Below are 112,979 nucleotides of genomic sequence, written 5' to 3' on the forward strand. Positions count from 1 at the left end.
GTGAAAAATAAAACTGTAGATCTAACTAAAAAATGTTGGAGAATTCCTCCAGGGGTCTGGGATGTAGGGGAGGCCTTCTTAGAATCCCCAAAGCTCATAATATGAAAAACAAATGTATTTCACTGCATCAAAATTGTTTCTATTTAACCAGGAACACTATAGACTAAGTTCACAGACACAGAGCAAATTGAGAGAAGATATTTTGAAAGTATAAAAATCATGAAGGATTAAGATCCCCACTACATAAGAGTTTCTTGCTAATAAACAAGAAAAGAGATGGGAACCCAAATGGAAAAATGGGCAAAGGATATGAGTAGGCAATTTAAAAAGGAAAAGCCTGAATGGCTAGCAATTATATAAAGAGATAAGTGAATTCACCAGTCGACATTGAAAAGCAAATTTAAATCTCAACAAAGAACTTTCTTGCATCAACCAGAATGTCAAAATTAGGAAGACAGAAAAAACTAAGTGCTGTCCAGGACGTGAGGTGGAGGGAACATTCCCCAACAGTGGGGAGGGTTAGATTGTCACAGTCCTGGAAAGCGATCTAGGAATGAAATGTGTATCTGTATGTCTTACCCATCAGCAATACCACACCCAGGCGTGCCTTCTAGATACATAGCTCGCAGGTTGTAAAGAGAACATGCTCTAGATCTTTGGTCTCGATCCTTGATGTGAGCAAGAAGTTGTGGTGACTTTGCCGCAAAGGGAGTGGCTAAATACACTGTGGGATGAGTACCAGGGAGGAAATAGGACGCAGTAGTTAGAAGCAACTTGAGTCCAAGGATGGGTTTTGAAAATAAAGTGAGAAGCAACTAACAAGGTGATTATAAAACCTTAAAATGAAGTGATAAGTGAAAAAAGAGTGTTGGACTGGTGCTTCATCAACGTACATTTTTTGTTTCCTGTAAGTGAAAACGTTTATAATCCCCAAACAACGTTACCTATTTTAAAGTGATAGGCGTAGATTTACGTAAACAGTTAGATTCATTTCAGGCTGGAGGACACGGTGCAGTCATTAAAAGATTTAAAAGTGTATAAATATAATACGAACACGTGAGATTGGTGGGTAGGGGCAGTAGAGAGGCGCAGGCAGAAGGTTCAGCAGAGCCGGATGGCCGATGGAGACCGCTCCCTTCCAGAACTGAGGAGATGTGTTGGCATCCAGATTCCAGGAGGAGCTGTTCTTTGATAGGAGGGAAGATACAGGGAAGGCTTTCACGTGCAGAGTATTTGGTGGCAGAAATCTGATGATCATAGGTGATATTTAAAGTTTTTGTCTTTCTAACAAGATGCATGGCCTCTGTGGAGAGTGAGAGGTCTGGAGAGATTTTACTTTTATTTGCATCACAAAGAAGACTTCAAATAGTTTTTGTGTTGAAAGGGAGAGCAAGCTGATGAGGGAGAAAGAATTATTGGGACCAGTTGAGTATCTACCTGAGGCTGGCAGCTAGGAGTCAGTAGAGGCTCAAGTCTGCGTGGCTGGTGATATGCTCCAGGAGAACCCAGCTGGGAAGCGCTGGCTTGGGGAAGGAGGCTCGGGACTGACCCAGGAAGACGTGCCAGGCTGTTGTGACAGCGGAAAGGGGGCCAGAGGATTTGCCGCTATTGTCCTGCAAGTGGTTAAAGTGGACTGTGGACTTTGACTGGATTGGGAGGGAAGGGAGTGAAGAACTGACAGTGTAAAATGAAAAAGGAGAAGTTAGGAAAGTCAAGAATTAGAGGTGTCCGGTGAGCTCAATAGCAGGCGTTGTGGGGCGAAGCCTGGGGCCAGGCTGGCTTGTTGCTGGGAGGGGATGAGAATATCCCGGTGGGTTGACGCTTCATCAGCCCAAGACGTTTGGTTTCCAAAACTTCATTGTTTTCATTTTCTTCTCCGATTTATTTCCTGCCTTTTTCTTTCCATTCAATTTATTTAAAAAAATTTCATTCCTCTCCAATCATATCCTGCCAATTTGTCAAAACCTAGGGTTTCTCCAAGTATATACTGTCTTTTATTCACTTCTTCCTGTGTTGTCCAGCCTCCCAGATACTTTAGTTGTTATTTGACAAATTCTTTCCTCCTCATTTTACACCCTTTTATTTCTCTATTTTCCTCTTTCTGCTTCAGTTCATTTAACTTAAAACTTTAGTATGTGTTTCCCTCTGTTTGATTTGGATTGTTGATAGTAGACTTTTTAGGTTATTTTTTCTTCGACTAAGTGGAGTTTAATTTCCATAAATTCATTAAAATTCTTAACTTGTCCCCCACTGAAAATGTCCCCCACTATTAATAATAGTCCCATGTACACTGTAGTAATCTATTACATAAAATAAGTACAACTATGACAGTATTACTACATAGGAAGTGGTGTAGATTTTGCTGAAATACAAGAAGCATGTACCTTTTGTTAGCCAGTTATGGCTACAGCGTAAAGCATATTTCCCCCGTTGCTCTTCTATCTGGGGGGTCTTATCAATGACAATTATAAGTACAAGAACTTCTGTATCAGTTATTTTGATGCCATAATCCCTGGTAAAGGGATCACTTATGAAGTGTTCAGTTCTGATGTTGGAAAGAAAGCAGGACCTCATTTAGCTACCAGTTGTGTGATTTCCTGACTGCAACATCCCTTCCCAGTGAGGAACTTTAGGTGGAAACTTTATTTCTTTGCATAATTTCTGAAAATCTGTATCCAGTTCAGATTGTTATATAGTTTAGATATGTATTGAGTGTATCTGCATAATATTTCCATCTGCACAGACACAAACATATTATATAGTTGATCTTTCTTCCTAGCCTCTCAGGTGCTTTTAGCACCTGGCAAATGCATGTTGTTTCCTCCATTTATGTTTTTCCCATTTCTTACTCTGTCATTTGCCATAACTTTGTCATTTGCCATGCATAACACTTATTTGAAAAAGAATATGCGATTTAAACCATAATTTTTTTGTACTGGTTTTTCTTCTTGTTAATCTGTGGAGCTTTTGGGCTACAAATTCATTAACAAATGTTATTTTTTTAAATTAAAGTTTATTGGGGTGACAGTGGTTAGTCAAGTTACATAGGTTTCAGGTGTACAATTCTGTAATACATCATCTACATATCACATTGTGTGTTTACCACCCAGTCAGTTCTCCTTCCATCACCGTATATTTGATCCCATTTAATCTCATCTACCACCCTCCAACCCCTTACCCTCTGGAAACTACTAAACTATTGTCTGTGTCTTATGAGTTTTTGTTTCTTTGTCTTGTTCCTTTGTTGTTTTCAGTTTTATATCCCACATCCATCGCAGCTTTGGATGGTCAAGACATGCAAACAACCCAAGTGGCCTTCCATAGATGATTGGATAAAGAAGATGTGGTATATATACACAATGGAATACTATTCTGCCATAAGAAAAGATGAGATAGTGCCATTTGTGCCAACATGATGGATCTTTAGATTATTATGCTGAGCGAAATAAGATGGACAGAAAAAGTTGAGAACCATATGATTTCACTGATATGTGGGATATAAAGCAAATGCTTCTTAATTGGCATGGAAAATAACTTTAAAAGATTAGGGACAATGACAAATGGAAAATAAATTACCACTATAGGAATCAATCACAGAATTTTATTTAGTCTAGTGGATTCAATAATTCAAAAATAGAAATCAACTTATTAGTTAAATCAGCAAATACTAATTTAGAGAGAAATTTGTTGGAAACAATTTTAACATATTATGTTACTATATTAGCAAATCACATTTAAGCTTCTAGACTCTTCCTAGATAATAACTATAATATGCAACTTATTTGTAAATATATCACTACAAACTGTTTATTTCCTTTGATAAGATAAATATGATTCTAGAGGTAGTTTAAAATCCTTTCAGTATGACTTCGCCCTCCACGTCTGCCTCACAGCTCCCAAACCAACCTTCCTCAGCGATGAGAACAGTGGGAGCATCTTTTGTTATTTGCTCTTTGCTCCTCTGTTCCTGAAACGGCTCCAAAGCCATAAAGGTGAATGAAATAGGTGTGTTATTACTCATAACAAGTGCCTTTTCATCACAACTGGGTTTATGTTAATGAGGTGACTTTTGGAAAGCACTTAAGGATGGGGGCTGGTTGCCAAGGGAACCAACCTTGAAGTGGTTGGAACCTTCAACCCCCCTCCACCCATTTTTGGTCCTTGATATAATCAGTTATACCTATGTAATGAAGCCTCCAAAAACCCCAAAGGAGAGGGTTTGGAGAGTTTCCAGGTTGGGGAATCTGAACATTTTCATGTGCTGCTGTACTAGGCCCCAGATTCCATTAGGAGAGAAACTCCTTTGTTTGGGAATTCCTCCGATCTACCTCTTCACCTGGCTGTTGATTTGTATCCTTTGTAATAAATCGGGAACCTAGTGAGCAAATGCATTTCCTGAGTTTTGTGGGCCACTAGCAAATTAATCTAATCCAAACAAGGGTCGTGAGGACCTCTGACTTAGAGCTAGTTGGTCAGAGCAGCCTCTGAAGTAGCGGGCCCTCTTGTGGGACTGAGCCCCTCATCTGTGGGCTCTGATGCTATGTCTGGGTAGATAGAGTCAGGATTGAGTTGAATTGTAGGACACCCAGCTGGTGGCTGAGAATTGCTTGGTGGAGGGGGAACTCCCCCTCCCAATATGGGAACCAGAGTGCCTTATTGAACTACAATAACTGATGAGGCAAAAAGGGTTAATAAAAGTGAGCCCGAAGGCGGACTGCCCAGGCCTGCATCTCCTCCCCAGGAACCCCCCAGGCTCATCCCCTACAAATAAATGTAAGGTGTCTAAACATTTGTAAAAAGAGGAGATAGGACCCAACTGGTTCTGGTTGGTTCTTCACACATGCACACAAACTGCTAAAACCTGTCCATTACTTGAATTCTAGCCTCATTATAATACAATTAAAATAAAATGAACACTAAGCCTTGGCCTCCCGCCCCCCTCTCCTGGCTTTTCTACATGCATTATGCATAACACCATGCACAAAAAGAGACCGGTTATATAACCAACATATGTCAATCAAGTGACATCACAGTTATTCACTTGACTTGGATATGTGTATGATTGCCACTTTGAATTCAGGATTAAATTGTTTGATATTAACAGGAAATTTAGATGATTAGGAGAATTTCTCTTAATTCATATCATCCAGTAATCAATGTGCTTAATTCAGAAAGTGAACAGACTTATGGATGAGTGTTCCAGGGCCTGTCAAATACAAAGACAAGACGAGAAACATGATTTGTCTAGGACATGGATGACATCGGAGCTATTACAGTAGGTTTCCTGAATTAAAGTAAAAGTTACTATTTTTGCACTTCCCAGAGGATGCTTCAGGATACAGAAGCTGAGACTAGAGTGAAAGCTCATTTTAACACTTGACCCATTTTGTAGATTTTAGTGCTTTTTGTTGGAGGTCATCTGCTGAAACCTCTGTAGAAGTGGATAAATTCCTTTGGGTGCTTTTATGTTCCCATCTTGTACAGTCAGAAGTTTTAGGAAGGTGGTAAATTATTTAAGCATTTCAACTTAAAAAAAACAAACAAAAAACTGCTGTCTCTCAAATTGTACTCTTCCTTTATATACATTCCAGCCTATAGTGAACAACTTTCTATTTTTATTTTGCATGTATGTGTTTCTTTCAGTTCACCAGGATATATAAACTCTCTTGCAAACTGTCACAATCTAAAAAGTTCTGTTAATGGATAGGGAACCCAGAATGGGAAATAAGAATATTATGATTTGCAAAGTGATTATACTGATCTTCATGCACTCGTGTCTCCTAAAATATTCAGATTGAAATACAAGAAAATAACTGAACTTACTAGTAGGTTCCCTGGAGATTCCTAAAATACAACAACAAATAGATGAATGTGGTTGGTTAGTAGGAGACTAATGGTCTCTGTCTTTTGCTTTTCCAGCTGAGCTTTAATATCTCATTCCTTAGTGGCCCACTTAGTGGCCCACAGCTTCCACTCCTGCTGGCCCAAGTGGGGAAAGAAATATTGCCTTACATTTTGGCTGCATTTATTATTTTTATGTTAGTCATTGTTAAAATTTCCTGCTAATTATATAAAAAAAATAATCTTAGTATGAGGGGAAAGGCAGAAAGAGAAATGAAACAAGGATATTCACAAAACTGGATATCTTAGTAGCCAGGATTAGCAAAAGCAACCCATATAAGTAAGAGTTCATTCCAACTTTTCTCAGCTCTTTCTAAATTAAGACAGAAATACATGCCTGGGAGGAGACTAAAGATTTTGATAATAACATTGGCCCTTAGCAAACATCGAGTGTGGAATCATAATAGTTAATTTTACTGATGACTTACTCCTTGCTCGGTATTGTTCTAAATCAGCAGACAATTTAACCTTCACAACAATCCTATTATTCTCCCCATTTCACTGATAGAAACTGGGTCCAGGCAGGTGAAGTAAGTCAAGTTGCCTGAAGTCACACAGCTATTAATTTGAGCAAAAGCAGCCTCGCCTCTGAGAGCCCTCCTTCCAGCGTGCTGGGCTGCTTCCCCGAGCTCCATGCAGCTGCCTTGGTGCTGTAATACCGCTGCTCTAAGTCTTCTCTTTTAAAGAACTTTATTTCCTAGGTGCTTAAAAGTCACACTTTCTCCTTATTTTTTATAGTTTTTAATTGTTTTATTTTTCAATTACAGCTGACATACAATATTATATTAGTTTCAGGTGTAGCACATAGTGTCATTTTTCTTTTTAAAATGCTTTTTCTGCCCTTCTGTGAGACCAGAGAGTTAACTTGGGCCCAGTCAAGGTATTAGTTAGGACTCAATCCAGGACCTAATTAATGCCAGATCTGGGACTAGAATTGTGTTTCTTTGACTCTACGCTTACCCCACAATTGTATCTCTTCTCAAGCTTTCTAGAAATAGGAAAATGCAATGGCAAACCTCTTCCATTTAACAAATGTTTATTAAGTGTCTGCCAACTTCCAGGTCCCATCCTTGGTACTGGAGAGAGAGCGGAGGATGCTGCCCACTCTTGAGGGACCTGACAGTGTCATACGTTGAAATTAGCAGTTACCTTAACAAATAATTACAGAAGTGTGGTAAGTACTTGTCACGAGTGCCTGTGAAGGACAGTCGCCACACTTCAGTCTATTCCTGAAAGTCAAGGGAGACATTAACCCCTCGGCAGGCCCTACGTTCCTGTGTGGTCCTCGTGATGTGAGCGGGGAACAAAGTCCCAGCACAGGTTCAGGTAGAGAGAGTAACACAGCTTTATTTGGGAGCCAACGTCCCTCCAGAGGCCAGTGCTCTGGTCAGCACAGAAGGTTACACAGAATAGAATAGAATTTAATAACGACCCAAGTCCCAGAGTCAGTCAGGATGGAGAAAGTCCCTGGTCCGGGAGAGGCGACTGGGACCCCGACAGGTCTGAGGCGAGCTGGTCTTGCAAGGACGAACTTAGGAAAGGCCCAGAGTATCACGGCTTACATCTCACAGAGGACTCTGTCACCCAGAGCCTCCGGAGGGGCTTAGCCGGGCGCCCAGTCTGACTGCTCACACATTGCTCTGGAGTTCTTCTATCCTCTTGTCCTTGGACTTGTTTACCTCTGAGGTGACAAGCAGAAGTTGTTTGGTAAATGTGTTTACCACTCAGTTGTGTTATGCTCAGTTTTGTTAGAGCAGTTCCCAGCCCCTTAGAGCAGTCACCGGCGATATCAGCCCTTAGGGCCCTTCCCACCCCTCCGTCCGCTGATACCTTGTTAGAAGTTTCCTGCGGGCACAGGGGCTTCCCGTCAGAGCAGTATCTGGCGGTCACAGCTGTTAGGGACCGACCTCCCGGGCACCCCGGCCAGCTTTAACCAATCCCTTAGCGCCGCAATAGCAGTGGCGCGAAGCCTCCCAAACCCGGAAACCCGAGGCTATAAAACAAAACGACCCCAGCGAGTGCTCAGTCTTTGGGAACCATCCCGCTGAGCCTGCCGGCGAAGTAAAGCTGTGTTCTCCCTGATCTCTGCATGCCACTTGAGTTTCTCGGTCCTCCCCGTTTTCTGCAACAGTTTCACACAAAAAATATGTTTTTTACTTCACTCTTATCAGTCTCACACATATGCTGCCATAGTCCTGTCCCTACTAGTAAAAAACTTGTTTTGCAAACCTCAATCCACCATATACAATACATTTTATATGCCCTATACAGTACTCTAATAAAGCAGTGAGCAGTGATCAGTGAGCAAAGCCCTAGAGTGCTGAAGGGGCCCATGTTCACTTGTGGAAAGATCTCTTGTTAGAAAGAACCTCATTCTGTGGAAAGATGCCTTTTCCCGGCATAGTGAGTGGAAAGAATGTGAATGTGTGGTTTAAAGACATGAATGTGAAAGATGAAATTGAAGCAAGGGGAAGAAAATGTGGAAGCTCTTTATGGTCTTGAAACTTTCTTAAAATTTTCAAAGCAGAAGCAGTATTATGAAAAAATGATTTATTTGACCTCAGGATTTTTGTTCAAGAAAGTACATGCAAGACAAAGTTCAGGGACACATGATTGAACAGGGAAAGATATATTCAATGCGTTAAAATCACAGGGAACCAATAACCAGGATACACAAAGCATGTCTGAAACCCAGTAAGAGAAGGGTCAGAAATGTAGTAAGAAAACAGGCTAAGGATGTGATGGGGTTACTCACAAAAGGCAGAGCCTGAATGGCTAACAAGTGTTCGAACAGAAGTGCTTAACCTCACCAGTAATCAGGGAAATGTAAATTAAAACAATGAGGGAGACATGTTTTGTTAGGGAGACCCTTCATAGATGGTGTCGATGCCTGACCACTGTGCTGTACACCTGAAGCTGATGCTGAATAATATTGAATGTCAACTATAATTTAATATATATATATATATATATATATATATATATATATATATATATATACATATATAACCACAGATATGGAGTACAACATAGGGAAGAGTCAATGGAATTGTAATAGATATATATGATGTCAGAGGGGCAATAGATTGGGGGAAGGGAGTTATCAATTTGTGAGGGGTGAAATGTCTTACTACTACATTGTTTCCTACACCTGAAACTAAAAAAAAACCCAAAAAACAAAAACCAACAATTAGGAAAATAACAATTAGGAAAGAGGAAGTACCCATCAGAATAGCAAAAATTAGGGATCATGTGTTTCTGCACCTGCTGTTTTCCCTTCTGACCACCAGAGCTCTGCACTCCAATCTGTCTTACTTCTGAAGCATTCCCAAAGATCACTAATAACTTTTAAGGAAATGCAAAACCCAAGCAAAAAATCATCAGTCACCTGAGATTACTTATAGTAGCTCCCTATCTGACAAAAGACCTGTGAAGGCTGTGGGGTGAAGGGTACTTTCCCTTATAATTGGGCAATGTGTAAATTGGTGCATTCTGCAAAGCAACAGGAATGAAAATAAGAGTGTCTATGGGTAGAAATTCCAGAGAAATCTCTCTGGGTGGTTGACCTCTGTGTTGTTTGGGACCAGGGATTTGATGCCGCCTCAGAGGCTGTTATCTAAGGGAAAGGATAAGGACAAGAAATCTTTGGCGGTGAAATCTGTCTATTCTTTTACTACCATACACACAGGTTCAGGAGTGCTCATGATGAATTTTAACATTAATATTTTGTACAGTGGTACCTTGGTTTTCGAACGTCTCCGTTGACAAACATTTCGGTTTACAAATGCTGTCAATTTTATGGATCTATGGTATCATTAGATAATGAAATTCATGCTAAATTTGCAGTTTTAGGGGTTGATTTTAAAGGTCTGGAATGGATTAATCCATTTTGCATTACTTTCTATGGGGAAACCGCACCTCGGTTTTCGAACGTTTCAGAACTTGAACAGACTTCTGGAATGGATTACATTCGAAAACTGAGGCACCACTGTATTTATTTTTTGATTTCTTCTTTTCTTACTAGTACTCACGTATCTAACCTTTTACATTTGTGTACATCATCCGCGTTTCTCTTTATTTCATGTGGAACTCGTATATGTTACTGACTTATGAGTTTTCCTCTTTAATCTCAATAAGGTTTATATTTTCCTCAAAAGCATGAATAATACATTCTGTGACATATAGAGAGGGATTGGATAATATGAACTTGGCTGGAAATGAAAATGCCAGAGAGGGACCAACATTCTAGTCACTGGAAAATGTGAAAGAAAGCAGAAATTGGAAGCTGAAAGCAGCTTACTTTTGTACGCTGGACTTTTTTGTATAATAGGTATAAAGACAAAGAAACAAACTAATCCCCCTCCCTTCCTTTGGAGAATGTTACCGCTGATAGCTCTATGGGCAAGGAGCTTGGAGCTCTCTGCTGTGGGCACTAAACCCTCTGATTAGCTGACATGAAAGAGCCATCCTCCTCTCTCCTTTTCTCTGAAATTCCAATGGCGTAAGGACTTTAGGACTTGCCAGAGCTCAGTTGGTTTCAACCTGCTACTAACTTTGCCTCTGATATTTTACTCTTCTTCCCTCCATATGGTTCTTTCTGTCTTTGTGTCCTTCTTTGATTCTTTCTTTCTTTCTTTCTTTCTTTCTTTCTTTCTTTCTTTTTCTTCTTCTTTCTTTCTTCTTTCTTTCTTTTCTTTCTTTCTTTCTCTCTCTCTCTCTCTCTCTCTCTCTCTCTCTCTCTCTCTCTCTCTCGCTTTCTCCTTTCCTCCGTCCCTCCATCCTTTCCTTTTCTTTTAATTTTTCAATATTATTTTATATTAATTTCAGGTGCACAGCATACTGGTTAAACACTTATATAATTTAAGAAGTGATCCCCCCGACTAGTGCCCACCTGGCACTATACATACTTATTACCACATCATTGACTATATTCCCTATGCTTTCCTTTACATCCCCATGACTATTTTATAACTACCAATTTGTATTTCTTAATCCCTTCCCCTTTTCATCCATCTCCAACCCCCTCCCATCTGGTAACCATCAAAACGTTCTCTGTATCCATGAATTTGTTTCTGTTTTGTTTATTTTGTTCTTTAGACTGCACTTGTAAGTGAAATCATATGATATTTGTCTTACGCTGTCTGACATACTCAACTCAGCACAATACTCTTTAGGCCCATCCATGTTGTTGCATACGGCAAGATTTCATTTCTTTTTTATAGCTAAGTAATATTCCATTGTATATATGTAGCACCTCTTCTTTATCCGTTCATCATTCAGGGTCACCCAGGTTGCCTTCATATCTTGGCTATTGTAAATAATGCTGCAGTGAACATATGGATGCACACGTCCCCTCAAAGTAGCATTTTGGGTTTCTTTGGATAAATACACAGAAGTTCATTATTAGGTCCTTCTTTGTCTCTTTTTATAGACTTTGTTTTAAAGTCTATTTTGTCTGGGATAAGTATTGCTACCCCAGCTTTTTTGTTTGGTTGTTTCCATTTGCATGAAGTACATTTTTCTATCCCTTTACTTTCAGTCTATGTGAGTCTTTTGATCTGAATTGAGTCTGTTATAGGCAGTATATGTAAGAATCTTATTTTCTTATCCATTCAGTCTCCCTATCTTTTGATTGGAACATTTAATCCATTTACATTGAAAGGAATTGTTGATAGGTATGTAGTTATTGCCATTTTATTATTCATTTAATTAATTAATTAATTTGTTTGTTTGTTTGTTTATTTTAAAGAAGTCCCTCTAAGATTCTTTATAATACTGGTTTGTGGTGATAAACTCCTTGAGCTTTTTCTTGTCTGGGAAGCTCTTTATCTGTCCTTTGATTCTAAATGATAGTTTTGCTGGGTAGGGTAATCTTGGCTGTAGGTCCTTGCTTTTCATCACTTTGAATATTTTGTGCCAATCCCTTCTGGCCTGCAAAGTTTCTGTTGAGAAATCAGCTGACAGTCTTATGGGGGCTCCCTTGTAGGTACCTAACTGCTTTTCTTTTGCTGCTTTTAAGATTCTCTCTTTGTCTTTAACCTTTGGCATTTTAATTATGATGTGTCTTGGTGTGGGCCTCTTTGGGTTCATCTTGTTTGGGACTCTCTGCCCTTTCTGGGCTTGTATATCTATTTCCTTCACCAGGTTAGAGAAGTTTTCTGTCATTATTTCTTCAAATAGGTTTTCAATTTCTTGCTCTCTCTCTTCTCCTCTGGTACCCCCAAACTGCAAATATTGATATGCTGGATGTTGCCCCAGAGGTCCCTCAAACTTTCCTCATTTTTTTGGATTCTTTTTTCTTTTTGCTGTTCTGATTGGGTGTTTTCTGCTACTTTGTGTCTAAATTGCTGATTTGATCCTCTGCTTTATCTAATCTACTGTTGATCACTCTAATGTATTCTTCATTTCAGTTATTGTATTCTTTAATTTTGACTGGTTCTCTTTTATGTTTTCTATGTCCGTTTTTATGTTTTCTATCTGTTAGTTGAAGTTCTCCCTGAGATCATTGAGCATTCTTATAATCAGTATTTGGAATTCTGCATCTGGTAGATTGCTGGTCTCTACTTTGTTTAGTTCTTTTTCTGGAGCTTTGTTCTGTTCTTTTATTTGGAACATGTTTCTTTGTCTCCCCATTTTGACTGCCTCCGTGTGTTTGTTTCTATGTAGAGCTGCTATGTCTCCCAGTCTTAGTAGAGTGGCCTTATGTAGTAGGTGTGCTGTGGGGCTCAGTGGTGCAGCCTTCCTTGTCACCTGAGTCTGGTACTCTAGCTCTGTGCCTGTGTGTGCCCTCTTCTTGTTGTTGAGCCTTGGTTGCTGTTTGCACATCAGTGGGAGAGATTGGTGCTCAGGCTGATTGGTTGTGAGGACTGGCTGTGATTGCAGTGAAGGAGCTGTTGTGCTGGGGCTGACCCTATGGAGCGGGATTTACTTTAGCAGGACTTTGGTACCTGCAAAGACTGCCCTTTTGCTGTGTCATTTGTGGAGGCAACCAGGTGGTGCTCTGGCTTAGTGTAAAGGTGGTTATCAGGTTTGCAGTCCCTGGAGCCTACTGGGATGGTCCTGCCACAGGCCAAGTTTAGCCATAGCCTGTGCCCTGTGCTCTGGCATGAGCCATAAAGTGATCCACAGACGTCTTCCACTCTCACTGGACGTGACTGGGAGAGGCTAAGCTGTGAACTGAGCTGGCTGACCCTAGTGCTGAGCTTGAGGCTACTTAGCAAAAAGTATGGGACACCCTGAGGCCAGATTCTACCTGTTTAGGGTTTGTTAACCTTTGAGATTTTAAGAAAGTTCAAAGCATGAGCCAAGACAGGCCTTTTGTGTAAAAAAGCCACTGGAAGCAGCTTGGGTGGGTCTGCAAGTTGGGTGGGGTGGGGTCTCAGGGAATCACCAGGGCATGGCAAAAAGTGTTAGCCAGATTGATGGAGACTCAGATATGGTGGCTGCCTGTGTCTGCAGGCTGGGAGTGGGGAGGGATCCATCAAGGAACAAAGACTTCTGCCTGCACTGTCTATGAGAAAACTGCCCCTCCAGCCCTAGCCCCAAATGCCAGACAATTAATTTCTTCCCCATTTGTCCCTGGTAACTTTCAAACTGCTGCGCCAGTGCTGGAGCTCTGAGCCAGTGAGTCTGTCAGTGAGTAAGTCAATGCATGCGACCTTTAAGAGGAACACCTGAGACTCCAGCCATCCTCTGTCTCACTCAGCCACAGTCTCTGTTGTTTTCCACAGCCAGAAGCTATGGGGACTTCTCTTCCTGGCACTGGAACCCTGGGCTGGGGAGCCTGGTGTGGTTCTGCAACTCCTCCCTCCTCAGGGGGACTTCTGCAACTGAGATATCCCTCCTGATTTTTAACCACCACACATGGGTGTGGGACCAGCACATTTAGTGTCTCCATGCCTCCTACCAGTCTCGATGTGCTTTTTTCTGTATATCCTTAGTTATAGGACTTTTGTTCAGCTAGACTTCAGGTGATTCTCATTGATAGTTGTTCTGTAGTTTAGTTGTAATTTTGATGTATTTTTGAGAGGATGCAAGCACAATGTTTACTTGCTGTGCCACTTTGACCAGATATCTACCCTCCAACATGATTCTTTACATAGAAAACCCTAGAGATGCCACAAAAATACATTTAGAAATAATAAACAAATACAGCAAAGTCATAGGATATAAAATCAATGTACAAAAATTCATTGCATTCCTGTATACTAACAATAAAATTTCAGAAAAAGAAATGGGGAAAAAAAGCAATTCCTTTTGCAATTGCAACAGAAAGAATATAATACCCAGTAATAAATTTAACAAAGGAAGGACCTATATACTGAAACCTACAAGACATTATTGAAAGAAATTGAAGAAGACAACAAAATGGAAAGAATTCTGTGTTCTTGGATTGGAAGAATCAACATAGTTATAATGGCCGTATTACCCAAAGCAATATACAGGTTTAATGTAATCCTCATAAATATGCCAATGGCATTTAAAAAATAAATAGAATTTTAAAAATCATCAAATTTGTATGGAGCCACAAAAGATCCATATTAGCTAAAATAAATCCTGAGGGAAAAAAACAAGGCTGGAGGTATCACACTCCCTAACTTCAATTTATACTACAAAGCAACAATAATCAAAACAGCATGATATTAGCAGAAAAACAGAACAGACACAGACCAATGGAACAGAATTGAGAACCCAGAAATAAACCCACATACATATGGGCAGATAATTTTCGACAAAGGAGCCAAAAATATACAATGGAGTAAAGAATGCCTCTTCAATAAATGGTGCTAGGAAAATCAGAAAACCACATGCAAAAGAATGAAACTGGATTGCTATTTGTCATCATACACAAAAATTAACTCAAAATGGAAAAAAGTCCTAAGTATAAGACTTGAAACAATAAACGCATAGAAGAAAACGTAGGTACTAACCGTATGGACCTTGGTCTTAGGGAGGATTTTATGAATTTGATCCCAGGCACAAGGGAAGTAAAAGCAAAAATAAATGAATGGGACTCTATCAAACTAAAAGCTTCTGCACGGCAAAAGAAACCATCGACAAAATAAAGAGGCAACCAACTGAATGGAAGAAGATATTTGCAAGCAACGCCTCTGTTAAGGGGCTAATATCTGAAATATATAAAGAACTTATACAACTCAACAACAACAAAAACAATCCAATTAAAAAATGGGCAGAGGACCTGAACAGGCACTTCTCCAAGAAGATATACAAATGGTCAACAAATACATGAAAATATGCTCAATCTCACTAGCTATTAGGGAAATGCAAATCAAAACCACAAAGAGATACCACCTCACACCTGTTAGAATGGCTATTATCAACAAGATAAGTGTTGAAGCAGTTTTAGAGAAAAAGGAACGCTTACACATTGTTCATGGGAATGTAAATTGGTACAGCCACTCTGGAAAATGGTACTGAGGTTCCTCCAAATATTAAGAATGGAATTAGCATATGACCCAACAATCCCTCTTCTGGGTATCTACCCCCAAATTTTGAAAACATTTATTTGTAAAGATATATATACCTGTATATTCATTGCAGCATTATTCACCGTGGCAAAGACATGGAAACAACCAAAGTATCCTTCAATAGGTGATTGGATAAAGAAAATATGGTACATACATACAATGGAATATCACTCGGCCATAAGAAAAAATGAAATACTGCCGTTTGCACTACCATTGATGAATATTGAGAATATCATGCTAAGTGAAATAAGTCCAATGGAAAAAGTTGAGAACAATATGATTTCATTCGTATGTGGGATATAAAACTGAAAGCAACAAATGAACAAGATAAAGAACAAACAAAATATCATAGACACAGACAATAGTATGGTGGTTACTAGAGAGAAAATGGAGTGTGAGGAGGTAGAGAAGGGTAAAGGGGGTCAAATATATGGTGACAGAAGGAGATTTGACTTTGGATGGTGAACACACAATGCAATATACAGGTGCTATATTATAGAATTGTACACTTGAAACCTATAATATAATTTTATTAACCAATGTCACCCCAATAAATTTAATAAGAAAAAGATACAAGGAGAAATAATGAGCAAAGACATATGTAAACATGATAAATCTAAATAATTATAATTAAATATATTTAAGTACAATTAAATATAATTACCATGACTAATTTTCAGGTGCATGAAAACAGCAGAATGAAAATATCAGACAATAGCAAGGACAGTGTAGTGGCACAAGAACTATGCTATATGGAAAGCACTAAGTGAGTTATTATAACCCAAATCAAATACATCAGTAATCTTCATAAATTTAAATGATTTAAACTTTTAAAGATATATACTCTCAGATCGGGCAAAAGAATCCACTTATTTTCTATTTGCATGAGATATTGGAATCTGAACAGTAAAATAATAGAAATAGACATAGTAGAGGAAAATATTAAGCAAAATAAAACTATTAATTAAAATAGAATTTAAATCTGAAAGCATTACTAGGAATAAAGTATTTCATTGACTATTAATAAAAGAAATTATTCTCCTGGAGAAATCTGTTGTTTATATACACCTGAAAACACATGCTCAAAATGTGTACATGTAAATGTGTAGAGCAAAATTTTATCTCTTTACAGAAGTATGTTAGAAACCCCTCCAAATGGTAAAAAAAAAAAAAACTGTTAGTATTAATATGAAAGTCTGGTAAGGTATACGAATCAAGATAAATATACAAAATTAATGGCTTTTCTCTATATTTGTTAAAACTAATTAGAAAGGAAATTTAAGAAATTGCATTCACCTTGACAACAAAACTAATCAATACCTAGGAATAAATATAACCAGAACTAATGAGAGGATAACTGAAATATTGTGAAAGCATCAAAGTCAATACCTAAACCAATGAAGATCCATATATTTCTGGGTGGGGTGACTTTAATAATAATAATAATATCAAGTGTCTCTAATCATTATAGAAATTTAACCATTTTTAGTCATAATGTTACATTGTTTTTGGAAGGGGTCACGTCAATTATTTTATAGTTCACATGGCAGATTATATGTCCAAAAGGTCCAAGATAACAATGAAAAGAGAAGAGTGGAATAGGACATGCCTAGCAGATATTCAAACTTTCTAGAAAGCCTGTTTAATCAAAGCAGTATATAGAATTCTTTTTTTTATTATCACCTCCAAGGAGACTTTTAAAGATATTTTTATCCTTATTTTCCCTCCCAATAAAATTTTAATATCACAAATGCAGTATGATCTGTATGTATATTTTATGAATATACTGCATATCTGCCTATGTACTTTATGAATATCTATGATTTATACATAAAGAGAATATAATTTTTTTTTCAGATTTTATTAGGGAAGGAAAACAGGACTTTATTGGGGAACAGTGTGTATTTCCAGGACTTTTTTCCAAGTCAAGTTGTTGTCCTTTCAATCTTAGTTGTGGAGGGTGCCATTCAGCTTCAAGTTGTCCTTTCAGTCTTAGTTGTGGAGGGCGCAGCTCAGCTCCAGGTCCAGTTGCCATTGCTAGTTGCAGGGGTCACAGCCCACCCCAACTCCTTTTTGGGAGTTGAGGAATTGAACCGGCAACCTTGTGGTTGAGAGCCTGTGCTCCAACCAACTGAGCCATCCGGGAGCTCAGCGGCAGCTCAGCTCAAGGTGCCATGTTCAATCTTAGTTGCAGGGGGCGCTGCCCACCATCCCTTGCGGGACTCGAGGAATTGAACTGGCAACCTTGTGGTTGAGAGCCCACTGGCCCATGTGGGAATCGAACCTGCAGCCTTTAGGAGCATGGAGCTCTAACCACCTGAGCCACCGGGCCGGCCCGAGAATATAATGTTTTGACCCTCAAGACCCAATTTTGCCTCCTGGTGTGCAACATGGCTCCTGTTGAGAATGCATGATTTAGTGGAAAAAAGGATGGCTTATTTTACAAAAGCTGCTGCTGACAGATTTGATCTCTATCTGAAAGATAATAAAACTAAGCCCCTAATTTACACCATAAACAAATGAATTAAGTGAGTGTGAAAGAGAAATAAAATTTTTAGAAAAAAAAAGACTCAACGCACACACCACAGTAGTGGTGGAGACCCTTTCGAAAGCCCAGAAGCTATCAAGGATAAGATAGACACGTGACTAAATGTAACAAACTTATTCATAGTAAAAGATCTTTATTTCATTTTAATTAACAGGTATTTGTTGAGCATCTCCTCTGTGTGAGACACGTTCTAAGCACTGGAGATTCAGCAGTGAACAAAACAAAGTCCCTGACTTCTTAGAGTGTATATTCTAATGGGGCAGAAAGTCAATAAACAATAAAATATTTTAGCTGAAATCTTACAGAATTGTGGAAATGAGTTGTGCGAATATTTAAGGGCGAGTGTTCCAGGCAGATTCTTAAGTAGGAACATGCTGGGAAGGTGTGAAGAACAATAGGCCACCTCAGTGACTGTGGCATTGGGAGGGACCCAGGAGGGGAGAGGAGGCTGGCGGGGGAGCAGAAGCTGGACCCTGGAAGGCCTGGAAGTCCACAAGACTTTGGGTTTTTACATTTAGGGGACTGGGAAGCCTTTGGAGGGTCTAGAGTAGAGAAGTAACACGAATTAATTTATATTATAAAAGTATGGTTCTGACCGCAGTGGGGAAAATAGGCTGGTAGTGGGGAGTGGAGTCAAGAAGTTCAGTTTGGAGGCTGTCAGAGCAGTACAGGTGAGATATGCTGAAGGCTCGGATTACCCAGTGAGGGAGGTGAGAAGTAGTCAGGTTCAAGATATAATTGTAGGGACAGGTTGAATGAATTGGGTTCAGAGAAAGGACAAGTAGACTGGGAGAACATTTTTTCAACACAAATGGCGGATAAAACATTAATATACAAAAAGCACCTACAAACTGATTAAGAAAAGGACAAACTACCAGTTTGAAAAAAGAGTAGTAATTCACAGAAGTCCAAAAGCCTAATAAAGCTGCTGAATAAAGGCTCAGTCTCACCAGTATTCAGAAAAATGCAATTAAAGCGAGAGTTAGGTACCACTTTTCTCATTAAATAGGTAACAATTAAAAATAGCTACCTTTTGCAGTGTCAGTGAGATAATGTGTGGAAAGATGAACTCTCACACGTTCCTGGTCAGAATGTGAATTTTTACAAATTTTAGGGTAAGTTAATACCTATTAACATTAAAAATACATATTTCCATTGACCTGGCAACTCCACTTTTGGAAATCTAGAGAAATAAAATTCTTATCATGTACAAACATGTTTATTCCAGGACCATTTGGCAATTATAGCACCATATGGCCAATGACAAAAAGTCGGAACAAGCCAAATGTCCATCTTTAAGGAAATGAATAAGCATTCATTCATTCCCAATACGGGATGCTATACTGTGACAATAATGCTTTGGAGTGATGTCTGTTGACCTGGAGTGATGTATATGATATATTGTCAGGTGAAGAAATCAAGTTGCGGAACAATGTAGATAGTTTGACCCTATTTGCATGTATGTTTATATTGCATGGATTTAAGATAGGAGAGATTCATGGGAAGTTGGCGCTGATAACATTGTGAGCTTTTAATTTTTGAAGAGAAATTTAACACAGATTTAAATACTTTCGAGATCTAGGTTACATGTGTATAATCCATTACAATGTGGCGTTTCTTAGGTTTGACTTCCCAGTCTTGGCAGACGCTTTCGCTTCTGGACAATGATGGATAAAAGCATCTTTAGTTCTTAAACACTAGAAAATTGGGCTTTTATTTCTTCAAAACCCAATTGGAAACTCCCAGCTACAGAGTAGGAACACTGGTGGTATTTCCTATTGTGAAATGTTTTAAAGGGGGAGAGTATTGGAATTTCATCAACTATAAAACTGAATATTCTGATCCGTTTTTCAGTTTATCCTTTTATCCCTTTGGATCCTGTTTTTAAGTTCTATACTTTTTTCCTTTTATCAGCTCCCTGCATTCACTTCCTAGATATGCCAGTTAAAACCGAGGCTGAGAGATATTTGGAAGAAATGGAAAATCACATTTTTAATGCAATGCTAACCCAGGGAATCTATAATAGGAGCCACACGTGCTGATTTTACAGTGTTTATTTCCCAATATCTTTGCATTTCTTATTCAACTTCGTTATCTTTAAATTCACTTTCTTGCTTTTATGTCCTTAGGCTTTTCTCCTAAACATAAAGTAACAAATGGGAGGCTTCCACTCATTCTTTTTTTCTTTCCATTTTTATTAAGGCATAATTGACAAAAATTGTATATATTTAAGGTAAGACTTGATTCCCCCAGTGTTATTGATATAATCAACATACAGCACAGTGTAGGTTTAAGGTGTACAATATAATGATGTATGTATGTATTGTGAAATGATCACAAGTTTAGTTAATGTCTGTCACCTCACATAGTTACAAATTTTCTTGTTTTCCTTGTGATGAGATCTTTTAAGATCTGTTTTCTTAGCAACTGACTTGAAGTGTTGATGTATGTGTCTGTTTATTCTTGTGAGCAGGGCATTTGGCATCTGTATTAGCTTATGTGTAAAATAAAATTTACCACCCACCGTTGATTTTCTGTTAAGTCCCATATTGCTACCTTTATATCTAACCTATCTTGAAAGTACATATACTTATTCATTTTCCTAATATTTGTATCATTTTGTTAAACACGGTGTCATTTTGATAGCCCACTCCTTTTCCTTCCTCTTTCTGGGGTCCTTTAAGCGTTCCATACCTGTATCTTTAAGGGTTAACAATTGTTTTTAGCTGGCCAGTGTTTGGTGGCCTACAGAGACCAGTTCACGCAGTTGTCACTGTTGTACTTTCCTATGATGTGACTTAACTTACCTTCAATGACCTAGTGGGATTGAAAATGTTTTTACTGCAAGTTTGAAGTTATGGTGAAGATCCAGGGTAGTTTCTATAGATGGACCAGAGAGAGATATAGAAAAATGACATGAGGATCATGAAAACCTGAATGTTTTTAACTATATTAAAGGGCTTCTGGTCATATTTCCCCGATAATAGCATAATATTTACAACAGGTAAGTCAACTAAGGCTGGTAAAATCTCTAGATGTATATGCTCCAGAGGCATAGAAGTAATTTACAACATAAAATTTCATGTTCCATGTTTTCCCTATCTCCTCCCCGCCTTTTAACTTGCAATTCAGTCTTACTAAATCTATGTTGTTCATTGAAGGCCTCAGGGTTTTGCGACTTCTCAACTGTGTCTTCTACACTTGTGGCAGGGCTGTGAGCACATGGTAGGGATCCACACCGTGGTTTGGGTTGTGCTAGAAGCTGTGGAGCTGCTCTCTTCAGCTTGTGGTTAGTTAGATAGCATGAACCATTTACAAAACGTTTTATACTTTGGGCATGTACAAAAGTAGGGATTCTCTCTCTCTGCCAAACCTTCTAAAGAATTCTAGCATATTAGATTAGTTTGAAAAGGTTCCTTGGAAGATACCTAGTTAGTCCAAAAGAATTTCATGCTTTGAATTATAAATTCATATTTGGAAGGAACCATAAAGATAATCTGCTCCAACCATCCACTGGTTTCTAAGACTCTCCTCTGGAACATTCCCACCAAATGATCATGCAGCCTTACACTCTTGCTTCAAGGCTTCCAGGCGTCCACTTCCCCGTATGTTGAGATAAAGATCTATTACCTTGAACCTTTCATTCACTGGTGTTATTTCCTTGGGCCTATACAAAATATTCTAATCCATGATGAACCTTCTATATTTGAAAATAATTCTTATTGTCTCCTTGTTATGCTTTTCCCCCCAGGTGAAACTGGAACTTCTTACTCACTTGCAAGGATTTGGGTCCCCTTATCATCATAATGTATCTCTTCTTGGGTTTATCCACATCTCATGACAGAACTGAATGTAATATTCAGACTATGGGTTAACCAGCACAGAATGAGTAGTATAAACATAAAATCCCTAAAATCTATACTTTTAAAGCAGACTAAAATTGACTTTATTGGAAGGCATATCCTGCAACTCCTTACCGCTTCTATTTTCTGCCTGCTTAAATTCCTCTCCTGGCTGCCTCTCTTTGGAAAGTGCTACTATTCATATAATGGGCTCTTCTCGAAGTCTCGGCTATCCTCTAAACATCTTTTCTTTTTGAATCTCTAATTTTCCTTAGTTATCAGAACATTCATTATACAGGTTTTCCTTGTATCTTTCCCATATCTTAATTTTCTTGTTCAAGCTATTACATGCCACAGGCTCAGTTCTTTTACCTCTGTTTCTGCTAGCTCTGTATTTTTCCCTTTGGGGAGCTCATTTACTCTTCTGGCTTCAATTGTTACCTCTATTGGACTGACTCCAAGACCTCTGAAATGATGTGTTATTATTTGTTCCTTTAAACTCAACAATTTAGTTATCCCTGTCTGATAAACTAGCTCCTAGTTTGTTACTGATTTTCTGTTACCCAGGTTCAGAAGTTATGGAGTCGTTATTTTTTTTTTTCCTTTTCCTTCCTTATATGTCGTCGGTCATCATGAAGTAATGATTCTTCTTTGAAATAAAATCTCAGATCTAATCCTTTTATTTATTACTTCCATCACTTACTATTCCAAGCACCCTTAACTAGATTTACTACCTATGATATTTCTCCTCTTCAATCTATTTTGCACAATCACAAAATTAACATTTTTTTTGTAATGCTACTTTATTCCATTGACTCTCCTTCACAAATACCGCAGAAAGCTTCCTGTTACCTGCTTAGTATAATATCAATTCCACATTTGTGTTTCCAATCCCTTCAGAATCTTCTAACCCTCCTTTTCAAAATCATACCCCAGAATCCTTCTCATGAACCTTCAGCAACAATAAAATTGCCTGCTTCCCGGAGAGCATGGCACCGGCTGTCTCTAATCCCTTTGCCTTTCTTCTGCTCTTTCTACTGCATCAGCATATCTGCAACTGACCTATCTTTTGAGACAAGTCACATTCCCTTCCCCATGAAGCCATCCCCTTTATCTTCTTATCCCAAGAGGTTGCTAACTCCTATTATACTGTCCCTGTAAAGTACATTTTGACAGTTAGATGTTATTTTTTAAAAAAATTGTCATATCACTATATATGTTACAAGCTACTTTATTGAAGGGACTGACATATTTTTCTGACTTATGTTATTGCTGGAGCAGTGCCTTGTGAACATTAGGCCACTATGTAAAGTTATTTGTTGGTTAGTTGGTTGGGCTATCACAGAGACATTTGTCAAAAGAAATTATTATACGTTTATTTAATCAAAATGTTTTATTTTAGAAAGTATCCAGTCTTTCTTGACTAAGCAATATAAGTATCAACTTATAAAACAGTTGGAAGCTGAGGTTTGGGGCTGAGAGGTCTAAAATGATGAAACTTCTAAAGAGCAGAAACTCTGCAGATGTATACATGAAAGGGATTCTATGACTGTGATCCATTAAGCGATGGCTGAACATAACTTGGATCTGGCGCATGGGAATCGTAATAATCAGTTGTCTCGTGGGCTTTCCTTTTATTTACCCTCACTCTTCCACCGCTTGCTGTATTTCCTTCTTTTACTTGCCTCTGCCCCTTTTTGAAGATTCTTTTTTACCCTTGGCTTCTGGTTCTTTCTTTCCTTTAACTTTGTCCTCTCCTTCATCACCTTTCTTGTTTTTGGTGTCATTTTGTTCTGTATCTTTGTTCTTCTCAGCATCTCCCTTTTCTTTGTCCTGCTTTCCTTCATCTTCAAAACTCTCCTTTTTCACTTGGGCTTCCTGGCCTTGCGGTATCCCGGCCTCACTCTTCCTCACTTGGGCTTCCTGGCCCTGAGGTATCCCGGCCTCACTCTTCCTCACTTGGGCTTCCTGGCCCTGAGGTATCCCGGCCTCACTCTTCCTCACTTGGGCTTCCTGGCCCTGAGGTATCCCGGCCTCACTCTTCCTCACTTGGGCTTCCTGGCCCTGAGGTATCCCGGCCTCACTCTTCCTCACTTGGGCTTCCTGGCCCTGAGGTATCCCGGCCTCACTCTTCCTCACTTGGGCTTCCTGTGTCTTCAGTATTCCAGTGTTACTCTCCTTTTCTTTGACCTCCGTTCTTATCTTGCCTTTCTCCAATGCAATACCTTTTGCTTTGCTTTTGGACTCCGTTTTGTGCATCGATGTCAAGGACTCATCAGAATCTGTGAATAAGATTTCCTTCTTCAGTGCTTCCTTGTCTTCTCCACTACCCTTAGACTTTGTAGTGCCTCCACTTTTCAGAACCGGGGCTTTGGGAACTGATTTCTTTGCAAGTTCTCCATCTGTATAACCTGGAAATATAACTGAGCACACAACAAAAGCGCATGATTCAGATATCAAGTACTTTCTGTTTATTGCTGCTTTTCCCCGTTACTGGTTTCTTTTTCTTTTCTTTTTATCTTAAAACTGACAAATTGGACATAACTTGAGTTTTTCCTGAAAATATAAAATGGTGGAATGCTACACATAAAATTATAGTAAGTATTGATTCATAACATTCCAGACTCTTTTTAATAAGTTAGAAGATTATTGAAAGAAAAGGTAAAATGTACTATAAATGAACTGGCATTTGTTCAATATATTAAGGCTAATAAATAATACTTAATAGCTAAAGAAGGATGTATTCTGAAAAGAAATAGAATTTTTTTTAGAAAAAATTATGGAAAGAAGCAGTAATTCTTAAAATAGAAAATGGAAACTCAAAATATGTTTTTCATATCGAAAAAAAGCACATCTTATTATGCAAAAGTAATAATAGTACTAGCTGATAATTGTTAAGTGCTTACCACACACTAGACACTCACTGTTCTGAGCACTTTATATGTATTAATTCATTTAACCCTCACAACAACCATATAGGGTAAGTACTCTTATCACTCCCATTTTACAGATGAAGAAACTGAGGCACAGAAAGTTAAAATTAATGTGAATATGGTCATGAAGTTAGTAGGCCGTGGAGTTGGAGTTGAACCTGAGTCATACTTCAGAGTTCAGTTTTAACCACTCCCTACACTGTTTCTTGCAATATTTGCTAACTCTGTTCGCAAAAAATTCAGGTCCCTTTTATCCTGCATAGGTAAGTCAGCTCTGCTGTGCTTCATTTCTATGTTATCTGATGAACTTGAATTTGTTAGCTTCTATTTTTTTAATTTTTATTTTATTATTATTATCTTTTAGTGATTTGATTCCCTGAATTAAGAAAAAAAAGAATATCTGTGATACCAAGGAGAATTGTGTGGATTCTTGGTATGGAGCAGCGGTATGTCTTACTTTGAAAAAAAATCTAACATTTAAATTAATGTAATAGAAAGAATACTGAATTTAAAAACTGAATCAGAACATCTGGGTTTACTATTCCTGCTAGCAGGGTTTATTTGGGTAAATCAGTTAACCCCCAAAGTCTCAGTCCTCATCTTTAGTCTGCTATGCCCCCTTTGCAGAATTATTTAATGATTCTAGACAAACAGTTTAAAGAGCATGACCTTTAGAGACAAACTGGTTCAAATCTTGGCTCTATACTTAACTAGCTGGGTGACTTTGGGCAACCTTCACTTTTTTATCTGTAAAATGGTAGTAGCTACTTCACAGAAGTGTTATGAAGATTAAATAATACTGCCTAAGGAAAGCACTCAGTACAGCACGTGGAATATAGTACGTTGTCGGTAAGTATTGGCTGTTATTATGACCAAGGAGATAGCACAGGCTACAACTCTCTCTCAACTATCAAGACAGGACATTCTTAGCTCTAAACAAATAATTTAGAAGAATGGTTAATTGCATTACAGGAAGATTTCTTGCATAAAAATTATTTGACTTCTTTAAATATTGAAAGCTTTTTGTTACATTTAGAGTTTAATGTTAAAAAACCGATGTACACATAACTGAATTTTATCAGTTGCAAAAGGCGAGAGACACCTGTATTAGGTAAGAAGGTAACTATGAATCAAAATGGATGTTGTAGTTCAGTGTTTTCTGATGTTGTCTCTTTGGTATTTTAAACTTTTGATACCAAAATAAAAATAACATTAGATACCTTGCATTAACGCTTTCTGAACCCTTTTGTGTCTTTTCCTCCCTCGTGCTTGTTCAATAAGATGGGTACTGACATTTTATTCTAGACAAACCCATTTCCAATTTTTAAATGAAAATCAGTGGTAATATATCCCAAGTACTTCTGTATTGAGAGAAACAGTCCAGAATGTATTGATATCTGCCAGTACTACTGTAGGACACAAATTTTGTTTGGGGTATGGTGTGGTGTGGAGAAGAGTGTTTTTCCACCGAAGCTTCAAATTTTAATTCTATGAAATGTACTCCTAACCAAGATGACTTTCTTAATATATGAATAATTTTTAGTTTTACCAACTTTTGTGGGTAATTTGTTTCATGTTTACTACATGATCCATTTTTAACCTAAATTTACCTCCTAAATTGTATAGATTTTGTTAATCAAAACTAATTATTGTAAGATTTAAGGAAACAATCAGTATTTATTCTAGCTATAGTTTTCCTCATTTTATAGAAATTTAAAGAATTTTATTCTTTTCCCTTTTGAAAAATACCTCTAGTCACTTTTAAATAGTATCTTCATACCTATGATTGTTTTAATATTTTTGCTGTATATTTTACATCTCGAATTTAATCAACATAATTAGATTTTCTAGGATTTATTTTTCAGGAAAGTAGTTATCCCACAAATTAAGATTCACTTTATTTCAACTTTTCATTGCAGAAGTAAGGTACAAATTCTAAGTTCTTCTCTCCCTTCTCCCAGATTTCTAGATGGTGCATACATATTTTCTTTACCTGGACCTCACAAGCTCCCTAATGGAAATATTTGTAAACCCTGGCTGAATGTCCATTTATTGCAGGCAGTAGCCTATACAACCAAATTTTAATACAATAGAAAGATTTAATCAAGATCTTGGTGATCATTGTAATGTATTCGGGCTGATTAAAATTTTTAAATTGGATTCATTTTTGTTAAAGCTGAAAGATATCAAGAAATAGCTATTACGTTAATAATTCTAATTTTATGATACTTAAAATAATGTAGAAAATAGACCATGGGCTTTATTAGAAAACTAATCTTAGGTTCTTAATCCAGTGGCTGTCAGGGAGAGCACAGACATGTCTAGACTCTACAAGATCTATTAAGCAATAGGGAGATGAATCATTACAGTTCTTAGGCCATGAATCAACATTTAAAAAGGTCATACACTTATTAGCTACACGTGAAGGTGAGAACATAAGGGACTCAACTTGACAGATAATGAAGTCTGATGGGCTGATTTGTCTTAAATCTCTTGAACAATGGATTAAACCTTAACCTCCTTTTACTAAAACTATCAGCTGGGAAGAATCTGTTTAAAACATTGTCAATAAGAATATATCTTTTAAAAGAGAAAAGTTAAAAGACTAAACTGATTTTTTTCCAGCAACTAAAAAAACCCCATATTCATTAAAAACGAATTCATCTTCGGGAAGGGACTTGACCTCACGGCCCTCCTTCCTTTGTAAGGAGAACACAGCCTGTCACCTTCCCATCTGGGTGGGAAAGGGCATTTGAGGTACAGACACATCATGGCAGCTCTGAATGCGCGTTGTCTCTTGTACTGTGAATCAAAAGAAAATAATTGTCCTATTCAACTTTACCTCCTCCCCCAATCACAAAGCCACCTTTGTTCTAGTGTAAACTGAGAAAGAAGAGTAAGGCTTAAACATGACTAAATATAAGGATATATTTTGCGTTTGTCAGTGTTTGGAATGTTTGAGATGCTTGAAATGCATCTCACTACATTTAAGTCTTACTTCTTATGGTTATATATTTACAGAGTTTTAAAAATTATTCTTGTATTTTGTTTTATGTCATTTCCTTGAAGAGCTGAGCCATGCCTTAAGTAATCCTGACACAGAGAAATCTGAATTTAGAAAACAGTTAAAAGCCAAGCATTACTTTAAGTGGGATGTCTTCTGTTTTTAACTTTTTCGTGTGCTTTTAATTTATAGCTTCTCTAGTAGGTGCATTTATGCATTTACAAACATTTGATTTATAGAAAAGGTTTCAGGACCAATCATAAAAAGGCCTCTATGGTTCAGTATAGGATGCAGTGTGTTGGCCTGGGAGGCGTGCTTACTTCAGGAAGCAAACACTGCTGTTTACCAGCTCTTTAATCCTGGGCCAATGTCTGAGCCAGGTTCCTGATTTATAAGGTGGGGGATGATAACAGGTACCAGGCAGGGTCATGGTAAGAATAACATACCGTTTTTGAAAATGCCTAGCACCGTGCACAGTATATAGTAGGTGCTCAATACTGACGATCCCTTAAAGGTAAAGTTATTTAGAAGGCAACAGAAAGTAGTTAAGATTTTGTTCTTAACTAGTTTTTTTTCTATTAATATGATTCAGTGGGGCTTCACTTACAACTGAAAAAAGAGTTCTAAATTAACAGCAAAGAACTAATGGAATTCAGAAACCAATTTTTCTTTCATTATATTTTGCTGGGAGTCAGTGCCGAGACTATTTCAAAGCTCAGAAGATGGCCAGCGGTTATGACACCCTTTTGTAGGAACTTCATCTCCTCTACAGTGATCTGTCCAAAAATAGTTACTTAAAATATTGCTTGATTCTGGTGAATGGGGACATTTAAAATGACTTTAGAAGCACAAGTATCTATTTTGAGAGTAGAAACAGCCAGGTCAGAAAATAACTATAAACAGTATAAAATATCACAATTGAGAATAGATAAGGAGCTTACCCACAGGAGATAATGCTAAAAATAAAACACAAAAGAAAGATCAGTGAGAATTTTCTAACTTAAGGAAAACCAGACCCCCATGATACCAATGGTAGGTGAATGCAGAAACAGGACCTCCAGGGAGTGTACAACCCTCTGTCTCAGGAGTGTGACTGGCCAAAGGTCTACACCCTATTCCACAGAGAAGGTTATCTTTAGGGGGCCATTTAGTTACTGTGGGGGATTGAATTGTTGGGTGACAATTAACGAACTTGCCACCATGCTTACATTGGCAGCACTGTACAAACAGCTTGGTAAGATTTCATAACCTTGGTATATTAGTGTCTCACAGCTGTGTTCGTGTCGACACGTGGCGGTGTCTTGCTAAGTGGCGTTCATTACTGTTGTTGCGTGTTTTTGTGTGCAGTCGTGAGAATGTCTGAGCTTGAATTAGAGCAATGAACAAACATTAAATTTCTTGTTAAACTTGGCAAGAGTGGAAGTGAAATCAGGGACATGTTAGTCCAGGTTTATGGGGATAATGCCATGAAGAAAATGGCAGTGCATAAATGGGTTAAACATTTTTATCAGGGGAAACAACGTGTCACTGATGAAGAGAGGTCAGCGCAGCCAGTAAGGAGCAGAACTGATGAAAACATTGTAAAAATTCGTCGAATTGTGCGTCAAAATTGTCAGCTGACTGTGAGAAGCATAGCAGACCAAGTAAACATCAATGGGAAATAGTTAGGAAAATCTTAGCGGAAAATCTTGGCATGAGAAAGGTGTGTGCAAAAATGGTCCTGAAGGAGTTCACTAATGAACAAAAGCAAAGGAGAGTCAAAGTTTGCCAAGACCTTTTGGAGAGGCAAGATGATGTTTTGGGCCATGTTATCACTGGTGATGAAAGATGGGTGTACCAATACAACCCTGAAACAAAATGTCAAAGTGCACAATGGAAGTCAGCCAATTCTCCAGGACCAAAAAAGTTCCGTCAGTCCAAATCAAGAGTCAAAATGATGCTACTAATCTTTTTTGATATCAGAGGGATTCTTCATTATGAATTTGTATGAACTAGACAAACAGTTAACAAAGTTTACTATTTGGAAGTGCTGAAAAGGCTGCGTGCAAAGGTTAGATGAAAATGACCTGAACTTTTCTCCCACAATTCATGGCTTTTGCATCACGATAATGCACCAGCTCACATGGCACTGTCTGTAAGGGAGTTTTTAGCCAGTAAATAAATAACTATTGGAACACCCTCCCTACTCACCTGATCTGGCCCCCAATGACTTCTTTCTTTACCCGAAGATAAAGGAAATATTGAAAGGAAGACATTTTGATGACATTCAGGGCGTTAAGTGTAATACGATGACAGCTCTGATTGTCATTCCAAAAAAAGAGTTCCAAAATTGCTTTGAAGGGTGGACTAGGCGCTGGCATCAGTGCATGGCTTTCCTAGGGGAGTACTTCGAAGGTGACTGTAGTGATATTCAGCAATAAAGTATGTAGCATTTTTTCTAGGATGAGTTCACGAACTTAATTGGCAAACTTTGTATCTATTTTACCAAAATTCAAACTATTGCATTGCCTACTTTCACTTTTTTTTTTAATGTCAGTTTTTTACCCACTCTCCTTCAGATCCGTTTGAAAAATGTGTATTGTCGGTCAATTATCAAAATCATTACCTTGTCCTGATACTTACTCTTTACATCGATTTTAGGGGGTTTTCTTTTTTAGTAAAAATTATCCATCACAATATTATAATGAGGAAAACAGGTGTCTTGGGACTATATGCTACCAATAATCTTTGGTAGTAAATGACTAGAATTAAATACAAGACTATTATATTTTGTTACAAAAGGAAAATAGATAATTGAGAATCAAAGTACAAGAAAATCACTTAAGAAATATTGACTACTCTAAAGCAGAAGAACATGGAATACAAAAAAATTTAGGAACAAAAACTGAAAGGTGCTAGACACAGAAATAGGTAAGTTAAGGAAATAATCCAAACTTACTGATTTTTCCGGAACTGTCAACTGCAAGAGACAAAGACAAACACATCAGTAGGTACTGGGCTTTCCTTTCTTCTCCAACCCTAAGCCTCTGCACTGGATGAAATCTGTGTTATAAACAACTAAGTTCCATTTATTTAAATGTGGGAAACTTCTACTTTTCATCCCCCTTCTCTTGGCCTGTTGTAGTTTAAAAAGAATTTGTGATTAGCTATTTTATTTAAAAAGTTTTTATTGAAATATATTTGACATGTAACATTGTACAAATTTAAGGTGTATAACTGGTTAATTTGATACATTTATATATTGTAATAAGATTTCCAGTGTAGAGATAATTAGCATCTCTATCATATTATATAATGATCCTTTCTTTTTAGTGGTTGGAGTAATAAGTTGTAGTTTCTTAGCAAGTTAGATGATTATCATTCAATATTGTTGTCTATATTCATTATACTATGCATTCGATCTCTAGGGCTTATTTACTACTCATTGCAAGTTTGTACCTGTAAACAACATTTGTCCTATCCCACCTCCCAAACCCGTGAAACCACCAATATACTTTCTGTTTTCATAAGTCCGGCTTTTTTAGATTCCAAATATAAATGATACCACACAGTACTTGTATTCCTCTGTCTGATTTGTTCATTTAGCATAATATGCTCAAGGTCCATCTATGTTGTTGCAAATTGCAGGATGTTCCCCTTTCTCATAGCTGAATAATATTCCATCATATATATATCTCTATATCTCTATCTCTGTCTCCATCTCTATATCTACCTTATTGATTCATTGATCGATTGATATGGACGTTTAGTTTAGGTAGTTTCCATATCTTGGCTATTGTGAATAATGCTGTAATATACAAGGGAGTACAGATACCTCTCTGATATCCTGTTTTCATTTCCTTTGGGTATATACCCAGAATGAAATTGCTGCATCATTTGGTAGATCTATTTTTAATTTTTGAAGAACCTCAATATTGTTTTCTATAGTAGCTGAACCAATTTACATTCCCACGAAGTGTACAAGTGTTCTCTTTTCTGCACCTCTTCTCCAACACTTGTCATCCCTGTTCTTGATAGTCCATCTAACTGGTGTGATGTGATATTTTAATATCTCACTGTGGTTTTGATTTGCATTTCCCTGATGATTAGTGATGTTGAGCATCTTTTCATGTATCTATTGGCCACGTGGATGTCTTCTTTGGAAAAATGTCTCTTCAGTTCTTCTCTTCCCATTTTTAAATCAGATTGTTTGTTTTTTGTTATTGAGTTGTATGAGTTATGTTATTCAAATACTTTGGATATTAACCCATTATCTGATATTGGTTTGTAAAAAATTTCCCCCATTCCAAAGGTTGCCTTTTCTGTGCTGAAGCTCTCAAGTTTGACATAATCCCACTTATTTAATTTTGCTTTTATTGTTTGTGCTTTTGATGTCATATCCAGAAAATCAATGCCAAGACTAATGTTGAAGAGCTTCTCCTCTACATTTTTCTCCTAGGAGTTTTTTCGTTTCAGGTCTTATGTTTAAGTCTTTGATCCATTTTGAGTTAATTTTTGTGAGTGGTATAAGATAGGAGTTCAATTTTATTGTTTTGCATGTATTTATCCAGTTATCCCAGAACCTTTTGTTGAAGAGACTATCCTTTTCCCATTGGGTGTTCTTGGCTCCCTTCTGGAATATTAGTTGACCATATATGTGGAGGTTTAATTCTGGGCTCTCTATTCTGTTCCATTGGTCTTTGTGTCTATTTTTTATGCTAGTACCATATTGTTTTGATTACTACAGCTTTGTAGTATAGATTGAAATCAGGAAGCATGATACTTTTGGCTTTGTTCTTGTTCCTCTGGATTGCTTTGTATATTCAGGTTCTTTAGTGGTTCCACACAAATTTTAGGACTGTTTTTTTTCTTCTATTTCTTTGAAATGCCATTGGTATTTTAATGGGGATTGCATAGAATCTATAGATGGCTTTGGGTAGTATGGACATTTTAACAATATTAATTCTTCCAATTCATGAACGTGGAGTGTCTTTCCATTTGTATCATCTTTGATTTCTTTCAGCAAAGTCTTGTAGTTTTCATTGTACATATCTTTCACTTCTTTAGTTAACTTTATTCCTACGTATTTTATTGTTTTTTGTTGCTATTGTGAATGGGATAGTTTTATTTTTTTCAGATGTTTCATTATTAGTGTATAGGAATGGAACTGATTTCTCTATGTTGATTTTATATCCTGCAACTTTACTGAAATTGTTGATTAGTTCTAATAGTTTTTTGGTTGAATCTTTGGGATTTTCTATATATAAAATCATATTATCTGCACAAGTGACAATTTTACTGCTTGCTTTCTGATTTGGATGCCTGTTACTTCTTTGTCTTGCATAATTGCTCTAGCTAGTACTTTCAGCACTACTGAATAAGAGGTGAGAATAGGCATCATTTTCTTGTTCCTGATCTCAATTGAAAATCTTCCAATTTTTCTCGAGTATAATCTTAGCTGTGTTTATGTTGTATATGACCTTTATTATATTTAGCTGTATTCCTCATATACCCAAACTGTCCAGGTTTTTCTTATCACGAAATGATGTTGTGTTTTGTCACGTGCATTTTATGCATCTATTGAGATGATCATACAGTTTTTTTATCTTTTATTCTATAAAGTGATGTATTACATTGATTTACACATGTTAACCAGTCTTTCATCCCAGGGATAAATTCTGCTTGGTCATGGTGTATAATCATTTTAATGTGTTCTTGCATTCAGTTTGCTAATATTTTATTTAGAATTTTTGTATCTATTTATTAGGGATATCAGTTTCGTTTTCTTGGAATGTCCTTGTCTGGTTTTGTCATTAAGGTAATGCTGGCCTCATAGAATGAGTTTCGAAGTGTTCACTTTTCAAATGTTTGGAAGAGTTTGTGAGGGATTGGCATTAATTCTTCTTTAAATGTTCGGTAAAATTTACAGTGAAGCCATCTGGTCCAGAGGTTTTCTGTGTTGGGAGGTTTTAGGTTACTGAGTCTATTTCTTTACTCATCATTGGTCCGTACAGATTTTCTATTTATTCCTAATTCAGTCTCGGTAGGTTTTATGTTTCCAGGAATGTTTTAATTTCTTCTAGGTTATCTAATTTGTTGGCATACCGTTGTCCTATGTATTTCTGTAGTATGAGTTGTAATGTCTCCTCTTTCATTTCTAGTTTTATTTATTTGAGTCTTCTCTCTCTTTTTTCTTAGTTTAGCTAAATGTTTGTCAACTTTTTTTGTCTTTTAAAAAAACCACCTGTTAGTTTTGTTAATCCTGTCTATTGTGTTTCTTGTCTCTATTTCATTTGACTCCAATCCTTTATTCTGCTAACTTTGGATTTGTTTTTCTTTTTCTAGTTTCTTGTGCTATAGTTAAGCTGTTTACTTGCGATCTTTCTAATTTCTTCACATATGCATTTTCACCATAAATTTTCCTCTCAGAATTGCTTTTGCTGTATTCCATAAGTTTTGATATGTTGTATTTTGGCTTCCATTTGTTTCAAGATAATTGTTTAGTTTTATTTTTTGACCCATTGGTTGTTCAGCAGTGTGTTATTTAGTGTCCACATATTTGTAGATTTTTCAGCTTTCCTCTTATTGTTGACATTTAGTTTCATACCATTAAGGTCAAAAAAGATATCTGGTAAGATTTCAATCTTCTGAAATTTGCTAAGATTTATTTTATGTCCTATAATATGATTTGTCTTGGAGAATGTTCCATGTGCACTTGAGAAGAATGTGTGTTCTACTGCTGTCGCGTGGAATGTTCTATACACGTGTGTTATGTCCATTTGGTGGGAAGTTGGTTTAACGCCCATGTTACCTTGCTGTTTTCTGTCTGGATAATCCACCCATTGTTGATAGTGGGGTACTGGAGCCCCCTAATATTACTGCCTTGTCTATTTCTCCCTCCAGATCTGTTAGTATTTGCTATATATATATATATATATATATACATATGCTCCAATGTTGGGTGTGATTGTTATATAAATGATTATTATATTTTGTATTGATCCCTTCATCATTATATAATGACCTTCTTTTTCTCTTGTTACGGTTTTTAGCTTAAAGTTTATTTTATCTGGTATTAGTATGACTATTTCCACTTTCTTTTAGTTTCCACTTGCCTGGGGTCTCTTCTTCTATCCCTTCACTTTGAGCCTCTGTGCCTTTAAAGCTGAAATGAGTCTCCTGTGGGCATCCTACAGTTGAGTCTTGTGCCACTCTGTGCCTTTGGATTTATGAATTCAATCCACTTATGTTTAAAGTGATTATTGATGTGTAAGGACTTACTACTGCCATCTTACTGTTTTCCTTCAGATTTTTTTTTTTTTTTTGGTCTCACTATTATTTCTTTTTCCATCTGTTTCTGCCTACCTTTGTTAGTTAGTGGTTTACTGTGGTGATATGCTCAGTGTCTCCTTTTTCTTTTTTGCAAATCTTCTCTAGATTTTTGCCTTGTGGTTATCATGAGGCTTACATAAAACATATCTCGTGCATAAAAGTCTATTTAAGGCTGATAGCAACTATTTTCATTCACCTATCAAGCTCCACCCTTTACTCCTTCTCTTTTATATTTTTTATATCACAATGTATCTCTTTTTATGCTGTGAATGTGTTAACAAATTATAGTAGCAATAGTTATTTTAAATGCTCTTTTACTTTAACTTTTACATTATAGTTAAGTGGGTAACACATCATTCCAATATAGAGTCACTGTTTTCTAATTCTGACGTAATTTTTCACTTTTACCACAGTGTTGTGCATGTTCATGTTTTTATGTTGCTGATTAGGATCTTTTCATTTCAGCTTGCAGCACTCCTTTCAGCATTTCTTATAAGGCAGGTCTAGTGGTGGTGAACTCCCTCAGTTTTTCTGGGAAAGCCTTTATTTTGCCTTCATATTTGAAGGATAACTGCTGGACAAAGTATTCGTGGCTGGCAACTCTTTGAATATATCATTTCCCTTTCCCTGGCTTGTAAAGTTTCTGCTGAGAAATCTGCTGATAGTCTGCCTAATGGGAGTTAATTTGTAGTTTAATTAATTAATTCCCTCATTCTGCTATCTTTAAGATGATTTCTTTATCATTTGTTTTTAACAGTTTCATTATAATGTGTCTTGGAATGGTCTTTTTGCACTGAGGTAATAGGGTGTCCTATTAGCTTCATGGACTCGTATGTCCAATTCCTTCCCAAGGTTTGGGAAGTTCTGGGCTATTATTTCTTTAAATGAACTCTCTGCCTCCTTCTTCCTCTCTTTTCCTTCTGGCACACCAATTATTCTTTCTGATCAAATCTGATAATTTCATGGGGTTTCTTCACTTTTTTAAAATCTAAGTTCACTATCCTTTTGTTACTGAATTATTTTTATATTTCTATCCTCCAAGTCATTTATTCTTTCTTCCATCTGTCTCCCCTTTACCTATGTACTCTATTGTATCCTTCATCTCAATTCTTCAGCTCTAGAATTCATATAGTTCTTTTTTATGTTTTCAGTCTCTTAGGTGAAGTGCTCCCTCTGTCAATTTTATTACTGAATTCATTGAATCGTCTTTCTGAATTTTCTTGTAGCTCATTGAATTTCTTCATAACAAATACTTGAATTTTCTGTCAGTTAAAACACAATATTCTGTGCCTTAGAGTTTGGTTGCTGGAGAATTATCATTCTGTTTGTGATACTTATTTCCTTGATTTTTCGCAGTATTTGATGATATATGCTTCTGCTTTTTCATTTGACATAGCAGACACATCCTTAGTTAAAAATTTATATTTACTTTGTTACAATTCAGGCTGGCAATTAGAAATCTTTTTTTTTTTTTTAATTCCAGAAGGTGGCACTGTAACTGGTTTGTGATTTCTCCTCCAGGACCTGGCTTTGAAAGCTGCAATTGGGAGCACACAGAAAGAGCTGTCAGAGTAGGAGGAGATATGGCTTAGCACCTCCGGCTTTGGGGGTGCCCGCAGCTGGTAGGGGGATCCTTGATTGGGATACTCCCAGAGGTCCGTGGGCAGACCTGCTGATATCCGAAGCAGACAACAGAAAATGCATTCCTTCAGTGCTCTTTGATATTCTTGTCTGCCTCTTTCCCTTTCTTCTCATTCCTCCAAGTCGTGGAGGTCCCTCCTCTGATACTCAGGTGCTGCTGTACAGAAATGGGTCCCGCCAGGTGCAACCTACACAACGGGGAGCCAGTTGATCACTCACCACTTTCACTTTCCACCTTCTCTGGGGAAGACATTGCTACCGCACTGCCCAAATCCATGGCCTTGAAGTGTGGCCATGGGGAGGTGGGGCGAGTTCCTCCCTCTGCTCTGCCTCAAAACTCATCTCTTTCCAACTCCAATGGCATGATGGATTCCCCTGACAGGCAGGGTGGACCTCGACAAATTCTCTATTGGCTGTGGGCATCTGCCCAGTTTTGCACTCTCCGGGTTTCATTTTTCCTGATTACAGGGAGTGGGGGTGGGGCAGGTTCATTGACTTCCTTGGATCTGCTGCCCCCACCAAAGTCCCATCTGCCCACTTTCAGAGGGCAGGAGGGTAGAAGCTCCCGGATATCCTGTTAATGTGTAGAGGCACTTAAGTTATGATGTCTAATCAAAGGGGGGAAAAAAAAGAAACAACTCACTCTCTTAATTCTGATGTCACTGTGATTAGTTATTTTAAATTATCTTTTCATTATTCATCAGAAATTTTGTCCAGAGTTTCAACATTACAATTTATAAAATAGGGGATATACGCGTATAATGGTCTTGCTTAGGAAATGTGTGCTAACACTAGTCACTGACATTGTTTTATAAAATGAGGTACATTTGTGGCTGGGCACTAAAATATGGGTATATCTCTTATGTTGATGTCACTTGGTACATCTATCATTAAAAAGCACAAAATGATAAGAAAGAATTGTGAGAAACATAATACCCAGGATTATGTTTACCGGGCATAAAAATGGGGTATTTAAACTCTAGAGCAGGGGTTGACGAAGTATAGCCCACAGAACAAATCCAGCCTGCCTCCTGTTTCTGAATGTCCTGTGAGGTAAGGATGAATAACACATTCTTAAATGGTTGAAAAGAAGTAAGAATATTTTGTAATATGTGGAAATTATATGAAATTCAAATTTTAATGTCTACAAATAATGTCTTATTGGGATACATCCATTCTCTTTCTTTTACATACTGTCTACGACTGCTTTTGTGTTACAACAGCAGAGTTGAGTAGTTGTGACAGAGACATTATGGCTTGCAAAGCTTAAAATATTTATTATCTGGCCCCCTGCAGAAAAGTTTGCATACATCGACCCTAGAGAGACACTAAAGTACTAGAAATAGATTAGGAACTTACTAGTGAGTACTTCCCTACTCTTATTTCCCTAATTCTTTCTTCTAAGGTATCACCAAGACCCCTAGCAGAATGCAGTGGTTTAATAGTGGGGCAGCAGGTCCCTCAGTTGTTATGAGAACCTGCTGCTTCTCACCACCTGTAAACTCTCACTGTGGTCAACGCTACTGTCATCTGTAATTGCTCTATTTTAACCCTTGCCTTCCAATCAATCCCAATGCAGCAGCCACAGGAATCCTTTTAAAGTTTCTGGTGAGATCAGGTCATTCCTCTGTTTAAGATCCACCACCGACTCCCCAGGTCTTGCTTGAGCCAAAGTCAGTCATTACAGCACCTTTCAAAGGAAGATCCCAGAAGATCTGTCCCTCCATCTCTCTTTGGTAGTTTTTCTTCACCTTATTTTTCATTCTGCTGCAGCCTCTTGCTTTCCCTCAAACAGCCTGAAAACGTTCCTGCTCCTGAGTGATTTACTCATTGTCCTCTTTACCCAAAATACTCTCCCCTCAGATATCTGCATGACTGATTATTTCACCACTTTCATGTTCTATCTAGTAGTTTCATCAATCGCTGAGAATAGGATGTTGAATTTCCCAGCTATAATTGTGAATTTTTCTATTTCTCTTTTCAGTTCTATTAGTTTTCCTTCCCACAAATTTTGAAGCTCTATTGTTTGGTACATACACACATTTGGGATTTCTGAGTCTTGTTGGTGTATTGATTTTTTTTTTTTAATCATTATGTAATGTTTCTCTCTTTATTCCTGGTAAATTTTTGCTCTGAGGTCTACTTTATGTAATATTAATATAGCCATTCCTTTTTTTTTAAAATTAATGCTTTCGTGGTTTTTATTTTCTATCCTTTTATTGAGAAATTTGAGGTGAATTTCTTATAGATAGTATATAATTAGATCATGTTTTTCTAAGCTACTCTGCTAAGTTTTTTAAAGGCATTCCTTTTGCAGGTTCACAGAAATATTAAGAAGAAGGTAGAGAGGTTTCCCATGTACCCCCTGCCGGCACACATGTATGGCCTCTCTAGTTATCAATTCCCCCCACCCCTCTCTGCTCTGTGGTACATCTGTTACGATTGATGAACCCATAGTGACACATCACTCACCAAAGTCCATAGTTTTACATTATCGTTCACTCTTGGTGTTGTACATTCTCTGGGTTTGGACAAATGAATAATGACATGCATCCATTATTATAGTATCATACAGAGTATTTTCACTGGTTTAAAAATCATTTGTGCTCGCCTATTCCTTCCTCCTTACCCCCCTACTGCACCCCTGCAACCACTGGTCTTTTTACTGCCGCCACAGTTTTGCCTTTTGAGAATGTCACATAGTTGGAATCATGCAGGCTTTTCAGGTTGGCTTCTTTCACTTAGTAATACGTATTTAAGTTTCTTCCCTGTCTTTTTATGACTTGATAGCTCATTTCTTTTAGCATGGAATAACACTCCATTGTCTGGGTGTGCCTCGGTTTATTTATCCATTTACCTACTGAAGGCAACTGGGTAGCTTCTAAGTTTTGGTAGTTATGAGTAAAGCTACTATAATCAACTATCTAGCAACACCTGCTTTTGGTGTTGTCCATGTTCTGGATTTTGGCCATTTTAATAGGTGTGAGTAGTATCTAATTTTTGTTTTAATTTACATTTCCTTAATGGCATATGATGTAGAACATTGTTTCATATGCTGCTTTGCCATCAATATTATCTTCTTTGGTGAGGTGTCTGTTAAGGTCTTGGGCCCATTTTTCAGCTGTTTGTTGGTTTTCTTATTGTTGACTTTTAAGAGTTATCTATATATTTTGGTTATAGTCCTGTAGCAGATGTGTCTTTTACAAATATTTTCTCAGTCTGTGACTTATCTTCTAATTCTCTTAATAGTGTCTTTTGCAGAAAAGAAGTTTTTAATTTTAATGAAGTCTAGCTTGCAATTATTTCTTTGATGAATCATGCCCTTGGTGTTATATCTAAAAAGTCATTGACATACCCAAGGTCCTCTAGATTTTCTCTTATGTTATATTCTAGGAGTGTTATAGTCTTGGGTTTCATAGGTCTGTGATCCATTCTGAGTTATTTTTTTGTGAAAGCTGTAAGGTCTGGGTCTAGATTAATTGTTTTGCATGTGGATGTCCAGCTGTAGCAGCACCATTTGTTGAAATGACTGTCTTTGCTCCATTGTTGAAAAGACTATTTTGCTCCATTCTATTACCTTTGTCCCTTTGTCTGAGATTAATTGACTATATTTATGTGGGACTTTCTGGGCTAAATATTCTGTTCCAGTGATCTATTTGTCTATTCTTTCAGCAATACTACACTGTCTAGATTATTGTAGCTTTATAGGTAAGTCTTGAAGTTGGGTTATGGCAGTCTTCCAACTTTGTTCTCCTTCAACATTGTATTGGCTCTTCTGGGTCTTTTGACTCTCCCATTAAGCTTTAGAATCAGTATAAGTCTCTACAAAATACCTTGTTGGGATTTTGTTGGGAGTGCGTTGAATCTCTGTGTTGGGAAAAAATGACATCATAACAATTTTGAGTCTTCCTATTCATGAACATGGAATATCTTTCCATTTATTTAGTTCTTTGATTTCATTAATCAGAATTTTGTAATACTATTTGTTTTTTAATTGGTGCATTTAGACCAACAGTTTTATAAAAAAATGAAAACACAAATACATTTTTGTAGTTTACCCAAGTATTATGAAAGGCAGGTTCCAATTCAATTCATTGAAGGAAGGGAAGTCAGAAAAGGCTTCCAAAATACTACTCCTTGTTCTCTGAGCAGCGCTGGTGGTCCAGGTTTAGCTATGATAAAGTTTCTTTGTTTACATTGTGCAGTCTGTCCCTCCTTATACTTGCGTTTGTACTCTTATCTTCTCATTTTATTTTTTCTACTTTTTTTGAATTTTGTTTTGTGATCCTATAACTTTAGGTTGAAATACGAATTTTTAGTGTGTTGTTTCCATGGTCTTTCCTGTGAACTGACCCAAACATTTTTTGCCAGCATTGTTTCCCTTCTGTAACTTCTCTAAACAAATGAGCAACTTTTTTTCCCCTCTGTCCTTGACACGTGGCTTCCTGTTTCTGTGGGCCTTTGATTTACCAAAACCAAAACAAAAAATAAACCAACAGCAACAAAAAAAAAAACCCAAATCCTCAAACTATTGTAATTTAAAGGAATACCAGAAAACATGGAGGAAAAGAGATGGAAAATAATCTGACTCTCTGGGTTTAAAGTTGTCAGATATAGAGCAAATAAAGAAACCCAGATGTGAAGAGGACCAGAAGAAACTGAGAAAAACAATTGGAACTTACCAGCTGCTACTGGACCAATTGCTAAAATAAAATAAAATAAAACAAATTATTATTTTTCTAAATTATGTAGTCATTTCTCATTGAAAAATCCACTTGGAACATCAGAAATGGGACTTTTGGAAACATGCAATCCTGCACAAATATGCTATCCTTTACTAATTCAATATTAACCCTGATTTAATAACCTAAAAATCTAGACCATTTTGGAAGGCCTGTGTGAGGGGTTATATGAGTAAAACTCACTTTTTCTAATGATTTATTAAAAAACCTTCTTAACTAGGGTAAGGGTCAGAATCTTGCAGGAGACTGGTAACTAGTTAAAGGTTACTAACTTAAGTTTCCTCTTCATCTTCTTTTCTGTCCTTCAATATTCTCTTTTCCTTTCAAACCTCTACCACTATGTCAGCAATCTTTTTGGAGCACAGAAAGTTTATTTTTAATTATCAGTTTAAAAACGTATGTCATAATTTTTCATTTTTTCTTTCTGATAATCTCTGGGATTTAACTAGGATTCTAAATTTGGCTTTAAAAATAGCATGGGTAAAACATGCAACACATGCAAGACAAGTGTTCTTACTTGCATATCTTTCAGGGGTATAGAATAGGGCAGAGCAAGGATCAGTTATAATGACAAATGAGCAATCCCAAGAGTTTCAATTTCCTGATCTTCCTTTATAGTCCTAAATCTTTCATAGTAGATATTTTTATTATTTATTTATTTATTTTAAAGATTTTTATTAACTATAGCTAACATACAGTATTATATTAGTTTCAGGTGTACATCATAGCTATTCGACATTTATATACCTAAAGAAGTGATCCCCATGATAAGTCCAGAAACTATCTGACACCATATAATGCTATCACAATTATTGACTATATTCCTTATGCTGTAGATTACATCCCCAAGACTTATGTTTTATGCGTGGAAATTTGAACCTCTTATTCCCCTTCACATCCCCCCCTTTTAAAATTTTCAATTACAGTTTGTTGTGAAAAGACAGCAGCCATGAATAGAGTTTAAGTGTGGGGGCCAAGGGACCGGCAGCCTCAAGGTCTGGGCTGGGTGCCTAATCGGGCCTGTGCATTAGCTTTTATTAGTTAGGTGGGGAAGTAAAGGAGATAAAGCTTGTCAATCTCAAGATCTGTGAATCCCATACATCCTAATAGGAAACTGATTCAAACCAATCACCCTTGCCTGCAGGCAGCTGAACCGTAAGTCTCAGGATGTTTGTACTTCCCTAAGGGACAAAACCTGTATGAACTAATCAGAAACAGTTTTGGAGACAAAGAGGAAAAACTGAGGGTTGCTAGATGGGCAGGAGGGGTGGAGAGTGGGGGGGAGGGTAAGGGGATTGGAGGGCAGTCGGTGACCACAGGATGGCCACGGGTTTGAAAATTAATCTGGGGAACGTAATTTGGTGGTTACCAGAGGGTAAGGGGGTTGGGGGGTGGGGGATGAGGGTGAGGGGGATCAGGTGTATGGTGGTGGAGGGGGAGCTGACTCTGGGTGGTGAACACACGGTGTGATTTATGGATGATGTGATACAGAATTGCACACCTGAAATATATTTAATTTTGCTGACAATTGTCACCCCAATAAATTAAAAAAAAACACACCTGTATACATATGAATAGATGGAGAGCACATCATTGAATCTCTTCCCTTGCAGGTTGTGGGAAGGAATGCAGCCACAGAGGCAGAGGCTCTCCTTAGCCTGGGGAAGGTGGGGGGTTGTGCCCAACTCTGTGAACCCCATAGGTTCTCCTGTTGGTCCCCACTCGACTGCGCCTGGCTTGAGTTGTCCCTACCCCCCCACGCCCGCCCCATGGGGAATTTTACTTGTATTTGGCTGACCAGCCATCTTTTGGGGGCCAAACAGGGAGGCATAAGGTGCAAACACAAAGGTGAAGCAAAGTCCCTGAAAGGATCCGTCTCACAGACTCTCCTTTCTTTGGGGGCAGGTACAAGGAGACAGACGGGTAGGCTGCTGCGTGGCCACAACAGTTGGCATTCAATATTACTTTATATGAATTTCAGGTGTACAACATAGTGGTTAGACATTTATATAATTTAAGAAGTGATCCCTGACTAGTCTAGTACCCACCTGGCACTATACATAATTATTATCATGGTAGATATTTTTAGAGTGGACAAAATGGAGTTGAGTTTAGTTCATCTTCCTTTTTTTCCCAATTTTTATGAGAATTTAAAACTCTTCAAGAGCTATCAATGTTTAAATTTTGCTTTTATTTTTCCTTCCTATTTTAATCTCTAATCTTGTAATTCTTCACTTTCCATTATATTATTTTTCTAGCTCAATCTCTTATTAATAGTTACTTATTCCCACCTTAATTTAAAATATCTTAGCTAAAGTTTTTATTACTTTACAAAATTTGTTTTTAATGACAAGTCCATATTATATCTGTCCACTTTATCCTTCGCATCAATAGTTTTTTCACTTAAAATTAATCATTTTAGGAAATACAGAAAAATCTAAAAGCAAAAGAGATAGGGAAATATGCCACTTAGGTTTTGCATTAACAGAAGTGATCACAGCCAATCACAGCATGGGACCCCCAACCCTATGGGAGGCCAAAGGGCATTAGAATTGCCAACCAAAGAGCATGTTGATGGGTTTCAAAAAGAACTCTAGTCAACCTCACACAAAATTCAAGCTTCCAAAAATTCAGTTACTTTATAGTGGGAGAGGAAAAGAATTTCTGAGACCATTCCTAAGAATGAAGCTGCAATGAAATATGATAAATCAACCCCTCTGTTGGTTTTGTCCAATAGCCTCAGCTTCAAGGGCAAAGCAGGAGATGTCAGTATACCCACAACTTCACATAAACTGCCGGTAAGAGGAGTGGTGGGGGATGGCATGCAGTAATTATGATTGTTTGGATATTAGGAGTTAATATCTAGATATTAGTTTCATTAGTATCAAATATTAATTTCACACAATCATTATAGGTAAGCATTATTTATGAATTATAAGCTAATAGTGACTATAAAGACTATTATTACAGTAAGTTAAAGATTTATTCTTTGCTCACAGGTCATTTAGAAGAGAATTAAAATATAGTCATTAGATAAAAATGTTTGGCCTTTTATGTGGGGTGAAGGGAATATGGAAAGCGGCTAAAAGGTAGGCAGCTGGTGAACTTACACAGAAAATCTCATTCAAGTCGAGGTCATACCCCACCTAGTTTCTAGAATAAAATTTGTCTTAATGCTAGTGCTGCTAAAAAATGTAAGAATGGACGTTTAATCATCTGACAAAAATACTCGGCTCTTTCACAACACTTACAGTGATTGACTAGTTAATGTTAACTTAGAAGAAGCTTTTTATGACTGTCAAATGAAGAATTAAACTGCTAGAGGTACTTCAGAATCCCGTATCAAAAACATAAAAATGGATCCTCTCGGGGGTTGCTTTGAAAGAGTAACAAATACGGTCTCTGACTAATAAAGTTGGTGAGGTTCTCAACCTATGGTAATGAGACAGGTTGGTTAGCAGGTCGTTAGGTAGACAGGGAGGTCCCTGGTGGAATAAACAAAGACAGCCATATCCTAAAACTCCAGGTTTGAAATCACTCCTTTGTTCCAGGACAAAATATAACAACGCCTTGAGGTTAATCATAAAATTCCTTTCGGCCTGACAAACGGAGCAGATCTGATAGGTAAGAGTGGGTTATTTTGCTAATTCCTTCAGGATGGGCAAGCAGGACAAACCTGGTAGACGGATTTCATTAAAAGGGCCAGCTCCCCTTCCCCAAACAGGCAAGGGAAGGTATCAAAGTAAAAGCTTTTGCATTAGTCACTGGGCAGCCCATTTGGGCCCCCTCCCGCTCGGGAGCTCTGACCCTTTGCTTTCAATAAACTATACTCTTATTAAAACTCTTTGCCTCTCCCTGGTCCGTGTTTTCATTCTTCGGCTTCATGAGACACGATCCCGACCCACACCCAAAAACTGTCGGCAGATCCATCATTTACATCAGTAACTAAAACATGAAAAATTTAAGTCTATTTTAGGAGAGGTAGGTAAGGAAGGGGAAAGTATGTATATATGTTTCTTAGGAAATCAGGAAAAAATAATTCCATATTCATTGGTAATTTTTGGAAAAGTTGTTCTTAGAAATCCTCCACTGGAAAGTATGCTGAAGTAGACTCTTGAAGCCTAGTAAGAGGAAGGAATCAGATGTTGCCACATTCGAATTTAGCTTTCATAATTTTCCTGTCTTCTCTCTTTTGGCTGAGAGACATGATTTCTCCGCTCTCCCTCTCTTTGTCTTCAGATTTCCCTGGTGGCTTGATTTCCCTGGTGGAAACACTTGTTTCCCCTTCTCAATTTAGTTTTCTTTGCCAGTAGGCATTTATGCTTTCCACTAATTTATAAAAAACTTCATCTTTTCAGTAATGTTAGAATAAGGAGAATGAGAGCATCAGATTTTCAAGAAATGATTAGAGGTATTACCAAATAGAGATAATAGAAGTTAAATTTTTAGAGAGATTAAATAATACACTCAAAGCCACATATCTGGCATTTTAACTGGGATTTGAACCTAGAACCGTCTGATTTCTTTCGTAATCACTGCAATATATTACCTTTGCATCTTTTTTTTTAACCAGTTCACATCATGCAAGTGGTTTTATTCCATATTTAGAATTATTCCTTAGGGTGTATCTCTGGAAATGGAATTACAAGTTTAAAAGATACTATATTCTATGTATCTTGCAAATATTGCAAATTTGCTTTCTAAAAGGGTTATATTAATTTAAATGGGGTCAGTGATGTCTGAATATATAATTGTTACCAAAGCATCGCCAGCATTGCTTATTATATTTAAGTTTAAGTTTTTATCTTCATTAGGTGAAAAATACTACCTCAGGCCCTTAATTGTTTAACATTTATTACAATTTTTTTTTTTTTTTACCAGTCATTGGGTAGATTATAGTTCTAAATCTTTAGTAACTTAAGGATAGTAGAGAATAGGAAGGCAAAGGGGGTTGGAAAATGTGAACGTGAAATCCTTTACTTCAGGGAAAATTTGCTAAAGGACACCGGAATTAAGAAACAGATGAATAATAACTTACCAATAGGTACTGTAGTAACTGGCAGAAAAACAAGAAACAAAAATATATTAGCCGAGTTTTTGGATCAAGAATAAGTTCCCTTCCTTGGTCTTCCAAGGCATTAACAAGGAGATCTTTGGAAGACACCAAACCTCCCCCAGAAAAACATGCATAATGGAATCAGAGGGATTAGCATTTCTTTTGTGGTAAAGGAACATTCCCAGTCTGATGTGACTGGCTTCAGCATATTTTAACATAGTGAGACAGGTTAGTTTCTATGGTTGCTACATAGACGGGAGGGGGGGGGGTCGGGGGTCCCTGGAGGAATAAACAAAAAAAACAGACAAATCCAGGCCCTGGAATGTCTCCTTCACTCCAGGACAAAGACATGAGAATATGCCTTGAGGTTAATAGATAATCTCAAATCCCTTCTGGCCGGACAAAGGAGCAGATCTGATAGATAGGAGTGGGTTATTTTGTTAATCCCTTCAGGGTGGGCAAACAGGACAAACCTGATAGACGAATTCCATTAGAAGGCTCCAGCCCCCTTCCCCAAGCAGGCAGGGGAAGGTATAAAAGTAAGAGCTTTTGCCTCAGTCACCGGCACCCCCATTCAGGACCCCCTCTCGCTAGGGAGCTGCAACCTCTTCTCCTGCCTCTAACAAACTATACTCTTTTAAAAACTTTTTGCCTCTCCCTGGTTTGTGTGTCCATTCTTTGGCTTCACGAGACACGATCCCGGCCCACACCCAGAAACTGCCAGCAGATCCAACATCATTGACTTCATTTGGGGAATCACAGGAAAATATTACTACTTCAATAGTAGTAGAAAGGCAGAGAGAGCTAGTACAGGTATGCTTAGGTCATGTTTTTCTTCCTTATCTAGTATGGAGGATTTAAATTCTGCACAGTATTTTAAAACAATTATAAATTTGAATGCTAATTGCCACTATTCTCTTTCATCTTCCTGATTTTTCCTTTTCTTCATTGGTATCTTCACATTTGTGATATCCCACCCTGTATATCTTTCCGTTTTTCAGAATGGAAAGTTTTATTTGTTATTAAAAGCGATTTGAATTTTTTTAAAAAGAAAACAAAGTGTTTCTTTTAAATTTAGTCTCTTTGTCAAATGTTTATTTCCATTAAATAATTAACAACCCATCAGGTTGCTGAGTAAGAAAGGAAAGGGAATATTTGTAAATGAAAGCATTTAATGGAATTGGTCAGAATTAGAAAAAAATTTCTCATTTTGGGATCCCAATTTGTACCAGATTTATGAAAAGAAAAGGAACTTACTGATAGGAACTGCTGCATGTGCTAAAATCCAAACACAAATTATTAGTATGGATTGACACTGATGACAGGGTTGACATTGATACTAGAATTCTTACTGATACTGTTTTTAGACAGGAATTTCTGGAATGAAAAGGAAGAGTGAGCTGCAGAGCCTTGTACAATACGAGTTACTTTAGTCTCTTTTTTTTCCAGTAACGTAGTCATTTTGAAAGGGTGGGAAAGAGGTGAGTTTTTTTTCCATTTATCACCCAGTTTTTCTTGGGTGAAATACCTCAGCATTGGAAAAAGCCTCATTTCCTTTAAATTTTGCTTCCGTTTTCACTCTACTCCCTTCTTATTCATGAGTTTTCCCACTTTCCTGTCATTTCTACCTTATATTTAGTTGAAAATGTAGTCTTTTGTTGAAAAGTCAATAGAGCCCCAATCCTAAGAGATTTTCATTCCACTCTTAATTATTTCTGTTTATCAGTTTCGTTTTCCAGATATTACTCAGTAATGCAAGAGAGGAGTTGGTTGATGTGTATGCAAATGTCAGAGAACAGGAGTCGTTCCAGCACAGTCAGAAATGAGGAGAGACTTCACTTGTCCTGACTCCCTCCTCAGGCAATCGTATATAATCTCTATTATGTCCTTACCACAAATATTTTTAAATATGTAGTCTTGTTTGTTTTTAGTAGGGTATTTTAACTTACTAGGGACAAAAATATCAATCATTTATTTTTCCAACAATCTTTGTGGTCAGTGCTTTGTATAAATTCATAAATATTCTATCAGGATTTTGAGGAGAGGGTGTGAGAAATACGTCAGTCTTTTCCTTGAAATGGAAACAGCCATGTTTAGGAAAACGCCCATAGTGAGTGCATAACAGAATTATCAAATAGAAGGGGAATTTCTTACAGTGGCAGGTGTTGTTAACATGGATACAGAGAAGATGGCTTTCTCTGATACCAATCAGTGAGTGAAGACAGAAATACATTCTCAAGCACTACCAAACATATTTGTCAGATGCCACAGCTCCATTTCCAGAAGTGGGACAAATGAACTACTTTTTCTTCCTATTCTCTACTTCTGTGGGTGAGAAACGTGTTGGGAATGTTTAAATTCACATATAAACTCAGGAGGGCAGTATCTTCTGTTTTGGTCTCTGCTGAATTCCCAGCTCCCGGCACACGGCAGGCCCTCAGTAAATTTATTTTTAAAAATAAGATATCCATTAATTTACTGTTGCCAATTCAATATTATTTCTGTCATCTCCTACATTTTTATTTCCTACCAAAACCATTTATAAACTCTAATAATAAAAAAATATTAACAGCTACCATATTTTTCCATCGGTGACAATTTACAAAAATGTTCAAAAGCATTATTTCTAATTCCAGGTCACCTTAAGCCATCTCATTATTTGACTTTCCATCCCTGTGTATTTTACTTTCTAAAATAATCACCAGTAACTTTAGAGGAAGTTACTCAATATAAAAACAAGAGAGAGTAAAAAAGTCAAATGTCAAGCTGTTACATGTTCAGAAAAGCATATTAAAACAGGGACCAACCCCAGAATTCAGGAATAGATACAGAACTTACTTGGCTCCTCTTGTTTTACTGTGAAAAATAAATCAAATAAATAAATGAATGAGAGGTTTCTGGATGAAGAACAATTGCTTCTCAAACTCTTGATACTGGAAGTTTTAAAAACAGGACTTTGAGAGACCAACAAACTATTTAGAATCAGTTAAATATAGTAGGAGAATAAACATCTTCAGATTATTCTACTCAAGTCCCTCTTAATTTGATGCCTTTTTAGAAAGAAAGGAATCATTGGGAGAAGCTATTTCTTCCTTCTGATTTCTCTTGACTAATTCAAACTTTCGAAAATCATTGGCTGGTAAGATTTTTATGTCACTTACACTTCTTGCCTCCTTATTATTATTATTCCTCTTGTTCCCACCACTTCTTTGGAATGACTGTGTTGATTTATCCTGATCATTACTGTGATTCTTGTTTGCTAATTACTGTTCTTTAGGTTAATTTTAGAAGTTTCTCTTTTCCCCATACGCATAAATATCTGAGGGTTGGGAAGCCATATTTCTCACCATTTGATTGGGATGGAGGCACTCTTGACTTTAGACTCAGGTAAATAGACCTGAATCTGAATCCCAGCCTCTGCTGCTCATAATTGTGGGATCATGGGTAAGTTACCTAGTCTCGTTACTTCCTTCTCTTTAAAATAACAATACTCATCTGCTATAATGCATATGTGTATACAAAGCCCTGGCACATTGTAAGTGCTAAATAAACATTATTATTATAGTGCCACCTTTAGCACCGATTTCTTTCAATGAGAGCCTCCAAATGGACATTGATAGTTGATAATGGAGCTAGCTACTGAATAGGGATAGGGAAACGAAGCTAGAAGGAAAGGAATGCTGAAAAGTTAATAGGCCATATAGTCAGAAATATGTCTTAAGTCTTAGTACATTCACAGTAAAAATAGGGCACTAGATACCATCAGAAAACAATGATAACAATAGAATTAACAGAAACATGGGACTTACTTTTATATTTCCCAGGTCTTGCTTCAATAAAAAAGACAAACAAATAAATTAGTGTTGTTGGATCATGAAACAGAAACACATTTTAACGATGTCATTCCAGGATGAGCATCGCACACTGAATAGCAGTGGACAGAAGGAGGATTAAGCTGGGGGCCACTGTGCCTCGGGTGGTTATGGCAGGAGGGTCCTCAGCTTGCGACAGAGCTCACCCTCAGCTTTCCCATCTGGGTCTCTGCAACTGTGAAGTCAGGGAGTGTGTGCCACCCCTACGTATTTCAGTGGAGCTGCTTTCTTGGTCCTCCTTTGCCCTTTTTCTCTCCCAATCCCCACCAACATTCGAGATCTCTGCAATCCTCATCATTGTTCTCCACTTGCTTTGCCCAGGTTGTGACTCCCTTCTCTGAGATCAGCTTTAGTGTTCTCTTCATTAATCCAGCACTTAGCATGGTTTCTTGAGACCAGGAACTTAACAAATTTTTGCTGAATCAATGAAGAAATTCTCCATACTGTAGCCAGCATCAGAATACCCTTCCTCTCCCTCTGGTCTCCTCATGCAACCCTGTCAGGAAGATTTTGTGCTAGTGTGAAACAGGTATCGGGCATCTGAAGACAACAGTGATCCCTGTAGCACGATGCATGAGGGTGCACAAGAGATTGCTGGGTGTGTGTGTGTGTGTGTGTGTGTGTGTGTTATCATATGGTATTTTGTGTCTAAGCCCTGGCAGAATTTTAGCTGTAAGATTTTTTGATGAGGTTGGAATAATATCTTCAAAATTATTAATATAAATAATTTTCTACTTGCAAGAGGAGAAATAATCAGTACACTTTTGGAGTAACTTGTTCTTTAGTTCTAGGAAGTTTTTGGAAATGGCCAGGTGTGGAAAAACAAAGCAGAGATCATGTGAAAAGTAAGATTTGAAAAGGAAATATTTGGTAGGCTATGACTCTGAGTAACCAAACTGCTCCATGTAAGAATGAGAAAACCTGCACAGAAGAAAACTTCTGTTTTTCTAAGGATAAATTTGGATTGCACTAATGTTGAAAACTTCATTGAGTGTGTAAGCGTGTGTGTATGTATGTGTTCTGTTCACAGACCGCTAAGCAGCAGTTTTATTGTGATATGTTAGGAGCCTGAACTCAAGCTGTGCTATTTTGGGGCTCACGTAGCAAGTATCAGTAGGGAGAAGGACTCCTCACTCCTCATGGACCCGCCCCAGGAGCGCTGTGAGCATCAGTGGCTTTTTCAGCCTCGGAAGGCAGCACCCTTGACCAAGAAGAATGCTAGCCATGGAAGGAAGTGGGCTCCTTCAAATAGCCTCATGGACAATGGTTAAAATAAAGGAAACCAGAAAAGGCTTGTTCTGACAGGTGGGTGGGGAGGTGTAGCCTCTCCCTTAGAGAGTCCCAAAGGGTGGGAAGGTGTAGCCTCTCCCTTAGAGAGTCCCAGACCTGGAAGAGACAAAATGCATGGCAGGTGGGCTGGGTCTTTTGCAGGTGGACACACTGGTGATTCACAGCCAAATTTGCCACAATGGCCTGCTTCCTTAGGGTTTCACAGTATATTTGTTTTATTTGCTTTGTTTTCATTTTGAGATATTAAAAAATACTCAAATAATAATGTCTCAGGAATAGGCAGTCATACTGCCTATAATGTAACATTTGTCATATATGTTCCCAATTTCTTCTAAGAAAAAAAAAATATTACGGAGATGGCTAAAATCCCTTTGAATCACCAATCCTAGGTTCATTTCCTTCCCTTTGCTCTTTGCAGGCAACCACCATTATGAGTTCAGTGTGTCCCCAAGAACTTTTAAAAGTACTTTCATAAATATGTGGATTCCTAAGCAATATTGTGGGCTTAAATGGTTTTTGTTGTTGTTTTAATTTGCATATGTTAAATTTAACTTGCATCATCTTTTAATACTATTTTATGTCTACAAATACCATTTTGCCTCTGGCTTGTTTCATTCAGCCCTGTGATTTGAGATGTTTCCTTGGCTATATATACAGGCACACATATAGTTGTTCATTTTAAACTGCTGTAGTTTTCTGTTTTATGCGTATACATTATATGAATTTATTTCTGATTTTTTATTGTTAAAAATGCCACAATAAACATCTTGGTACATGTTCTCTTGTGTACATATGTAAGACTTTTCTTTAGTGTTTATAACCAGAAGTAAAATTCATGGGTATGCTTACACTTAGTTTAGATACTGACAAATTGCTTTTCAGAGAATGAGAGTTCCCACTTTACCACATATTCCAAAAAATAATTGATCTTGTCAGGCTTTAAAATTTTGGCCAATATATTTTGAGAAAAGTGGTATCTCAATTTTACATTGTATTTTTGATCACTAAAGAGATTTAGCAACTTATGTTTATTAAATATTCAGTTTCCCTATTTTGTGAACCATTTATTCTTATCCCATTTAATTTGTTTTCTTTTCCTTACTGATTGTGGGATTTTATATATATTCTTAATGCTGATAACATTGATAGTTATACATACGGCAAATATTTTCTCAGTTACTGCCTCTTGTCTTTTAATCTTATGTGTAGTGTTTGGCCAATAAGAAGTTTTGAGTTTTTGTTAGTCAACATTTATGTTTGGTGTTTTCTGGGTATTTTGAAGGAAAGTCTCCCCTCCCTATCTGAGAACACAAATCTATTCTCCTGTATTTTCTTCTAATATCGATATAGTTCATGTTTAGGTATTAATTGGACCAGAATTTTTTTAAAAAAGGAAATGTGTGAAGTAGCACATCTATTTTTTGTTGTTATTCCATAAAGATACTCATTTGACCCAAGATCATTTATTGACTTCTCCATCTGTTATGAGATAACTTTGTCATATAACAAGGATCTGTCTCTGGGCAATTGATTTTGCTCCACTGATTTTTTTTCCACCTTCAATGTGTACAATGTGATAATTTGATACATATATCAAATCACGTGATTTTTTTCCATCTTCACTGTGTACAATGTGATAATTTGATACATGTATATATTGTGAAATGATTACCACAATAAGGTTAGTTAACACCTCCAGCCCCTCGTAATTACCATTTTTTATTACCATAACGTTTAAGAATTACTCTCAACAATTTTGAAGTATATAATACAGTAATGGTAATTTTAGTCACCATGCTGTGCATTAGATATCTAGAACTTATTTATCTTATAGGTGGAAGTTTGTACCCTTCGACCGAATCTTCCCATTTTCCCCTCCCCAAGTTTTTGGCCACCACCATTCCACTCTCTATTTCTGAGTTTGGCTTTTTTAGATTCCATATGTAAGTGCGAACATACAGTATTTGTCTTGCTCTGTTTGACTTATCTCAGCATAATGTCCTCAACATCCATCCATGTTACTGCAAAAGGCAGGATTTCCTTCTTTTTCATGGCTGAATAATATTCTGTTATATATATACCAAATTCTTTATCCACTGTTCTGTTGAAGGTCACTTAGGTTGTTTCCATGTCTTGACTACTGTAAATAATGCCAAAAATGTGGAAGGGCAGATAACCTTCAATATAGTGATTTTATTTCTTTTGGATATATACCCTGAAGTGGAACTGCTGGGTCATAAGGTAGTTTTATTTTTAATGTTTTGAGGAACTTCCATATTGTTTTCCATAGTGGCTGTACTAATTTTCATTCCTGCCAACAGTGCACAAGGCTTCCCTTTTCTCTATAGCCTTGCCATCTCTTGTTATCTCTTGTCCTTTTGATAATAGCCTTCTGACAAGTGTGAAGTGATATCTCACGGTGGTTTTGATTTGTATTTCCCTGATGATTAGTGATGTTGAGCACATTTTCATGTACCTGGTGGCCTTTTGGATGTCTTCTTTGGAAAAATGTCTATTCAGTTCTGCTGCCCATTTTAAAATCAGATTGTTTTGTTATTTTGGCTGAGTTGTATGATATATATATGTAATACATTAACCCCTTTGCAAATATGTTTTTCTCCCATTCTATAGGTTCCCTTTTCATTTTACTTGTTGTTTCTTTTGCAGTGCAGAACTTTTTAGTTTGATGTATTCCCACTTGTTTCTTTTGTTCAATGTCAAGGAGCTTTCCTCCCATGTTTTCTTCTAGGTGTTCTATAGGTTTAATTCTTACCTTTAAGTCTTTAATCCATTTTGAGTTAATTTTTGTAAGTGGTGTAAGATAGGGGTCTAATTTCATTCCTTTGTATGTGATTATCTAGTTTGCTCAACATCATTTTTGGAAGAGACTACTATCCTTTCCTTGTTGAGTATTCTTGGCTACCTTGTCAAATATTAAATGACTATTTGCATGGGTTTATTTCTGGGCTTTTGATTCTGTTCCATTAGTCTATGTTTGTTTTATGCCAGTACCATACTGTTTTGAGTACTATAGATTTGCAATATAGTTTGAAATCAGGAAGTGTGATGTCTCTAGCTAGCTTTGCTCTTCTTTCTCAAGATTGCTTTGGCTATTTGGGGTCTTTTTTGGTTTCATACACATTTTAGGATTGTTTTTTCTATTTCTATGAAAGTGCCATTGGAATTCTGATAAAGATTGCATTAAATCTGTAGATTGCTTTGGATAGTATGAGCTATTTCTTCTCTTCTTCTTTATTGCCTTTAACTCAGTGTTTAGTTCATTTATTTTTGTTCATTAATGATTTCTATTAAAATAATTTATGATGACAAATATCTATCTAAATAATACTTTGACTTTATCCTAAGTGTTCTGATACATAATGGTTTTGTTCTCATTTATTTCTATGTGTTCTATAATTTCTCTCAAAATTTCCTTGGTAATTTGTGGATTATTTTGAAGTATATTGTTAGCATCCAAATATGTATATGTTAATTTTTTTGTTATTGATTTCTAATTTTCTTTCCTTATGCTCAGAAAGTGTGCTTTATACTATGTCAGAAATTTATTTTGAAATTAGTTGAGATTCTCTAGTTGAGTGAATTGGTGGTCATATGAGTAAATTTTCTAACTGTGCTTGTTGGATGGAAGGTACTATGTACATCTATTTGATAAAGCTTTTAAAATTGTGTCAGATAAAGCTTCTCTAGCCTTGTCTATTTTATTTTCTGAGAGAGGTATTATAAAAATCTCATTTAATTATAAATGCATTGATTTCTTCTTTGCTATTTTGTCATTTTGCTTTATATATTTCAAAGGCTATGCTAATAAGCACCTATGATCTCATGACTGTTACATAATCTGTTAAAATTTTTTTCTATTTATATGGAATATCAGTCTTTGTCTTTTTTTTTTTTAAAGATTCTTATTGGAGAAAGGGAACAGGACTTTATTGGGGAACAGTGTGTACTTCCAGGCCTTTTTTCCAAGTCAAGTTGTTGTCCTTTCAATCTTAGTTGTGGAGGGCGCAGCTCAGCTCCAGGTCCAGTTGCCGTTGCTAGTTGCAGGGGGCACAAGCCCACCATCCCTTGTGGGAGTTGAACCGGCAACCTTGTGGTTGAGAGGACGCACTCCAACCAACTGAGCCATCCGGGAGCTCAGCAGCAGCTCAGCTCAAGGTGCCATGTTCAATCTTAGTTGCAGGGGGCGGAGCCCACCATCCCTTGTGGGAGTTGAGGAATTGAACTGGCAACCTTGTGGTTGAGAGCCCACTGGCCCATGTGGGAATTGAACCGGCAGCCTTCGGAGTTAGGAGCATGGAGCTCTAACCGCCTGAGCCACCGGGCCGACCCCTATTCTTTGTCCTTTTTATTTTGTCTTCTGTTTTATCTAATATTTGCAGTATGTCAGCTTTTTAAAATTTTATTTATCTGGCATAATTTAAAATTCCTTCATTTTCATTTTTTTACATGTCTTTTCATTTTAGGTATATATTTTGTTAATAGAATTCAACTAATTTTTCTTATCTTATAGGAAAATAGGAAATTAAGAAAAAAATTCTCTTTTTTAATTACATCTGAGAGTTTCTGGTTTTTAATGTTACTTTAACCCAGTATTGTATTTATTGTATTGTGTTCAGGGGCGTATTTAAACTTTTCTCTGCTACCTCACTTTAAAACATTTTTTTTTTCTTTTCTTGCTTTCTATTGGATTAACATATCTTTATTCCTTTTGTTATCCCTATGCATTCAGATGGTATGTGGTACATTTCTATTATATTAACAGTAATCTTTCATTTTTTAGCCTACATATTCAAATTTATATATTTTTAAACAAAATGTAAAATTAAGTACTTCTGTCCTCCGGTTAAATTGTCTTCATCCATAATCAACAACCTTGTTTCTAAGTTGTTTTTTTCTAATGCTTTCGGTCTATTGATTTTAAGACACACTGATAAATTTCTCCTTCCCCTCTTCCTCTTGCTTCTTCTCCTTTTCCCTCTCTTCTTCTTCTTTTTTCATTTTCTTTTTTTTTAAATTTCCACTCCATTATTCATTGAAATTTTCCTTTTTCTGCTTCAATTCAATTCTGATATACTTTACCTGGAGAGAGCGTCAGATCCCACAGGGTAAGTGCTCCATCCTACAAGACTGCGCCCTTCACTTCAATGCCAATTGCAAGTCCAGGTTATCACCTGTGCTTCTGACCAACCTGCTAGGGATCAAAGGCTCCAAAGAATCCCTCTTTGGGCTTGATTAATTTTCTATGGTGGCTCACAGAGCGCAAAGAAACATTTTACTTACTAGATTACAGGCTTTTTATAAAAGGATGTAACTCATAAAGTTAGTTGGAAGAGATGCATAAGGCAAAGTATGGAGAAAGGGCACAGAGTACCCTCAAATCTCCAGGTGTTCACTGACCTAGAAGCTCTCCTCCCCTCTCTTCTTCTTAATACTCATGTTTTAGACTTGACAGATAGTTTGCCAATTTATTTTGAGTTTTTATTTTCACTGAAGAATGTCCCTTCAATAATTCTTTCAGTGAGAATCAGTTGTTAGTAAGCTTCTAGGTTCATGAATATATGGAAAAAGACTTCATTTTTCCTCACTCCTAAATGATAATTTGGCTGGTTGATTCATATGGATGTATAGTAATTTTCCATGAGTTCTTGGATGATATTGTTCTATCGCCTTCTGGCACGTTATTATTACTAATAAGTCTAATGTTAACATGATCCTTCTGGATGACCTGCTTCTCTGGTGGTCTTTATGATTTTCTTTTTATTTCTGTTTGTCAGTTCACTATTAGTCTTGGCTGGCATGTTCGCGCGCGTGCGGTGCACGTGTGTGCACGGGAGTGTGTATTTTAGTTATCTAATTCCAGCCCTCAGTGGACTCTTTTGATATGAGGACTTAAGTTTCTTTTTTTCTTGAATATTGTTAATTATTAATCTCTTAAAATATTACTTGGTATGTATTATCTGAATTCTCCCTTATAGAATTCCTGTTACACTCGACCTCCTCATTCTAGCCAACCATGGCTCGCACGTCTCTTTCATATTTTCAAGCTCTTTATCTCTGTATTTGATTCCGAGAGATTTCCTCAGTTCTGTCTTCTAATTCGCTCATTTTAGCTGTGATTAATATAGCATTTAACTATTGTTTATATAACTATATATTTACATAATTATAAATATTACTATATTATTATCTATTGTTTCAGTTTCAGTAACTATTTTTCATTTTTAAGAATTCAGCTTTGTTCCTTTTAATATCTGCATGTTCTTTTCCCAAACTACCTTTAATATATATGTTTACTTGTTTTATCTTTTTTTTTTTAATTGGATAGCCTTTATTTTATTTCCCATGAGGGAAGCCACAGCCTATCAGAACTCCAGTTCTTCCTGCCTTTGTGATGTTATATTAACTCTACCATATGTTATGTGCCATGTCAGCTCCCTGCCATTCTAACTTTTCACTTTCTCCTTAACCCCCTCCAATTAGGCTTTTGTCCCCCTCTCTTATCAAAGTTAAATAAACCCCCATTTTTGGAAATTAAATGACCAGTTTAAAATGTTATTTCTTAGCTGTTTTTGATATAGTTGTTCATTCATCTTTTCCATTTTGGAATACTCTCGAGTTCTATGATGCTCCTTCTCCTGGGTTTCCTTCTTTCTCTCTGCTCACTCCTCCTCTATATACCTTGCTAGAATTTTTCCTTCTTCCAAGCTTCTAAAACTGATGTTATTGAGCTCAATCCTTAGCCCCCTGTCTTTACATACATACACCTTTGGTGATCTATTTTAGGCCAGTGGTTTTAAATGCTATCTATATGTTGGTTACTATCAAAGTTACTTTCCATCAGATCTCTCCCTAAAGCTTTGGACTCAAATATTCAATTGCTTTTTGATGTACAATATGTGCTTGGATGAAGACCAGGATGTTAAGTAGGACTTTCCCTATTGTCTCAAAATTGACAAGTAGAATTAAAAAAACTGGAGAAAAAGAGGTAGGTTATACCCTCCCATTTCCCTCCTCACCCAACTGAGCTGAGACAAGCCCTCGGAGAGGACTGCACCACTCCAGAACACAATGGCAAGGGATTCCTGGAGTTGTGCAATGCAGAGGTGCTGCTCTCAGGCCTTAACAAATGATGGCTAAGCTAGTTCTTCTAGCCCAAATATCACCCTTCTTCCAAGCCTACATAAGCCAACAACTGTAGGGGAAGGAGAGTTAAGTCAGTCTTCAGAGCTATAAGTAGTTGACAAAGGATCGGTGTTGTGAGAGAAGAAGGGATACTGATTTTCTTTCTGAAAGCAAATGAAAAGGACTTCAAGAGATTTGCTTACAAAGATTGGGAGTGTCTGGAACAAAGAACCTGTGGCAACTCATCCACTGGTTGAATGTCTGCTTAGTGGATTTGCTGATTTGTTTTGTGCGTATTTGAGCATAAGGAAAGAAAATTGGAGGGAGGGAGCCATACACAGTGAGGAGCATGCAATAGAGCTGTAGGCATCCTCTTCCTTTTCCTTGTGGCAAGGATGCTGAGCTTTCCGAGGATCAGGTGGGCATTGTAGAGGACACACAGGCTTGAGCTTTTACTGGTATGGAACTCCAGTTGGTGGCCTCCTTGGTGAGGGCACCTCGGCAGTGACAGGCCGTGAGGTATACTGTGGGGAGGGAGACGAGGGCTCTGGGATAGGCCAGACCAGAGTCCATACTCCCACAGCACAGTCTGTGCAGTGGAGCCCTCAGAATTGGGCAAGATCTTGCAGATTCCTTTGAAGGAATCAAACGTGTTCTACAAGACATTTGGGTGCCTGCTCTTGAGCACATGGAAGGGCAGCTGCCCTCATGTTCTAATGAAAAGGACCTATATCTGACACAGATGAGAAAATGCATTCTCAGTTAAGTAAAATCCATCTTCTCAGCCTCAGTTCAGTGGAAATGATAACCACAGGAGGGTGGGCAGGGAGAGAAGCAGACTGTACTTTCCCCCTGTTCTGAGTCTGTGGTCTGAAGATTGGCTGCTGGGAAATGGGATGTTTTAAGAGGAGTGGACTGTTTTTAATAATTTAAAGCAACTAAAAAATTATGGGTTCTACCCAAGCTTTTAAAGAATAGGAAAGAATATGTGTCAGAGAACATGCTTATAGCCGTCTAAGTGCAGAGTATTTTGTAAACTAGTTACGATGTCCAAGTCATCTCAAACCTAACACATGCTAAACTGAACTCAAGATTGCCTCATCTAAACCTGCTCTTTCCCCTGTCTTACCTATATCAATAAATAACCCCAGTCTTCCAGCTGCTTAGTACTCCCTTTGGGAAGCTATGCACTGACACCAGCGCCTAGTCCACGCTTCAAAGCAATTTTGGAACTCTTTTTCTGGAATGGCCATCAGAGCTGTCATCATATTACCCTTGATGTCCTGCATGTCATTAAAATGTCTTCCTTTCAACATTTCCTTTGTCTTCAGGTAAAGAAAGAAGTCATTGGGGGCCAGATCAGGTGAGTAGGGAGGGTGTTCCAATACAATTATTTGTTTATTGGCTAAAAGCTTCCTCACAGACAGTGCCGTGTGAGCTGGTACATTGTCGTGATGCAAGAGCCATGAATTGTTGGTGAAAAGTTCAGGTCGTTTTTGTCTAACTTTTTCATGCAGCTTGTTCAGCACTTCCAAATAGTAAACTTGTTTAACTGTTTGTCCAAATTTGGTACAAATTCATGATGAATAATCCCTCTGATATCAAAAAAGGTTAGCAACATCGTTGCAACAAGTTCACGAACTTAATTGTCTGACCTCGTATATTTGGTAAATGCATTAATATGTTTGAAGATTTTAAGTTTATTTTAGTGCTCTTCAGATTGCTGCAGCTGTGTTTCTCTGGGCTGGAATTCTCCAATTTGTTGGGGCTTGTGAAGTGTCACTCATGTGGTGCTGGATTTCCTCATACATTTCATAATTTTTTGATAAACTCTTATTCCTTGGGTGTTATCTTTGTGGATGTTTTATCCTGTAATACCCTGGGTTGTGGATCCCTTCTTGTGGGAGTTTCATGGTTGCTATTGCCCTAGCCACTGAGACACACCACCAGCAAACCAGCTGTCACCCGTTTTGGCTTGGGGTTCCCACACTGCATGGATAGCACACTCCCAGCAGGGCTTTGTGCCCTGGTGGGTTCAGGTCAGGACTTGGGCGAGTGGCTTTGTTTACATGGCTGGGAAGATGAAGATATTTTGGTTCCTCTCCTTGGACAGGTAGTATATTTTCTGCTCGTAGCTTCACTCAGCAGACCCAATTCCACTTCTCACTATGTTGGGTCCTGAGGCTTTGGCTGCCATCTTATAGCACGTGTTGAAACTCCAGCTCTGTTTCTGAGGTTCAGCAGCGACCTCTGTCCCCCCATCCCCTCACCTTTCTTGCCAAGGGCTTGACTTTAGCTTCTCCTCACAATGTATTCCTGTTCAGTTTATGCCCCTTAGAAATCATTCCCCCCTTTTTATGCTTAAGCTTCGCTGTGTATTTTTAATTAAAAAAAATTAGCAGCCAAGACCAAGCCAGCCAAAAAATGGTGGTATGTGTCCTGCTTTCTTTGGCATACCTTTTACCCCTCTTCCCAATCCCCGGGGTCTTGGATTTTTCACAGCTCCTTTCCTGCCCATCCTTTCTGATGTCCCCATTGAAAATAACATTATTTATTTAATTTAGATTCTGGATTATAATTCCTATCTACAAGACCAATAATCCCTTCTGCTGACCTCGGGTCCTTGATCCCTTTTCCCAATTACAGGACATGTGTCTGAGGTGGACATCTGAGGCTCCCAATCTCACCCGTGGGTCTGCGCCACTGACTCTACAGACTCAGTATTTTCACCTGTGCAGTGAGAATATTTAGCTAATCAGCTTCCTTACTCAGGATTCAGAAAGAATGTGGAGATGGCAACTTCAGAGGGACATAGCTCATTTTATGTTAACAGTTCCGATTCTCCCTTTTCAAATACCAATCCCTGTATCCTACAATTGTTGAAGTTATTAAAAACTTGTTATTATAAAATATATTTAGAATGTGTTTAGACAGAAGTGTGGAATGTCTGTAAGTATTTTTGCAGTCTGTCAGAGTCATCCAGATGTCTATCATGTTTTAAAAATTGGGAAATTTTGCCTAAAATCTGGATGAAGTGAAATGCTTTGGCGATTCTGGCTCTGCATTGTTGCGTGGAGAAGCTGACGGGAGCTGAGCAGCAGCTGCCCACCTTAGGCTGTACGTGGCCTCCCATCTCCACAGTTCCGAGGGGATGCACCTCACCTCACTCACTTATATCTCCTGCCTGCACTCTACCGTCACCTGAATTTTTAACCTGGACAGGAACTTTAGGTTTTAATATTAATGTGATTTAATTTCAATCTGAGGAACTCCAGGGGATGTTGGGATTGCATAAACATCATTTGTAACATAGCTATGAGAACCAAATGTGAATTACGGAACATTAGCGCACAGTGTGAAAAGAGGCTTCATGAATTCTATGTTAAACATCACCACTGTCAGTGCTTGATCTGGTTTAAATATTGAGTCACCGTTGGTGTCTATTACCTGGGAAATTGAGTTAAGAACTGAAGTAATGGTAAATCCTACAGCTATGAATCAAAAAGATTACCTTGTAGTCCTAACCTGGAGGCGGTTGGGTAATGTGGAAGCAAACGGATATGAGAAACATGAGTCTCCCTCTTCTGTGCACTTAGAAATAAGAACATCAAAGCTCAGAAAAAGTCTCACATAAGACAGGCTGAGAAATAAGAACTTACTTGAGGTTCTCTGTGAAATCGCTAAAAAAATAAGCAAAAAGAAATCCATGTCATTTTTCGTAAATAGAAAAAAACGTAGTATTATCTACTATATTCCACTGGTGTGTTTGATGGGGGTACTTGGGTGGGCATAAGAAGAAAGCATCCCAAAGTATGCGATGCAAACTCAGATGTAAGACTGATCAGTCATGATGTGATGACGAAGTCAAAGCAGGGTTTCCTTAAAAGTCCCATTTATTCATGGGACCTGCACGACTTCAGGTACAGTTCCAGGTAAAGGCTATTAGGTCTTTCTGCTTCCTTGGAATAGCACTGTAGTCTCTGAGGGAATACTCAAAGGCCTCTCCATTTAAAGATCATTTTGGACTTCCTGTTTCCTCTCTCTCAAAAATTCTGCCTACATCTATGATATTATAATATTCTTCAGTTTTTTGTTGTTGTTGTTGACAAATACTAGCTTGGTCCTTTTAATCAGTATTCTCTTAAATTATCCATAATGTAGGGAAAGCTGAGTAATAAGGAAGCAAGAGAGCAATAAGAAACTCAAATCACCTTAACAGAACTAAGTCACTCAGATTTGAAGAAGACCAAAGAGAACCCAAGTAGAGAAGTAGATGTCATATTCACTTATGGGTGCCAGGGGCAGACCTAAAAAAACAGATCAGATATCATTGGATACTTGTTTGAAAGAAACAGGTTCCTTCTAGGCAGGATTATTTGTGTAGGGGAGAAGATTGGTAGTGACATAGCTGTTTGTCCAAATTATGGTTCTATGACTGTGTATTTTGGGGCAAGTATGTGACCTCAGTTTCTTAGTCCTTACAAAGAGGTCATTGGAGTTACTCTAAAAATTAAATGAGATAATGTAATTAAATATAGTTCTTAACCTCACAGGACATGCAAAGTAAATATATATTTGGAGTTAAGTAAATGTAAGTTTACTTCACAGGAAGAGAAGCTGGATGAGCAGCAGGCAAAGGAAACTGAGAGCAGCGTTGCTGCACAAGAGTTAGAAATGAGCAGGGCAGGGCCAGGTCTCCAGGTCACGTAGAGAACAGCAATGGCAACAGCAGAAAATGGGAGAAAAACAGAGTGAACTTACCACTGGGCATTGGAGGTGGACCAGCTGAAAGACAGACAAAGTATCTTCATAATCTTTTTTTCTCCCACAATTTTTTCCCCCTTTTATTTCTATAGTTCCTTTTCAGTAGGTCATTATAACAATAGGGAAAATGCTCCCTTTGGTCTTTATTTACTTTTAATGTAAATCAGCAGGATTTGAAATTTCCAAAATTATCATTAATAACTTCATGGGATTTTGATAATGGGAAGGTAAGTGCTAAGGAAGTATGTATCTCATACTAGAAATCCCAGGGCTGGTGGGGAAAGAACAGGTTACAGGGCCCCACAGTAGAGGAGACAGGGAAAGACTTACTGATGGCATGCGGAGTTGATCCATCTGGAAAACAGAACAGGGAAAATTGTTATGTCCTTTTCCTTTCTTCCCTGTTCAATCTGTGTTTCAATTTGTGAAGTCCCTTATAACAGGTCATTTTTAACTGCTGGGAAACTTTTGTCTCTGTTCGTGAGTTTTGAATGTAAATCATGGAGTTGGGTTTTTTTCATAAAACTAAGATGCTGAGAGAATTATTGGTAATCTGAAACCAAGATGTCACATGTTCAGCCCTTAAAATCCCTATATAGTCAGGGAGATTTTCCTTGGAATTCAAACGGGAAGAACAGACTAGGTAGGGCAGGAGGTCCAAATGGAAAACTGTGTTAGAAACGTCTTATCTCCTCCTTTCTCTGCTATTATGTTTTTCCTTTTCTATGGTCTTTTATTGATGATCTTTATGACTAAGTATATTTCTCCCTCCCCTCTCAAATTAATAGTGTGAGAGCTTTCAAATACACCATTAATAACCCAGAGGGATCTTGATAATGAGATAGCAAGAGGCCAATATGGACCTCAGCCCTTCATGTCCCAGGACGGCCAGACAGACTCTTGGTCCTCATTGGAGCCAATCGAGCTCCGCGGCAGAGAATCAAGTGAACACACAGACTTACTGATTGCGTGAGGAGTTGATTCCACTGAAAAACAAGTGAAGAGATTTATTATTCCCCCATTTTTTTCTATCTGTAAAATTTCCTCGTGATATAACTACTTGAAAGGTTTTTCCTATCAGAGGCTTTTGGAACTTTCCAAAAAAGTTATAATCAGTTGGTGGAATGCTGGTTAATGGAGGAGCCAAAGGCTAAGAAAATAGGACTTTCACGTGTCGGTACTGGCACTCAAGTTCCAATAGACATCAGTGGACTTTGCTAAGTGCACAACTGAGAAACAAATAAACAATTTTCTAATTGCTTGTATAAATTACCTAGCTGGAAAACAGAAATATTATCTGTACCTTTGTCTTCCATTCATTTGTTTTCCTTCTGTATGGAAAGTCACTAATTGACAATCTTTACAACCATAGAGAAAACATTTTCCTCTGCTCTTTAATTTTTATGTGAGCCAGTGAATGTTCTAGAAACTTCTTAGTAACATAGTGGAATTCTGAGTAGTGGAAAAATAAAGGGTCAAGGAAATAGGAACTTTAAGCTATTGCAATCCCAATATGGATGGGTAAATTTTTGTTTAAGAAGATCTGTCAGATTTTGCTGGAGATAAATGAGTTCCACCATGAAGAGAAATAGTCAAACTTACAAGAGGATCCTGTAGCTGAAAAACAAAGAAAGAAATCAGTATGGAAAGGCTGATGAAAGGGGAACTAGTTTTCTTGCTACTATTCTGAGAGGGAATCAGCAACGGCCTTGGAGGGGGCATCAAACCCTTGGAGGTGTTGTGGCGCCCTCTGCTGGCGACACGGTATCCGCGGTGCTTGGGGGTGCTGCCTCCTGCTTCCTCTGAGAGGCTGCAAGCAGGCGAGATGATTTAGCGCTTCCCTTTTTGCAGTGACTGGTAAACTTTAAAAGTCATACAGGAGATTAGTAATTTAAACTCTTGCCTTCACCTTTCTTCTCTGTATTTCTGCTATCCGATGCAAGGTTTCATTCATTAATACAAATACCCCCCTCCCTTGTTGACAAGCCACAATAAACTTCAGATAGTTTCCTCTGAAATATATATATGTATATATATATATGATATTATATATAACTCAGGATACACGCAAGCTGCCAAAAAAATGTATACACATTTTAAGAAAGGAAAAAACTGTATTAAAATTGTAATACTCAATATATACCGATAACAAAAGATGAAGACAAGTCATGTGTATACATTTTTTGGCACCCCCGACATATGTATGGTTTGTATTTCCCCCAGCGCATTCCTTGGTGGGGGGCAGCTAGATAGTGGAATAAGAACAAGATGGAGAAACAGGAAATTCTATACCTATAAGATAAAAACAAAGAATTCCAGACCCTGTTGAAAGCTGAAGGGAATTATCCTGTAAGAACAGGCATGGAACTTACTGGTCATTTCTGAAGTTTCAGCTGATAGAAAAATGGAAGGAAAAAAGAAAGAAGAAATCAGCGTGTGTAGAACCAAGAGAACCCAGTTCTCCCCTGATGGGTTGAAAAGGGTAACTGCAGAGAGCTCTAAACCTGCCTGTTAGCTCTGCAGTGTCTGGGCTCAAGCACCCAGCCTATGCTTTGCACCTTGAGGCTTGTTTCGCCTGGTCTGGGGCAGGAGAATGACCGTGAGACCCATTCCGTTTCTTTTGTGTACTTTTGTCATTCTTACTTTCACTGATTTCGCTTTCCTACCTAACCTTTTTTCCCCCCCAAATTATTTAGGTCTTCTTTAATTTCTTCTTCTTCTTTTTTTATTAGCTTCAGGTGCACAAAACAATGTAACAGTTAGACATTTATCATTTATATCCCTCCCACAGTGACAACCTTTTAATCGATTTGAAAGTTTGCGGCTCCCTCTCTTTACTAGTCCCATTTGGAGCATTCACTTTTGTTAATTAAAAGCAATCAGTGCGTTTCGCACTTTCTCCAAATCACCTATAATTTAGGGGGAACCTAGGAAAGAATAAATGTAGCAGTATATTTTAATTTATATATTATCATATTTTAAAGTATTCACACATAAGGGAGAAGGAGTTAAGCAGGGAAGAAAAGTAGGCAAAGGGAATCCACGTACCTGTGTAGATTTTCTAGCACACGGTGGCTCTTAGGGAACTTTGGGCCAGAGGAGACCTGTGCTTTAGCCATAGTGAAACCCTCTGAGGTGAGCTGGCTTATGTTTTCCCCCCTCTATGAATTATGTAGGTCTTGGTGATTATCAAGAGTAGGGAAAGAGGCAGCCTTGATTTAGGGGAATAGTCGATAAATGATGGCTCCTTTACAACAAGAAGGGTATTTAGAACCAGCATTTAGCAGCATCAGCTTTAGTGGTCATAGTATGACTGTGTTGGAGACTGTGTGCTCTCTCCACATTTTCAGCTGATTTTTCCAAGATATCTTGTAGGACTGTAAACTACTCAGCACCAGAGATTAACCACCTCTTTCTCTCTCTTACTCGTGATTTTATGCCCAGTGCTTAGCACAGTTTCTGATACATGGTAGGAGCTCAGCTAATTGAAGAAATGTCTGAGTGCATCTGACTTTCCTTCTGATAATTTCTTTCTGTTTGGCTTAAACTTTGGAGTGCTATTATTTAATGTCCGGACTCAGAATTTCCTATGACCTGGGCTTGGTTTAGACAGTAGATTTTGACACTGTCTTTGCCCTAGCTAGTCACAGTATGAACTTGCCCTTCATTCTCTACCTCTCGTAGTTTTGTAGTTGCCTGATGCTTCTGCCGTTTCCTGTAACTGTAACCCACCTACTGTCATAGCCTGTTCCCTGAAGCTGTGTGTGTGTGTGGAGGAGTGTTTGTGGTGGGTGGGGGGCAGGATAGGACATGAGGAAAAAGAAAAGCCTTGGGGAACTCAGGATAGACTAGACCCTGAGTAGTATTCCCTGGTAGACTTCCCCCAGGAAACTGGGAAGAAAACTGATAAGACCTCAGTCTATTTAAATCTGATTGTCTTTTCCTTCTTTTACATTTATTTTTAAAATTTGCTTTCCTTTTCTCATTTTCTCTATATTGTCTCCCATTTTATTTGAGTAGACCCTTTATAAACTACAAAGCACTTCAGAACTGGAAAGCTATCCTTATTATTTTAGAGAGTTCTTCTATCTTGTTATAGAAGCCATCATGACCATTACTAGGGGAATTTTCTTCGAAAAATAACCCTGGAGAATTCTTTGCAGGTGGAAACTGAGAAGCATGTAATCATGTTTAAAACCAGTGTTCTTATGGCAATAGATATATTTAGGACAGGGCACAGGCCCTCTAGACACTGTAGAAGATCAAAGAACACCAGAGGAAAAAAATAGATAAGGGACTTACCACTGGATCCACTACATTGTGCTAAAAATAGAAACAAAGATATATGGTTATTGAACATGAAAAACATGTGTACCATTGATGTTTTCCTAGGAAGAGCAGTGAAAATGGTTTCCCAGGAATTACTAAATCCCAATCTCAGGATTAAATATTTTTCATTCTGCTGTATTATAATAGCTTTTCCATAAGAGTCAGATTTTCCTCTAGAAGACTTGTATCCCTAATTGGAAGGATAACCACTTCCTTCTTGCCTTTCATTAAAGGTATTTGAGGTGAAATCTTAACTATATTCTTTTCCCTCTATCTTCCCCTATTTTTACATTATTATGACTTTTGTTTCACTCTTTCAGCCATTTCTCTTTTGTCTTCTTGCTCATTTCTTATATCCTCCCCCAGATTCTCCCTATTCATCTTTGCTTTGGAACATTCTTCTAATGATTATTGACAAGCCACTATAATCACTATTAGAAAAATGTTATACTACCTATTATAAATTTCAATGATATATACGAGATCTGACAATTAAGTTCTTGAACTTGTTGCTAACCTTTTTTGATATCAGAGGGATTATTCATTATGAATTTGTACCAATTGGATAAACTTGTACCAAGTTTGCTATTTGGAGGTTCTGAAAAGGCTGTGTGAAAAAGTTAGACGACTTGAACTTTTCACCAACAATTCATGGCTCTTGCATCACGACAATGCATCAGCTCACTATCTGTGAGGGAGATTTTTTTTAGCCAGTAAACAAATAACTGTATTGGAACACCTTCCCTACTCACCTGATCTGGCCCCCAAAGACTCCTTTCTTTACCCAAAGATAAAGGAAATATTGAAAGGAAGACATTTTGATGACATTCAGGACATCAAGGGTAATACGACGACAGCTCTGATGGCCATTCCAGAAAAAGAGTTCCAGAATTGCTTTGAAGGGTGAACTAGGCGCTGTCATCGGTGCATAGCTTCCCAAGGGGAGAACTTGGAAGGTGACCATAGTGATATTCAGCAAATGAGCTATGTAAGCACTTTTTCTAGGATGAGTTCGCGAACTTTATTGTCAGACCTCGTATGAGTTGACATATATATAGGTGACTTACCTATAGGTCCTGGAGTTAGCACTAAAAAGAAATCAAAATTGGCATATTAGTACCGGTGTTTGGCTGAAGAATAAATTTTTTGTTAATTTTATTCTAGGGGTGGGGCTTTGGCAGGAAGAGGAGGAGAGAGGAAGTGGTATCTGTAATGAGATCAATAAAGAGAACTAATCCAGCTGTGTTAAGTATAGAGTAAAAGGGATATTTAGCATATACTACAATATTTCAGCCTGGCGTGAGGGTTTCTCTAGGATCCTTGTCAACTTAGGAGACATTAGGGGGAAAAAAACTTCATACTTTCTTTCCTGTCAGTAACAATAGAAGATACTACTTTTTCAAGGGCCTACCCTTGTACTCAAATCTTTATTTCTGACTAATATGTCCCAGGGTAGGCATTAGGATAGGAGGTAAGGATCCAGTCCTTGCACAGCTTCTAGCTTACTGCGGACCGACAGAGTGGTGACTGTTGCTTTGATTAGCTTTAGCGTCTCTGGGCAGAGTCAATAAAACTTCAGTTTTTAACGAGAATTTGGCCTTCAGTTGATTTTCTAGCTCTGACCCTCTGGTGACCTGATAAAGACTGTCAGCCTGCCATGCTACCTGGCAGCATCGCTTTTACATAAGAATGATCCTTGATTGGTAAACTGCATGCGAACTGGGAGACCTATAAATACCTGTTAGAAAGCCATGGCTTGGGCTTCCCTGAGTGTAGCATCCATGTATTTGGGCATGTTTCTTATGAGATCCCTGCAGGTTATGTGTGTGGAGTTCTTACAGGAAATTTTGGCTCCTGGGGCTTCTAAGCCAAGGCAGCTCCCATGCTGAGCCAGTGGAGACCAAAGAGAATAAATAGTTCCTGCGTGTCTCTGTGGACACCTGAGAGACTACTGACTACTGCCCCAGAAAATGGCTGATACTGCCCTGCTGGCAGGCTGTGCTTCCCACCTTAGGTCCTGCCGGGTAGTCTGGTGCCAGGAGAGGGCTGTGATTAGCCTGTGGATCTGCATGTTAATTGGATCTAAGAAGACCACCCGCCTCTCAGTGGGCATTGCAGTCTCTCTTCTCCACAGCCCCTCACTGCATGGCACTCAGGGTGGAAACCCCAGTGCCGACTCATGAGCCCCAAACCTTTACCTTTGAATCTTTTTTCTGTGTGATAAAAAGTACCGGTAGTAGGTAGCTTGCCAGTTCTGGATATTCTGGGCTATGAGCTATATGTAGCCAAGACAGAAATTTAAGTATTTTGCAAAAGTAATTTAATATTTGTTTTGACTGTATCTATAAAAAATGTGCCCATGATCCTGGAGCAGAACTCCTAAGACTAAAGCTTTGGACAGATAATTATTTCAACTTTTGTTTTGTTTCTTCAATTTACCTATATTTTCTTCCCTTTTTCCACTTTTTAATTTGTGGAATTAAACCTTATACCCTTCCTTTTCTTTTTTCCCCTCAGCTTTATTTATATTCATTTACTCTTCTTTCTTCTATCTACCAATTTATTTAATCTTTCTCTTTCTAGTTTTCTTCCTAGTATTTTTTATTTCTCTTGGTTTTTTATTTTTGACTTGTATCTTCATTCTCTTTTATTCTTTCTATTGCACTTTCTCTCACTTCCTCTCCCCGTAGAGCTTTTTGTCATCTGAATTCTAACACTAAAAGTTCATTTTATTCTTTGCTAATCACCCATTATAACACCCAGAATGGTTGTGGAAAGAACTCAACTGAGAGTCAGCTAAACTTCAGTCCTAGCTTTATTATTAACTAATGACCCACCCCTCCCCTTATTGTTTTGAAAAATGAATCCTGAGCCTCAGTTTCCTCATCTCTATAACTCCTTCACCCACCACCACTGGTATGTTTGTACCTCCAATAAAATAATACATGTGAGAGTTAGAAAAACTGTAAGACATCGTAGGAATCACTCAAAGAAGGTGATAGTTACAAATACAGGACTCATTCATTCTGTCAGATGAATATAGGGGGACCTCAAATCATATTTCTTTAGTTTTATAAGTTAAAAAGTTCTTAATTTTTGTTGGAAATAGAATAATCTAGCTTGTGAAACTATGACTATTAGCTCTTAGTTTACAAACATGTAATTGTGGACAATTGTGTCTTAGAACCTAACCATTACTTATGATGTTTCTATGGAAAAATGCATTAGGGCAAGTTGCTATGAGTTGGTGAAAATAGAATCTGACTGTCCTGGAGAGATCTTTTCAGAGCAATTAGAAATGAAAAGTAACTCACAGTTTGCATTATTTTACACAATGAGGATAATCTAATAATAATAAATTATTTGTGCAGAAAGTAAGAAGTTAAGGTGCTGTGTTCTAAATCTTTATTACATATTGGTTCTAAAGAGCTAGATTATTTACTTAAGTGGGAACAGCTCAGAAAGGACCATCCCTAGGAGGTATTTATTTTCACTTTGTATTTCAGCTTCAGTGTTAATATTATTTTATTGCAGAACCTGGGTGAATCCAACCTCTAGGAATTCTGGGTGGGATAATGCGGCAGGGGAAACCCTTGATCCTGGTGTCTGTAGGCACAAATCGTTGAAATAAAAAGAGTGACATTTTCAGTATTGTAAAGGACCAAAAGGCATTATAGTTGAGATTTAGGCGACTTACCAATGGTTTTCTGAGACAGCTCTAAAATAAATGAATAAAAGAAAAGAGAAAAGAAAAGAAGTAAAAGAAATCAGTAGGTTCTTTGAGGCTCTGGAGACCATAGTTTTCATTTATATGCCTTTCCTGGTAAGAATCTGCACCACTGAACATGAGGTCCCTGCATTTGGGCGCTGGGGATGTTGACTCTCCTGCTAGGATACCCCAACAATCTAATGCATATTAGGGCCTCCTCATCTGACAGGTCTGCTGAGAGGATAAGTAGCAAAGGTACTAGGTAGAGGTCACCCCTTTAGTCCACTTAAACCCCTGTAGAGGATGGAAAAACATCCTTCTCCATTTAAACTTAATTTTCTTCCTTTCTGCCATTGTTTCACTTCTCTCCATCTCACTGTGTTGAAAAGTCCTTCATGTGATGTTGACAGGCCATTGGAAACCTTCTACAGGGTTCATCTTCCACTTTGTACTTTGTGGTTAGCAGTGGAATGTACATTCACAGGGTCATTAATGACTCACTGAAGTGCTAGGTGGAGAAATATCCACAGGCCAAGAAAATGTGGACCCCAAGCCCCTGAAGTCCCACCTGAAGTCCAGGGAAAGATCCCTACGATTCCGCTGAAAATTAAAATGCTGCACAGTAGACAATCAGCACACTTACTGATAGGTCCCGCAGTTCCTGCTGAGAAACGAGAGAGAGAGGGAGGGAGATCAGTATGCTCCGCCACTGTGAAGGGAATATGCATTCTCAACACTCACTCTGGACGGAGAGTCATACATGGAAATCTGAGGAAGATCGGGGTCACTCGTCCTGCAGCCCCAGACAGGCTCCCGTCACACAGTGTAGGGCATACACAGGAATAGAGGCTCCCCTTGTTTTCAGTGATGGCTGAAACCGTTAAGAGGATCAGGAAAGAGCCCTTCCATACTAATTTGTAATGCCTCTTTTTCCTGTACGTTTTTCTTTTCTTTTTCCCCCTCATTCCATTAGGGACCTGTTATTTGAAAAGCGAACCTTTCTGGCTGAGAGAGCGTGATGAGTGCTACTGAGAGGGCCCTTTTATTTTTTATTTTCTGAGGGTAGCCCATGGGGTTTGCAGTCTCTCTACTCGATGCAGACATTTTTGGGAAACTGTGTATCAGGAATGCTAAGGGAGCTGAGAACATGGCATCAAGAAAGTAGGGTAGATCAGTCCTTAAGACCTGGGAGGTCAGAAATCAAAAGAACCAGAATGGGAAAAAAAAAAGATACTTACGAATAGGTGCTGTAAATTGCACTGAAATACAGAGAGGAGAAAAATCAGTGTGTTTTGATATTAACAGAAGTCTCATGCAACCAATACTCTTCTTAAAGAATCTGTGAAGCAACTCAAGCAGAGGGAGAACGACTACTACAGGGTCGTAGGTAATTTTGGTGTGGAAACCTATAACCCTCCCACCAGAGGAAGTCATTCAGCGTTTATAGGAAATGAGAAGTCTGTGCAGAGGGGAGCACACAGAACCGGGGCTAAAGGTCAGCTTTCCCCTCCACTTTCTCCCTCCTCTCCTTTCCTCTTTTCCCTGTCCAACCCTCCACTGTCCCTAAGGGATGAAACTGTAGCATGTCAGTTCCTTTATCTTTTTCTCACCACCACCTCCTTTGCCTTTACTATACTTATTCTTTTGCTTTTTCCTAGAACTGCCTGTTCCTGTAGATCTTCCCTCAGTTTAAGAAAAGCCCACAAATAGCTGTTTTGATTATTTTTATCATATCTCAGAGAATTTCTTTTCTGGTAATTTTAAATAAAAATCATTTGGCTTTCCCCTGTCTTAAACTCAGTGACAATTCAGCGCACTTTGTTTCGAGAGGTTTGGGCATCAGGAGGTTTCAGGAGATTCAGACGCAACCAGGAAGCATGAGTGGGAAAGCTGACAGGTATAGAAATGGAAACATCTAGACTGAGGAGAGGGCCGCATTTCCCCACAGAAGATCAGAGTGTCAGAATTATGAAACAGTAAAGGAACTCACTTATGGGTCCAATAGCTCCAGCTAAAATATGAGAAAAACAAGACAGAAATAATTAGAATGGTTCTTTGGCATAGGAGAATCCAGTTTGCATTGAAATTATTTTTGGGAAAGCATCAGAAATGTAGACAACAGGAGCAAAATTTCCACTTCATTGGAGGAGCAAACAAGGTTTATTCTCCATTCCTCACCTTGGGGACCCCACTAACTACCGTGATCTGACAGCTGGACCTGCTGGGCTGTAGTGCTCAGGGTTCCTTCTCTGATGGGGTCCTGTGTGTATCTCAGTAGGTTACACAGGCCATGGCCTTTCTTCCGGCTGGGGTCCTTTGAACTTCTTTAGCTAGAATCTTTAACTTCATCATCTGAAGGAGGCAGTGGGAATTTCTGTCTCCTGTGGGTGACCTTGGCTCCCTTACCCCACAGAGTAACTTGGCCTGCAGTATCTGAGGGAATAGAAACTGCTAGATAAGACTCGAGACATCCATAGGTATGGTTAGTGGGTAAGGGGATTGAGGCATTATTAGACTTACATGCAGAGCAATAACAGCCTTCTTGTTTACACACACACACACACACACACACACACACACACACACACACACACACCTCTCTTAGGCTACATGTGCTTTTGTGACACCTCCCCAGTGTTTACTCTTGAAGTTTGACTTTTGATTGTTTTAATCATGTTTCATGTATATAAATGATCCAGGAGGAGTAGACACAGGGTGTGATTTGCTATGAATTCTAACCCTCAAATCATTCTTCATCTTCCCTTCAGGGCCGGCCCTGCCCCAGGAGCTCAAGCTCTGAGTATCCTCACAACGATGGATGGAAATGTGGTAAGAAGTGAGTTCAGTCTCAGTGCGTTTCATCTTGTCATTAGCTTTAAGGCCACTCTTCCTGTGGAGACCACAGGGATGCAGGAGCTGGTTAAACTTATTAGATCGAGTGCATTCATCTTTGTATTTCCTCTCTAAGTGCAGAGAATTAGACCCTGTAGCTCAATAGTTCTGAACATATGTGTGCACACAAACTCCCAAGGGATCTTGTTAAAATGCAGATTGTGAGTTAGTAGCTCTGGGGATGGGCATTAGGCTGAGATTCTGCATTTCTAACAAACGCCAAGGTGATGCCAATGCAGCTCTTTGGACCCACTTCAAACAGCAAGGCCATAAGGGACAATGAAACCTCAGAGCTCTGTGTGTCGCTGCTTCCATTTACCATTGTTTTTCTTTGCTGCATCAAGTGCTTCTCACTCATCCCTCACTCTTTATTCCCGGGTCTTCTGCCAGAGCCATTTGTTGTAATGTCATTTAAAGTGCTACCTGGACACTTTCCGGACTTACTCTTTGTTCCTAGCGGGGCGTCCACGACTGGCCAGCCTGGGCCCTCAGTCTGGCGAGCTGGACTTACTGCCCTCTTCCACTCAGTGTTCCTGGATTTCTAGCAAGAAGGCTTTCTACCTTTCTCTCTAACACTTGTTCTTAACACTTTTACTTTTGCTGTTGAATTTCAAGATTTTGAGAAAATTGTAAGTGATCATACTTCCTCACAGAGGCACCCAGCTTAAGATAAGAATAGGGAATAGAAGGAGAAAGGAGTTGACTATTTGTGCAGAAGGAGTAAGCACACCCAGGAACAGCACTGTCGTACACATTGTAACAGTGTAGTAAAGCAGAGCCTATGAAAAGGAGCAGGAAAAGGACTTACTTATGGATCCTGCAGTGCTGGCTGCAATACAAAACAAACAAATCAGTTAGGAGCAAGCATGACTGAAGGATATATATACATTCCATGGAATTTCAGATCAAGCTTTTACCACATACTAGATAACATGGAAGGCAGAAAAGCCTGCATTTCCCCCTCTTTTCCTTAAGGGACTGATAAGATCATACTCTCTGAAATTAGTTTTCTTGTTCTCAGTTTTTACTGTATTCTTGCTGTCAAATCCTTCTAAAAGTTTCTGTTTGTTTTTGATAAACAACTCCATCCAACCCCAGGATTTTTCTTTTGCCAATTAATTAATTAATTAATTAATTTTATCAGCAGAGTTTCCACTTTGCTAAATAAGAAAATCATCAGCTACTTAGGGGATTCTGAAATCAGCCTCAAGTTCCTCACAGCGGTAAAGTGAAAGAACAGTAAATAGTGAGTTGTTCTCCTTTCCTCCATCTTTCTGCTCCTCCTGCCCCCCTCCCCAGCACCCCAGTAGTAGGCACTGTGTAGATTAAAAAGAACTGAGTTGAGAAATAGGGGGAAACTTACATGAAGTTTCTGGAATTGCTTTTATGCTTTTTGTATCACCTACAATGAAAATTGACAAGACCTGTGAGAAATAAATGTTTGCTATTTAAACCAAAAAAAAAAAAAAAAAAAAAAAAAAGGAAAGAAAGAAAGAAAGAAAAGAAAATTGACAAATATAGCATTACTTAGATTTAAATTTTCGGGGGGCATGGAGTGTGGGCAATTCCCTTCCCCCCAGGTGTGACCTACAAATGGTCTTGAAGTTAAAGACCTGAGTCCCAGCTTTGCAGCTTTCTAGCTCTGTGACTGGGTAAGTCACTAAATCTTTGAAACATTTTCAAATTAATCAAAAATATTAATTTTCTAATCTTTAAAATGGAAAGGGTATCTCCTATCTGACTTATACTGCAGTGAAAAATCAACAGTAATAGTGGACAGGAAAGCTGGAAAGTTCTATTAGAAATGTTACGGGGAGAAATGCAGTGACTACAAAGGATGGAAGCTTCTGCAAAGTAGGATGTTTCCACTGCATTGAAGGTTTTCTGTTTTATTTTGCTCGTCTTCTATTGTCTCTATTTTTTCTCTTATTCCTATTGTCATTTGGAGAGTTCTGAATGCTGTGTTTCATAAACATTTCACCTTTTTCTTTGGTTTATTAATCTGTGTGATTTCACTTTTTAAAAAAACTTTTTTTTGTCTTCCTTAGTTACATTAGGACCTTACTTATGTCTTTTGAAATTCCAGTGAGTTTGACAGCAGTCTAACCATTATTTCTGCCTTGAGAATAACAAATCTTATTTTAAGATCTCAAAAGCCTCTTTACTGAAACAAGTTTATTTATGAAAAAAGTTAAATTTCCATGGAATTTCAAAGGTTTTAAGCATGTTTGAAATTATGACTTGGACTTTTAGAACCTACTTTGGTCTTTTGTTTTCCTGTTCTAAAGATTTTCACCTAAATTCTTTCTCCCTATTCCTTTCCTCCCTCTTTTAGCTGTTCAACTCTGTTCCTTTCGAACTTTTATTTCCCTTTGTTGAAATTTAAGTACTGAAGTATTATTTTAAAAAATTATATTTAGTAGTTAAAAACTTTGTAATTTATTTCTCTTAAAATAATGAAATAGGGGCCAGCCCGGTGGCTCAGGCGGTTAGAGCTCCATGCTTCTAAAGGCTGCCGGTTCGATTCCCACATGGGCCAGTGGGCTCTCAACCACAAGGTTGCCAGTTCAATTCCTCGAGTCCCGCAAGGGATGGTGGGCAGCGCCCCCTGCAACTAAGATTGAACACGGCACCTTGAGCTGAGCTGCCACTGAGCTCCTGGATGGCTCAGTTGGTTGGAGTGTGTCCTCTCAACTACAAGGTTGCCGGTTGGATTCCCACAAGGGATGGTGGGCTGTGCCACCTGCAACTAGCAACGGCAACTGGACCTGGAGCTGAGCTGCGCCCTCCACAACTAAGATTGAAAGGACAACAACTCGACTTGGAAAAAGAAAGTCCTGGAAGTACACACTGTTCCCAATAAAGTCCTGTTCCTCTTCCCCAATAAAATCTTTTAAAAAAAAAAAAAGAAATAGAGTTTTTACCTATGTAGTTATGACCGTTTTTGTTTTTTAGTTTGTTGTGCTTTGGGGGAAATAGTAGCTTTTCAGAGAAATAAGATTTATCTCAGCACTTGGGAAGAGATGTCAGCTTTTTCTATGTGGTATAAACTGAAGTAACATACAGTATTCCCACTATCAAATAAAGAAAATTGCAAAAAGACAGCTTCCGTATATTTAAGATTTAATAATATTAACCTATATTAGGAATGGCAAATATACCAGGTGTGACAATTAAGTTCGTGAACTTGCCACCGTGCGCTTACATTGGCAGCACTGTACAAACAGCTCGGTAAGGTTTCATAACCTGGTATGTCAGTGTCTCACAGCTGTGTTCACATTGACGTGTGGCGGTGTCTTGCTAAGTGATGTTCATTAATGTTGGGTGTTTTTGTGTGTCATCGCGAGAATGTCTGAGCTTGAATTAGAGCAACCAACAAAATTTCTTGTTAAACTTGGCAAGAGTGGAAGTGAAATCAGGGACATGTTAGTCAAAATTTATAGGGATAATGCCATGAAGAAAATGGCAGTGTACAAATGGATTAAATGTTTTTCTGAGGGGAGAGAACATGTCACTGATGAAGAGAAGTCAGGGCGGCCAGTAACGAGCAGAACCTATGAAAACATTGCAAAAATTCATCAAATTGTGCACCAAAATCATTGGCTGACTGTGAGAAGCATAGCAGACTAAGTAAACATTGATAGAGAAATAGTTAGGAAAATCTTAGCTGAAAATCTTGGCATGAGAAAGGTGTGTGCAAAAATGGTCCCGAAGGAGCTCACCAATGAACAAAAGCAAAGGAGTTGAAGTTTGCCGAGACCTTTTGGAGAGGCAAGATGATGTTTTGAGCCGTGTTATCACTAGTGATGAAAGATGGGTGTACCAACACGACCCTGAAACAAAATGTCAAAGTGCACAATGGAAGCCAGCCAATTCTCCACCACAAAAAAAGTTCTGTCAGTCCAAATCGAGTCAAAATGATGTTGTTAACCTTTTTTGATATCAGAGGGATTATTCATATGAATTTGTACCAACTGGACACACAGTGAACCAAGTTTACTATTTGGAAGTGCTGAAAAGGCTGCGTGAAAAAGCTAGACGAAAATGACCTGAACTTTTTGCCAACAATTCATGGCTCTTTCATCACGACAATGCACAAGCTTGAGGGGCACTGTCTGTGAGGGAGTTTTTAGCCAGTAAACAAATAACTGTATTGGAACACCCTCCCTACTCACCTGATCTGGCCCCCAATGACTTCTTTCTTTACCTGAAGACAAAGGAAATATTGAAAGGAAAATATTTTGATGACATTCAGGCCATCAAGGGTAATACGATGATAGCTCTGATGGCCATTCCAGAAAAAGAGTTCCAAAATTGCTTTGAAGGGTAGACTAGGCACTGGCGTCAGTACATAGCTTCCCAAAGGGAGTACTTCGAAGGTGACCATAGTGATATTCAGCAGTGAGGTATATAGCACTTTTTCTAGGATGAGTTCACGAACGTAATTGTCGGACCTCGTGTATGAGAGTTATGTGTTAATTCTGATGAATTAGTAGTAACTCCTTGGAAATGAGAATTTTAGGTTGACTGTGGGCTGAGCAGGAAAGAGACCTCTGATTAATTACTGAAGTCTGCCCTGGACAAAGGCGTGAGCAGAGGTGGAACACATCATATATTTTCTATTCCTGACCTAAAGTAATATAGAATAATGAGGACAGAGGACATTTTTAAACTGAGAGTTTTGTGGCCTTGTCCACCTGAAGACAAATAAGCAGGATAGTCAAAGATACCCACTTTCAGAGTGGACTTTCAGAATGGAGAAGCAGAAAAAAAACTTAAAGACTTGAGTATCCTGCCACAATACTAAGTATTATGTGTTTTTGGATCAAGGACACAGTTTCTATGGGTCTTCTTCCACAGAAGAAGTTCTCTTAGAGAGCACCACATTTTCCATACTGGACAGAAATACTGTCTTTGTGGGATCACAAACTCAAGCTGCCTTCAGGGGTCCAGCAGGTCTCAGGTATGGGGGTAGGAGGGACTTTGGCCATTTGAAAAATGCACTCCCTATCTAGAAGCATGCAAATTCAAAATTTAAAATATTGCAAATGGCAAGATTTCCTTTGTTTTTTTTTTTTTTTTTTTTAAGGCCGAGTGATGTTCCGTTGTATATATGTACTACCCCTTCTCTATCCAATCATCTGTTGATGGGTGTAGAGGGTATTATGCTGAGTGAAATAAGTCAAATAGAGAAAGACAAATACTGTATGATCTCATTTATATGTGGAACTTAAAAAACAATACAAATTAAGAAAGAAAACTTATTGGAGAGAATCACTTCATAAATTATATTAATGTCTAACCATTATACTGTACATCTGAAAAAAATAAAATAATATTGAATGTGAAAAAATAAAAATTAAAAAATAAATATGATTCCTGGAGTTGACACTGAGGAATAAAAATAAAAGTTCACAAGAGTCTGGATTAATCGGTTTACAAAGCATGTAATTCTCACCACTCTTTTGCGAAAGGGGATCCTGATTAGTTCTCATTAAGTACTGTGATCAGATGCTAGAATGCTTGGATGTGAATGAAGTTTCTCTACTGACTGGTTGTGTGACCTGGCACAAGTTTCTTAACTTTTTATGCCTAAGTTTATTCATTTTAAATATAGGATTTATAATATCTACTAAATAAGATTGTTATGAAGATGTAAAGTGCCTAGGCCAGAGCTTGGCACATATACACAGTATATGTTAATTATTATTTCAAATTGCAGTCTTTATCTGTGTATACCTGGGCACGAGGCTGGTTTGAGATTTTCAAGGAAATAATAGGATCAAGGCTTTTGAGTCCCTGGTTTGAGAGCCCCTCCCCCAAATTACTCTGGTCCAGTGAGTTGCCTATGAGGTTGACCTCAAGAGGGCGTCACCCATTCGGCACCACAATCATGATGAATTTTAGGGATAAATAGCTCCCTGGTGGCCTCCTGCATCTTTCAACTGAATACTCTGTATAATAACTAATTACTCACTTTCTTCTGGGATTAATCCCATTTATGTTATTTACATTATTCGCCATCACAGGATAATTCTCAGCTTAAGGTGTTTATTATCATAATGAGTGGTATAACCACTACTCTGATTTTCTTTCCATCCTTCTTTACTCTCAAATATCCCATCCCGCCATGCTGTCTGGAATTCATATCAGCAAATTCCCCTATATCTTTAACTTCTTCAAACGTTCTCTTTGCCATTTTATTTTAATAAGCCTGACTGTCCTTTAAAATGCTGCCTCTTGCAGCCCTCTGAGCAATGGTGATTTTTTTGATCCCATACCCATGTACAAGAGGGTCTGGAAATATAGCAATAGAAATTAAAGATCTGAGTTTATTATTTTACTTTGTTCCTATAGTAAATTATTCTTTTGATGACTTATTTGGATGAAAACAAAGCAAAACTAAATAAAACCTGTTTTGATTATAAAAGTAATAAAAGACTGAGCTTGATAGTTTTCCAAGGGCACCCTTGAAGATAACACACACACACACACACACACACACACACACACACACACACTAAAACAGCTGTTTTTATAGGATGGCATTATGTTACAGTATTGAGCTAGTAAAATAATTTTGAGATTTAGGTTAATATACAATGTTTGATTTACAAATCACATTTTAAAAAAATTGAACTAATATTTTTACATATGTATAATTTCCAAAATTCCTTGAAACTTTTTATTTCAAAAAGATACTTTGAATTGAAAAATTAAATATATTTAATATTGTCCTGGCAATAGTTGAACAAGCACAAGATTTGGAGTTGAAAGACTGTTTAGAGCCTCAGTTTTACCTTTTACACTCTATGTGTCCTAGGGCAAGTAAAACAATATCCTTGAACTTCAATTTTATCATCTGTGAGTCCTTTAAATATAGATTCAATAAACACGGCTTTCTTTATTTACAACTCTCCTCTCTTCCTTTACTCCCAATTCCCTGCCCTCTTAACAACTTTCTTTCTTCTTCCCTCCTATCTCTAAATTAAAGAAGATATATTATTTTGCTGAAACCATTATGGCCAGCTAAAACCATTTTAATCCTCTTTTTAGTCTTAAGGGGGCTTTTCATTTTCCAAAATTCTCATTAATTTCAGATAAATGGTCAATGATGGGGAAGGTTGAGGACGAGGGACAAGAACCAGGCAGTTAGGGAACCTCCTAACTGTTACACTTCAGGCCATGACACACCAAAGAGAATAAGAATTGGAAATAGAAAAAGAACTCACCGCTTTGGTCTCTTAAAAAGAAACATAAATTTAAAAGTTTATGTGGTTATCTGTCTCAAAAACTACACTTTCTTTTTTTTTTTTTTTTTTTTTTTTTTTTTTTTTTTGGTTTTGAGTATCAGAAGAAGGAAGCCCTGGGAGCACCAAACCCTGAGTGTTGGTTGCAGCTCAGGGAGGTAGGAATCAGACTTCTTTGTTGCTGCAGCCAGATGTGGGGACACCTCCAGGGAAGGCCTCCCTTACCCCTGAGACATACAAAGCTTTGAAATTCTCAGAAGACACATAACACCATTTGTCTCTCATACTGTAGTGTATCCATCATCATCTCATGTTTCCTACTAACTCCTTGCTCTCTTCTTCTTTTACTCTTTTCTCCCAGCACTACAGGTTTGGAAATATTTTCTGTTTTCTGCTGACATGTCCTTATGATAAGCCACTAGAAAGGTTCATCCACTTCGTATATTTTTGGTTGATTATTGAGGTGTCTGGCTTATGTAGAACAAAGAAATTGGAGAAATGCGAAGCTCAAGCTTTGGCTGTGTCTCAGTGGAAGAAGCCTGGGCAGTTTAGGAACATGTCCCCATAATTAAATGGGGCTAAGTGTCAGGACAATTGAAGAAAAGTAAAGGTACTTACCAATACTTGATCGAGACAGTTCTAAAAGGAAACAAAACAAGAATGGGATCTGTGTTTCTCAGGGAAAATTAGATTCCATAGCTACTATATTAGGGAGAGGTTGTGGGAAAGACGGCAGCAATGGGTCACATTCACATTCAGTGCAGTGCAGTGTGGCATACAGATGGATATATCCATTTACGGATTGCTTTTTGGTTATAAACTTCAAATTTTGTATGTTTCCTCAGTAATACTCTTGTGGTAGGATAGCATTACAAGATGTACGGATCCTATCTTTTAATTTTTTTTAGTAAGAGGCTTAAAATATTTGGGGGTATTACTAGTTTCTTAGTCCATGGAAACTTTTCTGTCTCTATGTCTTCTTTTATTTCTGATCCTGCTGCTTTTGTTTGTTCCCTCTTTGTCTCTTCCTCCTCCTCTTCTCCTCTCTCCTTAAGTTTCTTTCTCTTCCCCATCCCCTCCTTGTTTGAAAGATCCTTTGTTGCACCAAGCTATTAGGCTGGTGCAAAAGTAATTGCGGGTTTTGCAATTATTTTTAACCTGTTAAACTGCAATTACTTTTGCACCAACCTAATATTACTACATAACTGCTTCAACAGGGGGTTTCCACTTCTCAGAAATCATGTGTGTCCTATGGGGATGCTGAATAACAAGAAAACAAAATCAGGACGTACCTGAATGTTAGCAAATAAAGAGTCAAGGCAGAGAAAGGGGACTTGCTATCAAGATGGATATTTCCCCTCTCTTCTAATCAGTTGGAAAAGTTGGGCACAATATTTTTTAAAGTTTAAAAATGGAGAGCTGAGTTTGAAAACTAGAAAGAGAAGTCTCCAAGAGCCACATATCAAGAGGGAACCCATAATTTTGATAGTGAATGACAAGTTTCATCATCCACACGTCTCACTGGGAGGCTGGGTTTTCAGCGACTGATCTGGAGCAGAAATCAAGGCCACAGGCCTCATGCATTGTAAGAACCTAGGACTAATCTTCCTATATCTCTAAGGCTCACAAAAGCACTACCTGTGAAATCTCCCTGTTGGTCAGGGTATGCCGGGAAGCAGCCTGTTTGCACAGGCCACGGCTGGAAATTGAGCACCCAGAAATTGTAAAACTTTTAGGGGAGGTTGGGTTCAGGTACAGAGCCCACATTTGAGCCCTTCATGTAGGAAAGAAACTATGAGTGCAGAAACTGTTATAACAACTGACCTAAGAAAGCTATGCAGTAATAGGGTATTGCACAGCACAAGAGTTTATAAGGAACTCAAACACATGATAAACAGTGAGCTCACAGACTAAAGATAAAATACATGTGAGGAAACCTTCTGTCATGACAGACAGTAGCCACAACACACGGACAATACATAAGAAGAGCCATTTAAAAGGAATTTTCAACAACAGTGATTAGACATTTAAATACCTTATGAAGAGTTCACCCAATACGTCTAGTACATCTGGCACCATACATAGTTACTATAATATTATTGACTATGTTCCCTATGCTGTACTTTACATCCCCGTGACTATTTTTAAAATTGGCAGTTCGTACTTCTTAATTCCTTTCATCTTTTTCACCCATCCCCCTACCATCTGAAACCATCAGTTTGTTTTTTGTATCTATGGTTTTGTTTGTTTTTTAGATTTTGCATATAAGTCCAATGATATTAGGAATAAAAACAGGACATATCTGTAGATGGGGTGAATAATTTTTTTTTAATTTATTGGGGTGGGGTGAATCATTTTTAAAATCATAAAATAATTTTGTGCCATTAAATACAAAAAAAAGCATTAGTTAAAATTTATTCAGTTCTTATTTGTGATAAATTTTTGTCAGCAAACTAGAAATAGAACCATGTAGGGTGCCTGTGATTATTGCGGTATTAACATTGTGCTGGACATTTTGGGCAGAACAATAAGGTAAGACAAATAATTAAGGTAAGAAAAAGGGTTTAAGAACTGCCAAAAAGACCCAGAAGTTTTAGTTTTTGCAGATATGACTTTCTACATACAGAATCCAAGGGAGTCTAAAAATTATTAGAACTCTAAGAGTTCAGCAAGGTGTCTAGACACAAAAGCTACTCTTAACAATGCAACATACAACTTATATACCAGCAATAATTATTTGTAAAATCCAATAGAAAAAAATACCATTCACAATAGAAACAAATATGTGCATAAGAATTAATCTAACAAAAGATATCCAAGACCTTTTAGAGAAAATTTTAGAACATTATTGAAGGGCATATAAGATGTGAATAATAGCTATATTGCCATATTAATGCATGGGATTTTGTAAATCTATAAACTCAATGAAATTCCAATAAAATCCTATTGTGACTCATATGGAACTTGAGATATTGATTCTAAAATTCTTGTGTAAGAGTAAAGGTCCAAAAATAGCCAAAGCATTTCTGAAAAGAACAAAGAAAGAGAATGTGCCATTTCTCATATTAAATGTTATCAAAAAGCTTTACTACTGGAAGCTATTTAGTTTCGGTTTAGCAAAAGACAAAAGATTACTGGAGAGGTGGCCAGTTAGCTCAGTTGGTTAGAGCATGGGGCCGATAACACCAAGGTTTCCGGTTAGATCCCCACATGGGCCACTGTGTGTTATGCACTGATTACTGGAACAGAAGAGAAAATCCGGGAAAAACCAAACATAAGATGAAGGAAGTATTACAAATCAGCAGGGAAAGAATGCATGAGTCAATACACAATACAATATATAAATGATGTATTACAGAAATGCACACTTGAAACCTATGTAGTTTTACTAATCATTGTCTAACCCCAATAGATTTAATAAAAATAAGTAAATAAAAAATTCATTCCAGTTGGAACAATTAGTTTTCTAGAAGAAAATTAGACTCCTACTTATTTAGGAACAAACTAAAAAACACCCCCCCCCCCACAAAAAAACACAAAAAACCTGCATTTGGATAAAAGTCCTATTTGTGGAAAGAGAAACTTTATAACTATTAAGAGGAAGTATAGGATAATATCTTTGTGATATGAAGATAAGAAAGGCCAAAAAAAGCAAATACTCTAAAATAAAACAAAAGATTGACAAATATTATTGTAACAAATTGTGTGTGGGGGTGAGGGTGGGTGGGAGGGAGAATGGGGACCTTCTAAATGTCAAGAGACACCATAAAAATTTAAACCTATGAGACATGATTGGAGGAGATATTTGCAAATATTGAATGTAAAATATAAAAGAGCAGTTTCACAATCATAAAGAATTCCTACAGATCAATAACCTAATAGATAAATGGATAAGGTAAATGAACAAACAATTTGTATAAGGTGAAGCCTGACTAGCTAGTAAACATATTGAGAAGATACTCAATTTCAGGAGTGAACAGGAAAATGCAAATGAAAAAATTTTGCACTTATCAAAGTGGCAATAATGTGAAAGGACTGCAAAATCTAGGGTTGTTGTTGATGCAAGGAAATGGGAAACTTTTATACAGTTTGGTGCGTCTCCTATGTAACTACCATGAAGTTCAACTAAACAATAGCTAGTAAATTAAAATGTGCCTAAATCACGTCAATGTTCATACTCAATGTGATTGGTGAATCTCACTTCAGAGTATGTACCCTGGGTAACTGTTTTCCATGTACTTGAGGACATTCCATAGCATGATTTGTGATAGTAGCACGTGACGACACTGAGCATGCATTAAAGGGGGAAAGAATAGACGAAATGTATTTTCATAAGTTGGAATATTATTCAACAATTAAAAAGTATAACCTGGATTTCTATATATCTTAATGTTACAATGTTTTAGGGGAAAAAGCAAGTTGTAATGATACTTTCAGAATGATGGCATTTTAGTGAAAGTTTTAAAATCATACAAAACAATAACATATATTGTTCAGTGATACATAGAGATTATATAAATATATGAAAATAAACTTAAAAGATTTATAATACATTTATAAGTCTTTGGGAAGAGGGGAGAGTAGAATGGGTCTAGGGATAGGAGCAAAAGGACTTTCTATGTTATCTGTCACTTGAGAAATATGGCAAAATATCAGTTGTCAAATCTAGGGTGTGGATTTACAAGTGTTCATTGTTTTTGTACTTTATTTTAAAAACTTCTTTATGAGAACGAAAAAACAAATACAGAAACTACAGGACTTGCAAACCAGATGACAGAATTCAAAGAAAACCACATAAAGAACTTACCTATGGAGTTGGCTGATAGTGCTACAGAGAGAGAGAGAAGGAGAGAGAGAGAGAGAAAGAGAGAGAGAAAAAGAGAGAGAAGCATCAGGTGAATTGTCAGAATCTGGATCGCTATTCTTTGCATATCAGCTTCAGTCATTATAAGCTCTTCTCAGAAGGTGAAGGCCAGGTCCAGGGAGATCCACTGACCTGGTGGTGGGTGCTAAGGCCACCCCCCACTAGCTGTCTCTCATCCTTTCAATCACTATGAAGGGCTTCATCTTTTGGTAAACAGATGCTACTCCTGTGAAATTTTGTGGCTTATATTTTTCTTTGTCCTCATCTGTCTCTTTTTCCTTGTCTCTTTTTCTCTTCTCCACCCACTTTATCTCTGTCACTTCCATTTGTTCACTCATTATTTCTTCTATTTTTTTCCTTTCCTCTAAGTCAATTTGGAAACTTGTTTATTACTGACAGACCATCCTAGGAGAGGTTACCTATTGCTTAGTATTCATATAAACTGATAGGGTTTCTCTTTCCTCAAAGCATTTACAATCTAGGGAAATGTTACTAATGGGAAGAAAATTTTTGTTGAGCAACAAGAGAATGCTTACTATAATCCCTTTTGGATCCCTCTAAAAACACAAACAAATAAAAATTTGGATTTTCTGGTTCTGTAGTTTTGATATCATTACAGAGGATTACCCAATCAACACCCTCAAACATCCAAGTAGGCAAAATTGGAGGCAAAATCTCCTCAGGGCTTAATTTACAGTCAGATGACATGAAAAAGCAGGCAAAGATTAGCTAAGGTAAATGTGTGTAGTGAGAAGAAATAAACTGTACATGGAAACACTGCAACAGAAAATATATTAGTTATAAAATACGTAGAAGCCAAGTTAGAGAAGAAATGGCAAAATATGTACTTAGCTGGTTGAGAATTCAAGTTCAATGAAGATATCAGAAATTATAATGAATACATATGCACTACAGACAGTGCCAAAAAAAAATGTATACGCATTTTAAGAAAGGAAAAATCTGTATTGAAATTATGCTGATGGTAACCACTTTGAGCACCTCTTGTAATTGTAGAAGTCAAACGTGACTTGTATTCATCTTTTGTTAACAGTATATATTGAATATTATAATTTTAATACAGTTTTTTCTTTTCATATAATGTGTGTACATGTTTTTGGCACCTTCTGTATTCATTGTGATTGAGCATGCATCCTGTGACCTAAAACTTGTTTCTTAGTGATGTCATGGAAACAGATTTTATACAAGATCTGGAGACAAAGCAAATTACACAAAAACTAGTCATGTGCTCACCAGTGTTTTCACGAAAGTGTAAAAATAAATAATACACTCAAAGTGACTTAAATTATGTTGCATGATGAGAGCATTTGATATTGTGGAAAGTATATGTAGCTAAAATCCACTTAGATATATAAACACAACATGTATTTTTTTCTCAGCTTATTTTCTGGAAATGAGTGTTTTCCGTCCACACTTGGTCGTCACTGTGATGGGAATTAAGTCCAAAACACACAAAATCTTCTGCGTTTTACACTAATGTTACTTGTTTCTCCAGTTCTGTGGATATTTTAAAAATAGTAAATAATAAACAAGAAGTAAATATTAAGAGATGATGAACACTTTCATGTGCTGCCCTTATATTTGCTATAAAAATGAAAAATATTAAACAATAAGTCTAGTGTATTTAAGAAGTTTTGAATTATCCTGGCACCTTTAATGTGTAATATGTGATATATGTAAATTCAATTAAGATTTAAGTACTAAATTTCATGTACCTAAACTAATATAATGATCTTGCCTAATATTTTCCTGTTAGATTTTCATAATCTCAAGTTGACAAACAAATTATATTTCTATGTCCAGAAATGATAGAGGGGAGACTAGTAGAGCTTGGGAACTTAGAAACTTAGGATGACTGAGATTTAGAGGGCCACCTTAGAGATGACTGGAAAGTCAGAGAAATAAATTGTCATTTGGCTATATGAATTTTAAATTATGGTTTATTCAGACCCCAATAAAATGTTTACTGATGCAAATTTTCCCTAAGAATGCAAGGGTAGCCTGGAACAGAAAGAAGCTAAGATTGCAGACTGCAAACTAAAGGTCCATAACCAGGAAATTAATAATTAAGATATTACGGAGTTGTGTAAGAATAAACTCTAACCAAATGAAATTTGAAGACAGACTTTCCTAAATTTGTATCTGCTTGAGGGTTTGCAAGCCTGTGTATGGCCTTGGGTAAGTCCCTCACATTTTTCATGTGTAAGTTTCTCTTTTATAAATTAGGGATAACAAAGTAACACAAACTGATTGATTTAAGAACTGACTGATGAGGGGAATAGGCTCTAAGAGGATGAGAGCAGAAGCCTGGAATCCAGTTAGCAGGCAGTTGTAATAATAGTTCAGGCAAGAGATGTTTACCCAAGACTGTCATGGTAAAAAGTGGTCTGATTTGGAATGTAATTCAGAAGTATCAGGGATGGGATTTGCTGGTGAGAAGCAAATGAGAAGAGTGAGAGAAAGGAGTTCAAGATGACTCCAAGGTAGATGTTTGAGCAATTGGGCGAATACGGTGCCAGTACCTGTGTGTAGTAGGATTCAGGCCTTGGGTCTTGGACATGTTAAGAGGAAGATGCCTCTCATACATCCTCAGGACTACTGTATGATGGCTGTATTGGTTGTTCCCTGCACAAAGGGATAAAGGACTGACATCCCTAACAGTGTCCCTGGTGTGGGGCTGCATCTCTAATTTGCACCCAAGTAACCTGTAGGCTAGTAGAGGCCTTGGACAGCTGGGGGTTGGGGGAGGTGATTTGGGGCTCTTCATCTTTGTAGGGTTGACAGGGCCATTTGTAGAAATTAAATAAAATTACAAATGCCCATCAGAGTGACCAGCACATAGTCGATGCCGAGCATGTGTTAATTCTCTTCCTTTCCCAGCGTGCATAGTTTTATGTTGCTTATCTGTGTGCACTTAAATTCCTCACATTCAGGGAACTTCTTGCACTGGTTAAATGTGGTATTCTGATGAGGTTTGTTTCCCAAGAAACATGAGCTGTAAATGACAACAATAGAAAACAGCACTTCTTTGTCCCCTTAGAATTTCAGTGCATGTGTCATACCCTAATGTGATGTTTTCAGGGATTTATTCCTCTATTTCTTAACATTTGTATTAAGAAAAGCACATGGAATGGTTAGCAGTTCTGAGCTCTGGGACACTGAGTTTCTCTTGAGTGCTCAGATTACTTTTGTTAACTGATTAGGAGGTGGATAGGAGAGGAAGTGGGGGGAAAGTTGCCTCATAGAGTGAAGGTGAATATTTCTGAACACTTCTCAGAATTTCCTTTACACTACTTGGTTTCTTGTCTTTTTACCTGGGTAGGTTGGACAGCCCCTCATGCTGTAACAGGAAAAACATTGATTTTCCTTTAATTTTAACCACAATATCTAAATATACTTACCTCGATCATCATATGAAGTGTCTAGGGGATTGAGGAAAAAATATAAGATTCTTAATTTCTCATAAACAAATTTCTGTATTGATTTCTTGTCAATAACAGTATCGAATTTATTTACCACTTTCTGTCGAATATGAATGTCGAAATCCTAAAAGACAAAATGTAAACGGTGAGATCTACCCTGACAACTATGTCTACATTATTTCCTTATTAGGTGAAAATCTGTTTATGTCTTATTTCAGATCTCCAAGAGGAAAAATCTTTGTTGGGGAACAAAAAGGATTAAGTCTACTAACAACCCTTCAAGAAATGTTTCATCATTAGTCTAAAGCCAACTACTAAGATATTTTTTTTTTACTTTCCCGGATGTTTCCATTTTCTTTGGATTCCATTTCAGAAAAGAAAGAGAGGATGCCATGGCCCTTTGCTCCTCGCTCTCATTGGTCATGACAGATGAGTCAGAGCTAAGAGGAGGATGAATGGACCAAGAATCCAAGCGTGGGGCATAGACAGCAAAGAGAGTGACCAAGCTGCTTCCTCTTTTCTTTTCTCTGGGGGATATAAATCTATACATAGGCTTGTAGTGTGTGTGTGTGTGTGTGTGTGTGTGTGTGTGTGTGTGTGTCCCTACAAAAAAGTGGAGCGTGCCTTGGAATCTTCTTAGAACCATCAGATTTCTGGATATTTTATTTCAAATAAGCTTTATTATTATTTCTTACTCATTCCAGAACACATGTCCTGATTTGAGGGGCAGAGTATAACTCTATTATTAATAAGAAATACTGAAATTCAGTATAAAAGAGCCCTTTTTTGTCCTAAACCAAGTGGGGGATAGTATGGGGTCAGAATATGAGTACTGGACTCAGAGCCACAAACCTGGGTTCCCTATCCACTCCTTCCTTTTCTATGAATTTGGTTAAATCTCTTAACCTTTTTGAGCATCAATTTCATCTTCTTAAATGGAGATGATAATATAGGTTGTGCTTATCTATTATATTGTACTTTATAGCTTACAAAGTGTCTTTTCATGTGTACTATTCAATCTTCATGACAACCTCTGAATTATGTGATTTATTGCTATTTTATGCATCCAGGAAATTGTTTCAGAGAGGTTCCTTCTCCTTAACCTTTCCAAGCTTTTAGGTTAAACAGGAGCTGGAAAGAATTCTTTTACTGGTCTTAAAAAGGGGTCACATTTGCCTTTTCTGACAAAAATGCACAAATCTTTCATGTGCATATACCGGGGGTGCCAAAAAACTGTATACACATTTTAAGTGATGTCACCTATGTATTACTTTTCGAAGTTGAGTTGAATTATGGTAGCAATGTGTAATATGACGTTTGCTCAAAAGATGGCATTAATCAAATGAATGCTAGCATCACCATGCAACAGGCAGGACAGTCAAAGAAAATGGCAGAAGCACGGCTGTCATTCAAGGAGCACAAGACCACTTTGAAATGGTATTTGAAATTTGAGAATGTTGTGGAAGTACAACAACATTGGGGGCGTGAGTATGTGACAGATCCTCCAACATGCCTGACAATTGCACACATTCGTCATAAGTGTGTGATGTGCACAAGGGAAGATCCGGGAGGCCTCACACAGCAACAAGTCCTGCTGCTTCTGCAGTCGTTCGCTGTCATCAGAAGTGTCTAGATACTGATGGTAACCGCTTGGAGCACCTCTTGTAATTGCAGAAGTCAAACAGGACTCATATTCATCTTTTGTTATCAGTGTATATTGAGTATTACAATGCAGTTTTTTCCTTTCTTAAAATGTGTATACGTTTCTTTTTGGCACCCTGTGTATATGTAGAGAGAGATGGGTTGGCAGTTGGATATTATTAACAGCAAAAGGTGTGCTGACCTAACAAATCATGCTAAAAGGAAGATGAGTTCATTTTGTTCTCCAAAGAACACATTCCCCCATTAATTTCTAGCAGTTCCTGATCTACTTACCTCTACCATCCTCACATTCCAGAAGGCCAGCACCTCGAGAAAAAAGGAGAGAGGACTTCATGATTTTGCTTCTTGAAAACTGGTGAGGCTTTAAGACTCTGAGAGCTAATGTAGACATTCACAACTCCTGGTAGTGAATGATGATGAAAATTAATTCACTTTGTAGGAATTAGGGACTGTGCATAAGTAGCAGGAACAGATGATGATAATGACCCTAGCAGTCACCAGTTTCACATTAGCTAGGCCAAATAATACTCAGAAGGGGCCTCCAAGTTGCTTTTCCTTGATACTCTAGCACCTAGCTCCTGCTTTCCTTCTCTTAACTAATTCTGGGCTATCTTTCTGCAACTTTGGCATCTCACTAGACATTGCCGTGGAAAAACTGCTTCACCTCTTTGCCTCTTGAACTTAGTGCTCCTTGTCAATCATAATCATCTTAGTTGTGTTCACTCTTATTTTTCCTAGCTGTGTTGCATTCTTCTACCCGGCACATTGCTGAGACCTTCTTTACGACCTTCTGCCTCATTGCCTGAGGGGTCTGCTATTTCCACTGGCTAGGTATCTCTGTTGCTACTCTGGGACCACAGGCATTTGAAGAGAGCCTCAGAATCATGCAGACCTACCCACTACTAATTAATTCTGTCCAACTTCAGTTTGGCAGTCAGCGCTGCATAGAAATCTCTGGTGGATTTCTCCCAGTAACCTGTAAGTTCAGTTCATGGAATAACGCACTGTGCAAGGAGCTGCAAATCCAATGGTAAACAAGACAGATTTGGTCCCTATCTTACAGAAATTCCATAAATGCTTACGATCTTTCTTATTCTCATGGGCATAAGTACTTACTTTGTTCTGAACTGTATCTTGAGACGTCAATTTCTGTGGAGGAAGTAAACAGAAATATTTTTATTGGCTACTTGCGAGAGGCGTTCTTCTTGTCCCAACTCTCCTCTCTGTAAACTTCTCTGCTCCTAAGGTGGCCCTCTTGATATAATGCATTACTGGTTCCCACCTCTTTTCAGTGCCTTCAGCCAACCCTGTTCTACCTGTCCTTATACACTGCTTGTTCTCTGAGGGATCATAGTGACTGAGGGTGAGAAACAGGGAGCGGATGCAGCTGACTAGAAGGAAGTGAGAAAGATACTGAGAAAAATCCTGGAAAGAGAGATCTCATGGCATAGAAATAGGTCATTGCCTTTTGAGCCCCATCTCTGTTTCATTGACAAGTACTACTCTATATTTGTCTCTTCTTATCAATCCCCCAATATTAAGTCACTAAAAGTCTTGAATTCTTTCCACATAGTACTAGTGGTACCTGTTAGCACAGTGTCTTCTCTCTTCCATTTTTTCCCTCAGGTAATTTCCCTTGGAGGTCAGGCAATTTTCTTTTAGAGTAATCTTGTTATTACGATTGTTAAATTCAATCTGATTTTTTTTTGGTTGACATTGGTAATGTGAGCTTTGGGAGTTTAAAAGCCCGGGGTAAATCATTAAATCATTAACATGTCAGAGATTCTTTGATTCATGTATTGAAATGGAATCCCAGGATATTGGCACAGTCTGTACCATCTGCTAAGTAGAAATGAACTCAGATTGAATCTTGGCCTCCCCCCGTTTGTGACTTTTACAGGGAATCTCCGTTTTGACTCATTGTTACTCACCATTTTTCCTGCATCGTTTCCATCTTGTTAACAAAATAGCCAGAATGGCAAGTCCCAAAAGAGTCAGGATGACAGCCAAAGTTATTTCTGAAACAAAAACTTCCCTGTAGGCCTCTTATTTAGGCCTGTACATTATCAGAGACAGCTTCTTGTCACCTCTTCCTGTTGTTACCAGATAGACAACCCCTGCCACACATCCATCTGTTATCTCAACTTCTTTTTTCCTTTATTTTCCTCATCTTATTGTCCCCATATTTCTTCCCCTGACCGTTTCTTAGTTTTTCTGTTGGTACTTTTGCTCAGATGCTAAGAACCTCAGATGTTGTGTAACCTTAGTTTAGAGTGGGAACTCTGACAGATTTCCTCCACAAATGAACTCCTTACTCTGCAGACAGGAGAAAGTTAGAGGGAATCAGTAGTACGCAAAGCAGTAGTACGCAAATTCTGGGGTGCGAGAAAAAAATATTACTTCTATTTTTATGTAATTTTATTTTATAGCTTTAAGATTTCCAGATTTTCTATTTTAAAGTACATATTAATGCAGTAGTATATTCACAAAATTTACAAATATATGTATGTAAGGAATGCATGCTTAAAAATTTCTACATGGTGAGTGATCAAAAATTTTGGAGGCTTTGACTGAAGGATCATGACTGAAGGAGGTCATATTAATTTCTTATCGTCAGGAAAGACCGTTTAGTCATCGCCCACCAAGCCCCTCATGATAAGATAGATATTTGTGAAGGTTGTTACTGTGGTTAATAGAAGAAAGCGTAGTGGGATTGCCTAACCTGGGTTTGTTTCCGTGTCATAGAAGAGAAAATCTTAATCAGATACTTTGCGATGATTATGAATAGAGACTATGGAGGCTTTAGGAGAAGAGGGAGGGAGGCATAGACAAAAGGAAAGAGAGAAAGAGAGAGAGAGAGAGAGAGAGAGAGAGAGAGAGAGAGAGAGAGAGAGAGAGAGGAGGAAGGGAGGAATGAGTGTATGAGTGAATGAATCAATAAACCATAAATATGCCTGAGACAGTGAAAAATACTGAAGAAAACTGAATTCTGAAAGGCTAAGAAAATTAATTACACCAAGGTTAAGGCTACTGTAGAAAAGCAGCAATAGGTGAAATCACCTTAAGATGTAGTGATATATCTACAATTGGGGCAGATTAGGCAAATGCCTACTGAGTCTTTCAGGTATTAGGTCATGTGAGAAAATTCTCACACCACTAAAATGAACAGTTAATATCAGTTTGGCCTTTATCATGCAAGTCAGAATTTTGTAACAGGTGTGAAATAATTCTTAGGGGAGGAAGGGATAACCAGATGGTGCACTCAGATCAGGGCTCTGGAACGTAGTACTCCCTTTGAGTGCTATCTGAGATGTTCTAGCTGTATGGTAGTAAGCAAATAATCTCCATGTATGAGAGGAAAATAAGAGGAAGAGTTGACACAGATTATAAACAGAGAAATATTATAGGAATTGAGATAATAGGCTAATGAATTTTCCATTGCTCTGAGGGGTGGCTGTTTTCTTTGAGCAGTTCAAACTCCATAAACTGAAGGAGAAATCAGCACTCACTCTTGAGCTGAGTTCACTGTGGATTATTTTCCATTGATTCTCAGAGGAATCAATGGGAGTGAAAGAAGGGATATCGAATTTGAAAGAAGGCAGGCAAGGAAAGTAAAAACAGTTGTGTTAAGGTCCCCAAAGAGAAGACTCCTGAGCCAATAGGGTGAAGGAGGCCTCGGAGTCAGTCCATACCCAAGACTGCCATTTTCCAGGTATTGTCTTCAATGGGTTCCGTGTCATCTAGGTTTCTTTGTCAGAGGGCAATCAAGATGAAATAAACACCCCAAGCTCACTGCTTCTGAGCAGTAGTAACTTGGATGTAGGGAAAGCCCTTGTAGGCAAACATGCAGAGGGTCGCTGAGGAATTGTGGGGCTCAGGTTGATCAGACCTAAGCAGACGAGAGGAGTGTAGCCTATGAAGGTTCTGGAATCTGTGTCATAACAAAGAGTTAGAACTTCAGAGAGGCAAGAGGAAAGAGAGAGGAGAACCAGGGGCTGGGAGGATTTCAGAATACTTTGGAGGACCTTAAACTTAGGATACTGGAAGGGAATTTACTCTATCTGGGCTCTGGAATAATTTCAAATTTTCCAGATATTTTGAGGCCAGAGATTATGTTTCATTCATCTTTGTAATGCTTGAGTCAGAGAACCTCCTATAGAATAGGCACTTAATATATGTTTGATGATTAAGAATGAGAAAAAAATCCTACATTTATTTAAAAAGAAACAAATGAAGGGTTAGCTGAGTTTTTGGCGTCAGATAGTAAGGGAAAGTCAAGAGGTTTGTGGTGATGGGAAGAGTGAGCTAGTGAATGAGATTTCATAAGCCATGTGGAGAACGAGGGGAGGAGTGACACTCCCTTTTATTGAGTGTCTATGAGCTGTGATTCTCTGTAGTAGATACTTTACAAGCACACACTCATTTAATCCCCAATTACCTTCACAATGAAACCCTTCAAGACTGAGACATCTGAAGTTACCCAAATGGCCAAGTTTTTGACTCTAAAACCCACACTCCAGTCACAGCGGCCTTGGATGCCTGCTGTCCATGGAGGGATTTTATAGGCTAAGCACTCAGCCTCTGGAGGAGGAGACTGATGCCCTTCAGTTTTAGGACGCTCGGCCTGCCGGGTCTGGGACAGCCCTGGACTACTTTGATTTCTAAAATCAACTTTGATGGTTGAAATCCTTATTTGGCCTATTTTTATGGTCTAGGTTGATGAGGGAGGAGTCATTTAAAATTTTACATGTATAAATTTAAATGAGTAGTATTTCAATAATCACTCCATAATTTAATTCAGTTAAGACTCATCTATTGACGCAGATTCATTCTTATTATACTACAAAGTAATCAGAACCATTGTAAATACAATAGTCGATTATAATAATTAATTATATAATTTTGACTATTTTACTAGTACACCGTAATAGAATTACTAGGATTTGACTGCATGACATTTTACAAAATAGATTAGTGCTTCAGCCTGGATTCTGAATTGCAGCTCTCCAATTGTAGAATAAATGTAAACCGACAGCAAAATTTGAATGCAGGAAACATGATAATTCTGTGATAGTACCCTCATAACTACTACTATGATCATAAAACTTGAACTCAAACTCCAACTAAACCAACAAAACTAAATACCCCTAAGATGATTAGTTTTATGTGTCAGCTTGGCTAGGCTGTGATGTCCAGTTGTTTGGTCAAGCACCAGTCTAGTGAAGCTGTGGAAGTTATTTTAGAGGTGATAAATATTTACAATCACAAGACTGTAAGTAAAGCAGGCTACTCTCATAATATGAGTGGGGCTCATTCAATCAGTTGAAGGCCTTAAGATCAAAGACAGATTTCCCAAGGAAGAAAGAATTATGGCTCAAAATCGCATCGTAGAAACTCTGCCTGAATTGCCAGCCTGCTTGGCTTGCCCTGTGGATTTCGAACCCAAGACTGGATTATCAACTCTGACGTGAATTGGCAGCCTGCTGGCCCACCCTACAGATTTCAGACTTGCAAGACCCACACAGTGTGTGAGTCAAGTCCCTTAAATAAATCTCTTTCTATGTACACTTTATTCTGTTTCTCCGGAGGACCCTGACTAATATACCTCTTTGCTAAATATCTAATTGTTGACAAGGAGATACAGTGTAGGTGTTCAAACAACGACCTATAGGCCCTCCGTGCATTTCCAGTATGGGTGGGACACATTTGATCTATTTTAGAAAACTGATCACCCACATAAGAATTCTAAACTGCTAACAAGGAGAAAGAAATAATATTGAAAGAGTTCAGATACATAACTTCCAATGGATTTGACTTGATTGAGGTTAAAGTTTAAGAAATATAGAGTAATGAATAGCAAGCATCTCTTTGTTTGCCTAGGACTGATAATCAAGGCATGTAGGTTAAAGGCATACATGTCCTTTCATTCAGGTGTTTGGATGGCATGAGAACATTTGATGTTAATGTTACTAACCAGTATCTAAAGTACACATGTTATGGGGCCGGCCTGGTGGCCCAGGCGGTTGGAGCTCCGTGCTCCTAATTCTGAAGGCTGCCAGTTCGATTCCCACCTGGGCCAGTGGGCTCTCAACCACAAGGTTGTCGGTTCGACTCCCGCAAGGGATGGTGGGCTGCGCCCGCTGCAACTAAGAATGGCAACTGGACCTGGAGCTGAGCTGGTCCCTCCACATCTAAGACTGAAAGGACAACAACTTGAAGCTGAACGGCACCCTCCACAACTAAGATTGAAAGGACAACAACTTGGAAAAAATCCTGTAAAATACACACTGTTCCCAAAAAAGTCCTATTCCCCTTCCCCAATTAAAAACAAACAAACAAACAAGCAAACAAAACATAAAGAGTTTAAGGCAAATAGATTAAAAGAGAATGGAAAAATATATATCATGCAAACATTAATCAATAAAGACTGATATATTAAAAAAAATAAAGTGTACATGTTATGTATTGTTGATTGATGGGAGGTCCATATAATTTAAATACCCTTAATAGGCAACAATATAGCAATTCGTTGGGCAAAGGCAAGACTAATTTTCTTTTTGAACATTGCCATGTTTCAAAGTATAGTGTACAAATAGAACATTTATTTGTTTGAATGGGATCTCTGTTCCCTTCTCCTCTCTTCTTCTTCTGATATACCCATTATTCTTATATTGCTCTTTCTGATGCAGTCAGATAGTTCTTGTAAAGTCCTTTTTCTCCTCCTCCTCCTCCTCCTCTTCCTCCTCCTCTTCTTCCTTTTCCTTCTTCTATTTCTTCAACTTTCAAGTCTCTCTCTTCTTCCATCTGTGTCATTTCCAGATTTCTATCTTCAATACTACTAATTCTTTTCTCCATCTAGTCAGCTTTATTTCCTAAGCTCGCTATTTCATTCTTTATCTCTTTTATTGAGTTCTTTAGCTCCAGAATTTCTATTTGGTTCTTTTTAAAAATTTTCAATCTCTTCGGTATTCATTTAGTTGTTGATTTTATTTTGAACTGCCTATGTGAATTTTCTTGCATATTGTTTTTTCAGAATAGCAATCTTGAATTCCCTGTCATTTAAATCACATATTTCCATGTCTTTAAGTTTATTTTCTGGAGATTTTTCATATTCTTTCTGAGCTGCCTGTTTCCTTGGTTATTCATAGTAATTGATAAATTATTTGTCTCCCTGGGCATCTACAGAAATGAATTATGCAGCAGGCTGATGAGAAGAGGAGTTTGTTGTTTTCTAGTAGGTGGCTCGGGAGTGTAAGTGTTTTATTTTCTCTTGTACTGCTTCTGCTTCTTGGAACTCTGCTGGGCAGTAAAAAATGTCTGTATTCCCTGGGGAGGTGGGTGTCTCCTCAGTGATCAGGTCGCCTCAGTCTCAGGGCACCACCGCTGTGGGAGAATGTGGTGGGTGATGGGGTTCCAACCCGCTGAAATCCCAGTGCTACTCCTGCAGCCAGATGCAGAGCTGTGCTGCCTGAGGTGTCACAGATGCCCCCCCCCCATCAGCCATGAAGGGTGGGGGTGTGGTGGGCTGGGAGAGGCCCGTGTGTTAATGGCTTTATTCTCCTCCCAGTAATGGTAACTGCCAGACCTCAGCTGCCTCGCCTCAGTATCTCCACCCTGTCACTTGGATTAGGTGCAGTGTGAGTCTGCTGCTCAGGAACTGTCTCTCCAGTTCTCAGGGCTGTAAACATTCTGCTTTGTAACCCAACACTCACTGCTACAGTTTCTTCTGGAGCCCACTGCCAGCTCTGGGAGGTTGCAGGGAGGTGAGCTCTGGGAGCTTGGGGGGATGCAGCCAGACTTCGTGGCTTTGCTTTCTGCCTGGCAATGGTGGGTGCTAGAACACAGCTATTTTACTTCTGTATTCAGTCCCTGCCCCTGATTGCTGAGTTCAGTTGTATTATATGCTGATCACTCAGGCAGGAATGCTCGGGGCCACAGGCACGCACTTGCAGCCTGAATCCTGCCCTCTCCCAAGACCCACAGTGAGCTCTGGGCTGTGTCCACCGCACCCATCTCTGCTCTTCTCTCTCCCCTCCTCCCCTATTTGCTCACCTTCAGATGTGTCGTTGCGTTGATCTCTCAGAAGTGTTGTGTGTTGCGCAGGAAATCCTTTGTTGAATTATAGCTGTTCCACTTGTTGTAGCTTCAAGGGGAGAGATCAAGGGGACCCCCCTATTCTGTACTGCTTCTGATGTCACTCCTATATCAGATTCTTAATACTCATTAATTTATAAGAGGGATGAAATAACTCAGTAATAGAGCAGTGTAAAATAACATCTTCAATTTTGTTTGTAATATTCTAGTTTTTTTAAAGAAGTAATGCAATTTAAAAAGTAATGCACATAACTGTTAACTATTTTAATTTTGGGAGATAGCACTATGGATGTCCCTTAGTATTTCTCTGTATTTTAAAAAATTTCTGTCATTTTCTTTTTAAAAGAGAACATTCCAGCTCAGCATGGGTGAGCTCTTGCGATCTGTACATGGATTGAGAACCAAAGATATCTTAAAAAAAGAATGGGATGAAATACTTTAGTTCATTCTTGGGAACTTTTAAAACTAAATTATTTCACTTTGTGTATGCATAGAAGCAGGAACAGGATAGTTACATGAGGTGGTCCGTGAAGGAAAAAGGAATGAGGACCGGATGATGCCAATTTCTGAAAACAGGGCTCTGAAGGAAGGTAGTGGAGCAGGAATATGCATTATTCCAAGATGCATTACCCTTGGCAGTGAGAGGGGCAGGCAATAATTATTCCTAAAGCTCAGATTCCCATTTGTCTGATCCTGGTATCTTCTCAGTAATTTCTTCCATATTCATACACCAGTAGATCCCCAGTAAATGAGGAAACATTCTTTTCATTTTTGGATGCATATATTTTAGGCATAATCATTAATCATAATCACAATCATAAGAAAGGTCTTTCATATTTGAACTGTTTAAAATTTATATAGATTAGCTCTGATTCTACCTTTAAGGCTTGCGGCGAGATAATGAGGCTCAGAGAGTCAGGCGGGTTGAGAAAGGTGAGGGCTTTACTCCGCGCCGCCGGGGGAGGTTCACCGGTCCACAGACGGGGCCGGTGAAGTCGCGCCCAGGGCAGAGCCAGGGAGGCATATATGCGATTTTTGGGGTGGGGGTTGGCTGAGTGAGGTGGCAGGTGAGCAGGACCCCCAGCACAGATCGGGCGCGAGCGGCTGCATCGGAGTTGTTTATCGCACCAGCGGTCTGCTGCCTTTTTGGGGGAAACGCCAGGGGCCCCAGTTTCTGTCATGCGAGGAGGGGCCTGACTTGGCAGAGGGGTCTGACTTGGCTCCCGGGCGCTTTGACCATGCCCACAGCTGACCTAACGTTCCGGCCTTTTTGGTTATAAAGGGGCAGCGAGGTCAGTCTTACTGCTTCCTGCTGATAACTAGGCCTGGTCAGCGACGGGCGGGCTCGTGGGCAGCGGGAGTGTGGGTGGAGTGGCAGCTGGTTCACTGTAACTCTGGACATCTCATGGAGGCGGTTCTGTAGAAAGTTTAAAAAACAGGGGGCCATTAGAAGCAGGAGACTGATTAGGACGAGTGGGCCTATTAGTGTCACTACTCATGTAGTCAGGGGTGATTGCCACCAATCTGAGGGAGGGCTGGTGGACCCTCTCCGGCGCCGGAGCTCCTCTTGTAACTTATTCAGGGTCTGCACGTTTTCCTCGACCAATCCGGACTCGTTGATGTAGTAACAACATTCTTCCCGGAGGCAGAGGCGGGTTCCTCCTTTCTCAGCGGTTAGCAGGTCCAGAGCTCGTCGGTTCTGCAAGGCAACTTGGGCTACAGAGGTTAGTTGTCGCTGGAGCGACGCGATGGAGGTTGAGGAGGCCTCTATGGCAACCTGTAGGCGTGTCTCCAAGTCCTGGGCAGAGTGGACGCTGTGCCCGAGAGCACCAGCGCCTAAACCGGCAGCTACAAAGGAGGAGGCTAGGGAGACCCCTAGGATAAGGGGTAGGAAAGCAGCCCTCTTTTGAACAGGAGTGGCAATTTTCTCATAGTGAGGCTGCAGTTCTGTGAATTCAGCCTGGCTGTGGAGCATTAGTTGGGGGGCTATGGTTGTCGGAATGCAGGGGGTAGGGGAAGAGGTATTTATGCACTTGGTGAGAGTCTTGTTGCACCAGAAGAATGTGCCAGAGGGAGCCTGAAGAGTGGTCGAGAGTGGTCGGGTTGTATTGCATAAGGACTGGTTAGAACCACCGTAGCATATGGGTAAGGGGAGGTTAGGTGGGGGAAGGTATAATGGTATCTTGGCGATGGGGGAAGGGCACTGTCCTGAGTTGTCACTAGGGGCGAACTGTGTTAAAGGTACAGCCGCTAAAAGGGGGGCGTTGCAGAAGGTCTTTTGCTAGGGCCTGGCCAAATAGGTGAGGGCTGTGTCTAAAGCCTTGAGGCAAAACTGTCCAGGCCAATTGTTGGGAAGTCTGCGCGTCAGGGTCTTCCCAGGTAAAGGCAAAAAGGTGGTAGGAGTCTGGATCGAGAGGGGTGGTGAAGAAGGTGTCCTTGAGATCTAACACCGTGAAGTGTTTGGTATCAGGCGGGACACGCGAAAGGAGGGTGTAGGGGTTTGGAACCACTGGGTGGATAGGAATGACGGCCTCATTGATTAGCCGGAGGTCTTGAACTAGCTGACTGGGAGGATTGGGGTGTTGCAGGGGAGTTAATGGGTATGAGGAGTCCTTGACTAAGTAGCGGGTAATGAGGGGCTTGAGCCCTAGGCGGTGTGTAAGAGAGATGGGGAACTGAGGACGAGAGGGGAAGGAAGTTGGGTTTTTTAGAGTAACTTTTACAGGGATGTGATGTCTTGCCACTATAGGAGTAGAGGTGTCACAGACTGCTGGAGCAACTAAGGATGGAGGGAGAGGGGGTCAGGTTTTCTGTGGGGAGAAGGGGAGGGGAGGAGAGTAAGGAGTAGGGAAGTCGAGGGGCCGTGGGGAAACTTCAGCGTGGCCCCAACCTTAGTAAGGAGGTCTTGGCCTAAGAGGGGGACTGGGCATGAAGGGAGAACTAGAAATGAGTGGGTTAAGGACCTGCCTTCTAGGAGACAAGGAAGGGGTGCAGTGGCTGGCGGGCAGGTGGGTTTGCCGTCAATACCCATGACCGAGATCGTGGAAGGGGAAAGGGGGCCCGAAAAGGAGGGCAGGACAGAGTAGGTAGCCCCTGTGTCAACCAGGAAGGAGATTGACTTACCCGCTACCTGGATCGTTATCCTGGGCTCTGCGAGGGTGATGGGGGTCGGCCAGGTGAGGCTGATGAGGGTGATGGCCGGGCACCGTCAGTCTTCAGCCAATCCCACCAATCCCAGCAGGGCCAGCGGTGGGTCGTGTTACCTGGAAGAATGGTCCCTCCGCGTTGAGGCGCCAAGAGTCCATCATTCTTTCAGGGGCAGTCACTTTTCCAGTGACCACTCTGACCACACGCCGGGCAGAGCCTCGTGAGGCCCGAGGCTGGGGGCATTGCCTCGCCCAGTGACCATCTTTTCCGCATTTGAAGCAGGCTCCTGGTGGTGTTCGTCCCCCCTGGCGAACCCCCACGGTATGCAGGTCCCCTGGGGTTGCGCACGGCTGCTGTGAGCCGCAGGGCTGCTACTGAGGCTTGGGTTTGTAAATTTACCTTCTGTCGCAGGCGTGCTTCTCGGGCCAACTCTGTCAGCTCCTCCCGACCATTAAAGACTTTAAAGGCCATATTCACTAGATTTCGGACTGGGGTCTGAGGGCCATCTTCTGCCTTTTTAAATTTCTTTGGGATGTCAGGGGCTGACTGCGTGATGAAATGGGTGGCCAGTACCGTGGCGCCTGCAGGGGACCCAGGGTCCAGACGGGTATACTGAATAAGGGCCTCAGTCAGCTGATTAAGGAAGATGGCAGGATTCTCGTCTGCACTCTGGGTAATCTCCCTAAGCTTGTCAAAATTGACAGCTTTGTGGGATACTGCCTGCAGGCCTGCTAGGAGACATTGGAGCATCTGATCCCTGCGATGATGCCCATCTCGACCTTCAGGGGTTCCTATTTGATAGGTCCAGCCTGGCTCTTGGCGGGGGACTGCCTGGACCCCAAGGGCATGGTAGCATCTGTGAGATGGACCTGGTCTGCATAATGGGTGGCTGCCTGAAAGACTCTTTCTCTCTCATCTGCAGTTAGGGTAGAGGAGCAGATGATGTGTATATCATGCCAGGTGAGATCATATGCCTGGGTTAGATATCGGAATTCTTTGGTGAAGGCAGTGGGGTTTGAGGAAAAGGACCCTAAGCGCTTTTCGATTTGTGACAGGTCAGTGAGGGAGAAGGGGACATGGACTCGGACTACCCCTTCTGCCCCTGCAACTTCACGGAGTGGGCAGACAAGGGGGGGCCGAGAGGTAGTAGGAGGAGGATCCTGAGAACGGGTATGGCTACTGACAGGCGACAGGAGCGGGGAGGGAGGTGGGGATGGAGTAGGAGAGGGAGGTAAGGGTAATGCAGGAGGAGTGGGGGGTGGAGGTGTTAGGGGCCTTGTGTATGGCGGAGGACGGGAAGAGGGGGCAAGACAGGTTTTTGGGAGGCTCGGAGAGAGGAAAGGGCAGAGGAGGAGCGATAGAGACAGTGGGTTTCGGTTTTTCAGAGGCCATGAGGATTTGGATTGTGGAGCAGGTGGAATAGAGGGAGGGACGGGAGCGCAGGTCCCAGAAAGCCTGAACATAGGGGACTTCAGAGCACTTCCCGGTTCGTCGGCAGAAATTATCGAGGTCGGTGAGAATATTGAAATCGAAAGTCCTGGTTTTAGGCCACTTGGACCTGTTTTCCAAATCCTATTGGGGCCAAGCGACAGTTCAGTAAAAGATCAGACGCCAAGGGCGAAGATCCTGATCAAGGCCCAATCTTTTAAAATTGAGGAGACACCCGAGTGGTGTCTGAGGGTCAGGTTTAGAATTTTGGTTTCCCATGTCTGTTCTCGGGGATCAATAGTCAAGACCAAAGACCAGCGTCCCAGTAGTTTGGTCTAGACTACGGACAGGCAGAGGACCCGAGGAACAACTAGGACGTCTCCACAGCTGTCCTGGGTCTAGGACAGAACGTAGGACAATCTCCGACGGGGCCGCGAATTTACAGACGGAGACGTCGGCGGATGATCGCCTGAGACAGACACCGGGCGGGACTTACCTCTCACACAGCCAGAACCGGGCGGAAGGTCTTAGGTCCTGAGCCGCAAGGGAGGAGAGGCGGGCGGCCCAGCGCGCCAGCGCCAGCAAGCGGGGGCTGGCTGCTGCTCCCGGGTTTCGGCACCAGATGTAAGGCTTGTGGCGAGATAATGAAGCTAAGAGTCAGGCGGGTTGAGAAAGGTGAGTGCTTTACCCTGCGCCCCAGGGCGAGGTTCACCGGTCCGCAGACAGCGCCGGTGAAGTCGCGCCCAGGGCAGAGAGAGGGAGGCACATATGCGATTTTTGGGGTGGGGGTTGGTTGAGTGAGGTGGCAGATGAGCAGGCCCCCCAGCGCAGATAGGGCGCAGGCGGCTGCGCCCAGAGTTGTTTATCGCACCAGCGGTCTGCTGCCTTTTCGGGAAACGCCAGGGGCCCCAGTTTCTGTCATGCGAGGAGGGGTCTGACTTGGCAGAGGGGTCTGACTTGGCTCCTGGCCGCTGTGACCATGCCCGTAGCTAACACTACCTAATTAACCCACTCAATTGAACATCTCATCAAAATTGGTAGTCCATTATGTATTTGAAAATAAAACAACCACACATCTTGCAACGGTTACCTTTCCACAGCCTAAATATCTTCCATTTATTAATCATTTTACTGACTGACAGTTTGGGGACTCTGCAGATTGTGGAAACGATAACCTCATGTCTTTACAAACACTGATTCTCAGGGTTAATACAGGTTTGATGTGACCAGTGAGTGACGGGATGATAGAATGAGATTATGAGATCCCTTCTGTGGAAATTACTTTCTTCACAGACACACTAAATCTCTATCTAAAGAAGAGTTTGTATTCTCCAGGATACAGCCTTGCATTAAATGCCCATAAAACTAAATCATAACTTTTAATGTTGCTCTAGGCAAGAATTCAGAAGTTCAATGGCAAAAATATCCAGATCTACACTTCACTCATTTTTAAACTTACTGTTTTCTCTGGGCTTCTCAAAAGTGACTTGATAAAACAAAGTTAGCACCATGATTAAAAGAGCAGCTGACTTGATCTTGTGTAAGTTAGTCATTATGCTGTAAAATATGAAAAATGGAATCCCAGAGACAATTTTTATTGATCCCTATGTAGATTAAAACAGCATTTTTCTTCACTTCTTTCCTGCAAGCAAATACTAGAACTATGATCCAGATCAGTTTTTCTCAGGAAAACCGACTTCCATCACTTCCTAGGAGACAGGGGAAGATTGTTGTCTGGGCTTGGCATGTGGTGGGGAGTTGAGGCCAGGGTTGGGGTGGGGAGGAGCTCCTCTCCTGGGTCAGACGTGGCCTCTGAGAGCGGTGGCCTCACCCGCGGAACCAGCCTAGGGGAGTAAAGCCCTGTCTGATCACAGGCCTGCTCTCATTGCCATCTTTCTCCTGAAGGCGGTATGAGGAGCTCCAAGAAACGGAGCATTCCAGATCTTTAGACGATTTGCTTGAATGAATTCTCACATTGTTTTGGGGTGAGTGATTGAATTCAAGGAGAAGGTGTAGGGGAAAAGGAGACCCAGAGAGTTTTCATCTGACAGAAAATAAATGCCCCTGATGGACAAGCAATGATGGAGGGAGAATTGAGGGAAGCAGGAATACTATAAGGACCATGGAAGAGATCCAGAACCAAAAATGATAGAACCAGGTAAGTTCTCAGGACCAGAGAGACTAAGATGAAAGCCTAGTATCTAAGACTGGAGAGGATTATAGTATTTCTAGAAGAATCCTTAAGGTTTTCTAAGGAGAGAAATAAATTAGTACAATAGACAAATTATAAGGGTCAAAGACATTAAATTTAAGCCCCTTTTCCTAAATTTTTTTGTTGTCTCTGCTATTGACCTTTCTCAGGTTCTTCATAAACACACACACACACACACACACACACACACCTCTCTGAAGAAGGGCTGTCCTTGTTCCTACTTTTATTATTATTTACAAGATGATAGCATATAATAGAAATTTAAATGAAACAACCTTATACCAACTTCCCAGATTTCTGTATTTATCTTGCCCAGAATAAGGAATGTGCGCATATGTTACCTCTACAATTTTTTGCAGTCTAGACTTATTAATTTATAGTTTATAGAAAACATACCCGGGATATTGACAGTAGCTGATGTTTACTTTTACAACTCCAGCCCCATAAATGCTTACACTCTGTCCTCTGTCCATGAAAAAAAACCTAGTGCAGATATTTACAATCATGAAGAGTTTGTATTCTCCAGGATACAGCCTTGCATTAAATGCCCATAAAACTAAATCATAACTTTTAATGTTGCTCTAGGCAAGAATTCAGGAACCACCCACCTTTCACGTGTTGTTAGACAATTTGCACCCAGTTTAATCTCTTAGGACATAAACTAAATTCTAGGATCATAACCTGAATTAACTGGAGGTCTCTTGATTTCTCAGCTTTGATACCCGATTGAGGCCCCAACTGTCCCTCGTGGTCCCTCACTGACGTGAACACCATATACTCTCTTGGTCTTAGAGAACTTTGTTTCATGTCTGAGAATACCCTACACGGTCCTCTCTCTCAGGTTGGAGATTGGGATGACTTAATGAGAACGGTTCCCGAACCCACCCAGTTGTCCCATCACCCAGACCTGAGAAAATGTGGGTACAGACACTCTGCAGGTGAAAAATACAGGGCTGTAGTGTTTGGAGGCTGCTCTTTTGCATTAATGGACAGGATTAAGAACAGAATTTAATGGTGTTGTATACACAAGGGGCATTAGAAGGGGAAGCTCCTTCAAAACTTCCCTGCTTTGGAGACTTTCAGGGACTTGAAGGAGGTTATGGCCTACAACTGCAGATACCAGCACACCAGGTCCTGTTCTCCACATCTCTCTGAGCCTGTGAGCCTAATAATTGCTAATAACTCTCTTGCTACTGGTCAAATTGACAGCTCCATGGCTAATGCAAAAAACAATTTTTTTAATTGAATAAGAAAAAAACTAACCCAAGCCCTATTACACAAAGTCCATTAAAAATATGAGGAATTTCTACCAAGTAAACCTTCTATAATTCTAAGGTGCTCAGGTGAGAGACTTTGGCCGCTGCTGACTGGAGCAGTGGGGGTTGGTTTCTCTACCATGAACTTTTACGGAGGCCAAACAATGATCAATAATGATAAAGGCATTTCTAGAGTTCCTTCTCTCTAAATTCTGACCTTGTTGGTAAGAACAACTGCTTCTGCTTCCCCAGTTTACGATCGTGTCTCACTCATATATATCAATTCTCTGTGTAAATTTCCTTGAATTTTAGTTTTTGATACTTCTGCCATGTTTTATTTTTCTTTTCACACTTTAAAGTTTGCACTTGTGTTGCTTTAAGTGTGGATTCCAGGGTGCAACCTGTTGGTGCCAGACCCCCAGTGGATCCATCACATCTGTCACTGGGGCAGATAGGGAACTGCCATGGCATGAGTTCTCCAGGTACAGAGTATGATTTCAAAATGGATTTCCAACAGTAGAATTAAATCACATACCAAACCAAATGGCAATAATCTGTCCCTTCTAATTCTCAGAGAACAATCTCCTGGACAGCAAGCTGTTTTAAATGTGTTAATTTATACTGCTCACACAGTGTGAAACAGGGTAAGAACCTAATAAAATGCATTTAGAACAAATGAGCAGTTGAATGAATAAACTTCATGTTCCTTTATACTCATATTTATTGTTTTTGTCATTCCATTGTCACTTATACTTTCAAAGTTATCCATAGAGAATAATCCATACATCTTCTTCGTCAAACGTTTGTTAATTTTCCCATCTCCATTTGCTCTCCATGAATCCTCTGCTGGGTGTAATAAAAAATCTGTCTCTCTGTCATTCTCTCTTTCTTCCCTTCTTGGTATATTGTTGGTCTTTGAACATATTGCTTTAGATAAGGTGAAAAAATCATGCACCTGTTTTTATTGTCTGGAAAAGAATGATCACAGCAATAAATTTGCCACAACCAATGACTTAGTAAAGATATCTGGGTATAAATTGGTTAACCTTCGTTACTTAGTCCATGGGTTTGAGGAGGTGGAAATATTGCTTTTATTGCTGGGAGAATAATTTGATGCAGACACTTTTTATATGTGTTAGTGTTGAAAACAGAGAAAATCTTCTAGAGTTTATAAAAAGAAAGACAAAACATTAGGACATTTCAGAGATAAAACCATAACAAAAATGGCATACAAGCACAATTAGAGAAAAGGAGACTTGAAAGGGACCTAACAAATGTATATACAGGTCAGAGGAGCTTTCAGAAAGACGGAAGAGCAAATATCTTGATCCCTGCAGATATATTGGAAGATTATTTCTGCACGGAGATATATAACGTTGGCTACGGAGGTCGTTAGTAACTGGATGGATAAGGGGATGACTGGACTCAGTCTGGGGTTGTGATAACTAGATACAAACTTCATGGGACATGGCAGCATGTGAGCTCCCCTCTCAAAAAGGCCGATGATGACCAACCTAGACCATAATTAACTGAGAGGCAAAAATGCACCTGGAACAATTTCTATGATTTACCTACACAAACAATTCCACAGTCTCACACACTTTCTCATCACCCCAGGCACTCAGAGACATCCCTCTTCTCCAGGGCCTGCTGTCCCCTCTGTCCTCATGATGTTTCTCCCAGGTTTTTTAGGTCTTGGCCTCCAGAGTCATTCACTCTCTACTGGCTCAAACCTCATGTAGATGAACTTGGTCAACTCATAACGGAAGCCCAAGTGAGCAATTTAAACACTGATTGGTGGTGATGTTCTGCCTTGAAGATCTTTTCCACCATGAGTTCTCTTATGCTGTTTTCAGTATTGGGTAAAATATCACTTCCTCGTTTCTTTCTCAGGCATAATGACTTCAGGTAATTCCTTCTCTTTTACAACTCCCATCTCTCTCTCTCTACTGTCCTTTCTATGTAAGCATATGTTTTACTAGCTTCCATTTAAAAGCAAAACAAAATTAACAAAACAATTCAAAACAAAAAACTAAATTCCTTATTTCATTCTCTCATAGATTCTGCCATATCTTTCTTCCCTTTAGGCCAGTGTTCCTTTGAAAGCGTGGTCTACACTCAGCCTCTTCACTTACCTAATATCCATTCAGTTGTTAAACCCCATCAGTCAGCCAGGTCCCTCGTGCTCTGCTTGCTCATTTTTTAGCCTTGAACTATCTTGTCCTTCCACAGCACTGACATATATGGTGACTAAGTCTGTGACACTCTTTTCTTGTTAGAGTTACATGAACTAGTGCTTTTCTTAGCTTCTGTGGGTCCCCGTGGGCCAGTCTTTCTCTTCAGCCCAGTCCTTAACCTGCTACCCACACTCCAGCTCCTCTTACCTGGGCTTTCAGGCTTGTGCTTTACTTTCTCGTCCTGTATTATTTCCACTGTTAATTTTGTCTAGTCACATGACTTCAGTAATCACCCATATGGATGTATTTTAGGCATTGCTCTTGAGCTTTTGACAGATACATTTAAATACCTCCAGAACATCTCCTCTTGGTCATCTAACTTGTACGTCAAATTCAGCATGCACAAAGATGAATTCACCATTTGCTCCTCAGATTTTCTGCTGTGGCTGTAATCTCATTCTCACAGAATGCCAATCATTCACGCATATTATATTCAGCACTTTCAAATTTTACCAATAATGGTTATTTAGAGGAAAAATTTTTATGAAAGGGAAATGTTTTCTTTTTACTTTTAAATATTGCAACAGACCTTTAATATTTTTACTCTAATTTTAGAGGATTATTCCTGGGAGTATGTGTAGCTCTGTGTGGTATCTTATTCCTGATATTAAAAGTCATGAAGTGCAAATACTCATATTCCTGCAGGTTTAAAAACTGCTATGTTGGAAAACATGTTTCAAAAGCTAACAAATGTGTATTTCCTGAAGGACCCTTCCTTCTAAGGAGATTTTTTTTTCTCCAGGCACTTCAAAATTTCAGAAAATTTACTCTGTCCACCCCTTTCCCCCGGCAGCTTCCTGCACTGCCCCGCACTTGGTAAATGTCCTATAGGAAAATATAAGCCTGAGTTTGGGAGCCTCTAGTTTCTAATTTATGGCTCAGATTCACCTGTCAAATGCTCTGTGGTTTTCCTCCTTCCCCCAGCAGTGTCCCTGTGCTTGGGCCATGCCCCTGGCCTTAGTCAGCAAGTTTCCGTGTGAGTGAGTGTGTGTGTGTGTGTGTGTGTGTGTGTGTGTGTGTGTGTGTGAGAGAGAGAGAGAGAGAGAGAGAGAGTGTGTGTGTGTGTGTGAGTGTGTGTGTGTGTGGCCAGTGAACCAGCTCATGCAGTTCATCAAGTTAATATTTCTTCAGCTTTCTGATTTCTTTAAATATATGATTCTTTTTCAATTTACTCATTATTCAAGTTGTTGGGTCAGGAGTATTGTCCTGCTCTTGTTACCCACCACATTGAACTTTGAAGTATAAGTCAACAATTAACTATATTTTTAAGTGGAATATACTTACTGTGTTTTTCCTGCTCAACTTGACGTACTTTCATATAAAATAGAAGACAAATTCCACCTACCATAATTATTCTTTTTAAGTAACATTTGAAATAAAAAGAATTAGAGAAACTTAGTTTTGAAGTTTGTAATTTTTGTATATATTATTAATTTAAATGCCAAATATAGAAAATAGATTTCTTTGTTGAAAACAAACGAACAAAAATACCTTCCTTGCTATAATTACTCTAAAATGAGGGGGTCAGGATAAATGAATTGTTAAATATTTACAGTAAAACATGTAGCGCATAGAGTGAAACTTTCCAAGTATTCACCTGCATCCTTTGAGAATTGCTTTTTGGGGACTTCCTGGTATTCCCTTCTACTCCCCTGGATGTAGCTCTATCTTCCCTGTGTCTCACTTTACTCTAATCCTATGCAGACCATTTGCAAACCTTAATGCCTGCTTTTCCTCCTTTCTTCTGTACTGATTCTTGATCTGAGCCTGATGGTCTCCCTGAGTGTCTCAATGATGATACTGGTTTATTCAATCTATAGCACTTTAAAAAGTGATGAAATGGATCCTGCTGTTTCAATAATTAGGAATACAGAATGTTTATCATTGTCATTCAGGATACCCTTTCCACCATAGTTCGTTACCAAAAAATTCAAATCCCTAGCACTGTTATGAGGTGTTGCACAGGCAATGGGAATCTGGTGGACTTTCTGCCAAATCCATCAGTCCAGGATGGCTATCACCTTGAGAAATAGGTCAGCCCACTGAACCAGCTGCTCCAAACCACCAGGTCACCCATATAATAGCGGCTCTTAATGGGAACCTGTATATGACGGTTTCTCTTGTTAGGATACACACTGATGTGATTCAGTGAAGTAGAACATTGGATTCATAACATTGAGAGCTGGAACGTTTATCTTCCTTAACTTCTAGAGCTAATAAGTTCTTATACACCATTAATAAGAGTTTATGCGGAGGATCCAAAATGGTGAAGTAAATAAATGCTGTGATTGCCTCCTCCCATGACCACATTAAAATTACAACTAAATTATAGAACAATCAACCTGGAGAACCATTTGAAGTCTAGCTGAACAGAAGTTTTACAATTAAGGATATAAAGAAGAAGCCAAGTGGACACTGGTAAGAAGGGCAAAGGCGTGAAACAGGCCAGCCCCACACTTGCATGTGTCGGTGAGAATCGAGAGGACTATATCGGCCATGGAGGTACCCCCAGGGGAGCGAGGGACCCCAGCCCACAATATCTGGATGTGAAAAACAGTGAGGATTCTGACCATCCATGTGAGATGGAAAGCTGCAGGAAACCCAGGTCCTCTTAAAGGGGCCTCACACAAACTCACTTGCTTGCAGGCGCTCACCTTGGACTCTGGCAGAGACAGTGACTTCAGAGGCATCAGAGACATATAGGGAGAGACTGAACTGCATGCATTCAGAGCGAGGAATGGAAAGACAGTTGCCATTTTCCCTGTGTAGAACCCTCCTCCAATCAGCTGGCAGGTGGGCACCATCTTTCCTGTGTTGAGCTCTCCCCACATGGTCAAATCTGAATATACTTTGGCCTGGTGAACTAACATGCTCCACCTGCTTGTTCCACCCTGGTGACTCCCTGGGACCCCTTATTCACCCAA

At 38.9% G+C, this 112,979-nt stretch overlaps 1 protein-coding gene and 1 long non-coding RNA gene across 2 annotated transcripts; both read right to left on the reverse strand.

The window, feature by feature from the left end:
* Positions 1–23,371: 23,371 nt before the first annotated feature.
* TSBP1 (testis expressed basic protein 1) lies at positions 23,372–93,676 on the reverse strand. The gene is made up of 27 exons (XM_033103166.1): positions 93,613–93,676; positions 92,798–92,830; positions 91,955–91,987; positions 90,114–90,143; positions 89,999–90,019; positions 86,523–86,543; positions 82,334–82,354; positions 75,829–75,867; positions 75,274–75,294; positions 73,564–73,584; positions 72,812–72,832; positions 72,217–72,234; positions 71,562–71,582; positions 68,932–68,952; positions 67,838–67,858; positions 64,498–64,521; positions 63,866–63,889; positions 63,533–63,556; positions 63,058–63,078; positions 62,431–62,451; positions 50,276–50,296; positions 49,305–49,322; positions 46,449–46,466; positions 41,351–41,371; positions 30,655–30,675; positions 28,658–28,672; positions 23,372–24,202 (listed from the first exon to the last, which is right to left on the reverse strand). Coding segments are annotated over exons 10-27 (1,077 nt in total). The 5' UTR covers positions 73,565–73,584; positions 75,274–75,294; positions 75,829–75,867; positions 82,334–82,354; positions 86,523–86,543; positions 89,999–90,019; positions 90,114–90,143; positions 91,955–91,987; positions 92,798–92,830; positions 93,613–93,676; the 3' UTR covers positions 23,372–23,456.
* A 5,211-nt stretch (positions 93,677–98,887) lies between these two features.
* LOC117015962 (uncharacterized) lies at positions 98,888–105,086 on the reverse strand. Its single transcript, XR_004421821.1, has 4 exons — positions 104,847–105,086; positions 102,899–103,038; positions 99,734–101,192; positions 98,888–99,064 (listed from the first exon to the last, which is right to left on the reverse strand). It is a non-coding gene; the product is annotated as an uncharacterized LOC117015962 (long non-coding RNA).
* Between the last annotated feature and the right edge of the window lie 7,893 nt (positions 105,087–112,979).

The sequence above is a fragment of the Rhinolophus ferrumequinum genome, chromosome 3 (genome assembly GCF_004115265.2).
Source record: "Rhinolophus ferrumequinum isolate MPI-CBG mRhiFer1 chromosome 3, mRhiFer1_v1.p, whole genome shotgun sequence".
Taxonomy (NCBI): domain Eukaryota; kingdom Metazoa; phylum Chordata; class Mammalia; order Chiroptera; family Rhinolophidae; genus Rhinolophus; species Rhinolophus ferrumequinum.

Coding starts and splice junctions, on each gene's coding strand:
- TSBP1 (XM_033103166.1), bottom strand. Junction 68,953..71,561: donor GCTGTCTCAGAAAACCATTG/GTAAGTCGCCTA, acceptor ATTTCTTTTTAG/TGCTAACTCCAGGACCTATA. Junction 64,522..67,837: donor ACAATGTAGTGGATCCAGTG/GTAAGTCCCTTA, acceptor CTTGTTTTTCAG/TGGAATCAACTCCTCACGCA.